Source organism: Nymphaea colorata, chromosome 7 (assembly GCF_008831285.2).
Source record: "Nymphaea colorata isolate Beijing-Zhang1983 chromosome 7, ASM883128v2, whole genome shotgun sequence".
Lineage (NCBI taxonomy): Eukaryota > Viridiplantae > Streptophyta > Magnoliopsida > Nymphaeales > Nymphaeaceae > Nymphaea > Nymphaea colorata.
The window spans coordinates 25,124,249-25,250,866 of NC_045144.1; the positions used below are offsets into that span (position 1 = coordinate 25,124,249).

General features: G+C 36.6%; 8 protein-coding genes across 13 annotated transcripts; 5 read left to right on the plus strand and 3 right to left on the minus strand.

Annotated features, from left to right (window-relative positions):
- Positions 1-14,908: 14,908 nt before the first annotated feature.
- On the plus strand, positions 14,909-18,730 carry LOC116258005 (GDP-L-galactose phosphorylase 2-like). Of its 2 annotated transcripts, none has more exons than XM_031635060.2 (7): positions 14,909-15,605; positions 15,894-16,102; positions 16,224-16,283; positions 16,664-16,918; positions 17,270-17,455; positions 17,680-17,931; positions 18,024-18,730. In XM_031635060.2, exons 2-7 carry the CDS (start codon positions 16,070-16,072, stop codon positions 18,372-18,374), a joined length of 1,137 nt encoding a protein of 378 aa, XP_031490920.1. In that variant the 5' UTR covers positions 14,909-15,605; positions 15,894-16,069; the 3' UTR covers positions 18,375-18,730. The 2 variants fall into 2 exon arrangements, with proteins under 2 accessions (XP_031490920.1, XP_031490919.1); XM_031635059.2 differs by having other exon boundaries at positions 15,984-16,102.
- Positions 18,731-36,370: 17,640 nt separating this feature from the next.
- LOC116257251 (MDIS1-interacting receptor like kinase 1-like) lies at positions 36,371-37,540 on the plus strand. Its single transcript, XM_031633857.1, has one exon. The coding sequence runs from the start codon at positions 36,371-36,373 to the stop codon at positions 37,538-37,540; it is 1,170 nt and encodes a 389-aa protein (XP_031489717.1).
- An 8,323-nt stretch (positions 37,541-45,863) lies between these two features.
- LOC116257841 (uncharacterized) lies at positions 45,864-50,715 on the plus strand. Its single transcript, XM_031634838.2, has 3 exons — positions 45,864-46,380; positions 49,516-49,539; positions 49,999-50,715. Exons 1-3 carry the CDS (start codon positions 46,182-46,184, stop codon positions 50,310-50,312), a joined length of 537 nt encoding a protein of 178 aa, XP_031490698.1. The 5' UTR covers positions 45,864-46,181; the 3' UTR covers positions 50,313-50,715.
- Positions 50,716-52,671: 1,956 nt separating this feature from the next.
- LOC116258088 (uncharacterized) lies at positions 52,672-56,565 on the minus strand. Its single transcript, XM_031635192.2, has 3 exons — positions 56,225-56,565; positions 53,151-54,458; positions 52,672-53,030 (listed from the first exon to the last, which is right to left on the minus strand). Exons 1-3 carry the CDS (start codon positions 56,405-56,407, stop codon positions 52,803-52,805), a joined length of 1,719 nt encoding a protein of 572 aa, XP_031491052.1. The 5' UTR covers positions 56,408-56,565; the 3' UTR covers positions 52,672-52,802.
- An 11,800-nt stretch (positions 56,566-68,365) lies between these two features.
- On the plus strand, positions 68,366-83,823 carry LOC116257525 (CSC1-like protein At1g11960). Of its 3 annotated transcripts, none has more exons than XM_031634363.2 (12): positions 68,366-68,662; positions 70,389-70,755; positions 71,870-72,019; positions 72,626-72,761; positions 74,254-74,355; positions 75,143-75,262; positions 75,422-75,502; positions 76,857-77,197; positions 77,283-77,528; positions 79,859-80,183; positions 82,443-82,676; positions 83,346-83,823. In XM_031634363.2, exons 2-12 carry the CDS (start codon positions 70,442-70,444, stop codon positions 83,592-83,594), a joined length of 2,298 nt encoding a protein of 765 aa, XP_031490223.1. In that variant the 5' UTR covers positions 68,366-68,662; positions 70,389-70,441; the 3' UTR covers positions 83,595-83,823. The 3 variants fall into 3 exon arrangements, with proteins under 3 accessions (XP_031490223.1, XP_031490224.1, XP_031490225.1); XM_031634364.2 differs by lacking the exon at positions 68,366-68,662 and adding an exon at positions 68,693-68,842; XM_031634365.2 differs by lacking the exon at positions 68,366-68,662 and adding an exon at positions 68,873-69,144.
- A 1,234-nt stretch (positions 83,824-85,057) lies between these two features.
- LOC116257526 (ribonuclease 3-like protein 2) lies at positions 85,058-88,013 on the minus strand. Of its 3 annotated transcripts, none has more exons than XM_031634367.2 (4): positions 87,390-88,013; positions 87,254-87,316; positions 86,699-87,075; positions 85,058-85,423 (listed from the first exon to the last, which is right to left on the minus strand). In XM_031634367.2, exons 1-4 carry the CDS (start codon positions 87,996-87,998, stop codon positions 85,237-85,239), a joined length of 1,236 nt encoding a protein of 411 aa, XP_031490227.1. In that variant the 5' UTR covers positions 87,999-88,013; the 3' UTR covers positions 85,058-85,236. The 3 variants fall into 3 exon arrangements, with proteins under 3 accessions (XP_031490227.1, XP_031490226.1, XP_031490229.1); XM_031634366.2 differs by having other exon boundaries at positions 87,176-87,316; XM_031634369.2 differs by having other exon boundaries at positions 85,298-85,437; positions 87,176-87,316.
- A 13,387-nt stretch (positions 88,014-101,400) lies between these two features.
- Positions 101,401-106,766, plus strand: LOC116257799 (peroxidase 29-like). Its single transcript, XM_031634785.1, has 3 exons — positions 101,401-101,636; positions 103,273-103,630; positions 106,113-106,766. The coding sequence occupies exons 1-3, from the start codon at positions 101,424-101,426 to the stop codon at positions 106,511-106,513; spliced, it is 972 nt and encodes a 323-aa protein (XP_031490645.1). The 5' UTR covers positions 101,401-101,423; the 3' UTR covers positions 106,514-106,766.
- Positions 106,767-108,588: 1,822 nt separating this feature from the next.
- On the minus strand, positions 108,589-110,620 carry LOC116257084 (fatty acid hydroperoxide lyase, chloroplastic). The gene is made up of 2 exons (XM_031633700.2): positions 109,820-110,620; positions 108,589-109,431 (listed from the first exon to the last, which is right to left on the minus strand). Exons 1-2 carry the CDS (start codon positions 110,568-110,570, stop codon positions 108,755-108,757), a joined length of 1,428 nt encoding a protein of 475 aa, XP_031489560.1. The 5' UTR covers positions 110,571-110,620; the 3' UTR covers positions 108,589-108,754.
- Positions 110,621-126,618: the final 15,998 nt, after the last annotated feature.

Genomic DNA, 126,618 nt, shown 5'->3' on the forward strand with positions numbered 1-126,618 from the left:
CACATGCTGAAAATAAATAAGTGGAACTGCAATTGTTAAAATAAAGAAACAAATTAAACTCTGAGAGAGAGAGAGAGAGAGAGAGAGAGAGAGTAGATATAATTTAAATTTTATCGTAACTGAACAAGAAATTAGCAAACTAGCCTAGGGCCAGGAATGAAGAAACAAGAGTAAACTATATATCCTAAACTAAGCAGAAAGAAAAACTAATCCTAAGCTCACAAGAAAAACTAATCCTAAGCTCACAAGAAAATAAAAAGAAAACTGTGCTAAGCAAATAGGAAAAGCAACAAAGAAATAAGTAAAGAGAGGGACAAGAAAAATACTTGAACCTAGATATGCCTGAATACCTAAACCCGGTCTTGGACCCAAACCTGACTTGTTGTGGTCTGAGTTAGAGTGTTTGGCTTATTGCTACTATAACTTCAGCCAAAATTTGTTACACACTTGAATTAAATTTATGTATAATGGTTTTACTTATGCTTTTTGCTATTTCTTATTTAGTCTACTTATTATCTCAGCAGCTTCATTCCCAACTCACCTGTTATGTGATTTAATCGAAGCCACCACATCCTAATTTCCTTTTAAATCAATTCAATTTAAACTTCAAATCCACAAATATTATAACTAAAAGGCATCGTGAACTTCAAGTTGCTCGCATACATCTAACTTGAAATAGAAAATCATAACCAAGTATAGTAAAAAGAGTTTGGAGGAGATATAAAAACTAAACAACATGCACGATCATTGGAAACTTATTGTTTCATGTATAACTGTAGGCCACCACATCTCCCAATTTGAGTAAGCTTGTAAAGTGAGAGGCCAACTGCACTTCAACAAGTCTCATCTTGGCCTGATACTAATTTTGAGCATGGAAGCACATGTAATTGTGGTTATAAGCACTAACAGAGCCAGAAATTTTGACTGGTGTGGGCACTAATTTAATATGGTTTATGCTTTTAGGGGCACCTATGTATATAAACACTAAAGTATATCAAATTGTTAATGTAAAAACAAATAAACTTTGTGAACCTGGCATGGGCAGTTGCCCACGCCAGTCACCATGTGGGTGCACCACTGATTATAAGTATGTGTGAGACAACATCGAATCAATCATCTCTCAACCCCCATGGCAGCATTTACGGAGTAGCAGCAGCTGCAGGAGCAGAAGAAGAGATGTAGATGGCTATTAGAGTTGCTGGCACAGAATGGCATGGTGAGGCTGTCCGTTTTCCTTTGACATTAACAGTCAGTCTAGAACAGTTTTCATGAATCAAACAACCTCTTGCATTATTTCCCTTTCTTCTTCTCTGACAAAAAACCAAAATGGAGAGCCATGTTGGCATCTCCTGTCATGTCCTTGAACCTACAGGCCTCCCCTTCCCTTTCCACCACCATTGTTGAAGACCTCCCGTTGTTCTTCATCCTTGTTCCCTCACAAACGGAAGAAGGCTTGGCATGCAAAGTTCTTTGGTATGTTAAGGTGGTTATGCCTTCTGTTTGTGTTTGTTGCAGTTAACTACTTGAAATAAAGGAAAACTGGCAGCCCCACCATGCCACTCTGTGCCAGCAGCCATCCAACTCTCTTCTGTTGCTCCTGTTGCTGCAGCTCCTCCCAAGTAAATGTTGCCGCCGAAGTTCAGAGATAATCCATTCAATATTGACTAACACATATCTATAAACACAATTTTAAGTGCTTCCATGCTTATAACCAGATTCGTATAATCTAACAGAACTATCTCTATGTCTCTAAAAAACAATAGATTGACAAATTGCATAATCTGCTCATGAGTAGAAATGGTACATGGCTTTACTTTAATGTCCCTTACAAGTGTTAATTTAGAGTTTTTTTCTTCTATTGCATAAAAAGATGTATTTATGGCATGAGAGATTTTCATTATTCTCCTATTCACTTATTTTCATTCTTTGTAGGCTGCGAAATCTCTTCTAACGATTCTTTTCATCTTTTTCACTTGTCAAAGTAGCAGGCTTCATGTGTCTATCAATCGTTAGGGCCCTTTTCTGCATTGGTAAGAGCCCTCCGCTAATGTCAAAGCCATAGCCGTCGGGCATCCATCTTCCTCAAGGCCTTGTCTGTTCATGGATGCCTGATGCATGTCAATTTGACATTGCCGGAGCCCAAGGGCTCTTACTAATGCAGAAAAAGGCTTTGACTGGATTGATGACTTTTGTCTGTTGTTTAGTTTAAAATGGTACAACCAAGCTCAAGGCACCAACATAGCTGGTCAGCCTACTGGTATATTGTAACTGTAATCACCCCAAATTTTTCTAAAAGATTATGATGTTTTATCCAAGTGCGAAACTCAAATTTAAGCACATGATTCAAATCCAAAATACAACTCTTAGATCCAAATGAAATCCAAAATATAACTTTCAGATCTAAATTATATCCAAAACCCAAGTTCAGATCCAAATCAAGCATTTAAGACCGATTTGTCTCTCCTTTTGACCAAAAACCTCCTTTTAAAGTATGATTTTAGTCTTTTATGGTAAACAAGACCAATTTGCCCATCTTTTTGACCAAAAATCTCCTTTTATGAGGTGATTTTAGTCTTTTTTGGTAAACAAGATCGATTTGCCTTTCCTTTTGACCAAAAACCTCCTTTTAGAAGGTAATTTTAGTCTTTTTGAGTCAAAAAATTCAAATTTTGGGTTTTGTCTCTAAAATCTTCTATAAATACCCCCCAATATCCCCCTCTTGGGCAAGGGTCTTAGGGAGAAACTCTAGTGTATTCTAACTTGAAGACTTAGAGTTTCTCTTGAGCTCTCTCTCTCTCCCTCTTCCACTCTCCATTGTCTCTCCAACTTAGAGCAAGTTACAACCCTCTTGAGGCATCATCTTAGAGCTTCACTCAAAGGGGATCTTCAAGTGAAGGTGTTCATCTTCCTTAGATCATTTCTCATTAAAGGTATGTAACCATCATCCATCTCATTTCTCTTTCATTTTCTCTTTTCATCCTCATCTCCCTATGGCCAAAGGGGATAGCACTCAACCTTTTTTTAGAGACAAGAGGCTATGCTCAAGTGCACCGGGAGCAATGAGAAGATGAGATGATATTTTATTTTATGATTAAATCATGTTCTTTAATTTATTCTTGTTGTTGTTGTTCTTTCACTTCATGAATATATTATTGTTATTATTGTTATTTCATTTTTTTAATATAGTCTTGTTCTTGTTATTTTATTTTCTCTCTTCCTCATCTTCCCATAGCCAAAGGAGATAGCCAACATGATGACCCCCCATCTTTCTCTCTCTATGCTTTCACTTTCCATTTTATAAATTTTCATATGTGCATGAATACGTATGTATATGTGCTCCATTTCCTCTCTTTCAAATATTTATTCCTCTTTTCATGACAAATATCTTCTCTTATAAAATGTCTCATACCCATATATACGTATGATACTCTTCTTTTCCTCTAAAATCTCTCTTTCTCTTCAAATCAATATATCTTTTTCTCTTGAGCTTTCATATATGTGTATATGTGATGGTATGTACACATATATGCATGTCTTTTTCTATCTCTCTCTTTCTTTTTATAAGAGTGTTTTATCTCTTGTATTCTTTTTAACATTCTCCTCTCACGAACTTTCTATTTACCAACTTCATTAAGACCACAAACCAAGTAATGACCCAATATTGGAATCATGTTTGATGGTCTACAATCACTATCCCTTTTCAACAACTTTTCCTTCTTATATACAATAATTATAACAACGAAATCTTATACGTATGTTGTGGTAGGAACGACTTTAGATGAATGTTGTGGTATGAATGTATTACATTCTTTCAATCATATAGGATAAATGCGTCCTTCCATTCTCACCCACTTTATTATACTTATGATCACAAGTACCTCTTCAAAAGAACTTAAGCAAGAAGGGATAGAGCTCTAGATAGGTGGTAACCGAATTAGAGCAAAATCTCAAACCTACTTAAAGTCTTAAGAGAACACTAAAGTGATTTCAAAATGATTTCACAAGTTTTTCACATGATATTTACTAGTTACATTTTTTCCTCAAAACATTTCACATTTTCAAGCAACTCTTTAAGAACCTTTTCAAAAGTTTGAAACTTCAAACTTTCAATATTTTCTACACTGCATATAGAATCAAAAAGGTGTTTAAGTTAAAACGAAATGCATCAATGATAAACATAGCCCTTGGGTTGATTACCACCGGTAAAGGCACCAGGAACGGTAGATCATCGTACCGACGGGCGAGTCCCTTCCTTTCCTTTTTCAAAACAAAAACCTCATTTTTCTGGAGCACTCCAAAACCAGTAAAAATTTTGGAATGCAAACAGTAACTAAACTCTTGTGAGTGTTATTCTATGAATAGTTTACAACACATGGGTTGAAGAGTATACTATAGACTAGTCAGGTATCAAAGTAGCTCTAAACGTTAGGGAAAAGAAGGATGAGAGGGGTCGTCAACCTCACTCAAGTATTGGGATTCCTTCCTGTTCACCCGAAGTTGAGGGCAGGAAGCTTAAGGTTCTCTTGATCAGCATAAACAGCAAGCAAGCGCATCCAAACGAGAAAAGAGGTAAAACAAGAGTTTCGGGTTGAAAGCTAGCCACTTCCTTTGGTCTCAATATTAAAAAGAGCACCATCCTTATGAAGAAAAGCCCAATGCTGCAAAAGGTTTCCTGTTTCATGCTCCAGGGCATTGGACTGCTGAGGATCCAAAGAGAGAAAGAGTCCCTGGTCAATGGTGAGTGGAGAAAGAGTTTTGGGAAAATGAAGGAAAATGGGATGCTCCGTTTTGAATTTTTATGAATATGCAAATTCTTTAGCAAAATGTAGAAACAATATATATAAATTCTTTGCTAAATCTTTTTCTACCACCAACTTTAGTGAGTAAAATTATTGTACAGCCTTCATTTTGGATGTCCTGGCTTGACTTGGGAAAGCATGTTAAGTTTATGTAGTCATCATAGATAGAAGATAAAGATGGAGATATCCGTTGATAAAATCTTGTTACAACAAGTAAAGAAATATCACATCCTTTGAATGAGCTTAAATAGATCTCCCAATATGGTAATAGAAGCTTTTGTAATATGAAAATGCCAAGAACTGAAAGCTCATTTTCCAGGAATAGAAAGGTATAAATTTGAAGACGAGACAAGAAGGAAACTAATGATAATGATGGAAGAGTATTAGATGCTCTTTCCACTATAGTGAAAATCGTGAAACCTGTAAATTTATTAGCAAATCATAGAAATAGTGTATATAAATGTGATGCCTAGACATTCACTACGCATTATCTCTCACCTTATATCTCTAGTTGCCAACCATTTCTTTGTTGCTCCAAAATCATTAGTGAAAGGGAAGGTGGGACAGGTTCTAGGAATTGTATGTTTGCCACGGCAAAAACTAGTGGATTTAAAAAAGTTTCTCCATTTCAAATTTTTGTTTGCATATTAACACTGTTCAGAGCAACGTTTTACTTGCAAAGGAGATCATTCAACACTGTCATACCATTGTGCCAGTGACCTCATCATGAAAACAATGTCACAGTATGCTGGGTTTTTTGACAACTACTCAATGCATGCGCATCTGGTGTTCTTTGTTCATCCTCTTTATTCCTCCTTATGTAACACTGAATCGGCTCGCTCTTCGGCCCATGCTCCCATACCAAAACAAAAATGATACTAAAAATTTGTTTACCAAATCGAAAGCAAGGCAAACAAAAAATGAACAAAGGACTAAAAAAATCCACAATCATCTCGTGCGTACGCCCAAACCAAGAGATATTAACAAAAAAGACGAGATAGATTTTAAGGAAAATGAGAATTGAAAAAGAAAACCTGTTTGAGAGAGAGGGGAAAGGTGAGCTTGGCACAGAACTCGTTGCAGATATGACCTCCATGTACATCTGATGCTTGGAGCTACAAACGGCGGCGCAAGCGATGACGTGTTTGCTGGCCAGCCAACGTATAATGGTGGTGGTGGCCGGCCCGCAAGCATGTTGTCGCCTGCACCACCGTTTGCCACTCCTGACATTAGATGAGCAAGGAGGTTGTCTCTTCACCCTAGTTCTGTGCCAAGCTCTCCTTCCCCCTCTCCCTCAAATAGGTTCTTTTCTCTCCTTCTCATTTTTCTTACAATCTATCTCAACTTTTTTGTTAATATCTCATTGTTTAGGTGTGTGCATAAGGTGAAGGTGGAATTTTTTTTAGTTATTTGTTCAATTTTTATTTGTTTTGCTTTTGATTTAGTCAAAATTTTTAATCTCATTTTTGTTTTGGGGATATGGCAGCTTGGGCCGAGGAGCGGGCCTATTCAGTGCTACATAAAGAGGAATAAAGATGACTTATTATTAATAATATCATTTTGAACTTGAAAAGAAGCATGAGGTTACTAGCCCATTTTGGAGGGCCTTCCAAAGGCAAACTGGTTTGTCTTCATTGCATCTCATGGGAAAATGCCAACAATGGATCGACTGCAAAAGGGAGGGTGGGTGATTGCAAGCGGCTGCTTTATTTGTATCATACAAGAGGAAATAATTTTGAATCACTCGTTTTTTAAGTGCACACTTGCTATCATAGTCAGGAAGCATGGCTAAATTTCATAGAAAATGTTCCCTTCGCTCTAACTTTATAAGAGCATTAAAGATGTGGTTCTCGCAGCGGCATAAAAGAAAATGGCTAATAAGATCATCTTTCCTTGATGTCTTTGATTAACACAAATATTAATTTAGGCATAACTAGCTTTAGTTAAGCCTTCTACATATATATTAGCAAATCTTGCCCACTTAGTAATGAGATAAGATCTCAGGGAGATGACTGAGAGAAGCTTCGCAAACCCTAGGGTTTCTTGGCCTTGGCCGTGTCTGAGTGATGTCTGAGCTCTACCAGAAATCCATTGCAGCAAAATCATGGGCAGAGACTTACATAACTCGTCTTGTAATGGAGAATTGAGTTTGAGGTGTGAGGATAAAATCAGCCTATGGTTGAATGCTGTGTCAGGCCAAATCTTTGGCCATCTTTCTACAATATCAGATGGTTTAAAAAAGTGGGACAATTCCTCTTGCTTTTGTGTAAGGCCATGTTTGTTTTTCTGAAGTATAACAAACTAAGAATTTAGAAACCGTGGAGAGGGAGCTGGCAGGGCATTGGCCCCTCCTTCAAAAAAAAAATACGTGTGATTTTTTTTAAATATATGTTTTATCCAAAACAAGAATTTTAAAAAATTATATTTGGACGCCTTTGAAAAACTTAAAACTATAATTCTTCTTGACGAAAAATTATTAACTCCAACCCTAATTACGGTTACATGTACGTGTGCGATGTTGACAACATCAAGTTGATTATCTTTCAACTCCCCACGGCGGCATTTATGTGGGAGCAAAAGAAGAGAGCTGGATGGCTGGCACAGAATGGCAGAATGGCATGGTGGGGCTACCTAGATCTACTGGGCGAGAATATATGTCAGGATCTATTTTGTAATCTCTCTTTCTGGTGTTATGTTTAAATTTTTTTTCTATGATCCTATTCCTTTTACATTTTGTTTTTAAAAAAAAACTGGCCATTCTTTTTTATATTTTTTGTTTTTCATTTCTTATTTTTATTCCCTTTATTTATTTTGTTTTGTTTCCTTTTGCTGATACTGCAAACAAGTAACTGAAGGTCTAGAAAACTTATACTAAAAACTTTTTTCAAATACACAAAATCCACGTGAGTGACATGACATCGGTAAAAATGTCAAAAATTTAGTGACAGATTTTCATCAGTAAAAGAACAGCTCAAAACTGATTTTCAGTGGTATTTAATCTTGTGCATTGGTAGAAGTCCAATTTTACTGACCTAGTGTGAAAACATCTATGAAAGAATTAGTGATATACTTTTATTGACATCCAATAAAATCGTCAGTAAAGGTTTTACTGATGTTTGGTTTTCACTAATACTTTTTTCGTGCAAGTACAAACTTTGTTTATATAGCCGGCATGTCTAATGTTAAATTAATTGCTAATATACATGAGCATTCTAGTGGACATAGTATCTGTACATCCCGTATCAATGGAAAGCACAACGATACGGCCCCCTTTGAATATCGGTTCACCAAACCCGCCAATATCTACTCACATATGTGGCCCTGTATCGATACACACTCATATTTGTTGATGTGCCTGTATTGGCCAAACACAGTATCGGCAATGTTTGAGGTAATGGATCGGAGAGATATTCAAAAATAATATGACAAATGACCCTAAATATTTTTTAAATATAAATTATTTTTTAGTATAAAATTTATTTTTAATAATAAAAATATATATTTTTTAATAATAAAAAAAATTAAGTGTAATCGGGCCCATCGGGCCGATCCAGCAGGCCCATCAGGCCTAGGCCCCGGCCAGGTACTGACGGTCTGGCCCGACACCCACCCCTCTTAAATCTAAGTGATATGCAGACATAGTTTTTGTTGTCAATTGTAAATTGTAATTCGATAGAGGTGTTGAATCTATGCTATTTTAGCATGGAATAGACTATAAGTTAGCCTGATATTTCATGATCAATTCTCAAGGTATTTAATTTGGTTAAACTATTATAAAAAGTAAATTGTTCAAGAAGTGCCTCTAAATCCGTTTCTCATCTTGTGACAGTTACTTTCATTATTGTCACAAAAAACGCCGTTTTTTTTTTAAAAATGCGTATTTAAAGCTAAAAACAGTTCTACCGTATAATACCCGTACTATTCCCGTTTTTTAAAAAAAAATGTCAAAAAACAAAAAACGCATATAATACTCGTTTAATACCCGTATAATGCCCGTTTTTTGCCGTTATTTTCCTGTTTTTTATTAATTATTATTTTTTATAATTTTTAAGATGTATTAAATGTTTAATTTTAAAAAAAAATTGTCAAACTTTTCCCATTTTATTCCCGATATATAAAATTTTGTCGTATTATACTCGTTTTTTTTCTCGCCATTTAATACATGTCTCCGTTTTTTGTGACAATGCTTTCAAATCATTTGGGTAACTGTTGCAACAGGGCCAACTTGAGAACAAGCTTGAATGTCCACGGCAAGATATCTAAAGCTTAGATATAAGTATCATGAACCATGGTATATTACAACAATACAATCAATGTCACCTGGGTGTGTTTCTGAGGAGCTCGCACCCGCACCGACGCGTTGCGAGTGCAGGTTCGGGTGCGGGTGCGCTCCAGGTGTGCACCCAATCCGCACCCGATGATGAGGCGCACCCAAACCGCACCCATGGGAGTTGGATCAAGTTTCGAGTCGAATCCAAATCCAAACCAAGTTCATGCGTGTATGGTTTGAATCTGGATCTGATTTCGAGATGAAACCATAAAAATCCACAAAATCAAATCCCGATCGGCCGTTGCATCTAATTTAATACATTTATAGATATATTATATGTTCTCTTTTCTCTTTCAAAAAAAACGATACAGGACTAAAGAATGGTGGCTTTCATAAAACGATCTGTTTACCTTTTTTTCAAACATTTCTTTTTTTATTTTTTCTCACTATCATAAAAATGTATAATTTTAATTGTGTTATTCAATTTCTATGAAAAATTACTAATATTAATATTAATATTAATATTAATAAAATATCTTCACCGCACCGCCGCACCTATTTTTTTTGAGATGTGCCGCACCCACACCAGTACCCGCACCCGCACCCCGCATTCGGGTGACATAGAATACAATAGAGATGTACTTGTGATTGACAAGTACTGACATGCCTTCCGAATTGAACAAGCACATGCAAGTCAAGCTTAAGATGAAATGATATTAATATCATTTCAAAAACATGTCAATTTCCTCACAATCCTCATGGATTTACTCTTAATTTAACAAAAAAAATTACATATAAATTAAAAAAATATATTTATGCCATATAAAAAATTTTAAAAATTATATTTTCTTGTTTGTCAAAATTCTGAAACTATAATTCCAAAATTCTAATTTCTGCCCCTGACTGCCTCCTCTCCTTCCTCACTGTATTCCTTGGCCACCTGTTGCCTGAGTTGGCTGTCTGTTCCCTTCTCCGAACTCCTGTTGCCGCAGTGCTTACCTTAACAACTAACTTCCTCAGGTCTCTCTGGTCTTCTTGAAACTGACCACCTGTTAGATCCATCTATGACTAAGGCAGCATCGCTATTGGCAGGGGCAAAGCTAGGGGAACTAACAGGGGTTCCTAAAAAAAAAATCATGTAAATTTTAAAAAAATTTATTTATTCTATGTAAAAATTTTGAAAAAATTAGATTTTGACCCTCATTAAAATTTTGAAATAATTTGGTCTTCATCATGAAAAATTTCTGACTTTGCCTATAGTTACTGGAAAACCAAACAAATAGCCAAGAATTTTGCAACAGCAGAGGTAGAATTCTGGAGTAAGTCTGAATTCTCTGTAATTCTATCTTGTTTTTAAATAAAAAAATTTTACTGTACCAGCCAGCCTCTTTGCATCTAAATCTGAGACACAGTTATGTGTGCCAATATCCTCAACCATCATGCACGGGGGGTGGACCCTCTACCAACATGTATTAGGTTATTGAAGAAGTATTAGTTCATTGAAATGTTCAATTATGCAGTTTCTTCTTTCCCAGATAATCTCTGTTGCAATACAGGAGGAAGGATTGGAGGAGGACGGCTGCGGGCAGGGGGGGCGCCTGGGCCATGGCCCTGGTGAGCACAGGAAAAAAAAAATTATATTAAAAAAATCAATTTTTTTTTTAGTTTGGCCCGGCCCGTCGCTCCTCTTGGCCCGACCTGAGGATAGTTTGGCCCGCCCCTGAAAAAAAACCTAGCTCCGCCCTTGGTTGCAGGTGCAAAGCCATGACGGCGTTTGGTCAGTAGTGCTCTGTTTCAAGTTGTGGCATAGCAACTTGATGTTTCTTTTCAATGATGGCTGGAAGTGTTCTTCGGCCTGACAGGTGTGGTACTTCAGAGACTCTACCATGGCTCTGAAAAGGACAGATTGGTATAGTTGGAATTATTATATTCTGGTAAAAGGATGCAAATGTTAGTTTTATCCATGTGGACTATAAATGCGTCTCCATGGACATAGGAATTCCTTCCAACCACGATAAACACTCCATATGTCTCCATTACATGCATGACACTTCTTCGTTTCAATTAAGCCGGAATCCAACTACTAAACTTTATGCAAACAAGATCAACAAAAGCAATAAACTAGCGGAGTTAAAGACTTGATTAAATAGTTTAGCAATTTCTTTTTTACTAGTTTGTCAATTGATTCTTATGTGGGTTACTTTTTAGCCTGTAAAAGGTTTCATGACACTTAAGTTCACGAGTGTACTATAAGACTATTGACATCCATTGCTCTCTTTTACCAAAATATCATAATTTCAATTCTCTTTTGGATCCTTGAGTGAATTAACATGGTATTTAATTCAAATTATGCCAAGACTTTGTAACAAGTAATTATAACCAATAACTAGGTGCACTTTGTTAACAATAAAATGTCTCTGTTAATATGGTGATTTGGGGATTTTTTTTTTTTTTTTTGCTTGGATTATACAAAACAACGTCTCTAGAGTTGTCCATTCATGTCTTGACCATTTCGCGTTCTAGCGACATTTCTGCCAAACCTGTGAAATATATGTAAACAATAACAAATTTTGCCTTTCTTCAAAATTTTCTGCAGAAAAAACTGAGATGACTTTTTCTTTTCTTGAAGGAAAATTTTTTGGTAATATTGATTTTAACACCTATTTCCTTTTCTTTTAATGCATAGTCTGTTTGTCAAATCAATTGAAAATGACCTTATCCATATGGTTAAAACAAACGCATTTGCGTCCTTGTTCTTGTACATGGGTGTTTGAGTGTATGTGTGCATAACAAATGTTCTACATATGTTTCAGACTAATATTCCTTTGATTGTAATAAAGGCCTAATCCTTTTCAAAGAAAACAATATTTTAAGTTTTGCAAGATCTTCAACCAGTTCTAGACCTCTCTTATGGCTTGTAAAATTACCAGACAATGGTTGTAAGCATCCTACCTCGTTTTCCATCTGATCACAACCTCTATATCCTTGCTGACGCTGCTGTCACCTTGCTCCAGCAGCAGCAGCAGCAGATTAACGCGCGAAGCAGGGCCACCAGTAGCAGCAGCAGAAGAAAAAGAACGTGAAGCAAGGCCAGCAGAAGAAGAAGGTGAAGAAGGCTAGAAAGAAAACGCAGAAACAGCCATCTCCACTTAAACATTGTAGGGTGCAGCTGCAGCAAAGGGCTCCTGAAGCATGGCTGCTAGAGCTGGTGGCTGAGCATGGAGGCACAGGCCCACCGGTGTTCCCGTGTGCGACAGGGGCGAAGCCAGGATTTTTTCTAGTGTCGGGCCAAGACGATTTGCGGGCGGGGCCAAGGTCGGGCCAAGAGGAGCGACCGGTCGGGCCAAACTAAAAAAATTTGATTTTTTCAATGTAAAAAAAAAAAATTTTCAGGGCCATGGCCCAAGCCGGGCCATTCCAAGGAACATCGCCTACTGCACCCTCTTATGGACGATGAAGAATGGAAGTAGGTCTGCTATACTGGTGGACGGATTGGAGGAGGAGGGCTGCGGGTGCAAAGCCATGATGGCGTTGGGTCAGTAACGCTCTCTTTCAAGTTGAGGCAGAGTAACTTGATGTTTCTTTTCAATGATGGCTGGAAGCTCGTCGCCGAGCGCAATGATCTTCGGCCTGACAAGGACCTGGTGGTGCTTCAGACATTCTGCCATGGCTCTAGTTCGCCTTTTGTGTCGAAGAAGAAGAAGGAGGAGGAGGTGTCGTCAGAGGAGGAGGAGGAGAAGAAGAAGGCAGAAAAAATGAAAAGAAGGATGGACTGGTAGAAGATGGCTTAGTGGTATGAACGATGACAAAATGAAGAAAATGATCGCTGCTGCCATTTGGTGCACAAGAAGCGCAGGACAATCTACGCATGATCTTTCCAATTGGTAGGTGAACATTGAGAATTCATATATCAGTTGAACTCAGTGGAACTCTTCAGTTCTAAAGAATTGCATTTCCCATATTTCTAGATGGCATTGGACTGTTGTATCTTTTCATTCACGTTAACTAATGTCTCTCTTGAATCATTTTCTATGCTGAGGACAGCGAGAGTTTGATGATTATCTCAAATTGGCATGTTTTTGAAATGATATTAGTATCATTTCATCTTAAACTTGACTTGGGTAAGGGATGAAAACCAGGCCTTTAAATTCATAAATACTAATAAAGAAAATATGGACCACATAATGTGTTTATAAAGATTAATTTAATATAAATCATGCTTTAGTTCAAGTCATTTTGTAAATCATGCTGACAGCATTTGATAAACCCCAAGAGTATTAAGATAGAGCATGTTTCAAATGGGATATACACGAGACCTAAGGATTGGATATATCCGAGCACCTGCATTTCAGATCCTCAAGAGATTCAGATCCAATTAATTTTGCGTTGGCTTACGGAAACTTGATCTCGCTTGGGTGGATCCACTTCATGGCGTGTAGCTATACGTTTTGAGACTTGGATTTGGACATTTAGATCCGGATCTACTGTATAGGCCAGCCCGAGCACTATGCAGCATTACATGTTAACGCACTAATTTCAACAGTTTAATGTTCAGAATAGTTGAACCAAATTAAATGGGTTACGAATTGATCACGAAAAGTTCAAAGGGAATTATTTCTTTTTATGTAGCGTTTGATTGCACACCCTGATTTTGGAGGGGAAACTTTTTTTTTAGAGAAAGTTACCCTTATATATATATATATATATATATATATATATATATATATATATATATATATATATATATATATATATATATATATATATATATATATATATATATATATGGTAGCTATTTTTCACCAGCACCTTCATCGATGCTCTCTTCCATTGGAGCTCTCTAGCTATGATGCAAAGACAACGGCAGTGTTTTAGAAATATGTTGTAGTGAAAGCCAAATTTGAATGCACATTCCAGGTTTGATTAAGGACTTGTAGAGTTTTTGCATGGATTAGGGCTGAATTTTTATCTTTGCCTTTAATTATAAGCATTTTCTTAAAGTAGCTACGGATAAAAAGTTTCTTGATATTGTATCATAATCTGTCAGTAAATATTAAATGGAGGGCCATGTTAGGGATTTTTTTTTTTTTTGGGTTCACTACTTGTTAAGATGAATCTTACAGGCATATAGTAAATTTCATAAAGAAATATATAAATAACCGTAGATATGCCTTGCATGATGAAGAGCTTGAATTTGATGCATAAAAATTATAGAGTGGACAAGATATAACATAGATTAAACATTTTGTAGAAAGCACAGAATTATGTAAGTTTTCATGTTGAAAATTTTGACCAATTTTAGAGCAATTTTTTTAAGTTATAGAGAAAATATACGTTTCTTCCTCAAATGTACATGATCTTTTCTTTCCTGTAATTTGGTTTCTTAACAACTATTGTTACTTGTTTTTAATCCTTCTACAAAGTCATATATTAAACGCCCACATTATCTATAAAGCGGGGTTGGAAAGAAATTATGTCATTTATCTGCTAAACATTATCTCTTGCTTATTTCCTTTCCCAACTTAGTGATCCATAACCAAATAACGTAGTTTTTTATGTTATCTGGGAACAAATGCATGTGATAAACATGAACTCAACGGTTTTTTTTATTGGTGCACCTACCAATCAAACTGAAATAATTTTTTATTACTGAAATTTTATTATTTTTAAAATTTGTAATAAATAAATAGGTTTTTAATCCTTACTATAGTAAACGTCAGCAGAGGCGAAAGTTTTTAATTTGAAAAAGTCTGCTTTTATGGAGAAACAAAAAATGTGGATTTATAATAATTTTTCTCGCTTTTATTAATGGGTCCCCTTCTTTGCTAGAGGGGTGCTTTCCAAGAACTTTATCGTTCTCTTTTCTCACCCCCAAACTACTTGGAGCGAAAGAGAGAAGGAAAGCGTCTTCTTTCTTTCTGCGATAGGGAGGGAATCAGGGAACACGTCTTCTCCCTGTGGGTGAGAGAGAGAGAGAGAGAGCTTTCTCTTCTTTTCTTTTCTTTCTGCTTATGTTGGAGCCAGCGGGTTGAGGAAGAGCAGCAAGGTGGTGAGACTGAGTTGTGGAGGTAAGGAAGGAACTGCAGAAAGGGGGCCAAGTTGGTAGCATCACGGCTGTGCATCGAGGAATCCGACCCATTTTCCATGAGCCTTCTCTCCGTTGTCAGGGGAACCGACTACCCACCTTCTCACTGAACACCCCTTCCTTCCACGGTGGCCGAGGGGCCCTGCCTTCTGAAGGCGGCCGACCTTCTGACCTCCTCTTCCTCGCCGGAGGTGGCAGCGGCGCCCGTCCTGGCCTGCCCCTTGCTTGGGGAGGAGTCCGGGAAGGTTGAGTAGTTGTGTAGCCGTGGGTGTTTGCGAGAACCAAAGAAGTCCCAACAAGAGAACAGGAGAGAAAGGAAGAAAGAGCAGAGGAGCGCGGGAGAATCTTCTACCAAGAGCGAAAATGCTGAGCATCAAGCGGGTTCCGACTGTGGTGTCGAATTACCAGGAGGGTTGCGGGAGGAATTGTCTTGGGAAATGCTGCCTCTTAGGTAATGTTTCTCTTTTCCTTGGAGGTTGCCGCTCTTAGTCAAATTGTTTATTTTGTTGGTGCTCTGTTAAGCTGCGTAGATCTACAACATAGGTCAAGCTATCGGTTGATTCGATAGGTCTTGATGCTGAGTCCACAGTAGTGCTAGATCGTTAACGGACTCCATTTCTTTGTTCATAATTTTGCGCTCCCAGACATGCTTATGTTTCTTCATTTGGGGAGTAGGTAGATTATGTTGCTTCATTTTGATTGAGGCAATTTGCTAAGAAGAATGACTGAAGAGTTTCAGGATGTATTAGCCTGTTGGATGGCTTGTCTTGCTTTCATCGAAGTTCTCCACAGATGGGTTGTTAGAGATTCCTTGGTTATGTTTATCCAGGAGCGAAGTTTCCTCGGTATACTTATAGGGGAGAGAAAGGCAGGAAGTATGTGGAGAACGACGGCCTCTCAGACAGGACCGGCGAGATGTCCCTGTTCGACACTCTTCTGATGGGAGAGGTATCTTAACATCAAATCATGGAGACGTTTTTCATACGTTTCCACGTTATCCTGACTTTCTAATTTCGGCGGTTGTTTTATTAAAAGTTTGATACCATATTTTTTTGTATATGATTTTCAGTGGGAAGATCGGATGAGCAGAGGCCTTTTTAGATATGATGTCACTGCTTGCGAGACGAAGGTACCTTTTCCCTTCGGCAGCTTCTTCTTTTTCTGTTTTTTTCTCAGGGCTGATAGACCCCACAATTATGCATTAATCAGTTATGGCTGGCTTGTTGTGGTAGCTGAACTTCTAGAATCACTGTTTTTGAGCTCTACCCAGACATTGATATCCCCAAGTCTCCTAGTTAAGATCAAACCAAACTTAAAAACAAAATAAAATGAGCTACAAGACTCCTTTGTAAAAATTTAAAGCATGAAATTTGCTTCTTATAATTCTGTTTGGAAGTTTTCCATTGCTTTTATAGTTTAACACAAAGAGGATTAACACAAAAAAAAGTGCAAGTGGAGGCATTATTCATCTGTTCTTACGTTTGGCGTGTTTCGGTTTGTTGATAACAGGTGATACCTGGCAAGTATGGCTTTATTGCACAGTTGAATGAGGGGCGTCATCTTAAGAAAAGGCCAACGGAGTTCAGAGTTGACAGGGTCCTGCAACCATTTGATCCCAGTAAGTTCAATTTCACTAGGGTGGGACAAGAAGAGGTGCTCTTCCGCTTTGAAGAAGATACTGGAAGTGAAGATCATCATGCAATACAGTTCTTCCTCAACCCTCATGTATCTGCTTCTGCGAGTCCAAGTGTGATAGCGATTAATGTAAGGAACCCATTCATCATAGGCATTTATTTATTTATTTATTTTTCCTTATGGTACATTTAGGATCACTGGACAGAAGGATCATAGGATCCAATTTTCCAATCAAACTAGGATGCATGTGGCACAAAGGGAAAAACATGTGCATAGATCAATTTGTAATGGGCACCGTATGGGGAAGCATTTGAAAAGGGAAAGATGAATTTATATCTTTTTGGATTGCTGAACAATGAGAGCAGATTGTAACTCTTCTCTGTTGCATATGGTTTTTAAAACTGCAAATATGATGCATTACAATGAATGTCTTGAGGGCATTCTTGGTATGTCTACATTTAATATTTATTGCCTTTGCAGGTTAGTCCAATAGAATATGGACATGTGCTGCTTATTCCCCGTATCTTTGATTGCCTCCCTCAAAAGATGGATAAGCAGAGTCTGTTACTTGCACTCCACATGGCTGCAGAGGCAGCAAATCCGTTCTTTAGAGTGGGTTACAATAGCTTGGGTGCTTTTGCCACCATCAATCATCTTCACTTTCAGGTTCGTTAACATGTACTTCATTAACTTGTGTGGTGGCTATCCTGCAATTGTTGAGCTATAGTGGTTAAGGTGTTGAATTCAGAAGCATAAGGAGGCTCTATTCATGTATGGTCACTCTTTATAGATAGTGAACCTCGTTCTGTGCATCTTGTTGATTGTCCTATTCAGTATTTTTATGGACCATCTTGTGAGTTGTGCCTGAGCACCTTCCTGGATATATGCAGGCTTACTATTTCAATATGCCTTTTCCTGTTGAGAAAGTACCAACCAGGAGGCTCTCTGGGAAATCCAAGAATGGTGTTGAGGTGCATGAGCTCCTCAACTATCCAGTTAGGGGCTTAGTTTTCCAAGGTGGAGACACTCTGCAAAACATTTGCAACCAAGTATCTTTATGCTGCATTTATCTTCAGGAAAACAACGTCCCGTTTAATCTCCTGATCTCAGACTCTGGCAAGCGTGTTTTCCTCTTCCCTCAGGTAAATAAACAATTGTTTTGATCATTACTTTGTTGTGATTCTTTTGCCCCAGAGTATTGAGAAGCAATAAAATCCTTTCTGTTAAAAAATAGTGCTATGCTGAGAAGCAAGCATTAGGAGGGGTCAGTCAGGAGTTACTGGAGACTCAGGTGAATCCTGCTGTCTGGGAGATCAGTGGCCACATGGTGCTCAAGCGGAAACAGGACTATGAAGATGCATCTGAAGAATATGCATGGAAGCTGCTTGCTGAAGTCTCCCTGTCACAAGAGAGATTCGAAGAGGTAAAGTCGTCTGTTATGGAAGCAGCATTTGGAGACAGTGATGACACTCTGGCAATTGAAGCGTCTGAAGAAACAGAAAGTATGTGCTTGCTCAAGGAAGTTGCAGCCAATGGGGTGCCTGGCATGGCAAGTGACGAGAAAGGGTGCCTTGTGCATCAGTAATATGATATATAGGTGTCTGGGTGTCCCTTGTTCTGTTGATGTTAATGTGTGCTCTTGTAGGTAATGTTCCTCCTTGGTAGATAGATATGCATGTTGTCTTTGTGCATTCACATGCTTTCTCTTTTGACCTTATGGCCCTCTGCTCTAGTGGCGTGGCCTCTTATCGCTGGAAGTCTTTGTTGACTTCTCAAACTTGGCTGTGACTATGGCTGATGTATAAATAAAATGGCTGCTAAATGGTGTGGTTTCATAGTACAAGTATGTATACGATTATTGGTTGGTGGTAATTCCCCAGTACCTTTAATAAGCTGACATGTTTTCCATTTAGAAATGGTGGCATTTCTTTTTCTTTTTTATGTCTCTTTCACAGAGAGCCTAGCTGCTCCTTTAAGCTTGTAATGGTGTTGGTCTCAATGTTCAGTATCGGTTCTGCATCGTATCTTTTGTCGTATCGGCTGAGAGAGGACGATGATTTTTTTGCCATTATTAGCGGTACGTTTTGGTATGTAAAAATATAAATAATACTATTTTGATATTATATATATATATATATATATATACACACGAGTCTATGCAAGGCTGTATCGGCTGATACGGATCAATATGGGAGGAAAAGAGGTCCCATATAGGCTTGAGATTCAGAAGGGGCCTTTTCTGGAATGGGGCTTTCCAGGCCTCTTCTGTTTTGTTTTACAGATAAGAGCCATGTAAACATCCGTTCGTTTTAGCTGCAGACTTGAGGAGATGATTCATGGGTTTAGGAAATTCAGTAAGTCGGTGTAATAATTGGATGTTACTCTCTTGTGAACAGGATGGAAGTTATGTTTATATTGATCAAATGTTCGAAACAGATCACAGCATTGACTCTCTTCTTGTCAGGAAGTGCCAACAATTTTGTAGTAATTTAGTTCTAAACTTTTCTGTTCACACTTTCTTGTTGGACTGAACTGTGATATTGTGATGCTGGCATTCTAAGGAGCGTACAACATCTGAGATGAAGATCCTCATGCTTTTAACACAAGGATTTAAAATTATACCTTCTTAAACAATACACCGAACATATCAAGTCTGAGATGAGATCCTTAGCATGTGTTTGACTTAGAGGAACGCAAGAGAGGAGATCCTTAGCATGTGTTTGACTTAGAGGAACGCAAGAGAGGAGATCCTTAGCATGTGTTCGACTTCTTGGAACGTGCTGGAATGGAATGGCCCGTCTGATGTTCCCAAAAACAGAAATCAAACATTCCTTTAGGTTCATTAACCGGAGATCCTTAGCTTGACAGATGATCAATTGTGGTTTGAATCTCTTGCAACATCATATCCATCGACTTAAGATCCTTGGCTTTCAAATGCCGGTTTCATGTTCGACTTTTGTCCTGCCCAAGGGTTAGGGCTGCACACAAGCTGAGTCGAGCTCGAGTTTGGCCTAACTTGAGATCAATTCGTCTCGGAAAAATCAAACCCAAGTTGAGCTAGATAAAACAAGCTCGAGTTCAACTCGATGTACAACGTCGAGTTCGAACTCAAGTCGTTTAATTTGTTTAACTCATTTATATTAAGCATATTTCATTTCTTTGAACTCGTTAACTGGATTAACTAGTTTAGTTGTTATTCATTTAACTATTCTCTGATTATAATTCATCATTCATTATATAGTTGAGCTGAATCGAGTTTTAAACGATTTGAGTTCTTACAACTCAAACTCTACTCATTTACCATTTTCAGCATACATTTGAACTCGATTTTGACTCTTTTATAAATGAGTCGAGTTTTGACGAGCGAGTTCTAGTCAAGCTCGAATTGGCTCAATTCAAGCACTAACTTACTGTAATGGAGTCTCATCTTGCATTCCAGTGTATTTTGTGCTTAAATAATGAGTAAACCAAGGCAAGAAATGAGAATCCAATTATATAATATTTTGGTAGATTACCCCAACTTTTTGCACTTCGTAAATGAGTAAGATTCTGATTTGTCAAAGACATATGAAATCAGATCTTGTATAGTTGAAGAAGCACTTAACGGCAAACTGATTATATTCTTTGGCCATTTCACGAGCACCACACATTTATTTTTAGCTACTTTTTAAAATATTTTAGGATCTTTATTTGTTATTATTTTTTATTTATTTTGTGTTTTCAAAACTAAACTTTTCACCGATCACCTCAAACAGTGAACCGGCCGATTCACCGAATCTGCAGCTTCACCGATTTGATCAAGGAACCGACTTTTACATTATTAGACCTACCTCATATTGGTGGACCTTCTTTTCTAAAGCTAATTATGCAATCAGCAGAATTTTACGGGGGCGTTTGATTACTCTGGATTTAAAATCCATGGTTCCAATGTACCTGTCATGTTGTCATGGCAAAAAGATCTATGGTGAAACCCATGGTTCATCAAACTAATAGGACAAACGTAAGATCAACACTTAAAAGGTCCTTTTTTTTATTCGAAAAATGTTGGATTTAAGATAAGAAAGAGAAGGGCTTGATCTTAAATCCACGGTTCTAAAATCTTAATGACATCAAATCAGAGGTTGTCAAACTCTCTTTGAAATTTTATTATTATTATTATTTACATTTGAGTGTTGAAGCACATTAGGCCAAAATTTTTAGACTGCTCGGAGTCGTGTAGTGCAATTGGTTAGGCCGGTGGCTGGTAGACGGCAAGTCACACATTTAAGTCTATATTTTGGCGTTGGAAAAGTTGGCTCGAATGGACATGAATTAGCAAATGCCATTATATATATATATATATATATATATATATATATATATATATATATATATTATATATTATATATATATGTCCTACTTATTAACACTGTCGGCCTCCATTATTACAGAAGATACATGATGAAATATGGCACCAAGATCTGTGCGCACTATAATTCCGACCACTTGAGAATGCCGGAACTTGGGCCGGAGAAGTTGCCTTCAACGACTAAAGAATTCCGGCCAAGTTGATGAAAACGAGATCAAACGCAAGGGTCCACGGAGACGGAAGGAACAAGGAAAGTTCATGGGGGCACAGCGATTGCAGTACGGATGAGTTGGTCTCCTGCTGAGAAAAGGGCGGACAATTTTCTTGATCTTCTAGAAAGATCAACACCAATTATGGTTCCCTATAACGAGCATCTCTGCCTTAGTGCCTTGCTGTTTTGTCGCTTGATTTTTAGGTTCTAATGGAAGCAATAAAGTTTTGTCAAGTAATAATTGTTCCAACTAAGTAGCCGGGAAGATAACTTGATGAATTAGCTTGATTACTTTAACAAAGAACTTTGCTTACGAGGCATTTCATTACTCCGAGTTTGAAACCTATGGATCTGATGTGGTATGATTTAGTTGATACGACAAAAGATCCATAGTAAAATCTATTGTTCATCACACATTTTTGCATTGAAAAAAGGTCGGATTAAAAATTGGAGGGAAAGGCTCTGATCTTAAATCCATGGATTTCAAATACAGGGATCTCAAATCCAAAGCTATTAAATATCTCATTCCGGTGTGTCGCAGTGATCTGGACCTCAAATCCATGGATTTAAGGTCACCTCCTCATCCTCCTAGTCTGACCTTAAATCTGCAGGATTTAAGATCAACGATCCTCAGTTCATTTAAAATAATGAGGATCTTACAAAGCACACCACCTTTTAATGCAGCCTAGAATATGAGACCCAAAGCTAAATCAAACGCTATCTTAATATATTGAGAGGGGGCATTGGTTAATTCAAAAAAAAAAAACACCAAGGAGCATCTATAACACAGAATTTTATTAGTAAATAAATTATTAATATATACGAGTTTAATATGTTGAGCGATTAACTGACATGAGTTTAAGGATTGCTGGATGTTTAAACTGGATTTTAAAAACTATGTTTCATATGTCGTTTTAGTTTTCTTTCAAAGCTGAAACCCAAAAAAAAAAAATTATCCCTTTTACTTTTTTGATTAAAATTAAATTTGATTTTAATAAATCTTTTGAAAAAGATAATCATGACATTTCAACATATTTCTAGTTATATGTTTTAAAATATGACAATATAAGTAAATATTAGGACTATAAAAATATAATAATACTAATAATTAAACCTGCAAAACTATATTAGACTTTATAAAGAACATGATATTCAAAGCAGACTGTCTCCATCAAACTATTTTAAATACATTGTCTATTACCAACTCACTTTGATTGAAGCTTTGAGGGTCAGAGGACAAAATCCCAGGCCCAGCGACTGTCTCCATCCTACTGCAACGGTGCCCGCGGCCTTTGGAGATATTATCTCACAGCTTCCTCCAAAAAAAAAAAAAGAAAGAAAAAAACTAACAGAAAGCAAGGTGATGAGGTTAGTCAGAAAAGCGTGGCTCCCTCCTGCTTCACTTTTTCACATTGGATTCCCAAGATGTGAACAACCATGGCAGAGAAGGCTGCTCTATCTTTGGCTTCTTACATTTGACCCCACCTTAAGATCAGTTGTCTCTGAATCTCGCTACCAACATTGGATGCTTGAAGAAAGCAATAAGCAGCTTGATAGATTTTGCTGCGGCTGCTTCTGCTGCTGCTGCTGCTGCTTCTCTCTCTCTCGATCTATCTATCTATCTATATCATGCACATAATTCATGTTTATTATGCTTATAAGATATGATTTCTACATTGATTTTCTATAGTTTTTCTCCTAATGCACACAGTTTTTGACGTTCATTAAGCAATGAGCATCCTTCTCTACAATTGGCTTCGCGGGAAGTAGCTGGAGAATAGATGAATCAACTTTAACTTTAAAGCTAAGAAGACTCAAGTTTAAAGCTCCAATTCGAACAACTTTGGACAAATCTTTCTGTTTCTATGATGTTGAAATGGTGAGAAAATATAAGTAGGAAGAGTTATATATCCTAAAAGCAATTAGGTCAAGGACAACGATATCAGCGGCTTAAATTCTATTATGGTAGTGCTTTTTATGAGATTTATCTAGGTATGATCATGACAGTGATTCCTTAATTAAAAAACATATATTAACTCGACCTTTTTTCAAGTTTAAATATGTTTTTTGGTCACAAATGTCTCAAGAAACCAACTTGAATTAAAACATGATCTTGTGGACATGCAATTAGCAAGTTTACTTTTTATTGTATGTATATATATATATATATATATATATATCATGTAATTTGCATGTTTATATATAGTTACATGATTTTCAGTGCTGTAACTGGCATAAGTGCAGCAGGCCGGTTAAATTAATGCCAGTCAAAATGGGTTTTCTCAGTCAAAAAATTAATAAAAAAAAAAAAGACATCACATTTCGAGGAGGATTACTGATGAAGTCCTCGAATTTAAAGAATTTAAATATTAAAAGGAGATTTATTATATGGGAACCTTGCCAATGTCTGGGTTTATTAGAACTAATTAAATGACTAGTAAATGTTATGTGTTTCATTGTTTAATAGTAAAACAAATCTTTTATAACTTCTATGGTCATGGTGTGTTTCTAGAGGCACAGTGTCTAATAGAAATTGTTTTTTACTTTTCACTCTTGGTAAGGACTTTGAAAGAAATAGATGAAGACTTCTTTGACCGATCAAACTTACCAGCAAAGGGCCCGCCGAGAGTTGAAATATTATTTTTTAAACTAATTCTTGCACGTTATTTGTTTGCTTTTTTAAAATAATATTTGTCAGTATTTTTGGCCCATTTGCAATTGATTCAGATTAATTGGTCAATTGCTAAATTTTCAGTCCTGCTGATTTCAGCCCTGCAGATTTTACCGAGACTTCCGATGTGATATTTTTTTTATAAATTTTTATGCAATATGTGCCAAAAATCAATTAGGATAACTACTACAAGTTTATTGCACCATATTATGGAAATAAAATATAATAATGCTCATGTATTAAAAATAAACTTGTAAAGCTGCATGCCTAAAAATCAATTTGTGACGCCCCACAAAGGGTTTTGAAAACCCTCTCCATATTTCTTTGTTCCCCCTGCTTTCTCTTTCTCTCTCTTTATCTGTATATATATATATATATAAAAGTGACGTGTGGCTATCAATTCAAATTGGTTTGCTAGTTCAACCCGACTCTTGTAACACTTCTTCAGAAAACCCTAAGGGGTGGTAGCGTACTGAGCCGTAAGGTGGTTTGACTCTTCTGAGAACTCAAGTTTGAGTTTTGGTATAGTCACTGTCACGTCTCAGTGCACTTTACCTGTAACCTATAAAAGGGTCCGAAGCATACTGTATGAAAACCCATACAAGCAAACACAAGAAGGACCAGTGACCTCTCTTAAAGGCGGTGGAATCAATCACTCACCGTTAAAAAAAAAAATACTTCATGACAGAATTAATTCCCCATTAAATAGATTCAATTATGATATTTTCTCCGTCTGTACCATTATTACCGACCTAGATTCGAACGAGATCTTGTTACATCAACTTGGAAGTGGTAAGTTATTCATGAGATATAATACAAACAACTGCTTTATATTTTAATATATAAAAGAAGTGTTAGTTTAATAATAATATATGCAACAAATAACTGATTCATATATATTAATATTTAGAAATACAATCGTTCATAAAGATGCTGGGGATGTTTATTTATCTAATGAATCTTTGAGCTTAGCACGGATTCAGATAAAATATGATTATTATTTTGTTTTTTTGTGTTCGTACCTAATATGTGGATATGTTTTCTCCTTTTCTTTTGTGGGGCGCACGGTACTCATGTGAAGCAAACAGAGGATGCCTGTCATGGTCGTTCGACCCATCCAGCTATCTCCTTCAATATTTAATACCATTGTTGTTTCCTTGTTTTGTTTTTTTTATTCGTAAAGAAAAAAAAAACAAATATTTTAGTTCAGCAACACAATTCGTACTTATGAATATAATTTAAAAAATGACGGCTCATCGACAATAATGCAGGGAAAGTTATATATGACTCGAATGCCTGGTAAGAAATATTTGACGAAAAAACACTTTTTTTAATTGAGATGAATAATAATATGCAAATATCTACACTTAATATATATATATATATATATATATATATATAAAAGTGAGTGAAAGATAGCTTTGGTTATGTAAAGACACTCAATCATTTAACCAAAACGGTTCATTATCGTTCGAAAAAAAAGTGTAAACTAATATTAGATTTTTTCTTAGATTTCTCTTAACCGTCAATTATGTTGAAATCGAATGATGCTAATTAGATTGCTAAGTGCCTTTAAAATGCTAGAGTCGCCATTTAATTTATATATATATATATATATATATATATATATATATATATATATATATATATATAATTCCATTTAATTTGTAAACGAATCTCGGCGGGAAGACAATTTATTGTCCATGCCGACATGCACGCTCTCTCCTCTTAACCTTATCGGTTTCAGTACGTGGTGTTCTTAAATATTAAAAAAAAATACGAAGAATAATTTGTTAAAAAGTTGTATATGTAATTCTCTCAACTATCCATCTGCTTTACATGTACGGCTTTGGTTAAATGGTTGGGTAATTGTAGATAACTGGAATCATCATTCACTTAACTATATATATATATATATATATTATAGCATGCAACTTGAAGGATATAAGAGAGAGAGAGAGAGAGAGAGAAAGCCATCTTGTAACCCTAAAAATGTCCAATAGACTAAGCATTTTTTTTTTAGTTTTCTTGGCTGTAATGAGAAGCATGTGGGCAGCATTGTCGGGTTTGGTGGAATCTCATAACATCTGCTTATCTAATTGTCATTATTATAAGTTCTGCTCCATTATCTGAATCAAGGCCCACTTTATGAGGTGCCCAAAGTCCAGGGAAAGCCCACTTTGCCTGACCCGACAACTGGGTAGGGTTTTGCTTCAACGGTATAATAGCATCCACTCATATGGTGAAGACCTGCGTGGACCCAGATCAAGTTTTTGTTTGGATCTGAGTTTGGTCTCAATTTGGCTTGCAAAGTGCTTGTGAGCAAAATGAGCATGAAGAGAAACTTATACCTAAATCCTCTTTGGGAACAGCACTAAAACCACTTGGGCATGTTTTCCGACCCTCTTTTATGTTTGTGACTCGAAGAAACTGCACCCTGGTCGAGAAATTTTGTTGCTTATTGGTGACGTAAAACCCTCAAGCTAGCCCCTCTATCCCAAGAGGCTTTATTTGTCTGCTTAGGACTTATAACACCCATGAGAATCGAATCAATGACTTGGTGCCGTTTCTAACTTTAGATTGTATACTATAGCATTCAGCTTGCAAAGCATGTGTAAGACTAAAATAAGCTTGAAGGGAAGATTGGATCTAATGAAAAAGAGCAGTTGAAGTCACTTAGGTGTATTTTCTGACCTCTTTCCATTTATGACTCAAAAACCCGCACTCATGCCTGCTTGTCCGGTGGTACAAAACCCATATACACCCATTTCGGGTTATATAAAGGGTTTGATGCCCATGAGAATTGAACTCTTCTATACACACATAGAAAATGAGTTCCAGCAAGAACTTGGAAAATGTGTTTGTTGTTGAGATCTTGTTAGAACTGTTGAGATTTCCTTTAAGACCCAGGAATAATTTTTCGGAGGGGGTGTCGGTATCCGAACCCGCCGCGTTTGCATGCGATCAGGGAAACACAAGCAGAAAAACACACACAAAGTCTAGACTGCAATACTAGGTGGCAGGAACTATCCATGTACATAGATTCAGTACTCCTTTTGAGGAGTATATACTCAATGTCTGTGAAAAACAATTTTCTTAAAGAACACCATCCATGCTTACAAGCTTTACTCTGCAAGCACTTTTTCTTGGTAAAGTTACATCAAGCAATCAACTTTCTTTAAAGCATGCCACATATGTTTACAAGTTTACTTTGGCAACCCTTTTTAGCCAGTAAAGTCATGCCAAGGGAGAAGAAGTCCAAGCAATGAAAGCTCCCTCATCTGCTTTTCCACAGTAAGTTCAAAGTTCAAACCCTAGAAAAGAGAGAAAATTGATTGTTTTTTGCCCATTCATGGGCAAGCATTACAACTGAAGCTCTTTCCCTGGTGGCAACATGTGGGGAACAAGGGGACCCATCACATTATGAATTCAAAATCACAGCCAGGGAGGCTCCTCCATTAAAAGGGATGCTGCCATTGGAGGGAAGCTTCCTGACAAGCAAGGGAAAGGTTATTTTATCAGCAAGTTCAATTGTTCTGCAATTCTCTCCTCTTAAATGTGTACTGTATCTGTCACATTCAAAGACAGTTTTTCTTCTGCTTTTGCCCTTTTCTCTGCTGATATTCAATGTGGGGATGCTGGTTTTTCTCTTCTTCTCACAGCTTCTTGTTTGTGATCTTCCTTGGTGGGTGAGAGAACACCAAACCTTTTTCATGATCTTCCTTTGAATTTAAAAAATGTCTCTGCAACTGCATATCCAGATAAAGGATAACAGGACCATCTTGGTTGGTGCAGCACATGGGTTCAGACCCTCTTTTCTTCTAAGATATTAGGAATCCTTTAGGTGAAGGAGGGGATGGTGGTATCTTTTTTGTAGCAGTGGATGTCATATGGCCACTCATAAGTTTTGTCCTGTTGAAGAAGACGAATGGGATATTCTTAAAAAGTAGGAAATGGCAGAAAATGCTGGGTTGTGGTTGGGGTCATCCCTCTGTGGCCAAGGTTAAAACAGTTTCACAGTTCAAGGAATGCCTGCATCTTGATCAACTCATTCTGCTGTAAAAACCAACAGAGTCGATTTGTCGGTGGCATGGCACGCGAACGATCGCAAGAGGCATACTCAAGAACAGTGGCGGAGGCACGTGTGGGCTGGTAGGAGCGATTGCACACACGAGATATTCAAATCTCTGTAACTCGCAATTATTTGTGTACAGGCGTCCATTAAAGCTCAAATGTTCAACTGTTGTTGTTGGTGCCAAAAATTTCTAGCTCTGCCGCTGCTCAACAATGTCAACTTAAGTGTAAAATGCCTATTTAATTTACTATGGTAGTTATAAAAATGAAGCTAAACACATCTTAACAATCATTTTTATGTAAATTTTCTGTTTATCGTACTTTAATTGGTAGATGGCATGATATGTGAGAAATTTTTGACGCAAATACGAACTTCCTAGAGAAACTGCGGATTAATATATAGTTGAGATCACATTAGACCTTGAAGGTAAATGCTTCAATTTTTTTACTATATTAAATTGATGAATCTGAAGTATGTAAATAAAATAATTGTTGAAAATATATCTGCAGTGAGAGAGAGAGAGAAAGATTCGTTAGGTAGGCACTCAACTGCAGCGGAAGCATAAAAATCCGGTGTCATGTCCATTTCACTAAGATTTCAGGTTTCCACTTTTAAGGCTTTTTCTTTTCACAATTTTATGGGCCATCCCGTTGTGGAACTGTGAATGTCGACCATGTGATTCTGTTCACTGCCAACCTTTTTTTTCCTTCGATATAATATAAATATATTATGATATCATGTTAATATAATATAATATAATATTGCCAATTGAATATTGGGTTCTCAGAAGCAACTGAATGTTTGGCGCTCAAAACCATGAAAAGAAAAGAACAGTTCTCTCTCTCTAGGTGTTATTTGTGCTTGCAGACTGCAGAGTGAAGAAGACACCAAATACTTATTTTGCTATGCTCCATTAAAGCCTACCGGTTCAACTGCACTGGCTAACCCCCAGTGCAGTGGCCAATCACAAGGGGGCTTGTGTGGGCAATTGCCCACACAGATGCACATGAGTTACTATTGATGCATTTCAGCCATTGAATTTTCAAAAGATTTATCCTTTGAATAGAAACTTTTGGCTTCTGTCGAACTTAAGTCCAATTCATTAATATTAAGTGCGGACCACATGTCCTTTCGGTAGAAAAAAGGCTCAATGCTTGAGTGTTCATAATTTTTCACTACATTTTTGAGTGATATGGACCCAAAATGATATCATTTATAGGATGGAGAAACTTCAAATTTTGAATCAAATCTATGCATACTCTCTCTCATTGGACCTCACTTTTGGAGTCGCTTCGGAGATCCAGTTGTAAAAATATGTGCATTTTAATCTCTTAACATTTCCATAATCTTTTTATTTTCTTTCTTTTAAAAATCTTTGTTTTTTTAACTTTTTATCAAAGATATTTTAGTCATTACACATCTTTATGGTAAACAGTTTTGATGTCTTTGAGCTTGTAGTGAAATCAACTTATGAGAAGAAACATCATCAAGATGTTGCTGGGGAGCTTTTAGTGGCATTCAATACATTTAATTTCCTTAGAGCATTTGTATATATAACTATTAAATATATCAAAACATTAATATATATATTAAATTAACTTTATAAGACTAGTGTGGGCAACTGCCCGCACCAGCCACCATATGGCTACGCCATTGCTTGCTGGATTTAGAGATCTTGATCCACCCATAGTGTGAAATGCAGGATATTATGTCTGCTGTTGTGGGGTATTTCATCTAATTTTCAAGTTTTTATAATAATATTTTTGTCCTCTCTCTCTCTTCTGAGACGGGGAGAGAGAGAGAGAGAGAGAGAGGTGCAGGCAGACAGACAGTCTGCATTGAGATCGCCATTGATAAGCTCGAAGAAGTACGGGCGGAGGTCACAGGCGAAGGCTTTTAAAAAAATGACAGGTCGGTGTGGTGGGACTGCGCAGGGCGAGACGAGGGGCAGGCAAAACTCCAAGACCATTGCTTTGTACAGACTCCTAAAAAACCTCAATCAACGTCTAATTTGACCGGACTTAGGGATCCACCACCAGATAACGCGCTTTCACGCCACGCCCTCCCCTCTCACCCGGTCAACATGCATCTTTCTTCTCACTCAATAATTTACTTACAATAAATATATATATATATATATATATATATATATATATATATATATATATATATATATATATATGCCATGTTGAAGTTAATTCAATCTAAATAAACACGTAGGTTGAATATATATATATATATATCATATGTACACTATATATATATAAAAAAATTAATATGTGTGTTGATTTTTTTGTTTTATGAGTCTTTTAAAGATTTTTTGGAACCACTTTTTTACCAATCTACTTAATCATTTGCATCGATTGATTGTTGAGGATCTGATTGGTGTAACTTGATTTCATGTTATAGTTAGTTAATACGGTTTTAAACTGTTTTATTGTACACACAAAAAAAGACTCTAAAAATTGAAATAAATCAATTTTTTCAATATCAAAAACGTAATTCAAGTATCTGTTCTTAAAGAATGTTCATGAACTGTTTCACAATGTTAAATTTGTGAGAAAAAAAGAAACTGAAATTTCGTGAGAATGAAGATCAGAATGAATCATTATATTTCAGTTTGTCATTTACTAGTGATACAAGACTATCTCGGAAACACATTTTGTTCAAAAGAAAGTTAGTTTGATACATTTTGAATAAGGTCTAACGTATATATACCAAAAAAAAATCATGCACTGTTTTAAATATTGATTTAAAATTTTTATACTATTTTTACAAAGAAATAAAAGTTATATAAAATAACTAAGAAATGCAGAAAATCTTAAAATATTTTTTAAAATAATAACAGCCGGCATGCTGCACCTATCACATAGACAGGTACCAAATCGAATCGGTTACCATCGAATCCAAACTCGGTAGCAACGAAGAACGTCTCGGATTATTTGTCTGATCCAATTAGTACACGGATCTCTACTTACTAGACCCGGATCTCGCTTGAATTCTTAATATCATATATTTTGCCTTCATCGATGATGCATAATATGCGGCCAAAGTGATCTCCATCAGGCTCACATGTGGTCTGTTTTTATGTTAGGTCCAGACCCAGATGCAACTCGTTTCATGAAATCAGAGTAACCCGACCCGACCCGTTTTTGGATTCCGTGCACCAAACTTCGGGTCGTACCAACTGAAAAGAAAAAGCTGATCCACACAACATCAAATCCAAAGATCCTCCCATGCTTGGGTTCCTATTCATGGGACCCACCCTTGGGCCCCACTTGATCAACTCATTACACATTTTTTAGCTACTATTAATGGGACCCACTTTTTTTAAGTGGCTAGTCATAAGTCCCATGGGTATTTTAGTAAGATCTTTCTGTCATTTATTTGAACCCATTGAGATATTGTATAGTTGGCAAACTCTTGACTCGGACTTGCATACACCGATGATGATCGGGTTATCGGGTCAGCGCGTTGGCTCGTCGACTCGTCGAGTTTTAAAATAACCTGAATTTAGTGAGTCATGATGAGTCAGGCCAAGTAAGGGGAGAGTTGGACCAAGCTTTTCTCGTGGTCAAGCTTTCTAGCGACCCGAAATCGAATTGACTTCGGTGATTTTTGGACAAACTTGGCAAGCCCGCGAACTACTCATTTGGATATTTGTAGCTCGAAATTAATCCAAACTATTTAATTTTACTTGATTTATTTGTTTTCTAATTCAGTTTCATTATATCTTTTAGAGTTATTATTAATTAACTTAATGCTTTTATTTGTTTCATTTGTTTTTTTAAATATTTTTTTTAATTTTTTATGTTATTTTGTATATAGATATATATATTAATTTTCTAAACTTACCACAAGAAGCCCACTATTGACCCTCCTCATTCATGGGATTAATTAATTTTAAGTTCTAATTTGGGTGAATTGGCCAATTCATGAATTTCTAGAATCGAATCAATTTGGTACCAATTCGATTTGATTCGACCGATTCAGAATTTCAGAACAATTCTCAAAAAAATTATTTATTTTATAATTTCGGCCAAGAATGGGACCCACAATGTGGCTTCTGAGGTGAAATGACGCCTCAATTCATGCCACACTTGTTCCTTTTGTATGGCTGTGTTGTTCGTTTTCAAAGACTACGGCCACAAAAAGGGCACCTTATAAACTCTCAAAATATAAAATTTATTATGGAAAAATATAAAATTTACTATGGTAAAAAAGATAATGAATAAGGATGATAAGAAATGAGAAAAAGAAAAAATTTCCAGCAAGGGACTGACAATTTGGCTGGTATTCAAAAATAAGCTTTGCATTTTCCCAGTCTCCCCATCCGTGGCTTAATTCTTTTTTAAGTTTTAATTTCTAGGGATATTGCCCGTTGTCTCTACGTTTCGTTGCTGCCTTGGAATTAAAGGAGAGTAGCGCCCATGAGACAGTTTACAGTTTACTGAATCGGTAAGCAGTGGCTCGGCCGATTCAATTCGCAGTCTTACATTTACAGCACCAATTCAAACACAAACTATTGAACTTTTTGTCAATTTGTTGCGAACAGAAATTGAAGTTCCCAAAAAGTTAAAACTGCAGATAGGCGGAGCTTTGGTTGCAGATCAAGAACTTTAAACGAATGCCAAACAGGGTCTTGGTTATGAGAACTAAAACTTATGTAGGGTGAAATGAAGGGCGGGGACAGGTATGGGCACTGTGTGGCAATTGCCCACACGGATCAACAAAGCATGTTTGTTTTCATATTGATACTTCAGAATATTTTTCGGGTTTATGTATGAGTGCATGTTAAAAATTTTTAAATTTATAACTAGTGCCCCTTAGCTAGAATTTTCTAGTTCGGCCCTCCGGTGAAATTGATTCTTGTCTCGATCAAGTTTGATAAATATAAAATTTAGTCCCCTCTACTTCAAATAACAAGGCTGATAATCTTGATAACTTTTTTGTTAACTAGCTCAAGTATTTATATAGTTGTCCCATATTTCAAACCAAATTTATGTATTGTCTAAGAACTTGGAAGAAGTGAGGGGGTTAATTCAATGCAGTAAAATTGAAGTTTATTGTACTTTTTCTTGTTAGGATGGATCTCAAAGATTTTTACAAATTGTAGGCCAGCCAATGTGCCATTAGTGATGGAAGGTTTTCCTTGGAGTAAGGGCGGAGCCAAGGTAGGGCCCGCTTGGGCCTTGGCCTCACCTCAACTATATATATATATATATATAGAGAGAGAGAGAGAGAGAGATGAAAAAATCATATAAAAAAATTTGAAAAATGATATTTCGGTCCTAATCAAAATTTAAAAACTTTAATTCGGCCTTTTTCATGAAAAATTTTTTGGTCTTTATGCCTTTGCTTTAGGCTATCTAGAAAGGAAAACAAATGCACATCTTGTGGGTACATTTCAGTTACATGATTCAAGGGAAGATCGAAATGATATGGCCAAGAACCGGAAGTCATCTCAAAATGCAAAAGGCGTTCATCTTTGCTCTTAATTGAGGGTTTTGTGGTTCAAACTTCAAATCACACTGGAGGACAAAGGAAAAGACAAGAATGTATCCAGTAGCTCATGCTCGATGGTATTTGCCAAATAGACTTATTAATGATACTTGTTTGCGCCCTACCACCTAAGCTATGAATTTGTTCTTGAGCTACACTAAGATCCAAGTATGACGCTTCAATGGCCTTCCAATGAGCGCATAACAGATGCCGCATTCGGTCCTTGGTGGGCCCTGCATAATGATGCAGAAAATGCCAGTATCAGATCTAGAAATTTTTAGCTAAGGAGCACTAATACGTCAATTGTATCTTTTAAGGAGCAACCAATATGTAAATAAGTAATTTATGTGGCCTTATCTGAGAAATTGCCCGCACAAGCCCACATGTTTACCAATTTGGCCAAATGGTGGTACTCAATGTGTTGTGCCTTGCGCTTCTTATCAAGCACCTTTTTGTAAACCCAACATTGCCACCCACAATTCCTCGCTCAAAAACCCAATTTGACCGCATCATTTCAAAAGTTTAGTCTTGTATCTAAGATTGTGAAGAATCTTAAGGGATGAGGTCGTTAAGTGATTCTTTGACTTGGTTCTTAACCATTTTAAGGCTAAAACCAAGGTGGGTTGAAATTCGCCAATCTGGGTCGTGACTATAATAACCCGACCCACTCCTGCGTTCGGGCTCCTTATTCGACAGATCTGACCTACGCCCTTTCAGTTTCGGCTCCAACCTCAAAAAACTAGGAACCAAGATAACCATCTATTCAATAATCTCATTTATACATGACTAAATTTTTTGGGTGTTACAGTAACGTTGACCATACATACAACTTTAATATTGGATTTGCTTGCACCATTTTGATTCTGGTTGCTCTCAAGAACCTTCAACCTAACCCTAGATCAAGACACTGACTGTTCATAGTCCACAATTCATTGAACAATGAAAAAATCCAAGAAATAACTGACATGAGCTATAGATATCTTGACTTGGGTACCATCAAAAGTGAAGTTTTTCACAAGAAACATGATCACCCATTGAAATAAGGACGCCCCAAAATAACGGCCAAAATAGTTTGCAGGGCCTTTGTGTTTGAATGCGTTCACATAAATTCCTTCCTCACAAGAAAGTTCCTCGCACATTAACTCCATCCCTTGCCCATAAATTGCTCTAATATTTAAGGGCATTCAATACCTCTTACTATTGCTCTTGTTGGGACGCTGGGAAGGCCTATCCCAACTGCTGCCCAGAAAAGTTTATCTCAAGAAAAATTTTTTCATTTGGAAACTAGTGAACAACTTTTTTGAAAAGTGGGAATCACTTTTCTGGGTTTCATGACATGAGTCCCCCTTTTTGTGGGAAAGGCTTAAGGTGGCCCTCCAAGAAAACTTTCTTGAGGTTTTGTTTCTCTACTGCTTTAGGTTATATCTTCTAGGGAACTTCTTTCTCGCCCAAGTTTTATAGGAAAAGCGAGCTACATCTTCTAGGGAACTTCATTCTCACCCAAGTTTCATAGGAAAAGCGAGCTACATCTTCTAGGGAACTTCATTCTCGCCCAAGTTTCATAGAAAAAGCGGGCTACATCTTCTAGGGAACTTCATTCTCGCCCAAGTTTCATAGAAAAAGCGGGCTTTTCTTAGGAGACAAGATTCACAAATTAGAAGGGCTATTCGTGTTGTTTAGGCAAGGTGGCGTATTGCGGTGGCGGAGCCAAGATTTTTCATCAGCGGGACACTTGTGTAGGTGACACAACTTTGGTGTGGGCACTGCATATAGATTTAAAGTCATAACAATGTAAGATTAACATACTATAATGAGATTTTTGATGGGTTGGCATAGGCAGTAGCCTACCCCAACCAACAAGTAGCTCCGCTGCTGACGCGTTGTAGCCATGTCTTCAACTCGAATCTTAAAAGTTGCTATCCTAATGATATTGAGAAATGTTGATCTTGAGATTATGAATACCTTTATGAAACCATGTCCCCATCTTTGCATTGATTTCGGTCTCAATTCTTAGGGTGAGAAAAAGAAAGGGAGACATTTGAACCAACATCCTCTTAGAGTGTTTGATAAAAATAACATTGTGTTTCACAAAGGTTCATAAAAGTTGAGAAAGGGCCTTTTGGCCTTTTCACTCTCCTAAAGTTTAAACCACATACAGGTGCCCTGTTAAAAGCAGTCCTTTGTTTGGTAGTTTCCAAGGAAAAGCGAAAAGGTTGGTATCAGAAAATTTAGAAAAGAAGTGCTACCTTTTTCTGAGATTAAGGTCCAAACGGTACAGCCAAGGGAAAAATTTTCCATCATATAAAAATCCAAATGTCATATGACTCACAGCGTGGTTTCTCATAAACAGTAAAAAACAAAGTACCCTTCACCCTCAAATTTTCATTTATTTTATAACAATTTAAAAAGTTTCCAAACTTTAAAAAAATAATAAATATAAAATATATGTAATAAAAAACATTGACCCACACAGTTGGTACGTTTCACTTCCTGCTATATAGTCCTCTTGCTCTCAACAGACGAACCAGATGATCCGTTCACGTGAATCTCTCTCTCTCTCTCTCGCAGAGTAAACACGGCACTCTGATAACGATGGCTGCGTCTTCACTCTCATGAGGCCACGCTCCCTTCAATTCACCTCCTAAAGTCTCAAGCAATCAATCAACAGAAGAGAAGCAGAGTAGCAGCAGCTACCGGAAGAAGAAGAAGAAGCAATGGTGACCGTTAAGAGCCTTGTGGCTCTGTTCTCCCTCCTCCCCCTGTTCTTTACGACAATGGCGCAGCCATTTCCGTTGCACCAACAAGACCTGGAGTCTCTAAGGGAGATCCGGCGCAATTTGGACGACCTCCCGGGCTCCGACTTCTTCTCCTCCTGGGATTCCACGGGAGCAGACCCATGCTCCTCCTTCGCCGGTGTCGTCTGCCAGCCGGACGTGGGAGGTGGCCTTTACCAGAGGGTCCAGTCCCTCAATCTGGGCACCGGGCTGGCGGGTTCCCTCGGCCTTACTGGCTCCCTGAGCCCGGCGCTCGGCAACCTCACGGCATTGCTCCAGCTGGTGGTGTACCCCGGCAATGTCTCCGGCGACATCCCCGACTCCATCTGCAATTTGCAGTCCCTTCAGTACCTTGAGATCACGAGCAATAGCATCTCCGGCCGCATTCCGGCATGCCTGGAAAATCTACAGAGCCTTCACACCATAGATCTCGGATACAACAATCTCCACGGGCCGATTCCAGCGAATCTGTCGTCGTCTTCCATGGCACTCAGAGTACTGATCCTCACGTCGAATTTCCTTTCCGGCCCGTTGCCGAATTTCGACGCTCAGTTCTTCCACATTGACATCAAGAAAAACCTTTTCACCGGGTTTCTTCCCCGGTTTCCGGCCTCACTCCGGTACCTATCAGCGTCGCAAAACCGGTTGTCCGGCCCGCTGACGAATCTCGTCCCCCTTCCCCAATTGAGCTTCCTAGACATGAGCATGAATGACTTCAATGGCAGCATACCAACAGCCTTATTCAGCTACGACATATCGTCTCTGCTCCTGCAGAGGAACAACCTCTCCGGCCAGATCCCTAGCATGAGCCAGCGAGCGAACCTCGCCGCCGCCACCGTCGACCTCAGTCACAATAACCTCACCGGCGAGTTGCCGGTGGGTCTCGCCGGCGTCGAGAACCTGTTCCTGAACAACAACAGGTTCACCGGGCCGGTCCCCGTTGAGTTCGTCAACAATGTCTACGGTGGGAGCCTGAAGACACTGTATCTGCAGCACAACTACCTGACGAGCTTCCCGGTGCCGCCGGGCGGCGGCGCCGGGCTGCCGGAATCGGGCTCGCTTTGCATATCCTACAACTGTATGGATCCGCCCGTTAGGCCACCCTGCCCCGCAAGCGCCGGGAAGCAGCAGTCGAGGCCGGTTAATCAATGCCCGGCATATAACGGCTAGTTTTTCCCCTCCTTAATGCCCTGTTTTCTCTCTTCCCCTCTCTCTCTCTCTTACTCTGTGTGAGTTTGTTTTTTTCAATTTAATTTATTTATTATAATATTGCCAGATATTATTATTGTGTCTACATAGAAAGTGCTGGAAACCAAGAATAATCCCCTCTGAAAATGGTCTCTTGGAACTTGAATCTCTCTCTCTCTCTCTCTCTCTCTCTACATTTCTTTCTTTCTCTCTCTCCCCATCTGGGCTTGTTTGATCATTTCTCTTGATTTTAGTGAGAGAGAAGATGTGAAACAGTGTTGTATCTTTTAGGGAAGTTTGGTTCAATCTGAACCGCAGATTTGTAAGATTTTGTGTGGGATGTGATAATCCTCCTTTTCTCACTTTTGTGCTTTTTCTTGAGAATTGCTTGGTGTTTTGTGTGTACAGTTTTGTTTGGAAGTTATCAAGAAATCTAGTGCTTTGTTGTTCGCATCATTGCTTGTCCCCAAGTGTTTGAATTCGAAAAGAAAATGAAAGGAAAGAAAGAACACTTCAGAAGATCATGGTGCACTTCCAAGACATGGAAATCACGATCTTCTTCACGATCTTGAAAGATCAGGAACTTCCTTGTTTTCACAGTGGATCATGGATGGTCCGGACTCTGATCAAATATGGATCCAAGAACCGGATTCATATGGATCTTGGTCCAGGCCTGGAAGCTGGGGGTCAGGGCTCTGAAGCACTGGCTTGGTCAGGTTGCCCTGCTCTGATCTGCAAGTGGCTTCTGTCACAAAAACCTGGTCTTCAGTGGTCCATCAAAATTTTCTGATTTTTTTGGGCCTTTGTAATTCATTTACATGATATATTAGTTCTTTCCTTGACTTTTAACAATTGGAATTTGTAAGAAATTTATTTATTTTTTATTTTAACAATATTTTTGCATTTATTTGTTTTAGTTTTTAGTTTTTTTTTTTCCTACTGAAACTTTTGTGTCATTTGATTCCAAAAAAGTATAGAGGGTAGTTTGAAAAGTCCATCTCTGAGATATTTGCACTTTCATTATCTTTTCGTTGGTTTCAAACAACTTTACCATAGTCCTCTAGTGCCGCTAGTTCAGCTTTTGAAAAGGCTTCTGTATTCTCTTTAATTTCAAGATAATTTATGCAATTTCTTTAAACTAAAAAAAAAAACTTTAAAGGGAAAATGACATGAACGCTAGTACGGAATGTTTGATGTAAGCTTGTATATAATGTGTGTAAAAAAAAAGAAAAAAAGTTTTTCTTTCATCTTGGAAGCCAATATATTGAAAATGATTCAAGAAATGAGCATAATTCTAATACATAGCAATATGAACATGCCATATCTAAGCTTTCATTTCTCCATGAAATGGATCGTGAACATGCTTGCAAGCTTTGGCCATTGGTGAAGGCGGCCCTGTTGTTTCAAGTCAAAGTTATTTGGTAGTTCCTAATTATAATCAGATGATATGGTCATATTCAATTGAACCTTATTCGAGAAGAGAAAATGACTACAGATATATAAGATATTTCCCCCATGAGTGGGAAAAGCCACTATAAGCCCGCTTTCGGTGCCTCGAGATACCATCTCCACTACGGTTCAAGACGACTTTCTCTTTGCAATATAGAAAGTTGATGCCCATAACATTTGAAATAGAGACTGACCACCTACCAGCTCTGTCCCAAGCTACTGAGGCAACCCTTTTGAGGACAACACAAGAATCGAACTATATGTGTTTACAAATACATATGGTCTTCAAAGAAGATCATACAAGAATCAATTGTGTCGGCACGGTGAGCTAGCCTCGACTCTATGAATAAAGTTGGTTGATGGGCAATTGGTAACAATAAGGCTGCATACAATTGATTTCAGCTGGGCCGGTGACCTAAATAAAGGAGTTGTTTGATAGCATTGACACTCTCCCGAATGTTAAACCATATTCATGGAATATTAGTTCTAGTATTTTATGAATATATCTTAATCTTTGAGGCAGATTCATGGAATGCTTACAGAGAATCACTGTTACCAAACAACCCCAAAAGGATTAGATCTAGCTAGCTAGCTAGCCAATGTCGTAAAGTGGTTAGATCTAAACAAATTACTAGAACCAAGGGTTTAGAACCAGATGTATTGTCATCTGTATGTTTTTTCTTGAAATTCATTCCTGACCTTTGGCAAATCCAATTGTCTTATTGTTAATAATAAACTCATTCCTGTCTTTTGCGCTCAAGTGTTTCCAATTAGCATTTTGGAGTTTGAACCATAGTCACAAAAAACACATTTTTTCAAGAAAAAAAATCTGATAAATTAACTAGCCCTTTAAGACTTAAAAAAGCACATTTTTTTGAAAAAAATGTTAAAAACGGAAAAACACGTTTTTTTGCATTTTTCCAGTTTTTTTTGTTTTTTAATGTCAAACGGCTTTTTCTCATTTTCTAATTTTTATTTGTTGTAAATCTACTTATATTATTAGTTTCTCACTTATTTTACTTGTCTTCATTTATAGATTTTTAATTTTTTTAAAAAAATTACCATATTTTTCTTGTTTTTTTTTCCTTCTTTTCAAGCTCGTTGTAATATACCTGAGAAAGACCTCACCGTTTAAAACTTGGGGACATTATTTGGACTATGGTTTGAACCATCAATACAAATTCTTTTTCTTCAAGTGAATGAAAAAGAGAGGAAGAAATGTGCTATTAGATTCACAGACAATACTTTTTACATGACATAAACTCATTAAGTTGCTGATCATATATAGTTAGATAATGAATGAATGGATATCTCATCTGCCTCCAATGTACCTTAAAAGTGTAAAGTCAAGGATGAATTTTTCCTACCACAGTGAGGCAGGGAGGGATGGGGAAAAATCCTGCTGCAACCACAAGTCTTTCTTTCTGTCAAAGTGTGGGGTTAGGCAGAGCCTCATACAGCCCTAAAATTGACCCTAAAAAGATTTTTGAAAGTATCTTGACCCAATTATAGTTGTATAACGAGTCGAACCAACTTGAGCACTCGAACCCACTTGGTTAGGCTCAACTCGTGTTCGACTCGGCTGTAAATGCGTCGTGCTCGAGCTTAACTGAAAGCTTGAGCTTATAAATGAGTCGAGCTGAAGTCACATAATCTCGACTTGATTAACCTCAAGTGTGCCTGTTAATCTAGGTTATATATATATGTGTGTGTGTATTTCAATCTTAAATCCATAGAAAGAGATCAAGTCAAACAGGGAGTTGGTTAACGAGACTTGAAGGGGACTTGCTCTATTAAGTCGAGTCTGAGCTGACCTTGTACAGCTCGACTCAAGCTCTAGTGCAGAAATATATGAGTTGAGTCGAGTTGAGCTTGATTCGGCTCATGCACAGCCCTAGAATGAATCCAGCTGTATATCTTTTTCTTACCCCAAGTGAAAAGAGTGAAAGAGAGAGAGAGAGAGAGAGAATGAAAAAAAAAAAAAAACTTTACTGAATCTCATAAAATTGACAAATAAAATACATATAGTGAAAGTATTTTAGTTTTTTTTTTATAAATTTATTTTCTTGTTCCCAATTCTAAGTCAAGCTGACAAAATAAAACACCAAAGCCTCTCCAAAGTTGCTTGATGTTTCTCCCAAGTGTGGTTTCTTGGTGTTAGAAATGGCAAAAGAAAGATTGATCAAAGTTTAAAACTGGGAGTATAGACTGTTTTAGTATCACAAAATTTGGCATAATATCTTTAAAGGTGATCTGATCCTGTGTAGATTTAGATACAGATTGCTCTGAAATCCAAATCTGTTCTCAATTCCTTTACTGGCTTTGCCTTGTTGACAGTCGAACGTGTTTCAGCACTCATTTGGATCTGAATCGATTCAAACCTGCACCGACCCATCATCTGATTCGGTACAAATCCTGCCAGGCTTCTACTCAAATCATTCTGCATTACCTTCTTGTTGTGTTTAGGCATTAAAAAAATTAGTTTAGTTGCAGATAATGTTCTGATTTTGATTTGGTCCTGTTGTATAGACACAGATCCAAATCCATACATAATTCCGACACTGAGAGTTGAGCACTAATTCAACATTCGGATCTGGTCCGAAATGCTGGGCCGGTTTGAACCTTGATCGTCTTATTCCTAGTTTATGGTTATCAAAATATGAGAAAGACATTACCTCAATCAAAAGCAAATTGGACAAAATATGTCCGTTCTTTCAAAAGCATGGTCACAAATAATATTTCGGAGTTTTAAACGACGAAGTTTTTCTTGGGTAAAATAAGGTGGGCTTGAAAAATACAAGGAAAATGGTATTTTTAAAAAATTTAAAAAAAAAAGAAAAAAAAAAGAAAGAAATAAAATAAGTGAGAAAATAATAACACAAACATCAAAACATAAATAGACTTGTAACAAATAAAAATGAAAAAAAATTGTTTGGCATTAAAAACGTGTTTTTTTAATTTTAAATGGTATTTCATTTTCTTGCTTTTTTTTTTTAAATAATGCATTTTTTGTGACTATGCTTTAGACCCAAATAGGATGAGCATGATCTCACTGCCCATAAACATGAGCCGAGCCAAAAAATTTCATAAGGCGGACCGAATTAAACTTTTTAAATTTTTACTAAAGTCAAAATATCATTTTTTTCAAAAAAATTTATAAAACAAGTGAAATTTTTTAAAAAAAAAAAGTAAGTGGGGCCAAGGCCTATGCAAGTCCTACCTTGGCTCCACCTTTGCCGGTAAAGTCTGAAGTATCTCTCTTTTCCCTGAAGATTACAACACAGAAAGTTGAAATCATGAGAGTTTGAGAAAATTGAAGTCATAAGAGTTTGAAACGAAGATTAACTGCCTACCGGCGCGAACCGCGCTAACCATTGTGTCAATCCCCTCATCAACAACTAGTCCGAGAAAGGTTAATCAAGTTACAGCCCTAGGCCTAAACTGGGCCCGCTCATATTCAGTTGACCCATGTCAGACTTTGCCTCACGGTCAACGTTGATTGGGTTAGGTCAACCTAACAACCTAACAGGTCAATCACTCAGCCGTCTAAGCAATGTGACACGCCCTTTCTAGTCAATTTGCTTTGTCAATTCAATTGTATTTTGTATTGATCTTAATTTGAGTGTTCAACTTTTGACCATCTTCAACTCTAATGTCTCAGCAATCAAGGTGGATAACCTCTTATTAGTTGGTTTCATGAATTTTGGGTATTAGGTAGACGGCAAATCAGAGAAATTTAGAATTTTTTTCGAAAATAAGAAGATTTTCTCTAAGTTTCTTGAAGATTAATTCTTCACCTTAATCATGTATTATCAGCTGATATTATTAAAAAATATCAACGTCTTACGGTAAACACTTCTTAAGTACGATATTCTTTTGGAAAAACTAGAAATTATGATATTTCAATACTTTGAGATATTGGTAAATTGCCACATATACAATAACCAGACCCATTAAAATTCAACATTGCAGTGTTTTCTTTTTTTTTTAGTCTATCCTTATAAATATGATATTAAGAGTGATTAGATGGGGAAAATGTATTCATTTAGTCATTTTTTTAATTTACTAATGGTTTTCTAATTATCAAAAAATGAACTGCTCATATAATATCAAAATTTTGATAGTAGAAAAATCAAACTTTAAAAAAAATAATAATAATTTGAACTAAAACATGGCCTACATTAAGTTTATCAAAAGGACAGTTGCAAAAATATTGAGTAAGTATGTTTAAGTATGCTTATGTGAAGCATTCATTTTTTAACCCAATATTGCTACTAGAAATAGGTATTTCTTTTCAATTCTTTAATCATATAAACAATTTTCTACTGCAGTTCCATATTTGATAGCCTCAGATTTGAGATCTTCTACACCTGAGAACCATGGATTTAAGATCACAATTAGACTCTCTTCTAGGGCTGTTCAACAAGTCGACCCAATTCAAGCTCGACTCAAACCCGCTCGATAATCTTGACAGGTTTATTAAACGAGTCGAGTTTGAGTTAAGAAATGAACTCGACAACCCAAACGAGTCGAGCTCGTGTTAAGTGGGCTCGGCTCGTTAAATTCAGTTAAGCTCGAGAAAGGAAATATATAAAATGTGCCTCATAAAGTTATCAAAAAGAGTAGATTGCTCAAATGGTTATACATGTGACTAGTATTTTGGAGGTTTCATGTTTAATTTTATATGTTGCCCCTTTAAAAAATAATTTTTTTAATGAAATGCTTGATTTGGCTCAAGCCAATCTTCGCCTCGAGCTTAACCGAGTTGAAATCGAGCCGAGTTTTTGTCTTAAGAACTCAAACTAGAGCTTGAGCTAATGAAACAAACTCGAGTCGAGCTTGAGCCGAGTTCAAGTTCCGTTCAAACCAAACGAGCCGAGTTCGAGCTGGTTTAACTCGGCTTGAACTCGCTCATGAACAGCCCTACTCTCTTCCCTCCTATCTTAAATCTGATGTTTTCTCAATGCAAAGAAGTAAACTAAGTGTGGACCATTTGTTTGACCTAAGATCCTTGGTTTGATAAACCATGGATCCTATCACGGATCTTTTCCTAAGTCACATCATATCCACATTAAATCCATGAATTTCAAATCTGACCTACCAATGCGCCCGTAATGTTTTTTACTTATTTTCTCAACTTCATTTTTCAGACTTGAGGAAGAACCCAACTTTTAAGATCTTCAATCCAATAATCAATTTGAATTGACTTGACGATAATGACGACTCTTTGATTCTTTTGGAAAATGATGCAGTCAAAGTGCAACACTAATTTAGTAGAAACATGGATAATAGTTTGCATTCAGGCGATGTATTGGATCGGACCGACCGATTCAATATCATATGAGACCCGGATTCATAGTTAATCAAATATGATTAATTTATAATGGATTAATTTCGGCTTGATTTATAATTTAAATGAGAAACGATTTGGAGTTGCATAATATAATCTGATGTGTAAGTGTTTAACCATAAAAATTATTCCTGTATGATTTCGGAGCAGGTTATAATAGAAGGGCATAAATGGTATGGGTCAAAAAAATGCCCGTAAAAATTAAAATAACCAAACGTTAGTGGAGTTTAAATGTGGAACTCAGTTTTCTTTCTTCTAGCATTAAAAAAAAACAAGGCCCCCTTTTTATAATTTTTTTTTTCAGGAATACCCACACTTTCCGTAAAAAGTGCCGAATAAAGATTTTGAACGAATTTTTTGTTAACTTAAGAACAAAAAATATTGGCCGAAAATTATAAGAATGAAAATTAGTGGTAGATGGTACTATTTACAAAATATCGCAGCTAAAGGTTCTTTCTCTTTCAAATTAACGAAAATTCATTTCAAGCTTTTGTTTGACAGTTGTTACTGAAAGTTTATCTCTTTTTATAAAAAAGAGTCGTTTTTTTCCTGATTATGAGCAGAAGATAAGCCTGAAAATGAAAATTCCTTATGGAAAACTTTTTCAATTCCAGGAAAAAAAATATAAACTTTTTTTGCTTTAGTTTTATAAAAGTTTTTAAAACTAAATCTGCTTGGGTCAAGTGGGATCAGGTTGCTTTACTTATTCCAGCCTCAAGCCTGGCTCCACCTCCGGTCATACTTGGGCTCCATGTTTTCAGCACAAGGCTCGGCTCGAACCCGGCCCCAGCTCAGTCAAACCCTGGCCCATGTTCTCGGCAAAAAAGGCTGCGTTCAATTATGCACCCGGCCTGAGCTCAGTGCATCAAACCCAGCATAATTTTGACTTTCATAAATACAATTTAGTGATATCTAAACCATACTCACGTGTAAAAAAATCATTAGTTTCAATTTCTTTTCCCAACCATCCTAAATCAAATTCACATCCAAATTGAGTACCTTCTAAAATTCCAACGATTAATAGCAGTGCACTATATATGTAGTTTATAAAATATCAAGATTATTTATTGATTTATACATTTTTTAACACGATATATGGATAATTTTATACAAAGTTATTTAGATGTGAGTTAGTAATTATATAAAAAATATAGCTGCCGACAATGACTTGATCATTTATAAAAGTTCATTAATTTAACTAGTAGAACCAAATAATGAAATTGTAATGCCATATAAGTAAGAGCGTCTAAATTTTACTAAGTGTCTTTGTAAAATGATCAAGAAAATTAAATGCAGTATATTTTGGCGTCCATGATCCTTGCTTCTGCCTTTTAGTATTTAAGATAATTATTAGAAGAGAGGAAACTTGAGCCAGCATTGCTTCGAATTTCCAAGAGAGAAAACAAATGGGAACACGAATGGTAGATCTCGAGAGAATAGGACCGGAACTGCAAATATTTTGTAGCTTCTCTTCATTCGCTCTCCTTATTATAATACCAACAAAAGATCTTCGATCGTTTGTGACAGATCTCCTGTTCCTCTTCGGCCCTTCCTGTTTCTCGGTATTGACAGCACCAACCCGGTGAAAACTTGTCGGTCCCTCTCTCTCTCTCTCGATCTCTCTCTTTAAACTTGGTGGGGGCGGTGGATCTGCTGCCCTTTCACACACCACCGTCATCAAATCGATAGTTGAGAAGCCACACGCGTTTTCCTTGACGCGAGAAAGAAGAAGCATGTGGTGTGCTTCGAGAGATTGGTGAGATCTAGCTTTTGAAGTAGTGTGTTGCCTGTGTTAGTTGCTTTCCTTCTTAATTCAGAGAAGATATGGCGAGACAGCAAGTTTCCTGCAACCCCAACCTCTTGAAATCGTTGGTGGTGCTGTTGGGGTTCTGCCTTACCGCCTACATCTTGGGTCCTCCTCTTTACTGGCACCTGGCGGAGGGATTCGTTGCTCTCTCCCGAACTTCTTGCGCTCCCTGCGTCTGTGATTGTGCCTATGAGCCCATACTTTCCCTTCCCGCAGGTTAATGTTCCTTCAATTATGGTTTTTTGGTTTCTGTCGATAATCTCTCTATCTTCCTTGGTTTGATTGCTTTGATTTGGATGTTGAAGGATTGAGATCTGAGTGACGAATATATGTGTTTAGATCCGTTTCTTTTTATTCTGATTTAATTGGTCTTGTAAATTGGTGGTGCATCTCCTTTTCCTGTTTTTTTTTTTTCTGTACTTTCGTTTGTAAACATTCGATTGAAGTTTCGTCTGTTGCAGAGGGCTGGTTCTGATGTTGCATTTGCTATCTCTGTGACATTGGTCAGCAGTTACTGAAAACGGCTTTTCGGGTTTCTCTTTAGTTTCTTTACTGATCCCGATGATCTTACGGATTGGCGGTGATTCATTTTTCAGTTGCAAAATTAGTGATGAAACTAGCTTTAACATGCCGGGACGACTAGTGATATTGATCAAGTCCTAATTATTTCCTACTATGTCTACCTCCTACCAAAGCTACTTAGAACTCTATATTTTCAAGTAGTTTGGTGGTAACCTTGTTAATAAATTGTTCATCTCTCATATTTGAATCACTATATAGTGATTTTCATCCTTTAGGAACTTTTCAGCGTTTGACATCCCCAATTTTCTGATTCTTTCAAGATACTGGCATGGTCAAGATATATGGGAAATTGATCCTCTATCTTGCGTACCATACAGAAATAGTGTTCTTGATAGTATTGGTGAAACTTACAAGATTGCAAGGTATCCATCATATGTCTAGTCGAAGATTGTCAGTGCTGCAAATTCTGTTCCTTTACTTTGGTGGCAATTTCTGAACATTGTCCTAAATGAGGACAGGATAGAGCTGTAGCACACCAACAAGCATGGAAAAACACAATTTAATCCTTGGTCTTTGTCATTTCCAAACAAACATGTCATGTATGAGCTTACTGATAGATCTTAAAGACACTATAGCTTTGACACATCCAGCATTTTGAAATAACTGCTTATAGAATCTCACTCCCAACTCACATCTGCACTATCCTGGGATGGCTTAGGATTTATTTAGCAGCAATTGTCATGGGTAAAGGCTGCCCCCTATTTTCGGTTATATTACGTTGGTTTAAAATGGCGGGATTTCTGGTAGTTATTGCAGTAGGTCATGATAGCAAGGAAGAAAGTGGAAGCTTCCCTTGGTCCTCCTTTATTTTCACTTATTCAATTCTATGGATGTTGTCCTTTATATCTATTTCCACTTTTGTCTCCACGAGCTCTTCATGCTCTGGTTTCTTGTAAAGAAGAATGTCATCACAGTTATTTTTTGTAGTTTCCCTGGTTGTTCATTCATTCTGGAAATCTAGGGTACTTGAATACTAGCAGAAGGTTCTTATGTTTTTGAAAAGTTGACTGCACACTTTTATCTTTTTAAGCATCTCCTGATATTTTTTGTATCAAATCTTGCTCAAAATCATCCAAAACCTTTATTTTTTTTTTCAGCAATTGGTAGTATGGTCAGGTAGCTGCATCCAAGATCAGGTAACCCATGTTTTTCTTAGTAGTGTGGCTTAGCTGTATGGACCCATCATAGTTTGCAGAACATCATTTGCCTAACAGCTTATCATGGTGATCCGATAATGCAGACTACAAATATGTCACATTATTAATAAAAGAACTTCACAGATTCCACTTTTACATTCTTTGTCTAGTTCAATCTTCCTTTTCACTTGTAGGGGAATAATTTGATATCCTTTGCGTGAAACAGCTTCATATTATACATAATAGCCTGTTCACTTTTCTAGTTCTTTTTCTTGTGGCATTCTATTAAGAATTCAATTCTTAGTAAGTATTGTCCTGCAGTTATTCCCTATACTAGTCTTATTTTTCCATGTTTATCTGGGGCTTGGTAGGTGAATGAGGATTCTTTCACAATTACATGTGGGTTGGTGTCAAATTTCTACCAAGTCTCTTGCCATGGCTGAGACTTTGTAACTAATTTAAATTGGCTTTTGTTCTTTTAGTTTGCGTTGACCATTATGTGTGGTAGAATTTTCTGTTTAAAAGTGTTTTCATGTGAATGTTACTGGATATAGGCATGCTTGGCTTAAAAGTTTTCCATTTGAACTGTATGTCTTGATTGAAACTTTTAGGAAGGTTTTATTGCCATCAGAAACACTTACAAATGTTCTTGAATCGATTTTGTCTGGATTATTTTTCCACAACAGGAAGCACAAAATTCTCACAATTACATGCCTAACTGCCTAACACTAACCTTTCTTTCGAAGATATGATGATATCATTAAAATCCCGTGTCTTGCTACCCTGTACGGCCAATTAATTCCAATTTGCTTTCCAGAATGCAACCTGACAACCTTATAGTTCACTATCTAGACTCCTGGAGTCACTTAACAAGGAGATATAGTTTTCCCTCTGTAAGTCACTGAAGTTTTTGGGTTTTTGAATTGTATTCTCTTTCCCTGTCCCCTATCATCCACAGTACAGCAAGATCTGGAGAAATGTTACATCAAATTATAGATGCATGGGTGATGATCCTGATTTGACAGACATGATCATGGCTAATCTACTGGAATGAGCTGCCATTTACTCTATTCTCAATTATGGGTTGGTGTTCAACTTGTGACACAATCTCGAGTCACAGTTAAAAACTTAATCTCTATAAATTGAAAATGTGCATTGTACTCAATTAGGTTGCTTGGAAGGTAATCATTCTACGGCTTAAATATTGCGACGACTATGTACTGATTATGCCGGCAGATTTTCATGTATCTTATAACACCATCATCGTGTGAGGCTTTTGGTGGATACTTGTCTAGTGAAGCATCTGTTTTTTTCTCTATAAGTTGTTTTCCACGCTTATAACCCATTTTATTTCTGTTGATGCTATTATCTTGTCAATAACTTTGTTCATATTTTTTTCGACTCTCTGATTACTATATCATCTGCAATAATGTACTCGAACTAATGCATTATTTCAGAAGAAAGATATTGGAGAGTCCTTCTGTAGCTCCTTACGCTTGGTTGGCTTTCCTAATCAGTGAAAATGGCATTCCTTTGAACTGTGTTTTTCATTTTATTTTGCTGTGTATTATTTTACAATTCATTGCTAGGCACTTTCCTTGTTTCAAAGTTTGATTATATATTTCTTTTGCAGGTTTCAGCAATGCAACTTTTACAGGTAATACTTCTTTCTATTAGTTAGTGGCAACCGACACATCCATTTTAGTGGTAATCTTGAACTAGGATCATCATACACCAAATCAGACTTGAGCACAAAATATTGCCATCACGTAGGGTTTAACCGACTTTTGAACCTTAATGCAGCACAGCCATTTTCTGTCAGAGTCTTGACCAGGAAGACCTTGTCCTATATGATGTGGGTCAGTCAGGACATTAATCAACCTTTTCTGGGAGCACCTTGAGCATGAGAACTCGTGCATATGCATAAGATATGGATCTTAATGCTTTCCCGACTGTCTGAGCATAGTCGAATTAGTTACCCATGCACAAAATTTTCCTGTTTCATATCTCCTCTGCATTGTCCACTTGTCAGAAAACTTCATAAGTATCTGGTTCTGCTTGTAAGCAAACCATTTATAGTGACTTTTAACTCCTACTATCTTACTATTGCTCACAGACTGTGAAAAGAAAGATCCTGATGTAAGTGAAGAGATGGAGAAAAACTTTGTAGACCTCCTGTCAGAAGAATTGAAGTTACAAGAAGCTAATGCATTGGAAAACCAACAGCGAGCAGACATTGCTCTTCTTGAAGCTAAGAAGCTGGCATCCCAATATCAGAAAGAAGCAGATAAATGTAACTCAGGGATGGAGACATGTGAAGAAGCGAGGGAAAAAGCAGAGACTACCCTGGTTGCACAAAAGAAGCTAACAGAATTATGGGAACAAAGAGCTCGTCAAAAGGGATGGAAAGATGAGATGGCGAAATCCTAAGCCCGCAAGCACATAAAAGAGCACAAACACGAGTTAGAGGTCCCTACTGCTGCAGGTGCCTAAAACGGATATTCTCTTATCGTGAATTTGATGGAGCAATCAGTTACCCATGAAGGGAAGCGACACGTTGAGTTTGGCACTTTCTGCATTTCAAAGAGATCAGTAAGTGCAAGGACCTGTTTCATTATTAGTAGATCTAAATCAGATAGTCATTCAATCAGCAAGGCCTTTTCCTTTCGTCCCTTTAATTCCATACCATAATTATGTGGATTCGAGTGCTGAATGTGCCGAATTTAGATTGCTTTGGTTTTTCCGTTCACCCTCCTCTATGGTTGTTGCGGCTTCGTGGACTCGTGATTATCCAAAACAAGCACATAAAATGTGTGTGATTCCTATTCTCAAATGCATTTCAAGCTCAAACCTCTAATGGATAAGTTATTATTATCCACATGGTGCAACTGAAGCTTTCCCAATAAACATACTAATTATATGGAGTAGAAAAATTACTAGTTTGCAGAATTGCATACTTTCAGGGAAGTGGGATGTAATCTGTTTAAAATGTGCGCTTGGCTCTTTTCGGGTTTTTTTTCTTTTTTCTTTGGAACCGAATCTGATCTTCAATGTTTAGATTGTGGGAAGATATATGAATGTATATCTTGTTCAGACGTGAGCACAATGCCTGGCAAGGAGTATTTGTTGCCGTCGCCATACTTGTCAGCATTATAGGTAGTTGTGGTGGAGTATCATCCATTATACTGTTAAGATATATGCAAATTTGTCTTTTCATTAGAGTTGTTAAATGCTGCAGATCATTCTTTTGGGTATGGGCAAGCTCGATTTTGTAGACCTAGTTATTGAAGTTTCATTAACTCTATAGTTTAAGTCTGACTCATTAGCCTGCTGGATGGATTTTATCGAACTTGCTGGCCATATATGGTAACCGTTCTGATGTTCATTAGTCTACCAGAAATTACGAAGAAATATGAGTGGCAATGTGCCCGGCCATGAATCGATCCGATTAACATTATTGCATGTATTAAAGATGGACCCATGTGAACTAGTTTTTTGAAAGTAGTCACACTGTTGAGAATAGTTACCTATAAATGTGTCCATGTGTGCGTATATGATAACGGACATCCGTACTTCTATTTCGTGCTACTCATTTCCAAAATTCGTTTCAATATGTTATCAATTAGGGTTATTTTCTGTTTAAAAATATTTGAAGTTGAACGGTGTTCACAAAAACTGATACTTAAGAAGTGGACTACCCATGACCTTTTATAAAAGGAAAGTAAGTGGTAAAGATGGTGGATACCATTTTCGTAGACATCATTTGGTTTTTCCTTGTAAAAGAACTGGGTTTAAGTTTCATGCTCAGTAGTAAAAAAAAATGAAAAGAAGAAACGTGGCTTGATCCTACGTCTCATGTGGCTATGTCCTTTATCACAAGTCGGAGATGTTGGTTCTCGTCAGTCAGTCAGGATCTTTTGAGACGGTCCATTGTTGTATGTAACAATCATGAGCCATCAACAGGTGGGATTAAATATGCGAACTCTGTGTGATCAAGTTCAATAGGTTGAAATTCGTATTAGGCTCTCGCACGGCTATGAATAGTGAGCTATTGCTTTGAATGTAGTCGACCCGTGGAGAGACATTAATACTTGTCTGAGAGCTCACAGATAGATAGAAATTCCAGTGAACAGATTGTTTAACAACGTACGGTTCCATACATGTCAGAACTTGCGGTGGTGGATTTACAGGATCAAGTAGAATCAGTAACAAAAGCTGATAAAAAATTTCTCTTAAATACTCAAGTGGATAGGAACGCACCCTCATGCAAACAAGACCTGCTCATTCACCTGAGGCAAGGGCTTCTTTTCCTTTCCATGAAGAGAGACCACACAAACTGGATCTTTCAAATGTGCAAGACATTAATACAATGCAAGCGACATTAATACAATGCAAGCAGAGGCAGGGCAGGCCCTTATCAGATTATGCTAACAGAAAATTTGATTTGGGTGTTCAACTTTTGAACTAACTTGAGGTTCTAATTCGCCTTAGCCAGGTGAATAGAGTTCTCATTGGCTTATCAGCTCAATGTCCATAAGATAAAAGTGGACCAGAACTGGGCAGCTTGGATGAGGACAGCGCAGGTGAGAAAGCCCCAGTCCTCTTGAATCTATCTTGGTTGTGGGAGACCCTTTTCATAACTTGGACTTTCAAGATCAAGGGAACCTAACAGCCCAACTTGCGATGAGCTTCCACATGCCCCTGGTTCAAGAACCAGATCCATGCAATATGCACGTCTGTTCTGACATAAGAAACTTCAATTGGAAGAAGGTAAACAAAGCGATGCTGATTGGCTGACAACATCCTCAAATTTCATAAATCATAGACACCGATTAGCAACAAGCAAATTTAATTTACAGATGAATAAATTCAATTGTATGATGAAATTCTACATGTTGCGTTCATAGGTCCACGAGGGTATCAATTCTTTTGGTGAACGGCAATCCTGTGTATCTCCATGTCCTTGAGCATGACAGAACGGCCACAAGAATCGCAAGGCGCTGTTCTAGACCCACAGACACTCTCATGCTCTGAGAGCCCTCTCATCCTGTCACGAACATCTGAAGGAAAAGTGCCCGCAGGCACCATGTCACCACAATAACGGCATGTTATCAAGCGCAGTGGACAAACAGATGACTGATGTATTACCTGTTACAGAAAAGGAATGTGTTATGAAGCAAAGAAGATTTGTAGAACTCAATCTATGGAAGAGAATCAATTAAATTATACAATAAAATCAACTTGATGTAGTATTATGCATTCTCTCACCATAGCTTCCTGCTCCAGAGATACACCACATGCACAATACAGTGGTTCATGGAACACTTTCATGTGTTTCTCCATCTCTTCCCTGTGCAATGCCTTCCCACACTTTGTACAGTGAACATGACTTCTCGCTTCATCTTTTCTCAGAACCACCCCACAACCTTCTTGTGGACAAACAACATTGTGACGGCTGCAGTATGCCTCATGGAGCGCAATTGTCCTAGTGGGTATGTAATGGTGACAGTTGCTACACATCGAGCAATCAGTTTTGTCTGCAGAGGTGGAAGAAACTGCACGTTCTCCATGCCTTTGGTGGAGTTTCTCTTGAAGGGAAACTGAAACGTGGTACTTGCTTGATCCCTTGAATCCAAAAATACCAATGCTGTAGGTGCCAGATGTTAGTTCCTTATTGTCACCACCAAGAATCAATACCTTAGAACCCACATCATGAGATGACCATTCGTGCTGATGCTTGGATGGGAAGAGAACAGGATGCCTAGATACATAAAGATCCGTGTCCCCGCTGTTGATCTCAACATCTAATTTAACCTCAACAACGACGTTCTCATTGGATAATTTTGAAATAACATTATCACCAATGGAGAATTTGTAGTACTCGTATCTTCCTTCCTCCACGGTTCCTGACTCCACCTTGCCTAGCACAAGTGCATTCAACAGGGGTTGATCCACCGATTCTGATGTTGAAGAAGGTTCAACTATGTCGACTTCTACATCTGTTTCTAACACCGAAACACTAGAAGAGGGCTTAAGTTCAAGGACTTTCAACTTATAACTTAACCCTCCGTGGTTAACTGTAAGTATGTCTCCTTGAGAAAGGGTTGCATGTTGACGAAGACTTGTCTCAAGAACAGCCTTGTGGTTGGGTATATCAGAGAATCCTATGGTATCAGGTTGTAGTTTTGCATATGTTCCTTTCGGTAACCTCACATAACGAACCTCAATTAAAGGGGTGTTGTCAACTGGAATCGGGAACAAATTGGTCCAAATATGAGGAGGAAGCTCAACTGAACCTTCTGCAGCAGTAAACTCAAGAACCCCACAGTGAGTAGTTCTGTTGTCTTCGTGTTTGGTGTCCGCTGAACTTAAAGCTTCTGAATTCCCTTGGTAGATCTTCAAAAGCTGGAAGAACATTGGTCCTTTATCCAGAGCACCTTGATCTGACAATTCTGAGAAGCATGATGGTGGTAGCTTAATCTTATCACCATAGCCTTGGTAAGGGGCAGCTTCAAAAATACGGTAGAAAATAACTCCATTCCCAGCACGTAAGTTCTCCTCCATTTGTTGATTTGCCTGAGCGACGATGAAAATTCAAAACCCTCATCATTTTAAACATTCAAATTATCAAATTTCATAGTCACAACTCTCAAAGGAAAGGAGTAACTGAAAAAACAAAAGTTTGAAGGGACCAAAACTTTTTCTCCAGAATATGAAAGCAGATACAATCATTTCAAGCAAAATCCATTAAAAAAATGAACTGAAATTCTGTGGAGATTGGATAACAATGCCTTAGCAGGCTACTGAAAGTACCCTTAACTATGTTAGCATGGTCTTTTAGTTAATAAAAGGACCCAGAATAGTACCACTGCTTGTGATGTCGTGACTTGGGAGGCCATTACTTAACAGCAAGAGAACATTGACTTCATTATTTAACTTGTAGTCATGGCAGATGAAAAATTCATTAGCACCAACAAGATGCTATCCTTGGTTGACTAGGTCAGAAGATACAAAACCTAAAGACAAATGGTGAGGGAGGATCAGCACTCTCTCGTTCATTGCCCTACAAGTAAAGACATGTTTAATACATCATTTTGAGAAAAATCTAAGAAACTTAGGTTACTTGTATATCTTTAGCCAGAATTTTCATATGCTTTCAGGTCATCTATTTTTCGATAAAGTCTAGGTAGCAAGAATACCATCTTAGCTCTCGTTTGCTATCCCGTATAATGAAATTATATTGGAATCTCACTGGAGTGGCTGTAGCCCAGATCTTCAGCTGCACCAATGCGATTGACATACAAGAGCATACTTTGCTATAGGATGGAAGCTAGATGTAATCCCCCATATGCAGGGCAGCCTTAAGGCTTTTGCTAACCAGAGGCCAGCCCATATGCAGTTGATGATGGAACCGTCCTACCCAGTAGTAGCCTAAATCTTCAGCTGCACCTATGTGACTAACATTCAAGAGAACCCTTTACAGTAGAACAGAAGCTAGGTGTATTCCCCAATGCGGAAAAGGAGACCTCAAGGGATTTACTAAATACTAACCAAAGGTCGACGAATAAGCAGTAGATTGCATAGGGTCTGCATTTGTAAAACAAACAGTCAAAAAAGGTTACAGGATTCAAACAGATATTTGGTATGGGGTGCCCTTTGATTAGAATGGAAGAATGTTCACACTTTAACAGTGGTGCAAGGCTCTAACATACAGAACTTTTCACTTTCATTAGCAGCAATTATATTGACCATTAGTCAGTCCAAATCCATGAAAAAGCTCACCGTTCAGATGAAAACCATGGTGAATTTTCAATTATCTTTAACCCTTGAAAGGTTTTGCTAGCTATCCAGATGAAACGACTGGTTTTTGAGGTGCACTCGATGTCCGTCCGGTAAGTTACTCGACTTCTCAGTACATTCTACATATCTTTTCAAGACAGAGTCGCCAGAAGCACGTATGATATTGATCATAAATGCGTAGCAGTATTAATATATCGCAATACGCATACATTCGTATTAGGTTAACGGAGAGATCCTCCTATTTTGACAAGGAAAAATGAATACCCAAATCCCATAAACTCCAAAAAATTCTAAAAGAAGTAAGAAAAATATGGAATTACACACATACCATGAAGGAACTAACAGAACACACGAAGAGGCATCGAACGTTAATCTAAAACAATAATTCAACTCGATCACAACTTTCCGGATAAACAATAATTTCTAATGATATCCCAAATTCGAACGACTTGGGGATCAGACGCCATTCATCATCAATCCTGAAACGGGGAATTCTTAATCGGGTAGAAGAAGGTGTGGGTGTTGGAAGAGTGCCGTCTTACCACGATCTGTGCTTGGGCGGCTTCGATCCTGCGGGCCCTCTGGGCGGCCTCGAGGGCGTCGCGCTGTCGGGCGGCCTCGGCCTTGGCCCTCCGCTCGCGCTCGAGTTTCAACCTAGCCTTCTCCTTCCTCTGCCTCTGCTCTCTCTCCAGCTTCTCCCTCGCCGCCCTCAACTCGAAATCCATCTCTCTCTCTCGCTCGCTCGCTCGCTCGCTCGATGAACAAAGGTTTCTTGAAGTTCAAGACAAACGAGGCTCCAGAGTGCCAAACAAAAATTCCCTCCCCCTCTCTTATGTATATATATGCAGAGAGAGAGGGAGAGAGAGAGATTAACGTTAGCAAGGTAGCGCGAGAGAGAAGCTTCTAGACGCTCACTGGTCTTCAATGGCGGTCAAAGATAAGCGAGCTGCTGGTGCGTGGACGGCTCCATCCCTCACTCACGGATCGACGCGTTAATCTGGGTTTTGGTGTACAGATTGTGCTTAGAGGAAGGAATCCGTTAATCAATAATGTCAATAAATTTGGTTTAGATCTGATATCTCGATCGAACCACGTAAAAGAATAGATATCGTAAAAGCTTTGAGATTTGATTAAAAATTCGAATAAAAATCAGATATAAAAAATAGCATCCAACCGAATTTGGATTTAAGCAAATATTGATAAGATTCGGATCTTCTGCTCAAATATATACCAGGTTTGTTAGTTTTTGTATTCAAATTTGACATTTGAGTCCTAACCAAAACATTATCACAAAATGGATATTCTAACCTCGCTATATATCTAATTACCTAATCTGGTTCCTGATATGGTTTTTTTGTGAGTAGGAAGAATATTTGATCATATCGCTTAAAAGAGAGTTGAAGCTCTTATCCAACCTCTTGCCGCAATAGGGTACAAGGCTTACTTTGGTGTTTTGAGGTATCGTCTCCACTATGCTTCAACTTGCATGTTGGTCATCTCTTAATTGCAGCGCAGAAAGTTAAAGACGTGAATATTCAAAACAAAAATTGACCACCTATATATACACAAAAGTATAAATTGAATAATCATAATATTGCTACATTTTTATCCAATACAACCCATTTTCCTTCCTTTTCTTTCACCCCCTTTCCCCCCAAAGCCAACCTCTCTATGAGAAAAAAAATTCTTCTTCTCCTTCGCAACAAAAGAAGGCTAGTGGAAGATGTGGGCAATAGACCAAAGGGGTCCGGCGAGGCGAACCAATGGCAGAGCCAGAAATTTTTTGTTATGGAGTACTGTTATATAAATTCTCATTTTTGAAGGCGCATAACGTATATAAAGAAGTAAATAATTGTAAAAAATCTATTTAAAAATATGTAAAAATAAATAAAAAAATTGTTGCTGGCATGGGCAACTGCCCACATGCTCCACTGCCGAAGCGAAGCTCACGTTAGATTAAGGGGAGGACTCAACACCAAGGGTGTGCACATAAGGAGGTTCGATTCTTTACATCTCAAGTCTACAAACACCCTAGACGGCTTCATAGCAATTCTTATGGTGTGCTCCTTCGTCTCCTCTGTTGCTTGGCCATGGAGTCCATTAGGCTGTGATGCAAGACAGATTAAGATTAACGAGTCTAAAACTAAACTTAGCACTAACTGAAACTCAAGCAAATAACTAACAAAAGGAAGATTAGAAGACAACCAAGAAAGAGCTTGCAATTTCATTTTTTTTCAACTTTCAACTCTTTTACAAAATGAACCCACGTCCTTTTATATGGAGAAAAGGATAGATTGTGGATCTGGATCCATTAACAGAGGTTCAAACTTATCTAGATCTAGTTACAAAAATATGGATCTTGTATAATGTACATGTAGAAAATTAGCAGTAAATTTGATGAAGTATTTGGTTCTTGGCTTCTTTCCTCCTATAACAACATAAACATGGATTTTAAAATTGCAAAGAATGTTCTTAATATGAATAATAAAATGCAGTTAATGCATTATCAAATAACTCAATGTATCATTAAAGGAGCTTGCTCTAATACGGGGTGATGAGCTTTTTGGGGTGCCCCTCAAGAAACTCGCTCACAAGAAACTTGTAGGAGCAATATAATCGACAAACTCGTTTGAATAGAATTGGTATTCATCATTAGTTGTTGAGTTCGAGTTCGACAAACTCGTTTAAACTCAAACTTGACTTTATTAAGGCTCGACAAACTCATAAACGCGTTTGAATATATCGACTTGATTAAGGCTCAACAAACTCAATTAAGGCTCGAGCTCGACTCGGCAGTTACATGTTGAGTTCGAACTCAACTCGAATATTTGAACGAGTCGACTCATGAACTCAAGCTCGACTCATTAAGCAAATAACTCGGCTTGAACTTGTTCACGAGCCGAGCTTTAACTAGTTGAGCTCGACTCGTTGTTCACCTATAGTTACTGATGTTTGTGTGACATTAGGACCAACAAGTTGATATGAGCTTCAAGAGGCGTAGCTCAACCGATCAGCGAGACTACTCACACTCAAGGGGATCCAAAGTTTGAACTCATGATTGATGTCACACTTTTGTTTGTTACTTATGTGGGTTGTGAATAGTGGCAAACATGACACTCGAGTTGAATGATGTACCATATGTCTACCTAAGCTTGAAGATACAAGGCCAACATTGCCTTGTGGGTTTTATGCTGAAAGTGGTTTTCAAATATGTAATGAAAAAGTAACCTTTTTTGTTTTTTCATGTGCATCACAATAAGTGAAAGCTTGACACTTTGTAGCACTGTAAATATTTCTTCTTCCTCTTTAGAATAAAAAAAAATCAATTATATACTTTAAAATTTATGTGTCGTTCATCTATCCATCAAAATTTGGAAATTCACTTTAAAATTGTTCGTTGGTATCTTTTTGTATACAATGGTAAAACATTTGATGATTAAAACAAAAGCTGATTCATTATTAAAAAATTTATCAACATATTCACATATATAAGCTAATTTGATTATATTTTTAGCGTTGGTTCTTAATAGACACTCACAGACTACAAACCATCCCATCCACATACTAATAGAGAGATAACTAAGGATGTCAACACATCGGATTCGAATCGAATATATCCTTTTTCGGATTCGAATTCGAATAAAGAAAAGTCATATTCAAATCTGAATCCAAATTCCAATTTTACAATCTGAATATGATCCAAATCTAATTTTTATATTTATATCTGAATCCGAATCCGAATTTTGAACTGATTTTTTGTGAATTTTCAAAATTTAATGACATTATATACAAGACATTTGTCTAAAAATGAATCTGGTCCAAATCCATACCCGAATCCAATCAGATCTTTATGTATATATGAATCCAAATCCGATCGGATGTCATTTATTAAATCTGAATCCGATCCGATTACTTAATCAGATATTAAATTTGTTTTCCATATCCGATGTTTTCAGATTAGTCGGATATCCGATATCGGATATATTGACGTCCCTAGAGGTAACATCACTTACAAAGAGATTTTTACGAAAGACCGACCTTCCCCAAAACAACCATCATAAATGGCCATAAATCCTGGAAACCAACTCTCATTCAAAACTTCTTGTTATGGATGAGAAAAGTCATAAAAAACTGAAAAGTTCAGAATTTTAGGTTGCATTTGATAGTCTCATATCCAAAATTTAAGGTTGTATTAAAAAATGTACTTTTGAAAGATTCCCACTTTGTATGTCACATTGTAAAAAAATCGTGGACTTAGGGTTCGTTTGATTGTCGGGTGAAATTTGAAGGAAGGGGTGAAATCTGTACGGGCGGGTGAAATTTGATCCGTCTGTCTCACGCCGTATCAAACGGCGTGAAATTTCACATGTTTAAATGTTATTTGATCGGGTGAAATTTCACCCGATCGACGGCTCCTAGCCGAACGACGCGCAAAGCCTCTTTCTTCTCCGTGAGCTCCCTGCGCGTCGTCCAGTCGGGAGCTCCCTGGCTTCAGTGTTCTTGATGTTCCATGGATGTCCAACCAATTCGGGGTTTGATTGATGTTGGATGTCATCCTGTAAATGCTTTCTGAGTTGTTCGTTGACCTGGATTCAAGATTGAACATTGCCTTCGTTTGTTTTTTTTATTTGTTTTTCACAATATCGTAATATATGTCCTTTATATTACCAATTATTTGCTTTTTTCATGATAACTATAATGGACAAGAGGATGTCCTGTGCATCAAACGGGCCCTTAAAGTGATTCAGAGAGGGAGGTTCCGACCTTAAATCCGCACATCTGGAACACTAGTGATCTCATATCACTGTGGAAATGACATCCATAATTACATATGTTTCCTTCAACAAGAATATAAAATTATTAGATCATGTATCTTGGAGCATGCTTTCTAAAGACAAGTTGTTGCTCTTATCAAATGAGATATATATTCTCTCTATGACACTTGTGTCCACCTTCTCTTAAATTATTGGCTTGACCACTAAATTATTGCCACACATTTCGCCAACTAAATGGAGTTACCTCACACCCTTGCGCATCCACATATATATACTAAAAGAGAAAGAAAAAGGGGTTGAGATATTTTTAATTTTTTTTTACAAATTTTAGGTTTTTAACTTTTTTATAATTCCTTTTTGTCCTAAACAATTTTTTTTTGTTACTTAAACGGGCATATTTTGATCAATTCACACCCCAATATACAACATATAACCTCAAAAAAAAACTTTTTTTTTTGTTACTTAAACGAGCGTATTATTGATCTTGGATCCCCACCGTTAGATTATTAAAGGCCGTTAATATCGTCGCGTTGATGTTAACGTTAAATTGACTGTCGGCAAAGGAAAGAAAAAGTTTCACTCGGGGTGTCAACGGACACCCTTTTAAAAGTACATTTATTTAAGAAAAGGAAGGAAAAAAAAATGGTGCATGACGTGAAGCAATGGGATCCCACACCTTTCCCTTTTTAGAATTCAATAAAAAAAATATTATTGAAAAAATAATAAGATAATAATCCAAGTTAAAGTGCAATTTTCTTTCTAATAATCCAAGTTAAAGTGCAATTTTCTTTCCGTGTTAAAGTGAGATAAAAAAAAAAAGATTTTTGTCCTAAAAAAAAATTTTTTTTGTTACTTAAACGGGCATATTTTGGTCAATATATAACATATAACCTCCAAAACAAAAATCTTTTTTTTTTTGTTACTTAAACGGCCATATTATTGATCTTGGATCCCCACCGTTAGATTATTAAAGGCCGTAATATGGTCGCGTTGATGTTAACGTTAAATTGACTGTCGGCAACAGAACAAAAAAGTATCACTGGGGGTGTCAACGAACACCCTTTTAAAAGTACATTTATTTAAGAAGGGAAAAAAAAGATGCATTACCAATGGGATCCCACACCTTTCCCTTTTTAGAATTCAATAAAAAAAATAAAAAATATATTATTAAAAAATAATAGGATAATAATCCAAGTTAAGGTGCAATTTTCTTTGGAAAGATTAGTCCAACGACCCAACTACATCCTTATCTCACTTGGGTAATTTAATAAATGAAAAAATGTAGTTGAAACTTATGAAAAATGCGAACATAATTTGATTTTGGGGTCCAGTAGAGTTTGAACTAAGTCCAATAAAAGAAAAATGTAAACATAATTTGATTTAAAGCTTATGGGCAGATTGTGTGACCTCCTTCAACTTAAGATCCCAAAATTCGCAAACTTTAATATATTTTATTTGGATGGGATATCCAATCAAATCATCCTGACAAAATTGGATATGAAAAAAAATTAATATCTAATTAAGAAATCGAGTTTGATTTAGGTTTAAAAAATGATATCATATGGGATTTGGATTCAGACTGTCCATAGCCAATGTTCTTACATTTTGAAATTTGGGTAGATTCGATTCAAAATTTGGATTCAGATTCATATATGAATGTAAAATTAGATTCGAATAATGAAATTGAATTTTATATTTGGATATGAATTTTCTTCATTCGTACGTGGATGTGAATTTGAATTTGAATATATCAATATGTGTATGAACCCAATTCATTGACATCCCCAATCCGAACTCATTTTAGACATCAGTATCATAATACACTATCTAAATCAAGATGATGTATCACGTGAATGTACAATTGACAAGCATTAATTAAATTAGGGGCAGATAAGGGTCAATTTCATTTAACCTTTATGAGAGCATTGGATAGCCTTTTCCAAAGGAATTTTATTTAGAATATAGGAATTTTTTTTGAAAGAGAAAAATTTTCATTTTTCCGCCTGCCCTTTTTTACAAGAATAACGTGAAAAGCAAAAAAGATTAAAAATTTACAAAAAGACGCTTAGTATTTGAGTGAATAACAAATCCCGTTCAACTTTTTAAAGTCTACAAATTGATGGTTAACTTTTGAGAGAAATATTAACAAAAACAACATCAATGATCAATTTTGTTAATATAAAATGACAAAACTTTTTCCTGAAAAAAAAGGTACTTTTTGATAATTTGCGTCAAAAAACTAATATTTTTATTGTAATTGGCTCTTTAAGAATTTCTTTCAAAAAGTCGAGCATGTTGTTAGCTTTTCAAAGTTGACAAATTATTTGTTAGTTGTCCAAAACTTAAGCCCACTTTTACATTTTTTCCTTCAGAAATATAAATTAAAGTGATAAAATGCAATCTAGCGATAAATGGGGTAATATTGAAAAGAGAGAGACTACAATTTTTTTTTCTTATTTCTCGAACTAACATAAATTCACTTGAGTCGCTTTTTAACATAATCACAAATAACAGCTCTAAGTTTTATAAGCGAGATTTTTTTCGAGTTTTTTCGAGTATAATACCGTGATTTTTTTAAAACAAAAAAAATGCAATAAATTTTTAAAAAAATTAAAAAACTAAAAATAAAGAGAAAGTAAAATAAGTGAGAAACTAATAACACAAACATTTGCAAAAAATAAAAAATAAAAAAATGTTTGATATTAAAAAAAGTGAAAAAAACGCTTTAAAACGCATTTTTATTCGTTTTTTTTTTCAAGAAAACAAAACGGCCATTTGATTTATCACAGTTTTTTCTGTTTTTTTTCAAAAAAATGCGTTTTTTTATATTTTTCTAAAATTAAACAAAAGGCAGGTCTAAAAATAAAAGAAATCTCAATTTTTTTAATAACAAATTGATAACTAATGTCAATCAAGCTAATTAGATATCAAGGATCCAAATGGGGCCTACTCCGCCACGAATCAATGGAAAGAACAATTATTTATTAGATAATGCTGATCCTCATTCCTATAAAAAAATTCCAAGAAAACAAAAATGCTTTCCATAGACAGAGACGTGATCGTTTAGAACTCGCAGCATTGTAGGACCAAATCCATGACAAATGGATAGTGATTGCTTTGGTTCTATCTTCAAACATGAAAGTGCTCCACCAGTAACCCTGATGTTGATACTTTGCAAAAAAAAAAAAAATGTGATTAGTTTTTTATAAACAAACAACAATATTATATATAATCATTTCTTTGGTTCTTTAAATAAAAAGTTACATACAGGAGCCTTGTTTATTATTTTAATGGCAACATATATATATATATATATATATATATATATATATATATATATATATATATATATATATATATATATATATATATAGATATATATATATGCGCGTGTGTGTACGGGTGCGCAAATGGTAATGAAATCCAATTAAAGAGCATGAAAACAAAGGGTTTCAAAAGTAAACCAGAAATATTAGGGTTTTTTACATTATCTGATCCATTTTAAACTGTATCTATTTAGCAGTTACCATCCCAAGTTCTTGGGTTCACTGTTCCACCAGTAAAGCTGTCAGTCAATTGGATCTGAGCGTGATCTCTGGTCAAATCTGATCCAAATTGCTATGTTGAACATTTAAACTCAACATTTGATCCTGACCAGATCGGTAGGACCGTATCTAATAACAGACAGGCTAACCTTTGTTCCAAATCCAATTAGCTGATCTGATTTGGATTTACAAGATCAGTTTGCATAAGCAGAAAAATTAGGGGAACAAATATGGTTTTTAGGCTTTGGTCTACCAAGTTCAGTTTTCATTCAATTTCTCATACAATTCTGATTTGAGTATGAACAATTGACATTCTTTTGACTTTTTAATTGAATCTCACACTTGAACTTGTTTAAATTTAATAGTTGCCTTATATTTATGTTTCACACATCTCCAAGGGGTTTGGTATAGCTGATCGAGCTAGCAGTTGGATCAATAGTTGTGGGCGTGAACTCTCTGCACAAGTTGAAGCAGGTAGCGCCCAGAGTACACCATTGGGTGAACCACAAAATTTCTCGTACTAAGTAGGGGTGAACAACGAGTTGAACTCTTTAGCTTCTGAACGAATTTTCGAGCGGAGTCATTTGCTTAACGAGTCAAGTTCGAGTTCATGAATCGACTCATTCAAATAATTGAGTTGAGTTTGAGCTCAGCACGTAATTGCCGAATCGAGCTTTAATCAAGACGATATAGTCAATTTGTCGAGCATTAACCGAGTCGAGCTCGAGCTCAACACGTAATGATGAATATCAATTCTATTCAAACGAGTTTATCGAGCCTTAATTGGATCGTGCTTGAGCTCAACTTGTAACGATAAATATCAATTCTATTCAAACGAGTTTGTCGAGCTCGAGCTGCTTCCATCGAGCTATTCTCGAGGTCGAGGTTTCATTAGTCGAGCAAAGCTCGAGCTGACTGGACTCGGGCTCAACTCAGCTCGTGTTCACTCCTAGTCCTAAGTGTGGTTTTTCCAAGTCAAATCCACATGGCGACGAACACGTGGTGGGATAGGTGACCCAGTATCATGACCAACAAACACATGAGATCCAAACAAATTGGACAGCACATCTGATCCGTCAAAGATGGCAATGTATGAATAAAAAGTATACTCCCAATAAGATTCAAAGCTTTTGTGGCTGGTTATTACAAGAAGGTGAAAGAAGCTGTGACTTCATCTCCGATGAAATTGCATTACTTCCAGGTAAGCAGGAGGTTAAAAACTCACTATATGTAAAAGAGACTCGAAGGTCTCCTCATTCTCCCTACGCCAAGTTTGTAGGCTGCGTCGAGACCTACGAGGGGTATGGTACACTCGTCAATTAGAATGTCGTGAACCTATCATTTATAGTACAGATGAGTAGCACCTATAATAATCGACCGAGAATGCGCCTTTTGTTAGACTGCTGCCCAACCCGCTACACTAGGCTCCTTAGAACAGTAAATCTTGCCATTTTCATTTGATTTCATACAAACATTTGGAACTCTTAAATGAGGAATATTAAGATGTAGGAAGATTCAACCGCAGGCCTAGATGTTAGTGGATCATGTTTATGTTTAAGAAGCCAAGCTGGAACAAGATGAACTTGAGATTAGTAAAGAAAATATCATATTTGATAAAAAATAAATTCATGAATATGATGTTTTCAATGCAGATCCTGATCCGAAGTAGACACAACTTGAATGCATGTAACAATTAGAGATTTGGTATAGTAATTACAAACTTAAAACTTTTGGAGTTAATGAACCAATAAAAAAAGCCGTTATGAAGTTATACACTTATTAGCAGATAGGCATCGAACCGTATGGGAATTTATTTTCATTTTAAATTCGATTAAATATCTTAAAATATTTAATAAAACAAAAAAATACTTAATATTAAAATGTTACAATTGGCCAGACTTATTTGGGTTTTTAACTTTTAGTCAATATGCCTTTAAAGTAGTCAAACTTAAGCCTGGGCATCGGGCCGACCCGACGAGCTTGACCAATAAAACTTGAGTTGGAGTTCGGTTTAGGCTTGGCCCGATTAAATTAAAAAAGTATATATTGTTAATATAAAATAATATATAAATATAATTCATCGTAATAAAAATAATTTATATATAAATATTAATAAAAATAAATATTAAAAACAAAATTTTTGGGTTGGGCTAGTGCCTTTTTTTCATGTTCGAGCTTGAGTCGAGCCAAATACCGGGTACTGCCAGCCTGATGTCCAGCCTTAGTAAGACTAAACTGGATTTCACTTTCACCCATTTTATACTATAAATGTAGGGAATACATTCATTTGTTTTATAAACAATATGAATCACATCTACATACAGGCTGTCATTTGCATAAAGTTGTTTAAAAGGGCTTGTAATTTAATCATGATTTATTAGGGGGCGACTTGCTACTTATGCCATTTCATCAGAGGGTTTTTTATGAAAGAAACCAAATTAAATTTTTTAAATTTTAATTAGGACCGAAATATCAATTTTTAAAATTTTATATAAAACAAATAAAATTTTCTAAAATTTACGTTTTTTTTTTAATTTCAAGTTGGGGTAAGGCCCAAATGAACCCTACCTTGGTTTGGCTCCTGGCAAACCAAGTGAAAGGATTCCCCTACCCATGACATTTTAGGGTGAGTTAAATTTTTTTTTGTCGTAGAGATCAATTTGTAGTTTCAAAATTTTAATAAAAATTGAAATATTTTTTTTAAATTATATATATATATATATATGTATATATTAAATTAAAATTTTTTAGATTTAATTTTTAAAATTTTTAAAATCTTAAAAAAAGCCAACGTCCCCCTCAAAAACCTAACCACGTGGAGCAGCCACTCAGGGGGAATTGCGTGGACAATTCAATGAAACGGGAATTATCAAGAAAGAAAACAAAACGGGACCCAACCATTGGGCCCCACAATAATTGGCGACAACGGCTACATGAATTTATGGATCTCCTCATTAAACAGCCACCTCGAACGGCACCAACTATCCGATCCGTTTTTTTTCTTCTTTTTTTTTCTCTTCTCCTTCCTGAACGTTGGAAGCTCGTTTTGAAAGTGCCATAAATGGAGCCGCGGCCGTCGCTGTCTGCCGACATCCCCCCTCAGCGACTGAGGCTTTTTGAAAAAATCAGTTCCTTTATTGCGCTTTTCCAGAAAAAAAAATAATAGGAGGACTTTCGACACGTATTGGACACAAGGCATACACTGGTGCCTGCCGACCACGGCGTTATTGTCGTGAGGTAATTTCTTATAGCCCCCAGACATTCATAATAATGTTTGAAAACCACCCTTACAGAAAATGCTACCGGCTCCACGGGCTCGTGTTTGATTCCATATCTATTGGCATTTTGGAATCCAACTGACAATATAATAATGTACATGGATATAAATAATTTCCTTATCGAGTTTCGTAAATATTAATTTTTTTTCTTTTTATAGATATCCAGATCTGATTATATGGAAAAAATTCGAATCTAACTTCAAATCGAGATTGAACAATATAAGATTAATCAAATGTAATAATAGCTATACATGATCCGAAACCTATATGTTCTCGTCTGAAGGGTAATATATATAGCTGTTTTATGTATCTACTCCAAATATTAAAGATAGATTTTTTTATGAATTTGCTTTAATATTTACGGTAAATATATGAAAATTAATGTTGCCAAACATACTTGGTCATGTAGCACATGCAACATTAGATGAGCAAATCCATTAAAAATGGATCGGATCCGGATATACTCATGTTTGAATCTAATGCGGCAACACATGATCTAGATTGAATTTGGACCGGCACAAGATCTTGTGGATCAGAACAGAGTTGAATGTGGGGAGTTTAGATCCAAAAAGAGAAATGTAAGCAACATGTGTTTTTACATATTTGAAAGTTAATCTGAATATAAATTGGATCTGGTTTAAAACATTTATCCGAATTTCATACAATTTCAGCCAGTTTTAAATTATTTTATTACCAAATAAACTGAATTTAGGTTCGATCTGCATTAGTTCCTCTTAACTTCACTTTCCATTTCTTATTAATAGGAAGAGAAAAGTTGAAAGATGTTAAATAAAGAGCTTACATCAAGATTCAAATAATTTTTTATGAGATATTTGTGGTTGAATCACAACCTTGAATTGCATCACTCATTAAATTCTTTATTATAATAAGAAATTAAAAAGATATTAAAAAAAATATTTGATATATAAGCTTTTACAACTCGAAATAGTAAAGCATAATCGGAGACCTGTTTTAGAAATGTTAAGAAATATCAACATCTTAGCGAATATTTGAGAAAAATAGAGACAGAACGGAAATTTTGGCTGGAAAATGGTCCACTAAAGCTGTTCACCCTCGCCCTTCCCTCTCTCTCTAGGAATCCAAACGTTTCTTCAATCCAACGGTTTCCGTCCCACTTTCACTTTGCATCCACACCCTCTGTCTCTTCGTCTTCCTTCTCCTCATTCCTTCCTTCCTTTTGTTGTTCTTTCTTTGTTCTTCTGTTGTACTCTTGTTCAAGTGATTCTGTAGAGAGAGCCGCTGCTGTGCTGGAGGAACAGGAAGAAAGATATTTTGATGGTTTTGTGCCCAAAGGAAGCTAGGAATCACATAAGCAGATCTGCCGTTATTTTTATCTCTAATTCACAGCCCATTGTAGAAAGGTAACGCTCTGAAGCGACATTAAAAAGTTCGTCACTCTTTTTCCCGTCATTTTCATTGGTCCCCACACTCTCCTCTCCCTCTCCCCTCTCTCTCCCTCTCTCTCTCTCTCTCTCTCTCTCTCTGAGTTGAATTCTCTGATCAGTGGAAGATTGGATCCTCTTTTCGCCTTGCCAATCCAGGTAGTGTGGAGAACTATCTGATGGTGTGATGGATTTGCTGCTTTATGTGGATTAGCCTCATGCTAGCTATTGTGGTTGTCTTCACCATACAGAATGCCGAAACTTCCTGTTTTTATGCGGATAAAGTAGGAGAATGCAAGAAACATGATATAGAGATAGTCTTTGGATGCCCACCCAGATTTTCAGGAGTTTGAGACAGTTGGGAAGTCGCCATGTGGAGGACAATACGATATCCCAACTACTTGTGATTTTCTGGGCAAGTGGGTGAAGCAAAAGCCGTTCTAACTGGAGTCCCCTTCACGGTTCGTTATGCGAAAATTAATTTTGACTACACCGAGGAGCTGGAGTTTGTCCGTTCGTTTCTAAAATTTTGCTTGGTTTTGATCCTAGCCTGTCTCTGATGATCGAAGGGACTCACTCGTGGACTTTGATTTTTAGTTCACTTTGTTTTTCTTATTTGGTATTTACTGAGCTTTAGGTCAAACGTTGTCCTGGTTCTAAATCCCAAGTGACAGTAAGGTTCATAAATAGCTGGCGTGCTGCTAGAATAAGTTAGACGGAATATGTAATTTCTGTCGTTGTGTCACAAGGTTCATAAAAAGCTGGCGATCTACCAGTGTAAGTTAGATGGAATATGTAATCTTCGTTGTTGTGGGGAGGTTGGTAGTTTCTTAGGACGCGGAAGTCGGTTTTAGGAACATCAAGCGGCATAAGACAACGTTTTCTATGACGTGGAAGACAGTGTTAGGCTGATTAATTCATTTGATAAAGTTGAAAGCCTTAATTTCCTTCCTTGGCTTAGCCGTTGGAGTTGGAAAGATAAGAAGGCAAAAGAAGATTGCGGGAAGTTAAATGAGAAATTGTTCTTTTTTACTTGACTGCCGATAGATTGCAGGGGTATAGATTGATCAGATAATTTCTTGTATTTGTTGGTTCTTGACTTCTAGCCTACTAAAGCCTAAGTTAGCAGTTAGCACCTTGTATTGGCTTTCATAGTGTTGCCATGCTGGACACTGCTATGTATTAGCAGAACTTTAAGCATTCAACTAACTTTAAAATTAGAGAACGGTATGTACTCATGTTCACTAAATAGATGTCATATAGTTCAATCTAGAGGTTGATGCATGCCATGGCTGAAAATGGGTTGGACTTGGGATAACTAAATAAATGTGAGGACAGTTTGCAGTCAGATAAGGACAGCAAAAATGCAAAAATCCTGTTACCTGATCCAATACACCTGCACGGAAAACTATGATTAAATGAAGTGTTCACTTTCCTTAGTATTCTGAATCTCTTTTCATATCATGAACTTGTTTACAAAATTGTACGATGGTGCTTTGTCCTTATTTGTTTAAATTTATAGGTTTTCCTGAACATCTTTCTCTGCTACAGACAACGGTTGTCAGAAGTTGCTATTCAATAGCTTTGTGGATCATCATTATTTTCATATTTTCCTTTCTTTTTTTGTTTAGTTTGTTTCCCCTAAGGTGAATTGAAGGAGAATCAGTTTATTTTTTTAATCTATTATTGTCACTATGAATTTCAGGGTGATAGGCATTCAGCAAGGTTTGAGAGCGCCTCGGCCTTTGCAACACAGAGATGGCTACACTTTCTGACATAGGGCTTTCAGCAGCTATCAATATCCTCACGGCAATTGCATTTCTTCTTGCATTTGCTGTACTAAGGCTGCAGCCAATCAATGATAGAGTTTACTTTCCAAAATGGTACCTCAAGGGTTTACGAGTCAGTCCGACAAGTTCTGGAATGCTTGTTAGCAAGTTTGTCAATTTGGACCTGAAATCATACTTGAAATTTTTAAATTGGATGCCAGAAGCATTGAGAATGCCAGAACCTGAACTGATTGACCATGCAGGACTTGATTCTGCAGTTTACCTGAGAATTTATCTGGTTGGGTGAGCAATATTTTCCTCTTCAACCTTTTATTATGCCTCTCTCCCTCTCTCCCCTTTGATACTTAGTGGCACGTCTAAGTACAAAATGTTCATAGTGGGAATCTGCTGCCGCAGGTATTTTCAGATAGCATCTCTTAGTTTGAAAATTAGCTTGTAAGCTGAAGAAAATAAATGCTCATTAATTGCTTATGGGTAAGCAAGGAAGAGTTCAACAGCTTATATATAGCTTCTGAAACTATCACTTTATTTCAAAGTTTCACATTTGAAGTTGGAGCACTGAAGAAATGGAGGTTCATAGCCTATGTCACATGGACGTAGCTGTAGACATGCAGATTCAGAATTTTTATTGAATTTATGATGTGACCTTATATATAAGAAGGCATGATGGGGAGTCAAAGTAGAGTTCTGTGTGACATGGCTCATAACCCTATAATGATAAGGGTGAAAAATGAAATGAAAATATAAAATATAACCTCACTTTGTGGCACTTCCATTGTACAACATGTTGAATTATGCAAATCTGATGAGCGATTACTTCTGACATCATCTCTTATGTTGAGATTTAGCTTGAGTACTGAATAAAAGTTATCGTGATAACACAATACTAAAATGCTAAATCAAAATGGAGTTTAACCTGGCATATTTAGACAGGCCAATTTTGTGGGATCCCTGTGGTCAAATTGTGGGAAAATCATGGGTTAGCCTTTAGACATTGTAATATGCATGCATTTGGACCAGTAAATGCCCAACCTACCTATGTCTTTGTGGCAATGTCCTTGTGTTGCTGCACACCAGCACCTTTGCCTGTGTCATGTGGAAAAGAACTTGAAAAAGCTTAACTTTGGCTACTCAGATAATCACATGTGAATGAAGTCCTCTTTGGCTGTGGGAGTATAATATGGTACCGATATGAGAGTTTAGTTGAAGGTTAAAATCTACATAATATAACTATATAAGCATATTCAAAATGCAGTTTAGTAGAGTCAGTTACCTACTTGTTTTTGTGTCTCATTTCTCTCTAGGTTTTTTAATCTCTAATCTGTTGATTTATTTAATGTATTTTTCAAGCTTATTCCAAGCCAATAACTCATTTTCTTTTTCCTGCTATGTGCAGCCTTAAAATTTTTGTTCCTATAATGCTTTTTTCTCTTGCAATCCTCATCCCTGTGAACCGGACAGATCATTCAATAGCGCCTGGCAAAAATGGCACATTTAGTGAAGTTGACAAGTATTCAATTTCCAATGTCGAGCATAAATCAGACAGGTGAATTTATCCTTGCCTACATAAAGCTTGTGTATTATATATAAATTATATTGCTTGTGTCCATTGAAGTCATGATTTCATGTAAAACAGTTCACTACTGCATAGTAACCGTCATGGATGCTGCATATTTGTCTGTTTTCCTTTCAGTAAGTTTATATATCATCATGAAATGCTCTCCTGCATGCATAATTTTTGGCTATTTTAGGTGCCTGTTTGTTACTTTGTTCAACATGTGGGAAGGATGCATCTTTCATATGAAAGGTACAACCTTCAAGATGCAATGACAAGGTCAGGGAAGTGCTTCCAGTGATGTGGCACAATGAAATCAATTTCATTTGAAAGCAAAATTTTCACTACGAAAAATGTTTTTTGCATCTGGATTTGCATAAACTCTGTCCACCTGAAAAGAACAAGGTATTTGTTCCTCCACATTTGGCAAGCATTTTTCCCATGGGTTCAAGGGAGAACAAACTGCTTTGCGAAAAGGTTGTATGTGCATGCGCTTTGTTGGATTTGCAAGTCTTTTTTTAATTTGATCAGGTGTAGTTGTAATAGTTCATGCATCAATACTTGCACCTTGATTTGGTTGGCAACTTTCCATTTCAGGTTTTGGTCTCATTTAGTAATGGCATATGCATTTACGTTTTGGACATGTCGTGTACTGCTGAAGGAGTATGAGAAAGTTGCAACAATGAGATTGCATTTTCTTGCATCTGAAAAACGCCGTCCAGATCAATTTACTGTGAGTTTTAATGATTCCTTGGGGGCAATCCTTTTTTGTGTCTCCTGTTATACGATAACTATTACAATTACTTTATTAAATGTAGTGATTACTTTCTCAGTTGTTAAATTCTGATACAATTAGTTTTGTACTTCTTTCCTATTTTTCATCTTTGGGCACTTGTGATATTGGATTAATCAGTTAATGGTGGTGAAAATTATGAGAACATGCATTCATAGCCAAAAAGGGTTTCTGTATGGTTGTTTCTTGTACCTAAAGTTGTTTAGGTATATGGACATGTTTTACATAAATATGAAAGGTGGTCGATGAATCTCGTTAAACAACACTAGTTTCTTTGTTACACTTGTGAAACATCATAGAATATGTTAGTTATAGGCACTTGAACTAAAGAATCAATATCGAAGAAAACTGAGTAAGTCACTAAAGCATTAAGGGTCAGTTACTTGTAAACTGCCTCTTTAAGGAGGTCACCAGAGAGATGTTTCTCCAACATGATGTAGTTCGCCAAATTATCAGTAATGTTCAACTACATTTCTGCTCATTAGATTTATGTTTTTAACTTTGGTTTAAAATCTTTAGATTGGATATTGCCAAACTTAAGGATTAATGGCATTACTTTCACAGTCAAGTATTTATGCTTTTGCTATGTAATATTTATATTGTTCTACCTTATGATATTGAAAAAGAACTGCCAGCATATATATATATATGTGTGTGTGTGTGTGTGTGTGTGTGTGTGCATGCGTATATATATATAATCTTTCTATAGTGGGGATTAATGAAAGATATTTCCCTTTTGTACTTTTCTTTCACTCCAATGTTGAAGTTGGACAGCATTCAGTTCTTGATTTTTTTTTTTTCTTTTTGCCTTTTAGATGCTATCCATATTTTGCTTTTCACTTTTGTTTTCAATAGGGCATTCTGTTCATCAGTTACTTCTCTCTTATCCAGACCAGCATATTGCATGTGTATAAAGTGCTCAAGCTAATTTCTGCCTTTGTTTATATCACTATTGCTCATTATATTGAAATGCAGCATATATGGAATCATTCCTTCTGTTACGGATTGCATAATAACATATAGACTCAGATGTGCATACATATTCCATACTGATGAAAGTACCTGCATAGCCAACAAGTCTATATGTAAAATTTTTAACTTTGATGTCATGGATAAGCCACACAGACACTGCATAGCCAACAAGTCTGTATGTAAAAATTTTAACTTTGATGTCATGGATAAGCCACACAGACACTGCATAGCCAACAAGTCTATATGTAAAAATTTTAACTTTAATGACATGGGTAAGCCACACAGACAAATACATGATAATGAGAAAGCTACCTCTCGTTTGGAAGAAAATCAATAAACTCGTACATCTTTCTTGTTTGACATCTTAAGAATCTGTGTTATATACGGTTGCCATTATCAAGTAGAACTTTAGCTTCCTTTTATTTGTATGCCACTATTTATTCTCCTTTGTCCTTGTCAGGTTCTTGTACGCAATATACCTTCAGACCCTGATGAGACAGTCAGCGAACATGTTGATCATTTTTTTCGTGTAAATCATCCTGATCATTATCTCACTCACCAGGTAAATCTTGATTAATGTTATTTGTCAGCAATGGCACCAATTTCACATACATATAGTTGTGTTGATCCTACCACTATATGAACTTGTGTTAGCCACGACTATTACCACGCAATAGGTGTTGTCAATTTATTATATTCTTTATTGTCCATGAATTTAGTTCAGTTAAATCTGTACATTTGGGAAGTTTCAATAACATTTGCCAGATTGAAAATGGTTCTATTGAAATGCATTGGCAACTTTACAACAAAGAAGCACCATAAAATTGTGTAGTTGACAACAAAATTGTATGCGTACTTTCATCATGATGTCCACTCAATGTGGAGCATTGTTTTCCATCACTCAAAATGATAAAAAGCCTAGACCTGCTTTGAAAGTTTTATTTTGTGTCTGTCTATCTTATTATTTTATGTGAAGATGTTGAGTTGTTGACCAAAGAGAAAGAAAGAGACTATGGTGAATATTTAGCTTCCTAGAAAAACTCCCAAGAGGACCTCATCAGCAATTCACAAGAAGGATGGTGAATATTTTAGCTTCCAGAACTTGATGTGCTGCTGTATTAATTGCTATGGTTAATGGAGAGCAGGTGCATATTTTCAGGAAATAATTCATCGTGTAGCTATTAATGCTTATTCATGCGCGAACTTCCTTTCCTAGTTGGCGTAGTCTGCATTTTGGGTAGAAATTTAGTTAAACACCACTTATTACTTTCTTTGGAACGATCAAGTATGGTTGTATAGACACACACACATAAATGTATAATATCATTTGCCTGGTGAATGAATTGTAGGTTGTCTATGATGCAAATAAGCTTTACAAATTGGTTAAGAAGAAAAAAGGCCTCCAAAACTGGCTGGTTTATAACCAGAACAAGTATGAGAGAAATCCAGAAAAGCGTCCAATGAGAAAGGTAACGTTGTCATATTTACAGTTCTCTCTTTCCTGTTCCAGCAGATTTGTAATCTTGTTTGTATTGGCATTTGTATGGGTAAACTAAAAACTAATGGCTTATCTTTTGTGTACAAACCAAGACTGTCTTATACCTGTGCCTCTGGCGTATGTTGTGCAGACTGGATTCTTGGGGCTTTGGGGAGAGAGAGTTGATGCAATTGATTATTACACAGCAAAAATTAGCAAGATTTCAGAAGAAGTAAGTTTTATTGCTTGATTATATTTCATGAACCTTTGTTCTTCATCATTCTGCATATTGGCTATGACACTAGAGATTTTTTATTTTGCTGGATTTTTCTGTTTATGGTTTTGGTGCTGTGTTGGTTGTTGTTCCATATGTCATTCCCTATTACTTTGTGACCTTTGTTTTTGAATAACATATCCTTGTCTGTCCACTGTCAAAGAAAAGTATTAGGAATCAAGATTGTTAAGCACAAGAATTGTTTCCTCTCCATCTTTAGCAATACCACTTATTTTACAATTTACATCTTATGATCCTGGTGAATCTTTAATCGGTAGAGTAGGCCGTTCAGGTATGAAAACATTCCTCTCACCTTGGAGTAGGCTAACCTCTTCTATAATTCGACCTTAATCTGGACTGCAAAAGGTCTTAGGTGCATTGAGCTCAAGTTTTGTGCACTGCTTGTGCTAAGTGGATGTTAACGCTTTTGGTCAACATCTCCATGTTGTTGAGTTGTGTAAGCAGATCCATTATCAACTTCAAACTAAACTTTACAGATGATGCAACAATTCAGATAAAAAACGGAAGTAGAGAAGCAGGACCTCATGCAAAAATCAATTACTTCTAACTGATTTTCTTTTTTGATCTAGTGATATGGAAAATATGGGGCTTAACTCTTAAGGCGTAGCCACAAATATCGTTCTCGGGTTTTTATCGCCAGGTTTTCTTGGGTATTTATTGGCAAAGTTTTTTTTTTGGGAAAATTTTAGATTTTTTAAAAAAAATAAAAAGTCAAAATGTTAGGTAAAAATACAAGAAACGAAAAACTAATAAGTACTGTATTGCATTTAGGAGGTCATGTTAAATACCTAGAACAAGAGGAAATAAAACAATGAAACAGGCAGAAAAATGAAATAAAAAACAAAGGAAAAAATCACGATAAAATAGCAATAAAATCACGAGAACGTCGCGACAAATTCACTTTTTAACTTTTTTTTCTCAATATATCGTGATAGTTTCCTTGTTTATCAGTTTCTTTGTTTTCTTTTTAATATCGCAATATTTGTTGCTATGCTCTTAAGTAGGAAGATATGCTTTTTGTCTTTTTCCCTGCTCGTCTCTAATTGTTTGTACTAGAAAATAGTTTAGGTTCAGTATGCTTTGCTTTTCATCAGAATTGTTTTTTCTCCACATACCGCCTTCTTTATGACAACAAAAGCAAAATTTTATCCTTTTGAAATATATATGGGATAATGGTTGAAACTTGAAATTATTATATATGTCTATCATAGTCAACAAACTTTGTGATGAATTCTTTCTTTCAGGCATTTGTATTCAAACATTTATTTTTTTATTTTTATCTCTTCTTCAGGAGGCTAAGGAACGGGAGAAGATAATGAACAACGAAAAATGTATTATGCCAGTTGCTTTTGTGTCCTTTAGAAGTCGTTGGGGCGCTGCTGTCTGTGCACAAACACAACAAACTAGAAATCCCACAGTCTGGTTGACCGAGTGGGCTCCTGAGCCTAGAGATGTTTACTGGAATAATTTACCAATTCCATATGTTTCTCTTGCTATCAGGAAGCTTATTGTGGCTGTTGCATTTTTCTTTCTTACCTTTTTCTTTATGATACCAATAGCATTTGTACAGTCACTAGCCAACATCGAGGGTATTGAGAAAGCAGCACCTTTCTTGAAGGCTATCATAGAAATGTGAGTAATTTTCATGCCCTTCTGTTGATTTTCATTGTGATCTGCTAGTTAAGAATGTTAAAAATGGTATCTACTTTGCCTGCAGCAAAATTATCAAGTCCTTCATTCAGGGTGTTCTTCCTGGAATTGCTCTGAAGATTTTCCTCATCTTTTTGCCTGCAATATTGATGGTGATGTCTAAGTTTGAGGGTTATATTGCTCGATCTGTTCTAGAAAGAAGAGCTGCAGCCAAATACTACATTTTCCAGCTTATAAATGTGTTTCTTGGGAGTATAATCACAGGCACCGCTTTTCAACAGCTGCATTACTTTATGAAGCAGTCTGCGAATGAGTATGGTCTCTACTCCGCTACTGTTATTGACATGAATGATTGTTGATCTTGAAAGATCACCTCCTTAGGATTATTCATTCACTCATTTAAGGCAATGAAAGAAGAAGGAAAAAAAAAAATTTATTTCCAGCTTTTGCACTCACTTAGTCTAGCCAACACTTGTCATACATAGTTGACTTCAAAGAAATGGTCCTTATTTCTTCCCGTCACTTGTTCACATAATGAGAGGGGCCTCTTTTTTTCTTTGTACCATTTACTTGTTGGCACCTTCACGCTTACTTCTATAAAATATTTCTCTAAAGGTACTTGTGTTTCAATAATTTTTTTGATTGCATTGTTAGTTGATCTTTAACACATTTATTATAACAAACACTTAACTTGGAAGTAAATGTTTCATTTAGGAGAGTGCAGACTCCAATTTGAATAATCCAAGTCTGCTTGGCTTCAAGCAGTGATGTGGTGTCTTCTTGATCTGTACCTGTCAAGGTATTAAAAAAGTAAAGGGGCAGATAAAAAATTGTTGAATTAAGTACTTGTTTAGGAGTTAAATTTTATGATGTGGCTAAATGACATGACTTTTGAAAATCCAGCCTGCCTTACAATTTCTAGCTTTGCCGTAAAGGCATTTGTGTATATTCTCCTTGAGTCTGCACATTCTAGTATCACACTCCATGAAATAATTATAGTTCCAATGTCAACTTACCTGAGGCCTTCTCACCCAAACCATACATTTATTGTTTTTGAATGTCAGCTTAATCCATCCTAGATATTTTGTCACGCTGGAATGTTGGACCAGTTTTTATTTCTTTAATATGTTCTCATTGTTCTTAAAGTTCCCATGTTTGTTCATTTTTTTATGGGCTAAGGTGAGCTTGAGCATGAATTGTTCTATCAAGCCATTATAGTTTAAAATCCTCAATTGTTAAAGTTGTCATTTGAGTTGGAGCTGGATGCCATGTTCTGGGATTTGCAGACATGTTAATAACGTTAAGTCCTTGAACGGTTGAACCTATGTTACATAGGTGCAGTCACGGGTGTGGGTGTGTTAATACAGGCTGGAACATGCCATTTTTGAAAATTATGGGTAGTGGGGTACAGCAGAGTGTATGTGTGTGTGTGTGTATAAACCATCACAAAAAATCTCATTAGTAGAGCAAAAATTCATACACAATAACCCAAACTTTCAATGCCAAACGACATAGTCTACAAGTCAAGCAGGAAATTCAGAGTCAGCAGAATTACAGGAGCACTCTGTTAGCCTCCTTAATCTCTTAGAAGACACATTCCCTAGTATCATATGGTAAAAATTCTTTCTCCTGCATGTTTCATGTGTTTTGAAATTCATATTTGTTGCAAAGATATCTCTCCTGTTAAAGCTGTTTCTCTCTATATGTACTTGACATCTTAGTTACGTAATAAACAGCAAGAGCATTAAGGATTAAGCACATTAAGTCATTAATTCATTAAGACCGGAAATAGTTGAAAGAGAAAAAAATTGAGGGAAAAACATCTTGCTGACGAAAGCCTCACATTTATGAACCCCAAAGGGAAAGAAAAACTTTGTTGCCATAATCCATCTCCATGTGTCGCTGATCATCGTTGCCATTGATTATTAGCGGCTAATGCCAGCCATCGTCATGGGATTGCTCAGGCAGAAGGAAGTGAACCATTTAGATGCAGAGAGGATGCATCAGGCCCCTCCATCAAAGTCCTGAGTCTCCTGATCCAAGCCATACCTGAAAGGCAAGACGTACTGGGCATACCCACGTAGCGGCATGGGCAACTGGTTTTCCACATGCTGATCTGAGTTAGACTCGATCTGATACAGATCCATTGAATTAAATTTTAATTATCTATTTTGGTTTAGTGATATAGTACTATAGTTTTAGACTTCTAGTTAAGGAAGATATTTTCTAGGTCTAGGACTGCCAATAGCGTGATGATACAATTTCAAACTTGCTGTCAACATAGGATCCTGTCACTTAGTAGATTTTAAATTTTTTTTTATCCTTGGTAGTCCCAATGTATATAAAGTTATTTTAACATAGTTTTCTATATTATCCTTCTCTCTTTGAGAACCATGTATTGGCTCTGAGATGGATAATGGGTTGGTAAAGCATGAAGCATGTTTTCAAAGACCAAACTTTAGTGCATGCAATCAGTCTGTTTAATTTCTGCCAGGTTTTTTGTGAGTATAACAGCAGTTTTACTTAATTTGCGTTTATAATCAGAAAATTTTTGTTTATCATTTGATACTCGCCTCTCATTCTCCTACCTAGTTACTCAGTTCTTTTCAAATATATGTTTTATTTTTTCTCTAAACTTTGCAGTATTCCTCGACTAATTGGTGAGACCATCCCTTCGAAAGCAACTTTTTTCATTACTTATATTATGGTTGATGGTTGGGCTGGAATTGCTGGGGAAATTCTCAGGCTAAGGCCATTGATTATATATCATATCAAGAACTTTTTCTTGGTGAAGACTGAGAAGGACAGGGAAGAGGCCATGGATGCAGGAAGTATAGGTTTCAATACTTCAGAACCTCAAATTCAGCTATATTTCTTACTTGGTCTTGTTTACTGCGTGGTCACTCCTATCCTACTTCCATTTATTGTGGTCTTTTTTGCCTTTGCATTCACCGTGTATCGTCATCAGGTAAAGTTATTGTTTCTTCTTCAAACATAATGCAGTATATTCTGTTTACTTTGACAAAATCCTATCTTGAATTCCCAGTTTATCTTCTACTGTTAACTTTTATAAAAGCCTAACTTTGGGTTCCCAGTATATCTTTCACTTTTATGCTAATCTTACTTCTGCATCTGAGGTTTCTGAGTTGCTCTAAAACTTTGTCATAATCAGTCAATGCATGTCATTGTTATTGCCAAATTAGATGGAAGGGTGTTCTGCTCTTTTCTCTTTTTGGTATCTCTGGTTTTTATCAGGGATCCACAATTTACTGCAACGTGTTGAGTATCTGAATCATTGATGTGTCTAGATTTTCTTGTAGTTACAGATGCAGAAAAAGAAACAATGCTAGTATACTGGTGTAGTTAGTAGTACATAAAAAAATAGGATATAGGATTTTGGTCATAATTAGTACTTAAAAAATTAGTACATAGGTATGGGTTTAGACTGGTGCTTATGTAACTCAAACTTGAGAGAGAGGGAAAGAGGAAGTCTTTTTCTTTTGTGTGCTGGAGATACATACAGTACTACTACTATCAAATAACTCATGCATTGTCATGCTCAAACTGCAAAGAAGCCTTCTAAAAAGTAGTTGACAGCCTTCATTGTCAAGAAAGTAAAAAGTCGGCACTTTCCTCAGATAAGCAGCTTTTGTAGCTGTCTAAACTAACATGATCGGATGGTTAAGACCAGTACATACAGTGGTCATATTTCCCTCATATTTTAGGAACCTGCATTCGCACCAAGATGACCAACAAAGCATGACCACATACACAAACTACTTTACTCCTACAAACTGTAGTTGGTGGTTACATTTCAAGGCAGATCATAAAAATGTGGTTTCCTGGTTGGTCCAAAAATAATGCAAAGGTGTACTTAGTTCTTCTTGTTTATGCACATCTACATACATTTAGTTTCTTACAAAAGCACGAAAAAGACAGGAACTTCATAAGATGCAATGAACATTCCTATATAATACATAACATATTTGCATAATTCCAGAATAAAAAAAGAGTAAATTAGAACTGAATGCTGCTTCCACGAATCATTTTCTGATCAATGAAGTTTGTAATAATGAATCTTGTAAGAAATTAGATAAGGTCATTTCAAGAGAAAGCATCTAGGCATAGACATAGCCAAATTAGATCTGTTGTGCATGTTGTGTAAGTTCCTTGAGAATATTATATCATTATATGTGTTACGAGCAGTTTGGAGGGAGAAAAGAAATTGATTCGATTAACCCTAATCTCACTTAACTAAATATTATGGGTGAGAGGAATAATTATACAAAAAGTCCTCCAAAAGTAATAAGATAATAAAGACATGTCCATCTAAATTTTTCTGATTCACTAACGTCTCCTTACTCTTATTTTAGTCTCTCAATACTTCCTCTCAAGGTGGAGCATAGATATGAATGTTCATTTTGTTAGAACATTCAGAGAATCTAGATATTGGAAAGAGGCCTGATAAACACATCAGCAACTTGATCTTATGAGGAAAATATGAACTATAGAAATATTCCCTACTTGGAGCACATCACGAATATAATGGCAGTCTATTTGAAGATGTTTGGTCCTCATGAAGTACCGAATTGTTTGCTATACAGGTAGCAGTGTTATTATCATACATCATAGGAGAGAAACATATATCCCTAAACATATCAACATAGTTTTGATCCACATTATTTCTGCACCAGTTTGGGCAATTAAAGCACCACCAAGAAAGAAATACAACCCCAAAACTGCAAGGTATTAAAGTCTCCCAGGCGTATGAGGCTCTAATACCATGTTCCAAGCAGTCTGGAGGAAGAAAAAAAAATAATTTGGTTAATCCTAATCACTTAAATAAAGATTAGGGGCAAGAGGAATAATTATATAAAAAAGTCCTTCAAAAATAATAAAATAACAAAGACATACCCATCTAAACTTTTCTAATTCCCGAATGACTCCTCACTCTTTCTTTTCTTTTTTTTTTTTCTCTCAACAATATGTTGAGTCCATAACCTACCTATCCTATGTGGCCTGACTAAATGATTTTTATGTTCCATAGGTTTGAATTTTTTACTGTCAAATGTTGTGTATTCTCTCTCTCTCTCTCTCTCTCTCTCTGTGTCTCGCTCCTTACCCCCTCCTCCCCACACACATCCATGCCTTTGTGAATTTTGCATGCACAGTATTTCTTAACTGTTGAGTATACCATATTATGCCTCTGAAACTTGTTGTTGTCCAGATTATAAATGTGTACAATCAGGAGTATGAGAGTGCAGCAGCTTTCTGGCCAGCTGTCCACAGTCGAATTATTACGAACTTGATAATTTCACAAGTGCTTCTGATGGGGTTAATGAGTACAAAAGCTGCTGCTCAAGCAGGTCCTTTTCTCATTGCTCTGCCAATTTTGACTTTTTGGTTCCATAGATTCTGCAAGGGACGTTACGAAGCTGCATTTGTCAAATTTCCACTGCAGGTAAGAGGAATAGTGTCCCATTTTTATTGGATATGCCTTTTTTCTGCAACTTTTTATTTCCTTTTTGTTAATAAGTTTTGCTTGCTTTTGTTGTCCAAATTGTTGGTATTGTTCCATAGACAAATGTGTCAATTGCATCACGGGACAGTGCGTATATATATATCACCAAGGCATGTTGGATGACAAATTGGATGTATACCCGTGCGGTGCATCTCTTACTGGTTTAGTAGTTCTAAACAGAATGGGTTAATTGTCATAATCTGCAACTTTTTCTTGTGCTACTCCGTTTCTTTTTGCAGCATCACGTGACACAGTTGAAACTACTAAGCTATAGTCTGGCTATATAGGCTTTTAAATGTTCTTAAAAAGAATCAGTGTATATGATCATAACTGGAGTGTCTTTTTGAGTTAAGCTGGAAGAAAATGGTCGTGGACATCCTTTCATTTTGTTAGATGAGCTACTTTGACATTAATAGTAGCACTAATCATCTTTAATTGTTACTGTATTCTTAAGTGAAGGTTTTTGATGAAGTGTTTTGAGTATTATGAGCACTTGCCATCGTTCATTCAGCCATTCCATCTATTAAGCTTGCAGTTCGCCTAATCATGATCATCTATTTGCTGTTATAGAGCTTCAAACATTCACTCTTGCGTGTTGTAATATTCTAGGAAGCTATGATAAAAGACACATTGGAGCGTACAACTGAACCAGGCTTGAACTTGAAAGGTTACCTTCAGGCCGCTTACATCCATCCTGTGTTCAAGGACGACGAAGATGATGATGCAGTCTCAGGAGTAGTGCATGAGCCAGAAGACACACTGGTACCCACCAAGCGTCAATCAAGGAGAAACACACCACTGCCAAGCAAATACAGTTCTTCATCGTCGTCTCTTCTAGATGTTCATGAGCAACCATAAGTTGTACATCGTTCCAATAAAATTCACATCAATGTGCATATTTGATGTATCGTCACACTTATTTTGTGTTTGGAAGTTGGGTGAGAGCGATTCAAAATTTCCACCGCATCAATGAAGTTGCTGGACGGTGTACATGAGAGGTCTCTGCCTCCCGGCTGTAAGAAAAACGTTGTATTCTGTACCATATCAAACTGAAGGTGGTAATGGTTAAAAGGCAGCTTTTTTTTTATGCCCCTTCTTTGCTTAAATTGCATGAGCCACTTTGGCTCGAAGCATGTATGTACTTCTGTTGTGTCTGATAATCAATCTTTTGTGGGCTTCAAATCTGACACCACTTGGTTCCACAATGCAGCCAAACCATCTCGCCCCACAGAGACAGAGGAGTCAAATTTATCTCCTAAAGATTTTGGAAATAATGCACTTACCAAAAGCAAGTTCGTTATAATCACTTCTTGTATGCCTGAAGACGACGCAATGTTGCCAAAGTTTCTTGAGAAGATGGAATCACCAAGGTTATATATGTGCCTTCCTTGATTTTCATACTTGGAGGTTTTGATCAGAAACTAACCAATATTAAGGATCCAATTAAGACGTCAAATGACATCGAAGATAGTTTTTTTGGGCCTGAAGGACGCACGTACGCAGCTGGCATCAATTGTCAAGCCCAGACCAAAGTAGGACGGATGTGGGCAAGGCCAAGATGGTACCCCCACAGGAAATAAACAACGCGTATAAAGCAAGATAATGAACCAATAAGAACGATTGATTTTGTTTCAATCTGTTAACATCTTCCATCTAGGGTCTTCAGCAAAACCAAGATAAAGCAGCCCACAGTATTTCTTGGCTATTATCATGTTGGATTACCATGCCAACGTACGCCAAGGCCTAAGTGAATACTGTAATTTAGAAGCAAATATCATCAATGTCACAATGTTCACACACGCAAGAATACAGCTTCCTTGCATATATAGCCAAAACTGCTGTTTAACAAGAGCTGCCTCCTTGAAGCTGTTAAAAAGAAATTCTAAATTTCTGGACGTGGGTAAGGCGATAGAAATAAATGAAGTTTTGATGAACCTAGGCACATGTCACAAGAGATCAAAGCAAATCTTGAAGTCCAAGAGCAGATCAAATATAACAACAAAGATACAACTTAACAATTTATGTGGTTTGTTGTCAAGAGGAAGCCAAAAGAAATAAATAGAAGTCAATTCGACAAAGACAATAAAAGCCAAGCGAATGAGACATTTCAGCTTTATATCAGAATCACTTTAAATTTGTATAGAACAAGCAGCAGCTGCAGCATGAACATCCACAATTTGCAGAGAGAATCCTCTTATGTTCTTTATGTAACAAGGAGGAGCTGCAGAATGAACATCCACAAAATGCATAGCGAGAGAGAGAGAGAGAGATTCCTAAATGCCTCAATCTGCAGCTCTACCTTGCAAGTCTGAGAGTAATAATATCAAAATACAGTAAACTAATTTGCATCTGTATCCAATATGATTACATTAAAGTGGCTGAACATGGCAACAGTAATCAAATGATATTTAAACCATAAAAGGTTACTCGTATCACTTTAATTGCAGAAACAATAAAATGCACGATAAGCTGATGCCTTTTGATACCTATATACAAACTATTATGATTGAATTGTTAACCTTCCTGATCTACTCAGATGGTTTAACATCTTTTGAGCTGCGGAGTTCTCTGAATCCTTGACCCGCCCCTTCAAGTCACCCTTAATGATCAGCTTCTCATTTGACTTTGTGACCTCAACGGAACTGATAAATTTCTTATCATGAGCTGGCCCGTCCTCTTCAATGAGTCTGCAGTTCAAAAACTACTAATACTCAATATGGACGTTCAAGCTCAGAAGTTGGAACAAACTCGACAAAATCGGTATGAGCTGCATTAAGTTAACATGCTTATGACATGAGATTTTATCAATTAATAAATTATCCTCTAATTTCACAAAGAAAGATCTAGCTCACTCCATGCAAGTGCCACGACAAAGCTATGGATTTTTCTAGTAGAAAAGCAGCATGATCAATATGTACCATGAACAAACCAGTTACTTGTGCCCCTGTAATCTAGAAACAGTGGGACATATGTGTGTGTGTGTGTGAGAGAGAGAGAGAGAGAGAGAGAGAGACTTAGTACACCCTTTTCGGCTAATTACAAAATCACAGAACAAGTACCAATAAAAATTAAGAACGTAATTGGAGCAGTACTATTCTACCAAATTGCTTGAGGATTTTTTCGTTAGCAAGATCATCCTTTGGACAAATTATGGAGAACATGACAAAGTGGAACCAACAAGGTTTGTTAACATCCTCGTATCTTCATGCTTTCTGCCTTTCTCCCATCTATCAAGTTGGTCAAGCATCCCAATTTCCTCTAATTCGTATATTAAAAACCAACCTTTTCAGCTGATGTTTCAACCCCTGTAGTCTAGATCTGACAAATTTATCTATGTCCAGATACCTTGTTGCCTATAGATTTAAAATCAGAAATAAATAGAAAACCAAAAATCTCAGAATTTACAATCACTATGCCATGGAATTGGATCCCAAAATAATATGATCTTAAATTTTAATGCAATGAAAAAATTGGCATGAATGATTTCATTTTCACGAAAAGATAAGCAACATGAAAGAAAATATTTTTCACAGCTTTCAATGAGGCATTAAGGTTTTCAAACTATCATTCCTTTCTCGGGAAGGTGGTTTCGGCCGTTTGGCTATTGACCATTAATTTACATAAGCATGAAAATTCTCCACGGCTAGCTAATATGCTTGCAAATTAGAACACATGAAACATTTTAAAGTCGTACTAGAATGTCACTGCCTCGTACTCAAATCTGTTTCTGAACAAATATGCGGCTTAAACAATGGTAACAGAACACGAAAAAGGGTCACAGAATAGCCTTGTATCTCAGCTCTGAGCCTCCTAAGCTGCTTCGATTTAAAGCTCAAAAGGGCAAGAAGACACAAAAAAATACATTTGTAACAGAACCAGGTAACTATTGATATTAGACTATTCCAAGCCATTTGCATACATAGATGTTATAGATTAAGCACAAAACAAGTGCAGAAGAATACTTATATATGGGAAAAGGCCAATGCATTTTGCCACAAAGCACATTTAGCATGTGCTTGGCACCATCTTCATCCACTCCATCACACAGTGGGTGGTCAATGATCACTTCCACAATTGGATCAGCCCCTTGATTCTCTCTGAACTTTTCCAACGCCAATCTCGCCGCAGCAATTTTCGCAAGATCCTTGTTCTCGTTCCGCCCAGTGCCGCACCTCACGCCGTCGATAAGTACATGAATCACATTCAGGCCCATCTTGTCTACCTTCATAGCGAGCTTCAATTCCTTCCCTACTTTCTGGCAAAGCTCCAGTAGCTCCGTCCATGGATGACTTTGTAGCGTTTCTGGAGTCACCATTGGTGCCAAGACATGTCGAACAATCTAAAAACAAAAACAAAGGGAATGAGGAAGAGAAGAAATAATCGATCCGATAAAGAAGGGTCAAAAGGAGAAACAGAGAGCCATGAATCCACCGAACTACCGTCCAAAGCTTGTCAAGTTTATCTCCGCAATCAATGTAAACGGCGGCGGAGACAGATTCAATGATGTCGGCGAGCACCTTTGGGGGTTTCACGCTGGCGATGGCGGACTCGTGCTGGATTGCCTTCGAGAACTCCAGCACCTGAAATAGTCCACCACCAATTAAGATAAAGAAACTCCGACTTCCCGATGGGACTACGAAAAGAGAGGGAAACCTTGTCGTCTAGAGAAGGGGAGTTGCGCCGGAGAAAGCGGTAGAGCCCGAGCTTGACTGCGGCACGAGCGAGCTTCTCGGTGCTGACATTGGCAGCGCGAAGGAGGGAGAGGGCGCCCTGATCGAGGTTGGGGTAGCTTATATAGAGGTGAGTGCTGAAAAGGTGGCCAAGGACAGCGTCGCCCACGAACTCGAGGCGCTCGTAGGACGTTCCCGCAGGAAAGGAGGAGTGCGTGAGTGCCGTCTCCAACAGTGTCCGGTCGCTGAACTGGTATCCAATGATCGTCTCGACGGCGGCCATCGCCTCGTCGGGGGTGCATGTCTCCGGGTCTAAGCCGTCGACCTCCATCCTCCTCTGCAACAGGTTTCTCTTGCTGGTTGACGCCTTCATCCTTCCACCGTTCCCACCACTTCTCCGCCTTAATGGGTTTGCCTCTTTCAGAACCAATGGGTAGCCGCCTCTTTTATACAGGTCGCCGGATTCCGCGAGCAAGAGAATCCCTGGACCACCGGCAGAAGAGGACGAGGCAACGAGGAGGAAAGAAGGAAGAAAACGGTGCGGCGTTTCAACGAAGCAGCAAGGCGACGGCGAGTCTCGTTCTGGACGCATATTTCAAAATCTTATTCACCGTCGCTGCTCTTTCTTATAATTCTAAAATGCTCCCTTTTTTCTTTCACTTTCAGCAAAAGATCCACTCAACTTTTGAGGGTACCAAACTTTTGGGAGAAAATCTTCATCTAAAAAAGTTTGAATTTAAACTGTACTCAACTTAAAATATTCAGCTTCGTTCAGTTTGTTTCCTATTCATATCAAATGCATTTATATTTGAATCCAACTTTAGTTCGAACAATGGATTCTCTCCCGCTTACCTGAACTTATAACACTTTAGTTTTTGGTTATCAAGAAGATGGGAGAAGTTCTGCCTGCATTAAAAAAAAGATGAAGTTCTCTTTTGGAATTAAACTAAAAGAGTTACACTGAAAGTGAAGCAGCCGGGTTTCTCCGGTTGTGGGTCCCGCTCATGACCATGGCGAATAAATTCGAATGAACTTGAATAAAGAGAAGATTTGTGTGGGCACTTGCCACTTGAACGGAATCTCCACCAACAAGAGTTAAATTCAGTTTGGGTTGGGACAGGACTTATATGTATCCGATCCATTTCAAAGCCAGATTAAGATCTGGTTCACAAATTTTATCATTTTAATTTTTCCATTGTTAAAAAGTTAGTATATAAAAAATCTAGCACTTTTGATTGATGTCATTTCTAGGTTTTTCCTTCTCCCACAAGGAATCTCAAAAAAAGAGAAGATCATTAAGTGCTTGTGGCATGGTTTGCCTATTCTCAAATAAAAATTAGGTTCTGAAATGTAAAGCCTGGTTTTGGCCCTTGTCACCCAAACACATAAGCTAGGCTTAAGCAACTACAAAAAAATCTTACTATTTATACTCAGTTTGATCAATTCGTGATATATATCTTTTCTCCGTAAGTTTGTACTATATAAATCACAATAATTTCATTAATATAAACCTCTGTGTAAAAAAAGGGTCCTAATTATGCATCGAAGAATATATATATATATATATATATATATATATATATATATATATATATATATATATATATATATATATATATATATCAATTTCAATCTCGATCTGGTGTTAGAAGGGGCGTAAGTTTGTTGGGTAGGAGGCAACGTTTTTGTCCGATTCCCATATTCCCATAGACACTACTTTTTTGATGATGTTGAGAGTTTGACTTAGGAGTGCTATTAAATAGTTTTGGGATAGGGTTCTTGGTTGTTTCTGTAATCTCTCTCCCTCTAAATTCAGTGCTACTTCTATCACACTTCAACTTGTGCATTGGTGGCCTTTGTTTGGAGCAAAAAGATTTAATGCCCTAAAGATTCAAAACGAAAACTGGTTGCCTGTTCCATCTTGATGCGCCGACCCCCTTGGAGATAAAGTTCTAAGCTTAAGGAAATAATAAAAGGAGAAACCCCAAATGGATTCACACAATACTCGTGAAAGACAATACAAGAATGAAAATGAAAAATCCTTTCTTAGAGCAAAAGTTAAAAAATGAAAAATCCTTTCTTAGAGCAAAAGTTATCTCTTTATGAAATTTAAAAACACATCACCTTTTCCGGCGAACGCCCGGGGATGGTCCCCGTCCTTTGTTAACACAAAAGATTTTGAGCAGAAAAAGGGGTAGCACTTCCTTCTGCAAATGGAGGCAAAAGCTGCCTGTCAAAAGCACCACAGGTGCCTTTCTTTTTTTCTTCTTCTCAGTGGGAAAGTTTGAGCTAAAGTTAGAAAGGAAGGACATAGGATGCTTTGTAGGGTTGCATATAATTGGCACTAGGACCACCAGAATAGCGTTTGGTAGAGATCAAAAAATGACAAAATCCTCATGCAAGTCTGACATAGCGCGTCCTTATTGTTATCTTTTTTTTAAGTTTAAACTCGGTAATCTATTTTTATTTTAGTTTTTGTTCTTGACTTGAGCAATCTGTGATGTATACTCTTTCTTTTATACATATTTTCTTTCATACAACATAAACCATTGCTTTCTTAGTTATATTTAGTAGGAAACCAGAGAGCATATCATCTTTCTTAGCATACATCAAAGTTCACATATACTGCTAGGTAACATTTGAATACATGTTATTAAATTATAAATTCCCGAGCATTAGAACACTAAGTACTTAATACCAGTTTGCTTTTAGGTAGATCAAAAGTTCCAGCTCCCATATACACCATTTTCTGTGATGATATAAAACTTTTGTTTCAGGCCTTTTAGTTCAATATTTGTATTTATTTGCACATGAAAGTTTTCTTAATGCCATCTTGATATACACATACGGCTAAAAAGCAACTGTAAAAAAAAAATTTACCTTGGCTTAGAAGTTTCACCTCAACACTTTATTCCCAGTAATAAAGTTTCTGAACCTTTTAAAAGTCTCAGTACATTTGTTTCATGTTTTTTTTTTTATGTAAAACTTTTAATAAAATTTAAATTAAAGTTCCACTTCTACAGTGAAATACCTCGTCTTCAAACGTAGTGTTACGTTTGCCTCGCTCTGTCTATCTGATCAAACTATTAAATTTTAAAACCCTTGGGATTGGGTTCAACCAAGGGTTGTTCTTGTTGTTGTTTTCTTCTTTCATCAATTTTAGAATGTAAGGAGACAGGATAATGAAGCATGTGAAAAGGTGACATGACCTTTAAAGGGATTGAGCAACCTTTACAAAAGAATACCGAAAGAAAGAGTGAATAAAAAATAGGATGTCCAGATGAGGACCCAAAGTCACTACATTTTAGTTGCCCTTAATCTTACATATTTCTGACTTGGCAACCAAGCAACACTTTTGAGTTAACTGGACTACTTGGCAGCCAAGAAATTGTTTGGTCCCCCCCCCCCTTTGAAGTACTATAGTTACCACGAGTTACAAATTTTACTAGCTACCTCCTACCTCCTCTAGTGCACTTTTTTAGTTAACTTGGTAACCAAGAAACCCTTCTGTTCTAGTGCTATCACCTTTATCACCTTTTAGTTTACTTGCAGCCAAGAAACTATCTGCTTTCTTTCTGCCTTCTCCCCACTATGGCTACTCTTATACACTTTTCAGGTAACTTGGCAGCCAAGAAACTGTCTTCTACTTACATTTGGCAGGTAGTATCAAAGAAAAGTTAAGCCGCTATGATAGCAACAGCTTGAAATCTTCCTGTGGAAGGAAGACATCACAGCTTGCAGGGCCAATAATATTGTAGGCTTTAGAGCTGTACCATGTCTGCTATGCGGGACGGCGGCCAGTATGAGCTTTTGTGTTTTTTTCTTTTGAAAATGCAATTGATCCATTCTTTAGGCATCGCTAAGAATGTTACAGATGGACATTGATGTACTCGCTTTCCCACAGTGGCACCGTTAGGGATGTACAATCAGTGGAGCCAACTCGGCCTCGGCTCGACTTGAACTCACCTGTGGATGGTTGGCCCGAGCTTGAGTTAAAACTCGAGTTATGAACGAGTCCACTGAACTCGACTTGATTCAGATCGTGTCTTATTTGATTTTGGTAAAGTTTAACACCCATTTTGTGGTTTTCATTTGCGTTTAAAGAAAAACATACAAAAACATACGAATCAGGTGACAAGCTTAAATGAATCCATGTCGAGCCAAGCAATATGCGACTCAAGCCGAGCTCGGAATCAGGTGACAAGCTTAAATGAATCCATGTCGAGCCAAGCAATATGCGACTCAAGCCGAGCTCGAGCCCGAGCTCAGCTCTCTCGTTGTACATTTCTAAGCGGAGCCACCTTAGGGCACTGGGTAGCCCTCAGAAATACTTCAGTGATTGCACATGGTGAGGATGGGTTATGCCGGCCCCAAACCCATCCAGCCCTAATTTTTAATTTTCCCAATTTCAAGCAACGTATCTGTAAATATCTTGTCTTTCATTTCGTGAATCTTTCCAGCAATCTCTTTTTTTCTTTTTTCTTTTTTCTTTTTTTTTTGGTTAGATTTTAGGTAATCAATCCTCATAGAAATCCCGACAAGTATATACATCACAGCTTTTATACGTAGCGAAATAAAAAGGACTGACCAAAAATATTTTCTCAGGAAAGTCAATGCAAATTTTGCCACAAAAAAGTTGGTTGCTAATTTTCCTTTTATACTGTTAGCCAATTTATTAACAATTAATCTTTATTTTACATTTCTTTGGTTACTAAATTAAAATTCTGCTTCCACAATATCACTTTCCACAATATCACTTTCCACATAAGCATGTCATATATTTTGGGGCTCCAACATGGGAATAGATTCTAGCGCTTGTAAAACACCTCAAACAAAAAACAAGACCCTCTTCTATATATATATATATATATATATATATATAGATGCATGTGTGTGTATGCATGTGAGCACCTGCTTTTAATTTATATATATATATACCAGGTACCGAAGCTTTTACTTTATCCCTATCTCTCTTAGGTACTAGGTCTGCTTTAATTACTTTAGAGTGACGCCCTTGTTATACTTCAACTTGTATATCAATGGTTCCTTTTGTAACATTCCCGAACTATTAATCTTTTTCACTATGTGGTGTTGTATTTGCGACTAAATGGAGTCCACCTTTGGATTTCCTTTCTCATGTTTCTAGTATGGATAACTAATTGAATTTGAATAAGATGTATCCTTCATTCTGCTTAAATATTCGAATTGAAATGCAAATTATGAAGAAGAGTTTAATATGAATCCAAATCCAGCCATCAGATCCACAAGCAAATCTGATCCAAAATCCACTATTAAAATTCACAACCGAATCTAATTCAAAATCCAGTTTGGGCATTAATTTTTAAATGGCTGCATTACGATATGTCAAGAACTGAATTTTAAAATGTGCGGATGTTTGATATAGACAAATTCAATTGGTACGCTACAAGAAATGCAAGGTCTTGATTGATGACAAATTTCTACACCACCGTAGATTTATACGGGCAAAGCACAATCTATGGCGATGATTAAGTCACCAGTTAACAAGTATTGTCATAGAAAATTCGTTTTTTTTTTGAATGGCCATGTAAAAACGCGCTTTAAAAAAAAGTTAAAAATGAAAATGTGTTTTTAACGCGATTTTTCACATTTTTTTTCACTCTTTTCACCTTTTTCATGTCAAATAGTTTTTTTCATTTTTTATTTGTTGCAAACCTGCTTATCTTTTGATGTTGTGTTATTAGTTTCTCACTTATTTTAATTTTTTTCTTATTTTAAATTTTTTAAATTTTTTTAAAATTTACCATATTTTTCTTTGTATTTTTTTTATTTTTTTAAGCTCACTAAAAACTTCATAATTTACATCAAGACCTTATTTGTAACTATGATGAAAATCTATCAAAAATAAGGTTCACATAGTTTAATCAACTAATCATGCTCCAAAAAAGTAAACAAGATAATAGACCAAATACTACTAATGTTTCCACCAGTTCTTGAAAACTCTATTATTACCCGCACATGGCTTCAGAATGTGCACTCCTACTTTGTCAAAGCAAACCTGTGCGCCAGTGGCCCAGTCATCATATTAGTGTTGGCTCATTCAAGAGCAGATGAAGTGTCTCGGGGCCCTCATGGCCAGCTACGAGTAACTCTCTCCAATGGAAATTGTGAAGCCATTAAAACTGGGCATCTCGATGGATGAAAATAGAACACTGTTAGCTAGTTTCTAACTTCTCAGAACTCAGAAGTTACTGCGGAAAAGGCATGAAACTGTAAGGTGCTCCAGTTTCTGCTCTGAGACCACATTCAACCATGATCTTCTACTCTTCTGCATGCCTTTCCTGCATATTTAAGCTGAAAATCGTTGCATCTTAACCTCAGCATTTGACATTACAAGTTGACATGGTTAATCAACTAGAACTTTTAGATTCAATATCTGTATGCCTTCAATGCCATGTTTACGATTCCAATCTTACAGGAGCACAGGATGGTTAGTCCTAAAGGATTCCTTCAGAAGAGTGGGAAGGGAAAAGATGAACTCTTAGAGAGACTGGAGGTAACTGAAGCATGACATGAACACAAAACAAGAGACATGAAGCTTCCATCAGTCGACCGGTGCCAAGATTGGAAGATGCGGAAATATCTTGCTACGACATAAAAAAGCAACTCGCCTCCACTGCAAGAAACTGAATTACTCCAATAGCTAGATAAAAAGAAAGACTGACAGATGAAAATTATAAAAAGAAAAACTGAATTACTCCTTGTTTTTGGGATTGTTGTGACGAATTCTTTCTTCTATGCCTTTGATTACCTCAAAACAAGGACACATGATAATATTTCGAACTGCAACAAGAAAACGCTCATGGTAATGAGCTTAAACGCTCAATATGCTGAAGCAGAGAAAGAATGTATCGATTGCAATTCGAAGAGGTCATTGAAGGGCATTGATCTGATATCAAATGGGCTAATCAAACGAAATAAATGAAATCAAAAGGGATAATCTAACAAAATCAAATTATTTTAGATATGTCATCTATACTGTAAAGAGTGAAAGAAAAAAAAGGTTTAAATCAACAACAATTAGCTCTAGCAAGTGGACTACTAGGAGGAGATACCATGCAGAGCAAGGCATCGAAGTCCATATTGACTTGTGTTAAAGCTTGTATAAGGTTTGGGTCATGACGTCTGGATCTGGATCTAGATCTAGATTCAAACGTCATATTATTAACGTTATGTTTTCTCATTAATGGCATGGCTGTAATATTTTTTTTTTTTGCATATGACTTATTAGTCCATGGTGTAAAACGAATGATTTTATAATATAATCTTACAGCAGACAGTTACTGCTGCTGCCGTTCTTATCCTTTGGCACTTCTCTTCTCTTTCTTTCTTGTTTTTTTGTGCAGAAGTCTTCGGTAGATCACACAGTAGTAATCTGATATTTCAAAATCTTAGATGGTATCAGAGCCAGATTGCAGGGCGGCGTTTACTAGAGGTATGCTCAAAGAGATATAAGTTGTCTTTTTACAGAAGAAATCCCTCTTTTTCCGATGATAATCAGATTTGTCATCTTCCATGTCTTCTTATTTCTATTGTCTGTGATCTACCATCATTCATTTATTCATGTTACTGTTTCTTTTGGTATTCCTTTTAATTTGTGCTCTTATTGATGCCATATAGTTCTCTCTTTAGTCTGTATTCTCTTCTGTACACGTATCTGAAATCTGCCCATAAGTCTGACCATCCTCAATAGGCCAATGTCCATTTTGTCTAGTCAGTTACTTATAAATTAGTAACAGCAGTGTTAAACCACTCTTTATCGTCACAATTGGCTGACGTTTTCATTCTTCTATCTACTCCTTCATATTTGGCCTCCAGTTTTGAACATCTGTCAAGCTTGTGCAGGTTGACAGAAACAGGTTACCATTTTTCCTCTTTTCCAGCAGGCCTCTCATGCCCCAAGAAAAAAAAAAAAGTTCAAAGGTTACTGGTCCTAGTGTATTACATCAAAGGTTAAGTTCTAACGATGGGGAGGCTTATGTCAATTCTACAAGGTATCGAAGCATTGTTGGTACGTCACAGTATCTAACATTTACCATGCTTGAAATTGTTTATGTTGTTAATCAGGTTTCTCAGTTATGTGGAGGCAGTGGAGTGCATTTTAAGCTATCTAAAAAGCACTGTAAAAGATAGCCTTGTTTACCATAAGAATGACAATGCAAATCATGAACATAAGTTACTGCAAATAATGAACATAAGTTAATCACTTATAAAGGTGCAGACTGGGGGCAGGTGATCCAAATGAAAGGAGATCGGTAGTGGTTATTATGTTTTCATAGAGCATAATCTTGTGTCTTGGAGCAATCGGAAACAAAAGGTTGTGGCATGATCTAGTACCAAGGCAGAATACCGGTCAATGACTGCAGACACAATAGAAGCTACTTGGATTAGACATTTGTTGCATGATTTAGGGGACAAGATTGCTTGCTCAGTGCTTTTATGTGACAATCAAAGCACAATTAACATTTGCTTTTAATCTCATTCAACATAGCAGAACCAAGCACACTGAAATTGATGCACATTTTATTCAAAAAAAGGTCAAGGAAAAGGAGATAGAGCACCAACATGTTAGAGCTGAAGATCGGTTGCGAACTTATTTGCTAAAGGATTAACAAGACAACAAGTTTGGTTGAAATAAAGAACAATGTGTACATAATGCAAGACCATGTACAACTTGAGGGAGGATGTTAAACCGTGTATAAGGTTCGGGTCATGACATATGGACCTAGATTCAGATTCAGACGTCATATTCGTTATGTTTTTTCATTACTGGCATGACTTTAATATTATTTGTTTTTAATAAGACTTATTAGTCCATGGTGTAAAAGATTGATTTTATAATATAAACTTAGGGTTCAACAGACATTAACACAGATACCGTCTCTATCCGGTCAGGACTATTTTGAAAGGTCAAGACTCATTTGTATGTCATCAGTACTCACCATATCAAAAAGGTCAGGAAGCACTTCTCCTCCCATTCTTTCTCGTTTTTCTGTGCATAAGTTTTTGGTGGATGATACAGTAACTGATATTACAAAATCTTAGAACTTAGTCTTGCCACCTTAAACAACTTGTTAGGAGTCTTTCATATGATATTATAAGTTTAACGAACAAATGATTAGTGAGAAACATGAATGGAGAACTACTAGGCAATCATAAAGAAAAGCTTGGTGACGAGGTGGCTCTAACCGTTTCGTAGATCAAAATCACTTTCATAGTTAAAGGATCATAAATATTGGTTTGAGAGAAAGTAAAAAAACACTGATTTCTATACGTCCACTGCTTGTCGAGCCTCAAACTATATATATTTCTAGTATACTCTACACTGAGATTTTGTGTGCTTGACCCCGCTGTTCTCAACTGTGCCACAAAATATTCTATATGAACAGATCAATAGAAATAAATAGATAAAAAGGCCAGATGCATCGTTTTTCCTAAGTCTCCAGGACAACACTTCGTTCTAAAATGCCTTTGCCATCGATACACTTCCTGATAAACTTGAACGCACCAATCATCAGCTTTAATTAAGTCAAAACTTTCTGGATTATAGGCAACAAGAACTTCAGTATTCCATGAATAGAAGAAAGAAGTCTACTGCTTTTTAGAATATTCAGACCATAGTCACAAATAATGTCTTAGAGTTTTAAACGACGAACTTGAAAAAACGAGAAAAAAAAACAAGAAAAATATGATAATTTTTTAAAATTTTAAAAAACTAAAAATGAAGGAAAAATAAAAGAATTGAGAAACTAATAACACAAGCATCACAAGATAGGAAGATTTGCAACAATAAAAAATAGAAAATTAAAAAAAAAACTGTTTGACATTAAAAAAAACTGAAAAAAATGAAAAAATGCAAAAATGATTTTTTTTTTCAATTTTAACATTTTTTCAAACAAAAAAACATTTTTTTAGTTTTAAACAGCCATTTAATTTATCACGTTTTTTTCGAGTTTCTTTCTGAAAAAAACATGTTTTCTGTGGCTAATTTAAAACTAAAACTGCAGCATCAAACCGGAAAACTGCCGAAAGTACTCAGAAAATGTTGATATCCAGGATACATTTCATTGAGGAAAAAATAACTCATCACTACTGCTTAAAAAGATTAGGGGAGAGATGGGACAATCTGTGCACACCCGGACAACCTCTTATAAACTTTCTGTCGTTTTCTCTCTGGTGGTTTTCACAATTGCAGTTGTAGCTTCATTCTTCTCAAACTGCGTATTGATTAACAATCACCATTCAACATATAAAAACTATTATACATACATATATATATATAATATCTAAAAAATTTAAAATTAAAGCAAAATTTAAATAAACAAGTAATATAAATAAAATCATTACATATTAATGACTTAATGCCAAAAAAACATAAGAATAAGATAGAAACAAGCTAAGTCATAAGTAAAGCAAAAGTAAGTTGTTTGAATTGGTTGAAACCTAAAAAAAAGCACCCATGCGATCAGTTCAAGTTTGACAAGTTTGTTATGTTAGAAACTCTGTTCCAAGAAGGATCTGTTGCTTGTATACTACTGCGGAATAAAAGGAAAAAGTTCATACTCTTGACAATGCTTGGTGTCATAAACAGGGAATGCTTCAAGACAGTTGAATTCTCTCTCTCTCTCTCTCTCTCTTACACACACACACACACACACACACACACACACACACACACACATATACATGCACAAATTTACAACAAATATGCTTACTGTAAATTAGCTTATGCAACAATTTCCTTATGTTCAAGGTCTACCAAAGCAAGCACCAATGCTAGCCATGAAATTGAAGCAGATTAAAGGCCAAGCTTACACAATTATTGAAAACAAAATATTAGAGAGGTTTGTGGTTTGTGTTTCAAGAACAGCCACAAATATCACGATATTTTCCAAAAAGTTTGTGATATTAATGAAAAAATGAAAAAAACGGAAAAAAGGAAAACATCATGAAATATGAAAAAATTTGTTAAAATCCATTTATCATGATTTATTTATTTATTTTTGTTTCGTTTCTGTTTTTATTCTTGTCAACTTTTGTTTCATTCTACACTTTCATTGTGTTATTTTCTCTTGTTTGAGGTATTTAATGTGACCTCTTAGATGCAATGCAATACTTGTTACTTTATCATTTTAACTAGATTTTTTTTTTACGTTTTTTAATGATTTTTTTATTTATTGTATTTTTACTTAAAAAAATATTTTTATTTTTTTTTAAACTCTTAAATTTTCTGAAAAAAAAACCTGATTGAGACAAACCTCACTGATAAAAACCCGAGAACAATATTTGTAGCTATGGTTTCAAGACATGAATATAAAAGTAAGAACAAACCAAAGCATGTGAAGCTTATCTGCCTATCTTGGAAAAGATTAGGAATGGAAGTTGGAAACTCTCATATCAGGTGCATTGAAATGGTGGACAATGAGCTTTACCACATTGTCGTTGGCTATATGTAAATTTTTTTGTTGAGGGAGATGAAAAACTTATTATATACATCATCATGTTAAGGGGAGGCCACCGTATTTCAGCCCCACGGATGTCAATGGATCGGATTCCAACCGCCAAATATACTGTTAATCATATCATTTTTTCAGATATTCACATATTCATATTCAAATATGAACAAAAGAAATTCATTCTCGAATCTACATTCTGAAATCCAACCTCACAATCCAAATCCAATCTGAAGCTAATTTACATTCATATCTGAATCTGAATCCAAATTTCGATTATTTTCAAAATATAAGAGCATTAGATACATGATACTTATTTAAAAATAAATCTTGTCTGATCCGTATTCAAATCTTATTCGAGATTTATGTATAACTGAATCTGACACGATTTCTTAATCGGTTACATGAATTTTTTAATATCTGATTTGTTGAATGGTTCAATTGGATACCTGATCTAAATCGGATACATTAACATCCCTAACTCGGCCTTTCAGTATCATACTTGGATATCAAACTCTGGACTGCCTTCAACATCCAGGATCTAAGCTGAATAACAAAAGGAAAGATCTAAAGTTGACCCTAGAAAGTTCATTTAATTCTCAAATGTATTCACTCAATTCATGTGAGAGGGCCAAGTGGTTGTAGGCTTTCAACTCATCCCTTTTTCTTTATTTTCAAGGCAATTGGATGATCCGGAGGGATCGTCCTCACGAGAGCCTATTTGGGTATGCATGATGTTTGACCTCCAAAAGTGATGCAAAAGTTAATTTGTTTCAGTGAGCTGCATGCATTAATTAAAGACCAGTTTATTCACATGCTAAACACAATTCAATTTAATGTGGATTGCAAAAAATTTTTAGGCCCGGCCCCACCTCAAAATTTTTTTTTTTTTAAATTTACATGTAAGTTTTAAAAAAAATCATTTGTTATATATAAAATTTTTGAAAATTGATATTAGTCAAAATTTCAAAACTTTAATTCAGTCTGCCTCTAGAAAAATTTCTGGCTCCACTCCTGTTGATGACCTGACCTCGGATGACAGGCCGAGATCACAAGCCAAATTTCTGGATTAAGCTGATCGATTAAGCCTGATTTAGATAAATTTATTTATTTGTTAAAAAATAATATAATAATAATGGTGTATTAATTTCCATGATAAAGGACTGGTTGAATTCAAAGCGGGCCAGAACGGGCTGCGTCGAAACAGTAGAATTTGCACTAGTGAGTAGGGTTTAGTCTCAATCCTTGTAGGACTGGCTCTGGCTCGAACCCAGAACGAGCTCGGTCCAGTTCAACACAAGCCAGACCCAGGTCAAAACCAGCCCCTGCGTGCAAGTTCGTGCCTGTGTGTGGTGTTCTCACACACACAAAAAGTATGACTGTAACGACGCCGTTTCTTCGAAAATGGAAAAAGAAAGAAAAAAAAGTGTGAAAAAAATCACAATAGTTTATTAAAAAAAGTACCGAAATAAAAATATAATATTTTTTTGGAAATTTTTTCTTGTTTTCCCCACTTTTTCAGAGTTTTCCCCTTCAGATTTACTTTAATAATTCGATGTTTAATTTAAATTTTTATAAATATTTTTAAAATAAAATTAGTAGAACCCTCAAAATTTCATCATTCTTTTATTTTTCTTATATTTTTATTTTTTTGGATTCTCAATATCATTTTCCTAAAAATTCTGATAAAAATAAACTCCTTCTTCCATAGATGAATCTGTCCATTTTTTAGTGTCCCAAAGAAATAAAAAATCTACCGTCCTACTAATATATGTCAATGTCAGTAGAAATATCATATATAGAATTTTTTGGCAGGAAAAAAGGGTAAACCTTTTTTTTTTCCAGAAACAGCACAAAGTCTTTCTTTATCTAATTATCTTCAATATATCATGATCTTGTCAGGATTATACTGCTTCTGTAAATCATGAAGAATCTTACAACTGTGGATCAGTCTTCACCCTTTCTCATTTTTCAAAAGAACATGGATATTCTTGACAATTCAAAGAATTTTTCCCAAGTCCCTCAAAGTTTTCTTCATCAACAGGAACCCCAAGAGCAAGATTGATTGCTAGGGTAATTCTGCATTGTATGATAAGAGTCGATCAAACATTGATAGAACAATCCCAGATATCTTCTCCAGGTTTAACACCTGAAATCTATGAACTTTCAGGATTTCTCCATCCATGTCGAGAGGTACATGTGACTTAAAATTAACCAACTGGACATAAATATCCAGATAATCAAACTTGCTCTGAGGGACCATAAACTTGAAAACTTTTTTATCAAACAATTATCCATTGAATCTCACAGGTAACGGTGCAAAGTCCATGCCTCACATCAGTGACAGATTCAAGTTCATGGATCTGCCATTCTTCACGGGAGACTCGCTCCCTAAAGCAGCCAAGGAAATCCTCTCACTTTCAGAAGAACTCCAAATCTAGATATTTTTACGGGAACAACACTATAAAAGTCTAATTGATGTCTAAAGTTCTGCACGGGCCACGGAAGAACAAGCAGAGAGGACGATGGCACGTCCATTTTTAAAACTGCTACTGTTTTCTGCAGTGCCTATCTTCTGCTTTCTGCGTTTCAGCCATGCCTCTCTCTCGTACAACTTCTACGAGAGGACGTGCCCTCAGTTAGACTCCCTGGTCAACAGAGCAATGGCAGCAATCTTCTTAGACCTCACTGCTCCTTCTGCACTCGTTAGGCTCATGTTCCATGACTGCCAAGTTCAGGTAAGTACAGAGTTTACCAGTCTTCATGAGATCAATTCTTCTTCAGTTTGCTTCCTCTTTAGAACTTCTTCTTTAGTTCGCTTCCTCTGCAGAACTTACCAGTCTTTGTAAGATCACTTCTTCTTTGGTTTGCTTCCTCTGCAGGACTTGTCTGATCGGTGAAACTCTTAGAAGTTCGTCTTTCATTGTAGCTTTACTGACTGTATTTCGATTCCATCCTTCAATTTTTAAGTTTTTCGATTCATTTTTAATTCACTTAAACAAGATACATCCATTCTTAGAGTTAGAAAACGTTTAGGTGACTAATGAAAACTGTTGAAAGATACAATTTTACGTTCCAAGCAAACTAAATGTTTTCTCCTGCCAACTAGTTAGGTTAAGCTCAAATATTTTTTAGCTTATGTGACCAGAAGCAGGCTACAAGTTACTATTCATAATAAAACAAGAAGAATTTGGAAAACTACTGTGCAAAGAAAGAATAAGCTTCAAATTAAATTAGCCAATAACGTTTAAACTACATAGAAAATCTCTACTGCATTCCTTTTTCCCTCTCTTTTACATGAAAGCCAAAGTTCTATAAATGCTCAGCTACCGGCTCTCTGCTTCCCACCGTGCAGCCAACAACTTGTTATCAAAGAAACTAACTTTTTGTTTTGCCCTTCATTGCCTTCTCTTCTTAGATTTAGATATTAGCTGAATTGATGAGTAAAACTAATGGGAATCATAAAAGGTGATCCCTAGTTTGATTCTAATGGGTGCTATGCTCCTGAACCTTGTGTTGGAACATAGCACTGAGTTAGCAATTCTATTCCAACGCAAACCCTAAACCCTAGAGGCAAGGAGATGTGCATGGGCCTTGAGAAAAGGGGAGTGTCTTATTTGGACAGTTGCCAACCAGAACATGCATTAATGAGGTCAGTACAAGCTCAACCACGACTATAAATGCATGTTGTTCAAAAGTAAGGGCCAGTATAGTTGTGGCAGAGTTTGTGCAATGCAAGCGTTATTCGAACAAAGATTAACTCACTAGAAACAAATGTTAGATCCATCAAACTTGCCTTAGAAAATTGTCAAGAAAAAAGATCTATTCGTTGGTTTTCTATTACCATTTTCCAATTTATTCTTGATCAATTTTCAAATACTATGCATCTGCATGTGTAAGGATCTGATCTACTCCACACCAGGCTGAGGTTCTCAGGCTGGTGAATCTCAATCCGCTCCTAACAGCATGAAAAGATTAAAAACCAAGACAACCTACGGCTAAACAGCCCCTTTTGTAAGTTCATTAATATTATTCACAATATTAAATATATGTCTGAACTTTTCAAGGTGAGATGTTCTAAGATATCCACCTGGAAATTTGAAACTTTTTATATTATCATATATATGAAAGCAAAACAAGAAAGAAATAACGGCAAGAAAGGATGACAAACATAAAATAATGATCTTTTCTGCTCCCCCCTGCAATAGAAGGAAAGAGAAGCAGGAATATGGAGGATTTAGGCTAATGGGTCGTGGTTCGACAAATTGTGCTGAGAATTAGATGAATCAAACAGGATGAAAGAATCCCGATTATTTTCTTTATGGACGTTCTTCCGACCTGAACATGAAGTTGGATGCCTTGTATGTAATGCAGGGCTGTGATGCATCCATACTGTTGGACTCCGGCGGCGGAAACGTGAGAACGGAGATGCTGTCGGGTAAAAACTTCGGCATTAGGCAGAGAAGCTCTATTCAGATGATGAAGGAGGCGGTGGAGAGCGAGTGCCCAGGCCAGGTTTCGTGCGCAGATCTGATCGTCATGGCCGCCAGCAAGTCGGTGACTGTATCGGGGGGGCCAAGAATCGACGTTCCCCTCGGAAGGAAGGACTCTACCACGGCTAATAACTTGTTAGCCGATAGCCATCTCCCACCGGCTTCGATGTCTGTTGACGATTTGCTCAATCTTTTCTCTTCCATGGGCATGAATATGGAGGAAGCTGTTGCTATGCTAGGTAGTCTCTTACTCTCCCACTTTTCTTCCAGAATATATATATATATATATATATATATATATATATATATATATATATATATATATATATATATATATATATATATATATATATATATATATATATATATAGAGAGAGAGAGAGAGAGAGAGAGAGAGAGAGAGAGAGAGAGAGATTCTTTCGCCTCTTGTAGCATCGCTAGATGTAATTTTTTGGGCAGCCATGATTAGACGAAGGTCAGGAAGGCCATTGATCTGTTCAAGTTTGGAAGATAAAAAATCATTATACAATGTTGGATCACAAAAATATTTTGCCAACATTTTCAGATCTCATAGCTAAGGGTCACATATTTACATAAGTGGTGGTTGCTTCATCTTTGGTGGTTATTTGGTAGCAGCGATACTTTGTAAGTTATTCTTGAATCCGTTGTAAGTTATTCTTCAATCCAATTCAAAGATCCAGGCAATAATTATCTATCTTAATTTTTGGGATAGATTCATGAGATGATCGAAGTATGTCTATTGTCAAATAATCCATTAAGTATTAGACTTGTAAGAAACCATCACAACTCATGATTTTTCTTTTAGGTGAGTGGTGAAAAGAAAGGTAGGAGAAAAAAAGATCTGACATTTTGCTCCTCTATTATAAGTTTACAACTTCTTTTCTCACTTTTTTTTCTCAACCATTCATTTGAAGAAAATCTTGTGTTGTGATGGAAAGTGTGATACCTATCAATTTTTCTATCTCTCTCTCTTTATATATATATATATATGAAAATCAATTATCTAATCTGCACCATTTAATTTGACATGATTTTCGGTTAAAACAAAAATAAAAAGAAAAATGTAATGTACATTTTAGTGTTAATATTACTTTGCACATTTTCCTTTTTGTTTTTTTTTAACAATTCATTTACTTTAAATGGACGGTCTAGATGGTTAAGTGATTTTAGATAGTCATAATCATCTTTTATATATATATATATATATAATAGAAACAATTTGGTCCTCTATACATGTTCTGTGGCTGGGTGCTAAGCCGCCTTAACTTTTGTCGAACAATTTTTTACAGTAAAAGTAAAAATAAAGGAGAATCATTTGTCATACCTTTCAATGAGCTGGGATGATGTCAACCTGGAGGGCCTTTTCAGGGCTTTCGTCAATCGCCAAAAAAAGGGACAAGTTATGCATTAATTTTCAAATAGGGGAAAAAGATTTTTCCTTTTTTAATGTTTGGACGCCCAAGTTGAAATTGGCATTGGCTTGTACATTGAAGATGGGCATCAGGCTCTGTACCTTGTGAGCTTTCGGGTGCCCGGTTCGGCCAAAAATGGGCTTGGGTCGGCCTGATTTATATTTTGTAACTATATTTAATATATTGTTATGTATTTTTTACTTCCAAGTTTAAATACCATATTTCCATATTAAATATAGATAAGGTGAATTTATCACTTTGAGAATTTATTTCAAAAGTTGAACACTTATTTACTAACTTTCAAGATTTGAGCAATGATTTGTTATTTTCCCCAACAATAAACACTCTTTTTTTTGTGATTTTTTCAAGAAAATCTAACTGGGGCCCTGTATAAATAATATAATGCTGCTGGCGTGCCCCACGGTACTTGATCAGACCCACCGGCAAATCAAATATACAAGAAGGATGGTGTTTATAGGACTCATAAGTAGCTTTCTATATTATGCCATTAATACGACATTATTAACATGTTCCCACATTTTACCATGATGTCGTTTTGATGATTTTCATAAGGTGAATTCTTGTATGTGTTACTTTTGCCCTTTTAGGAGAGGAATCTTCCATTTAACTATTATAGACATTTTTGTTATTTTTACCTCATAACACACCATTGTTAGGTGCCATAATATATAACTTGCTCTGAATTATCTAGGGTATCTATATCCTCAATAGGACCCACTTAGCGAAAATTTTATTTGAAAGAAGTTAACATTTTATATACTTAGCATGTTTGTTCTTTCCCTTTTTTTCATTGGACTTGTCATAGGACATTCCAATTGACATATAAAACTAGAAATGCATCAGTCGATATAATTTGATTGGACTTGTGACATAGACGGACGAGGTGTAAACAATGTGTGGACAATTGTCTATACAAACCCATAAAAAATACTTACTTTTACATTGACACATCAAAGCATTTTTTTTTTATTTACATATTGATGCTTTTTAAAATTTTAAAAATTTATTACCAACGCCCCTTAGCCAGAAATTTTGGGCTCCCCCTCTGCTTACCAATGTTGTAAGCAGTCATGAAAATTTTGTCATTTTTGTTTATGAAACTAAGTCCAATTCAAACGCGAGTTCTAATTAGCGATAGCGACAGTAAAGCTTTACTGACGTTTCCCCCTTAGTGCCACTGATAAGTGGAATTCTTGTACATGACACATTTTACTATCTCAAATCCAATTTATTTGCATCTTACTTACATCTTCATGAACTACTGCAGGATCTCACACACTTGGAGTTGGGCACTGCATAAACATAGCAGACAGACTGTATGAACCCAAGGGAGATGACTACATGAGCTCAAACTATGGCGCTTACCTTAGCTTCATGTGCCCTACCAGGGTTCCCCTCACCAACTTGACTGCCCTCCCCAATGACCTCACCCCTACCCTCTTTGACAACCAGTACTTCAGGAACATACTAGCCGGAAGAGCACCCTTCACCATTGATTCAAGGATAGCGACCGATCCCCGCACGTCGGCAATCGTGGCCCATTTCGCCGGCAATCAGGAGCACTTCTTCCAGGCCTTCTCCTCTGCTTTTTTAAAGCTCTCATATCATGGAGTTCTCACTGGGGATAGTGAAGGGGAGATCAGGAGGCAATGCAATCAAGTAAATTGAGTTTGGCGTATTGGTGGTATGTGTGTGTGTGTGTTTGTGAGAGAGAGAGAGAATCTTTCTAAATTGCTTAAGGAAAGTAGCTCTTTGAGTGTGTTAAATGGCTTAGAGTTATAGATGTCAAGTAAAGAAAACATCAAAGATTAGTTTAATTCATAGTAGATTATGTAACATAAAAGGCCTATATATCACAGTGTACAATATGGAAATACATGTGGATGAAAACTTATTTATGCTTATTACGATAATTATTGGATGGTTTGGAACTCAAGGATTGTCATTCAATGGTTGTAGCATATAGGTTCAAACTTCATTCTTGGCCCTTGTGGCTCATCATGCTTATAGTCTTTGTTTCCTTAGTCAGATCCATTGGTTGAGCAACACGTTGAGTAGTGTCAGCAGCTGTCAATATAAACCCACATAAAATGGCTTATGACATATATTGGTGTCTTACAATATTTTACTACAAGGTCTAAGGTTTTTTGAAGTCTACACTCATCCTTTTATTCATCATCCGAAATACTTGGTCTGCTTTCGATACCTCCATGCCATATGTCGACTACAAACATATCCAACGAATAAAAGGACGGAAAGACCTCTAAAGAAGCGAATCCAAATATAAAATGATGAAGATATTAAACCAAAAAATGAAAACTAAAAGGAGATGGTAAAAAACCATCAGGTGGCCAAGTGCATTGAATTTTAGCCAAAAACTAGACAAGAATTCTTCAATCATCAAATCCAAAATAGCTACTTACCGTATCCTAACACACTGATTCTAGCCAAAGTCCAACACACTCTAAGCCCAGCAGCCACATGGCTAGAGCAGCTTACTGCCTCCTGGAAGCGCAGCCACTTGTTGGTCCATATTGCGACACCTGGGTGCCCATTATTTTGATATAACATCTCATTTTTTCCCCTCAGACATCGATGGGACCTTTTTTTGGCAGATTGCAAGTGCAGTACACTAGGAAACTGTCAAAGTTTGTAAGGTAAATATATAATGCTTGAACAATAGGGAAGTCAATATAATAAAATCAGGAGAAGGAAAAATAAAAGGGAAACAGTTGAGGGACTAATTAAATCAGCTGATTGGAGGCAGTCCAAAGTAGTTCAATCAGCTTATCAGTTGCCAATTACCTTCATGACCCTCAGAAAAGAATGTTATTACACACACACGTACAGAGAGAGAGAGAGAGAGAGAGACAGAGAGAGAGAAATTGATAGATCCCAGATTGTTAAGTGAGGGATAAAAACCAAACGGTTTAAGTTTTTGCTTTTGAACAAAGTAAGAACATCTTAGCATGTTTATAAAATCTAATTTGATACGAAGCATGCTTTAGTTTAAGTTGTTTTTATGAAGGATGGAGGTTTCTTCAACATCCTAAATTTTGATGTTATATGAGCCGATCAAGTAAATATACGTTTCCATCAACTTGTTTTTAGGAACTTATCTACAAGGCTAGACTGTAAAGAGTACACTATAGTAATTGCATGTAAACCGGTTGTTTTTTGTCTTTAACCTAGGGTTTCGGACCTACCACTTATTATATATATATATATATATATATATATATATATATATATATATATATATATATATATATATATATTCTTAACAAATAACTTTTATTTTTTAATTTTGAATGAAGACCACACAAGTGCATGCGATGTTGTTCAAATGAATTCTCCAGCTAAATTTAAGGACTTTTATTATACTACTATATATTTAAGCTAAAAAAAACTAATTTTTTTGAAGGGCGTAGCATAGTTGGTTGGACAAGAAAATAGTAGATACATTACCTTTTCAATTCATATAGCGACTCTCGTAAACGATAAAATGTGATTTGCTGCTACCTTCTGGTCACCCGAAGATGTAATTAAGAGTGTTGAGTTATAACACCAAAACTTGCGCGGCGACAAACTTTAAAATGGTCTAAATGCCAATAACTTTTAACGATACACCAAAATAATTAATTAGTTGTGATTCTAAATATAGTTACATACATACATACGTACACAGGCATACATACAACTATATGACTAAAACTACCACTTATATGTTGTTATACGTCATAACAGCAGAAAATTAATGCATTTATTGAAGTAAGGTAAAAGGCAAAGTGGACTCAAGACTGTAAGTCCCCATGAGAGAGCAACATTATTTTAGGTTTTTGCTTCTGCCAGGAACTGAACATAGTTACTAAGCACTTCAGTGTTACATAATCCACAGGCTCACTTCTTTCAGCACTGGTTTAGCATCATCCTGCTTTCTTGAAGAGAAGTGATCGAGGAAGAACCATCGGTTCCGAACGATTCGTACCGCGAAAAGATCTCGGCCACAATGAGCCATGCAGTTGCGACCACATAGTCCTTAGCTGCACATTGCTTGTTGTTGATCGTTGGTGACCCTGTTTGTGGTCCATTGGACCAGAACAAGTGGTTCAATAGAGCCTCCCCTCCATTCTCCTTAGTAAACCTGTCCGCGACGAACTTCTCGCTGTCGCTAAAGACCCTAGAGTCCCTCATGGCCAAGGTCTGGTACCCACACAGCAGCTCCCCCTTCCTTATCCCATACTTGCACTCATATGACTCGAGCTCAAAGTCGCGCCGGGCTCGCGCGAACTGGAGCGCCACCGGCGGGTTAAGCCGCAGAACTTCGTAGACCGTTGACTTGACAAGGTTCATGTCCTCTATGGCCTGGAAGCTGAGCCGGCCGGCGTGGGTCTGCATTGTGTGTTTGACCTCTGCTCGCAACTGGGCTTGTAGGCCGGTGTCCGTGCCTATGGCATTGAGAAGAGATGGAAGGAAGACAGAGAAGCCCCCGAATGCATTGAATCCTATGACAAAGATAATGTTGTGTAGGATCTCCTCTTCAGTTAAGCCGTAGTCCTTCTTAGCAGAATCAATAAATGACCTACCTGTTCCAAATAATAGATTCAAGTTATTGAACTGTGGTCAATAATTTTGAGATGCTAACAATATTGATGAGAGAAGTACTTGAGGCAGTTTGGTAATAATGAATTGAAGGAGATTCATGAAATATTTTTAGATAGTGTTTAATGAATCTGCTATAATTGTTATAATAGATTCATAAGACATTAATAATTTGTTACATGCTTGATAACAATAATAAGTTGTTACTGTTCCAAAGATTATAATATAGATTTTTTTTTATGAATCTATTTCAGATTGATGGGACTTGTTACCATTGCAAACGAGAACCCTCTAGATGGCAATGTCATTTCTCAAGAAAAAAAAAAAAAAAATTCTTGCAGACCATGGTGTGCAACGAATGCAGAAATTTACCTTCTTTCTTAAGGAATTCATAGATCTTGCGGTAGCCATTGCTGACCATGAAGAAAGGAAAAGGGAAGGAGTGGAAGAGAATCTCCTCAAGCGGCTGAGGAACGGCCCCGGTCTTCACAGTGGGAAGCAGCTGCAGAGCCAGCCACTCGTCCAGAATGATCCACCCGTCTTCTCCAATTTCCGGCACCGCCAGCGGGTCAGCTCCGACCAGAACCTTGCACAGGAACCTGAACAGGCATCTCTGCACAGGAGCTATGAACGACGCCTTCCCCTTCTCCTTCACCTCCTTCTCCAGCGTCTCAAACATCCTCCCCAACGACTCCTGCAGCACTGCAACCCATGTTCTCGAGGCCTTCTTCAACGTCTCCATGGCGAAGGTCTTGATCACGGCGTGCCGCTCCTCCGAGGTGTCCAGGTAAGCGACGACCCGCGTGCTCCCGGTGTAGCTGACGCTGGGCATGTAGCTGCCGACAAGGATGTCCTTCTTCTCGACAAGGGACATGTCGAAGAGAGCCTCGAAGGATTTGCAGTCGGTAATGGCGATGATCCTGGGGTCGACGCCAATGAAGGGGAAGGAGGGAGGGATGTTGGTTCTGAAGACTGTGCTCTGGTACTTGGCCACCCTGCTTCTGAAGAAAGTGTCCTGCCCTTGAAACCAGAAGTAGTCGAGCCTGTCCTTCAACGAGCCGATGAGCGGCGGCCCGTAGCTGCCTGGGATGCCCTTCAATGGAAGTGAAGTCACCATCATCATCTTCTTCTTCTTCTTCTTCTTCTTCTTGCTTGCTTTTCACTTTTCACTGAGTGAAGTCTCTGTTTTTGTATCCTTTATTGTGGGTTTGAGCGATTTTTTCACAATGCCCCTCACCTTATGGGAATATCTTTAAAATTACGTCTAGCTTTTGTCGCATTTCAAATTAGTCGTTGACATCCTTCCAAAAAGTCCACCTACCATAAGTTACTTGTTAATCTGAATATATAGACTGATATAATTGGCAATATGCATAGGCCTGTATTTAGGGATGTCGGTGGATTAGCTTGAAATTGGATATCGAACCCAATTGCTGCAAAAGTTTTGAATATAAAAAAGTTAATATTTGATTAAGAAATTTATCTGATTGGATCTAAATTTAAGCAAAGATGTCTAATCGGGTTCAAATTTGAGCTCAATTTCAATTAAAACCTGATCAAAATTCAGATTTGAATTTAGATTTAGTGTCAAATAGATAACATGTGACCAATATCTATATTCGAAACTTAGAATCATGTGGTTCATATTCAGATGTATAGGTAAAAGTTGCATTCAAACTCCGTTTGGATTGAAGTCTGGTATAATACAAACTTTTCTTAATTGCACTCAAATTTGAACTTGAATATGAATATGTAAACCGTATCATTTGGTCGACCCCTTACATGCCACCAGGTCGCAGTCTGCGTTTCAATTTTCGAAAAAGATTTTTCTTTTTCTTCTACTTTGTCCTTTTTTATTTTAAATGATCTTTTACTTGTATATTTTTTTTACTCGGACGCTTTTGTTCTACTTGGGGCTTCAAAACACATAACCTGCTGCCGCAAAAACAAGTCTCACCAGAAAGTTGCAAACACGCGCAAACGACTTCGAGAGAGTTTAGCACCGAACATGCATCAAGTTGAGCTCGAGCGTAATTTGCTGAGCTCGAGTCGAGCTCAAGCGACCTCAAGTTGAGCATTTAAGTCTCGAGCCTGACTCAACTCGAGCTCGACTCTGCTCGTGTTCAAAGGTTTTTACCTTTTGGAAGTCTTGGGGATGCTTGGACATTTTGCATCATGTAGACAAGAAAATTATGCAAAGTGTGACCTAAATGGGGATGTTAATATATTTAATTTAGATCAGATATCCAAACCATTAAAAAATTATATATATAAAAAATTATCCGATTAAGAAATCAAATCAGATTGGGATTTAGGAAACGACATCCATTCAGATTCAGATACATATTGATGAAGTGCTTGAACATAATACATATTAGCTTGAGTTTAATTGAGTTGTCGGTTGAATTCGTGTAACTCGGGCTCAACTCATTTATAAATTTGAGTTTTAACTTAGCTTAAGCCTTAGTAAAGTTTAACCAAGCTGAGTTAGAGTCGACTGGAGTAGGCAGGAGCCATTCAACAACCCTAATCGAAAAAACTAAGTCCTTTATTGTTTTACCACGCATTCGTCCTATATAGTGTCGGTTTGAAACTTAGTTCAAGTTATCATATATACGGCTAAGTTCCACCAACTTGTGACAAATATCTGGTCATGCTAGATTTGTCAAGAGCAGCTCCATAAAAATGATTTTCCGAACCGAATCAGTGAGGCAGCTAATTTGATGAATCACACAAAACTATTAAAATGATCATTTTAAAAATGCATAAATAAAGAGAAATAACTAAAAAAACATTAAAATTTAGTAAAACTTGAAATAGCCATCCAATCAATTTGTCACACCATCGATGGAGTTTGGCCAAGCCAATAATTGGTAGATCGTTTGGCTGTACATCAAGTAGCCAACTCGGCCTAAACTCGGACTCATTCAGATGAACTCGAGCTTAACAAAAAACTTGAGCTTATAGATGAGTTGAGTTCAAGTTACATGAACTGGGCTCAATTAAACTCGAGTAACCTTGTTTAAACTAGGTCATCTTTTTTTTTTTTTCGTAATGCCAAACTTAAATCCGAGAAAAGAGGTCAAGTCAAATAATAAGTTGGCAAATAAGCATAAGAGTTGAGCTGGAGCCCAGTCAAGCCCGGTTCAAGCTAACCTTATATAACTTGACTTGAGTTTGAGCCGAGCAATATGTGAGTCGAGCCGAGTAAAGCGGATACAATTAGACTTGCTAAAGGTTAGACCAACATATCCGACATCGAATCCGAGACTATCTAATGCAATTCATGTCTGCCAAAACCAATAGTCTCTCTCTCTCTTGGCACCAACCAAGACATGTGGCCCTCTGTCGGTTCCCTCGTGAGAATCAAGAACTGCCAATTCTCACAACTTTTTCAGAGAAGAAGTCACGAGAAAAAGCATTGTCCGAACCAGTTGTGAGCAACTGCACTATGTTATAGATGATTCTCGTTTCCATGCCTCTTGGACTTTACAGTCTTTTACCATTAGAGGTACTCATATGATACGAAAGAAGAAAGTGTGGTGTACAGAGGAGAAATGGATGCCCTTCGTAAAAAATGGAGGAAGGGCAGATTTAAAATCTTTTCATTATTCTGTATAAAACATTACACAGAGTGAAATAAACAAAAGAAAGCAGACATCTACATGCACACAGTGAGAAAGATAGACAGAGAGAGCACTCATCTTCCTCTTCCGCACATGGGTGTGGTGTAAAGTGGCTGATCACATGGGAGGAGTGAATCACTGATTGAAGGTGTTGAATAAGAGGGTTCCAGAGATGTTCGTAAAGAGACTCAAGCATATCGTTGATCTATAGTAAAATGAGCAAAACAAAATCTCACTGAGCCATGTGTATATATTGGTCATCGAACGCTACTGTAAGTGTGGTGCATCATCTTCTTCTTGCACTGCATTGTTATGATATTGTTATGGTGTTTTTTCTTCTTTTAAATTTCAAACTGCTCAGTTGGTCAGGCAATAAATAGGGCTGGGCATCAAGCCAGGCCGATTCTTCCATTTTCCGTCCATTTTTCGGCAACTATTTCCGGCTGATTCTTTCATTTTCCGTCCACTACTTCCGGCCAACTCTTTCATGTGGTTTTGGCACCCAATCAAGGACTATGATATGGTTTTAATACAAGCAAGAATGTGTAATAGAAGTAGTGATATTTGAGGACAAGGTGCTCATCATCTAACAAATATCATATGCTTGACAGGCCTTTTCTCATGCCTGACGAGTGGACGGTATGAACCTAGGTATTGTTGTCATGGGAAAAAAAAAATCACTTTCCGTCCATCTCCGTCAACAAAGGTTGTACAATGAGCGAGATTGTGCTCAAGCTCGGCCAGCCCGAGCTTGACTCAAGTCATATATAGCTCAGCTCGAGATCAACTTGAGGTTTATGTGGTGAGCTCGAGCTCGACTCGTTTAACAGAGGTCATGCTTGAGCTCGACTCATTTAAGCTTCTGTCATATAATATATACTTTACGCTTAAAATTTTCACATTTTATTTAAGCCGTTTTAAGTTTTTAAAACTATAAAAATAAGTCTTAGTGTTAAACTAGTCCAAGTGAGTCTAACATACAAACTCAAGTTATCAGTTAAGGTCAAACACAACTAGTTTAACATACAAGTCGAGATCGAGTTGAACATCTCTACTTCAAAGGCATATCAATTTTTTAAGAATATTTTTTTCTTCACTTTTTCATTTTTTGTATTTCAAGTTTATTTATTTATTTTATTACTTTTTTTTTATCTCACCCAAAACATCCGATAAATGGAACGATACTTTGTCTCAGAATAGTTTTAGTCCTTTCAAATACTATATAACATTTTTGTTGTAGTTGGCTCTCAAAAAAACCTAACATGCTGCAACAAAAAGAAACGACTCACTAGAAAGGCAAAGCGACTACATCGAGGGTGTTTAGGGGTGAACACATGTGGTCACATCGGTTTATTTTTAAATAAATATCTTATACTCAATGCCCTAACATTCTGAAAATAAGCTGGATTTGGTCTAAAATTTGAATTTGGATGTGAATTTAAAAGTCAAATTTGGATTGGAGAAAGATTGTGAAATCAGATTTCCGATGAAGAGATAACTTTTCTTCATTTATATTCAAATATGAATTTGAATCTTATTATATGAATATCCGAAAAAACATATACGATTAAGAGGTGTATATGATCCAAATCCAATCTGTTGACATCCTAATTCAAATTTACGGTGATGCTACCAATCAACCACAGGTAAACATTAGTTCAAACTTTTCACTGTCATGTTGGCTTTTGGATGGTTTCGACCATTGTTTAAACTTCAAAGAAAGGAAAAAAAACCTAACTTGGTGCCAAGTAGGTAGGGGGAGAGCCAAAAAAAAAAAAAAAAAAGTTGACGGGCACTAGTTATAAAATTTTAACTTTAAGTAGGTAGGGGGAGAGCCAAAAAAAAAAAAAAGTTGACGGGCACTAGTTGTTAAATTTTAACTTTTAAGGGACACCAATATGTAAATGAGAAAAAAATTTCCCTCAAGTATCAATGTGAAAATGAGATTTCTCATAGATCCAATTACTCACACAGTGTCCACACCTGTCTGTTCAAGTACATTCTTGAAGCTTTTTCATGGCCTATTATTTACAGGTTAATTTTGTGGCCAGATGTATACATCAAAGTGAAACGTACTGGATATTTATGAATGAGTCTTGTTGTGAAGATGAGGCTGATTCTACCTTTGGGACCAAAAAATGAAAATGACTTTTTTCTCCTTAAGAAAGATTCTTGACAAAGACAAATGAGAATTAGCGTACAAGTTTGAGTTCGAGTTATTTTTAACCATGGATTCATCCAACAGTCGAGTTATAGAACTAAGTTCCCACCAACTTGGTGCCACTTATTTGGCCTATGTTAGATTTGTGATCGAGAGTAGTGTTATGAAAATGATTTTTCTAAACCGAATCAGTGAGGGTGTTAATTTGGTGAATTGGGTCAAAAATTTTAAAATGGCCATTTTAAAAATAAATAAATATATAAAAATTACCAAAATAAAGAAATTAGGCATATTAATAAAGATAGATAAATATATAAAAATTACTAAAATAAAGAAATTAAGCATATTAAGATTTAGTAAAACTTGCCATTGATTTACCATCTCACGCCAAAAGTTAATAGGCTGCTAGTCACCAGTTTGAGTGACATGGGTTATCTACCATTTTTGTGTCAATGAGTAAGAGTAACTTACTAGCTTACGTGCATTGCAGATCGTGAGTATCGATGATGCCGATGCAGCTCTGGACCGATGCAGCTCTGGACCACAAGGGCAGTGTCTGAGAATGACAAGGCTTCAACTTCGACTCTATAGTGAAATACTCCTTCCACGCGGCTTCATCTCAAAGAATCTAAATGGGAAATGGGTGGTCTCCTTGTCTCTGTCTCGAGAGATGAGAGACGTAACATATTTGGTAAGACTAGTGGCTAGTGAAAGTCTGGTCATCAATTTAATTCTCGTACTTTTTATTTATTTGGATTGCAAACAGTGGCAGGTGCTAGAGTGACTGTAAGTTCACCTAAGTCGTTCGTGGAGAAGGGCCAGTGGTAAATACCTCTTATTTATTGGGCGTATTCCTCCAATATGAGTTGTTGATAAAATAATAAGAAGGCCAACTACAAACATTATACCAATGTATCAAAAGATGTAATCGGGTATATATATATATATATATAAGAAAATTGGTAAAAACTAGTCCTGTTGATTTTTTTTTTAATTTAGCCTTATAGATATGATCTTAAGAGTGATTTGATGAGAAATATATATTACATTAGTTGTTTTCTTACTTAAATAATGTACTTTTAACGGTAAAAATATCAATAACTTTATAACATCAAACTTTTGATAGGTTAAAGATAATTTTTTTTTACAAAAATGACTTGAATTAAAGCATGATTGGTGTTAAATGAGTGTTTATAAATGCATCAAAAGGTTCATATTTTGTTTAAAACAATTTTTAGCATGAATCCAACGATTTTTAATTTCACAGGTAAATAAATAACCATTTGGCTATATGGACAATTGCTGATTACAATCTCTCTCTCTCTCTCTCTCTTTCTATATATATATATATATATATATATATATATATATATATATATATATATATATATATATATATATATATATATAGAGAGAGAGAGAGAGAGAGAGAGAGAGAGAGAATGAAGTTCGAAGATGGAACAAGATTTCAAAATGGGATCTTTATATTTATTATATGCATAGGATGGGTATCAGGCCTTACGAACCCTTTAACCTAACCTAAGGGCCTAGCAGGCCATATTACAATAGCTGAACTACCATGGGGCTGGTGTAGGCAACTGCCCACCCCAGCTTGTGTAAACCTTTGTAAAAGTTTTATTATAATGATGGTGACCTCAAGCCTAGTCATATGCATGTGGTGCCCACATTAGACCCATGCGAGTGTCCGATAACTTTATATATGGTCAATTCATTGCAATAATAAAATAAGATCAGGGCCCCTCAACTAAAACTTTTTAGCTCTGCCACTGCTAGGTTAGGTTAAGTCGAGTTTGTGACCGGCTGACTCGTTAACAGTCCGGTTAGTATTTAATGGGTAGTGAGTCTAGCTAGCCCTTTGCCCAGGTTCCCCTCCGCCTAGCTCGGTTTTTTTTAGTATGAATTGAATAAAAGTACCTAACTTTTCTATGAAATTTACAAATAGCTCAACTTTAAAAAAATTATTAAAATAAATAAATAAGACATTGGTGCATTTGGACTAATTTTATCTTTTAAAAAAAATGAAAAAGTAAACAAGACACTTCCTCCCCTAACTCTTGATTATTTTGAAAGGAGACATTTTGAATTTGAATGTGAATCTAAGGAGAAGTTTGATAACAGGAATATTAACACAATGTTTTGTAATTCTATTTCAAAGATTGTGATAAATTTATGAAACACCAGAATGCAGTATCCTATAGATACGCTCCTTCCGACGGATTCATGGAACCATTCGGGTATCAGTATTCTTGTTGCTGATCACCTCCTAAAGAATTGAATCTATGAACAGTTGGAACATATAATAAAAGTTATTTTGCTTCTTTCTCTTTCTAACATGGCAACATAGTTTCTATTACACATGTTTTCTTAGCCGAAAGGTTTAATTGGCAATTGTAATTAACATAACACACATAATTATTTTTCAAATCGCATATATAAATCTATTTTTTTTTAACTAAATAAGCAACTATGCTAAACTTCTAATATAATCAAAATGGCAAAAATGCTTGACTCGACTTAAGAGGCTGCTTGATTCATAGGCATGGCAAAACTTTTGCCGCAACAAAAGTTTTGGCTTAGAAAAAAGGAACCAGGAAAAACTTTTCATGATTGAAAGAGAATGTCTGAGGGAAAAATGAAGGTGGTTTAGTTTGGACAAAATTTATTCTCTCTGGAAAGAGGGAAAGAATTTCACGTCAAACATAAGGAAGAGTCAAACGTCCAAACTTTTTTGTCTCAACAAAAGTTTTGCTTTGTTTGATAGAAGGAAGGAAAAAACGGTAGGACGCATCGCTTTTGAACATATTTTTGTCGAAGATAAAAAATTTGCCTAGCTATGAATCAAGTAATAAGGTTGTGATTAGATACAATACAATTCATGAATGAAGTTCGAGCAAACCGATTTTATAACTAATCAAATACACATTTAATATCTACTTGTGATTTCAATTTTTATGGTTATAAATTTTATTTCAAAAGTATTAAAGGAACTGAATCTTAATTTCATAATGACATAGTGCAAGAACCGCTGTGAGATGGGGGCTCTTTCCCTTTTATTGAGATTTTTTTTAGCCAATTTTATGTCGTTTAAAAGATGGGCACCAGTGGTTTTGTAATTTTTTTTTATTTTTCTTGAGAAAAGTCAATTATCCCGCTTTCATTTGTTTTTGCTTCTCGTTGTTTTTGCTTATTTCTTTACTAAACGTAATGATGGAGAAATTTCATACTTCATCTTGAATTTCTTTTTTAAGGAAAAGCCTTTGCACTGTTGAATAACGTTATTGGCACACGTGAAATTTTATCTTTTTTTTTTAATACTGTCTTTCATATAAAAAAAATATTTTCCACTTTTAGCCAAAGGAACAGTCTTATCATTTGTTTCGCATTGCCAATAAAATTGATGACAGCTGATGAAGGCGGAGCTTCATTTGACAGTTCTCAGTAAAAGGAAGACTCTTATGAAAAAACACGGTAAGACCCACCTTGGAGATGAAAACGAGGGTTTATGGGGACGTCAACTAATTTTATTCCGAATAAGATGTACTCTTAATTTTATTTATTTTTTAGATATTTATATATTTGGATTCAAAGACAAGTTATAAAATTCGATTCTACAATTCAAATATAATCCAAATTCGACTTTTACATTTATATCTGAATTTAAGTCCGAATTTTAAATCGAATGTATCTGATTTTCAAAATGTAATGTAAGAACATTCGATATAGGATATTTATCTAAAACTAAAGCTGATATGAATATAATTCGATAAGAGATATTTACATATATTCAAATTCGAATTCAATCCAATTTTTTAAATGAAATATTAATTTTTTTCATATTTGATTTTTTTTGCAACTCAAATTGAATATATTGACATCCCTACAAATTTCTCTTGGATAAGTTTTTAGCTTTGCCTTATTTCTTACATGTTTTATTCATGGGATTCATTTTTATTCTGATTGCTTTTTGGGGGTCAATCTTCCTTTGGACTTCTTATGGAACAGAATCTTGAAATTCTTGTCATAAATTGTTGTTGTTGTTCAGAATGAATCGGTCTCCCCATCGAAATTTTGCACGGGAGGTGATTTTAGTCGGAGAGCTAGATTTTGAACGGTCGACTGTAATTAGATTTGTGGTTTTAGTAAAACAAAGATTTGAGAACCACAAAGTTATCATTTGGATTATGTTGATGAAACAAAAAATTTTGGAGATGAAAGGTCAGATTTGAAATTCGTAGTTATAAAATCCATGAAAATTTATTGGTGTAATTTTTATATTTCCAGCGAAAGGTTCAAGATATTTGTTGAAGTTGAAAAATACAAAGTTTTATGATTCAAGATTTGAAAAACTTAAACCACTTTATATTTTAAAATGAAGTAATCAGACAATCTTCGCAAGGCCCTTTTTTATTGTAGGAGAAAAAACCGTGGAGGAGATGAACATCGTACGGTTACGGTAAATTTCACCCATTAATTGGTGTGTGCATCAAACGGAGTGAAATTTACCACGTTAAAACGGTACGACTGCGGTATATTTCACCCGAAAAAAGTCTGAGGTGAGAGTTCAAGCAGATTTTTTTGAAAGCTGTTAGGGCTCTCAAAAAAATCTCATTTTCTCTTCTTTCCCCTCCGTCGCCTCTTCCCCTTTCCTCTCTCGGTCTCTCGTTCCTCTCCTCTCTCAGAGCCTCTCCTCTCTCACTCTCTCCATCCTATTTCTTTTCTCGCCTCTTCCCCTCTCCACTTGCTCTCTCCTTTCTCTCCTCTCTCACTCTCGTCTCTCTTTCTTGCCCCTTCCTCTCTGTGAAGCCATCTTCCTCTCTATGTCGAAGCCTGCACTTCGCCTCTCTGTCGAAGCCGGCGATCTTCCTCTGCCTCCTTCGCGCCAAGTGAGGTGGCCTTGCTTCTCCCCCCTCTCTCTTTGTTTATGCTATATGGTGCCCTAATCCCCTTTCTCTTTTGTCTCTCTTTTCTCCTTCTGTTTCTAGAAATTGTATAGATTTACTCCGTATGGAAGGACACACATATATGACATTGTGTAACACTATGAGAGCTAGAAATTTATTGGAGGATATTGTAATCACCTCAAATTTTTCCAAATGATATGCTCTTTTATCAAAACACAAAACCCAATTTTTTGATCCAAATTATATCCAAAAACCAAGTTCAGATCCAAATCAAGCATTTCAAACCCAAAATTCGAATCAAGTTCGAAACGATAAAATTTGAGTGTCGCGCGTGAACGGACCTTCCCTTTGCTTTAAGAACTCATTTCTCATACCAAAATGTTTTTTAAACCCAAGTCGCACGCTCGAACGAGTCGACAACTGACTAAACCAAAATCGGATTTGGAGCGAGTTTGGAGTCGCTCAAAATGGAGTCGACCACCTTTTTTTATAACGAAAAAAAAATTATACGCCTTTTAGATAAATTAAACAAAAAAAATGATTTTTTATGCTTTTACTTGAAAAACCTTTTTTATATTTTAAATAAAAAAATATATTATGCTTCCTATATAAAAAACATTTTTTATATTGAATTTCATCAAAAAAATAAAATAAAATAAAAAAATTGCACGTCCCGCGATGCAAAGTCGGGCGACTCTGCATCGCGTAGCGCACGTGCGCGATCACGTAGCATTGCGATACGCGAATCACGTGAAGTGATTGCTGTACATGAACACTGCAACGCACGGCAGTGCCTTGCACGCAGCAAGGCACTGCCGCGCGCGTAACTTAAGCCTGGGCATCGGATCGGGCCACCGCCAGGTACCCAACACCAGTTTCGACTCGGGCCTGGAACTTTCTTTAACGGGCCCGATTTTGTCGGGCCTGGCCTGACCCGATACTTAATGGGTCGGGCTTGGGCCTCATCGTGCGATTGTCGACGGCCCAACAAGCCTGTTAAAGAATTTTTCTTTTTTTTTAAATTAACGTATGTTATTCACTTATTCTTAATGTTAAGGTTCTCCTCCGCCGAACTTCGGCTAAGCCCTAATCGTCCCCGAGGACCCCGACTGGCAACTTCCCATCGCTGAACGCCTCCTCCAATCCTCCCCGTCGGGCGTTGCGGCGTCGCACTCCTCTCCATCGCCCATTTCCCATCGGTTGTCACCGCCGGCGCCATCACCGTCGAAGGCATGTTCCCTGTTCTATCTCTCCCTCTTTCTCTCACTCTGTTTCTCTAGATTGAGGGCCGTCGGCCGTCGCGGCGTCGCACTCGCCCATCAGCTTGTCCTCTCCGTCACCCATTGCCCATCGGCCACCGGCGCCATCTCCGTCGAAGGCATGTTCCCTGTTCTATCTTTCCCTCTTTCTCTCACTCCGTAACAGAGTGTATAGTATCTCTCTGGGCCGCCGGCCCCTCTCTTTACATCTCTGATCTCTCACTCATAGTAACTGTCTGTTATCCCCACTGTTGTCCGTTTATCTCTCATAAGCTTTAAATTTCTTTCTGTCTAATGGTGTTTAAAGCATGAAAATTTTGAGTAAAACATGAAAATTTTGATGATGTATGCTTGGTTCAGCAAGAGTAAAAGCCTGGCCCGACAATAGTTAAAAGGGTAAAAAAAACATAAAAATAGTGTATGCTTGAAAAAGCTCGGCCCGACAAGACCGGGCTAGGCCCGGCTATAATCGGGCTGGGCTGGGCCTCGGGCATACACTAAAGCCTGAGGCCCAATAACACAGGAGGCCGGCCAGGCCAGGATTCGGGCTGGCCCAATAGATTTGTCGGGCTTGCATTTGGCCATTTTTTTCGGATCGGGCCAGCTCGGCCCAATGCCCAACCTTACGCATGTTATGCCAAGACGTCGGGTGCTGTTGCGTGATAGAACACAGCGGCCTGCAACAGTGCAGGCTCCTCCTCTTTTCTTGCGAAAACCGCCCCTTGGGGGTCGGTTTTGGTTTTTTTGGGTGGGTAATAGTCATGCCCACACCTCAAAAGGTGTTTGCGGGCTAGTGGTCTATCCCATTTTATGAAAACATTTTTTTTTTGAAAAAAAGTTTGAAAATAATTCAAAATTTGTATAAAAATAGTATCAAATTCAAAAAAATTTAAAATTTGAGTTTTGGCTCCAAAATTCTTTATAAATACCTCTTTCTCCTTTCTTTTGGGTAAGAGCTAGCCCTTCGAGAAGCTCTAGCAAATTTTTACTTGAGGACCTAGAAATTTTACTCCTCTTCCTCAATTTCCATCTTCCTCTTCCATTCTCACTCCCTCTCTCTTTCTCCAATACTTGAGAGTAAGCTTCATCAAGTTACAACTCTCTTGAAGGCCACAACTTCTCCATTTTGGAGCTTGAAGTGAGACTATTTCAAGCTAAGATGTTCATCTTCCCTAAATTATTCTCATTAGAGGTATGCAATTAATATCTCACATCTTTCTTTTTTCATTTTCTTCTCATCTTCATCTCCCCATAGCCCAATGAGATAACCCTCAATCTCTATTTTAGAGACAAGAAGCTATTGCTCGAGTGCACTTGGAGCATGGAAAAATGCGATGATCTTCCATTTCATGATTGAATCATGTTTTCTCTTTTATTAAATATAACATTATTTTGGTTTATTCATTTCCTCTCTTCTTCATTTTTAAATGGCTATACGAGATAGTCTATCAACCTCTATTTTAGGGTTGAGAAGCTATGCTCGAGTGCACCAGAAGCATGAGAAGATGAGATGATATTTCATTTTATGATTAAATCATGCTCTTTCTTTTCATGAATATATTTTTGTTGTTCTTTTGATTCTTTTTATTTTTCTCTCTTCTTTCTCTCCTCATGGCCAAAAGAGATAGCCCTCAATCTCTATTTTAGAATAAAGAGGCTATGCTCGAGTACACCGAGAGCATGAGAAGATAAGATGATTTTTCATTTTCATGCTTGAGTCATGTTATTTCATTTCTTGAAATAGTCTTGTTTTGTTTCCCTCTTTCTCTCTTTTTTATTTCCCTATAACCAAAGGAGATAACTCTCAATCTCTATTTTATAGTGAAGAGGTTATGCTCAAGTGCACCGAGGGTATGAGATGATGAAATGGTATATCATTTCATAGTTACATCATGTTCTTCCTCCTACTTGAACCTTTCTCTCTCCATCATGCTCTCTTTTTCCTTTCTTGAATATTGTTTACATATTATCCATGCATGTTTGTTTGGTTTTTCATTTATATGTGAATGTATGGCGAGAATGAGAGTGTGTTTTGAGACTTTTTATCTTTATATTAATTTTTGAGGTTGAGACTTGTCCAACCCGAGGAAAACCCTCACAAAATATGTACATTTAATAATCTAATTAGGAACCTTAATGAGCGATTTATCATGTGGTTTGGCTCTCTTCCATACCCAATGGTGGAAGACAATATATTCCCTTATAACGAACAAAATAATAATGTTATATGTTCAAATATAAATCATATTTTACAAAAGATTTTTGAAAGCAAATACCCTCTCTAATGTGGTTTTGGAGACTTTACTTAAGTCTTGCATGAGTCCAAGCTCCCCTCCGACGTACATTAAACTTGAAGTCGGTTGTTTTAAAATCATCTATTCACTTCTAATCTCATGAAGACATGTATGTGTATACAAGTTATATACATATATGTGCACTTGATGATTCTCTTGATCTTTCTCTTTCTATGTTTCCACATTCTATTTTACAAATTTTCATATACATATGAATGCATATATATATGAATGTCCTACTTTCTCCCTCTAAAATCTTTTGTCTCTTTTTAACTCAAATGCCTTCATATATATATATATATATATACATTGCTCTATTTCTTTTCCTTTAAAAGTTTCTCTTTCTATTCAAACTAATGAAGTTTGTACAATGTTTCATATATGTGTACATGTAATAGTATATATGTGTATTTTTCTATCTCCCTCTCTTTCTCTATTTCTTTTGAAAGTTTCATTTTCCTTTTCTACTTAAATTTAAACATCATTTTCATAAACTTATATAATATATATATTTCTTTTAAATCTTTGATTTTGTGATTTTCAAGATCTCTTTCTCTCTCTCCTTCTCTATATTTTCTTATGATCAAGTATCTCATCTCTTGCATTCTTTTGGACATTTTTCTTTTTCAAGATCATTTTCATTTACCAACTCCAACTACAACTCAAGTAATAACCTAATATTGGATGCATGCTTGATGGTCTACAACCCCAATCCAATTTCAAAATTTTTTTTTCTTTGTAAAAATATTTATGTTAATTATAAAACAAAAATCGTAGATGTATGTTGTGGTATGAATGTTTTGTTTTCTTGCAATCATATAGGATCGATGAATTCATGCATTTCACTCACTTAACATCACTTATGATCACAAGCACCACTCCAAAGAACTTAAGCAAGATGAGATTGAAATCTAACTAGGTAGTAACCGGATTAGAGCAAAATTTCAAACCTACTTAAAGTCTTAAGAAAACACTAAAATAACTTCAAAGTGATTTCCCAATCTTTTCAAATGATATATGCAAAGATTTCTCAATTCTAGTTTTCTTAAAATGTTTCACATTCTCATGTAAGTTTTCAAGAAACTTTTCAAAAGTTTGAAACATCAAACTTTTAATGTTTTTCTATATCGCATATAGAGTGGAAAAGATGTTTAAGTCAAAGTGAAATGCAACAATAATAGACATAGCCATTGAATTGATTACCCCCGGTAAAAGCACCGAAGATGATCGATCCTCGTACCGACGGGCGAGTCTCTTTCTCTCTCATTTTCAAAATAAAACTCATTTTTCTGAAGCACTCCAAAACCAACCAAAATTTTGGGGATGCGAATAGATGCTCGTGACATTACCATAGAAGAACAAGTAGCTATTTTTCTTTTGACAATTGGACATAATGAATGGAATCATGTCGTTCAAAATACGTTCCAACATTTCGGACAAACAAACAAGGTTTCGCAATATAAAATGATTCATTTCTCATAACGTCATGACTGTAGTTAGATTACGTTTTGGCATGATGAAAAGGAAGTGCAACAGACTTAAGAGTATTGTATAATGTACTTGATCATCAAACTGACTCGTTTGTTGCCCCAGAATGTACGTAGCTCCACCAACCAATGCATTCTTTTTATAAGCATGTAACAATGTATAAATAAATTGTGTTCAATTGTAGACAAATATTATCTTGCTAATGGGGGATATCCAAATATTGTCGGTTTGCTAACACCTTATCGAGGGCATCGTCATCATATGTCTGAGTTTAACACTCTGGAGGCACGCTCACCTATAACTCAAGATGAATTATTCAACCATAGGCATTCATTACTTTAAAATGCAATATAAAGAACTTTCGGCATGTTGAAAGGTCGTTTTTCAATATTGAAAATGCAAATGGAGTATCCATTCAAAAAACAAGTTCAAATTGTTCTTGCTACATGTGTATTTCACAACTTCATAATTGAATACAATTCAAATGTTGACCAATTTGTTGATGAAGATGCACATTCGAATGATAACTTTGGCTTAAGCGAACCAAAAATTGCAAGCCAAACACATCAGCGATAAAGCAACAATTCTATGAGAACAGCTATAACAACTCAAATGTTTAACACAATATCAATTGAATAATAAGTTAATTTATGAATTTTGACTATTGTTTCATTTGATTGTTTGACATTTGTTTTGTTTCAAAAATGATCCTAGCCAAAAGTACCATGTGGTTTTCGAAGGTTGGTCGCAAGGCATATATAACAGTTGGGAGCGGTGCCAACCTTTAGGGTGCGTTTGATGCACAGGAAAAAATTTAACGTGGTAAATTTTTCTGGCAAATTTTCCTGAAAAAAAAAACAGGATGAAATTTAACCCTCTTCCGATTTGAGGTCATGTTTGATGTCCGATTTGAGGTCATGTTTGATGCACAGAAAAAATTTAACCAGGTAATTTTAACTCTGTTTGATGCACAATGAAAAATTTAACAGGATATATGATGGTTTTAAGCCCATGTAACAACAAGCGTTTTAAGCCCATGTAACTGATCTCCCCATATTTGAACGTGTGCATCCCTATAGGAGTTCAGTTCAGTTCTTTCCTATTCTACGCAAAGAATGGCTGATATCACCAAGTCCCCAAGCCAATGATATATGTGGCCGACAATTCTGCATAAATCAACTTGGAAGTCAAGTTTATGACTAATATGTGGAAATACAAAATTGCAGTTGCAGAATGGTACGAGAATCACATAGATTGAAGCAAAATCCTATGAGATTGAAGCAAAATGAAGACAGAACACAGAAATTTTCCTCATAACAGAAACAAGCGAAAGGATAGTTGACAGGCAGAGCAAGAGATAATGTGACGACGGTGGGAGCTCTGGCCTGCACGCCTACTGCAACCCTCTTCCCTGTCAGTGA

What these genes read in the sequence shown, in the direction of transcription:
- LOC116258005 (XM_031635059.2), top strand. Translation starts at nt 15,518, where the DNA reads ATGCTGAGCATCAAGCGGGTTCCGACTGTGGTGTCGAATTACCAGGAG. An exon ending in TCACTGCTTGCGAGACGAAG is followed by an intron (nt 16,284 to 16,663) that starts GTACCTTTTCCC and finishes TGTTGATAACAG; the next exon opens with GTGATACCTGGCAAGTATGG. An exon ending in CAAGTGTGATAGCGATTAAT is followed by an intron (nt 16,919 to 17,269) that starts GTAAGGAACCCA and finishes TTGCCTTTGCAG; the next exon opens with GTTAGTCCAATAGAATATGG.
- LOC116257251 (XM_031633857.1), top strand. Translation starts at nt 36,371, where the DNA reads ATGGCGCAGCCATTTCCGTTGCACCAACAAGACCTGGAGTCTCTAAGG.
- LOC116257841 (XM_031634838.2), top strand. Translation starts at nt 46,182, where the DNA reads ATGGCGAGACAGCAAGTTTCCTGCAACCCCAACCTCTTGAAATCGTTG. An exon ending in CATACTTTCCCTTCCCGCAG is followed by an intron (nt 46,381 to 49,515) that starts GTTAATGTTCCT and finishes TTTCTTTTGCAG; the next exon opens with GTTTCAGCAATGCAACTTTT. An exon ending in CAGCAATGCAACTTTTACAG is followed by an intron (nt 49,540 to 49,998) that starts GTAATACTTCTT and finishes TATTGCTCACAG; the next exon opens with ACTGTGAAAAGAAAGATCCT.
- LOC116258088 (XM_031635192.2), bottom strand. Translation starts at nt 56,407, where the DNA reads ATGGATTTCGAGTTGAGGGCGGCGAGGGAGAAGCTGGAGAGAGAGCAG. An exon ending in CCGCCCAAGCACAGATCGTG is followed by an intron (nt 54,459 to 56,224) that starts GTAAGACGGCAC and finishes ATCGTCGCTCAG; the next exon opens with GCAAATCAACAAATGGAGGA. An exon ending in CTCTGGAGCAGGAAGCTATG is followed by an intron (nt 53,031 to 53,150) that starts GTGAGAGAATGC and finishes TTTCTGTAACAG; the next exon opens with GTAATACATCAGTCATCTGT.
- LOC116257525 (XM_031634363.2), top strand. Translation starts at nt 70,442, where the DNA reads ATGGCTACACTTTCTGACATAGGGCTTTCAGCAGCTATCAATATCCTC. An exon ending in GTCGAGCATAAATCAGACAG is followed by an intron (nt 72,020 to 72,625) that starts GTGAATTTATCC and finishes TTTCCATTTCAG; the next exon opens with GTTTTGGTCTCATTTAGTAA. An exon ending in TTAGCAAGATTTCAGAAGAA is followed by an intron (nt 75,503 to 76,856) that starts GTAAGTTTTATT and finishes TCTCTTCTTCAG; the next exon opens with GAGGCTAAGGAACGGGAGAA.
- LOC116257526 (XM_031634366.2), bottom strand. Translation starts at nt 87,998, where the DNA reads ATGCGTCCAGAACGAGACTCGCCGTCGCCTTGCTGCTTCGTTGAAACG. An exon ending in CCCCTTCTCTAGACGACAAG is followed by an intron (nt 87,317 to 87,389) that starts GTTTCCCTCTCT and finishes GGACTATTTCAG; the next exon opens with GTGCTGGAGTTCTCGAAGGC. An exon ending in AACTTGACAAGCTTTGGACG is followed by an intron (nt 87,076 to 87,175) that starts GTAGTTCGGTGG and finishes TTTTGTTTTTAG; the next exon opens with ATTGTTCGACATGTCTTGGC.
- LOC116257799 (XM_031634785.1), top strand. Translation starts at nt 101,424, where the DNA reads ATGGCACGTCCATTTTTAAAACTGCTACTGTTTTCTGCAGTGCCTATC. An exon ending in TCCATGACTGCCAAGTTCAG is followed by an intron (nt 101,637 to 103,272) that starts GTAAGTACAGAG and finishes TATGTAATGCAG; the next exon opens with GGCTGTGATGCATCCATACT. An exon ending in GGAAGCTGTTGCTATGCTAG is followed by an intron (nt 103,631 to 106,112) that starts GTAGTCTCTTAC and finishes GAACTACTGCAG; the next exon opens with GATCTCACACACTTGGAGTT.
- LOC116257084 (XM_031633700.2), bottom strand. Translation starts at nt 110,570, where the DNA reads ATGATGATGGTGACTTCACTTCCATTGAAGGGCATCCCAGGCAGCTAC. An exon ending in TGAATTCCTTAAGAAAGAAG is followed by an intron (nt 109,432 to 109,819) that starts GTAAATTTCTGC and finishes TATTTGGAACAG; the next exon opens with GTAGGTCATTTATTGATTCT.